At 39.8% G+C, this 121,896-nt stretch overlaps 1 protein-coding gene across 2 annotated transcripts; it reads left to right on the top strand.

The window, feature by feature from the left end:
- The first annotated feature begins 436 nt into the window (after positions 1–436).
- LOC126144929 (zinc finger protein 501-like) lies at positions 437–104,509 on the top strand. Of its 2 annotated transcripts, none has more exons than XM_049915522.1 (6): positions 437–562; positions 23,226–23,352; positions 40,787–40,960; positions 85,752–85,978; positions 90,472–90,699; positions 102,786–104,509. In XM_049915522.1, exons 1-6 carry the CDS (start codon positions 555–557, stop codon positions 103,348–103,350), a joined length of 1,329 nt encoding a protein of 442 aa, XP_049771479.1. In that variant the 5' UTR covers positions 437–554; the 3' UTR covers positions 103,351–104,509. The 2 variants fall into 2 exon arrangements, with proteins under 2 accessions (XP_049771479.1, XP_049771480.1); XM_049915523.1 differs by lacking the exon at positions 437–562 and adding an exon at positions 19,946–20,053.
- Positions 104,510–121,896: the final 17,387 nt, after the last annotated feature.

The raw sequence follows: 121,896 nt of genomic DNA, 5'->3' as shown, positions 1-121,896 counted from the left end.
GATATTGCGCTCAGTCACTCGTAGGCGCGTTAATATAACAGTTCAGTTCAACATAACACAGACGTGGACTTACAATAGCAAGTACTCAAAAATAAGGATTCCAGCCAGGATGTTATTTTCTCCTGTCTGTCTAGGCTGTCATCAAGGTGCCGTAAAGTTTAAGCTTGAGGAGTACGCTGGGATCTTGCCGACCAGGTTACACCCGACGTCCGTAGGTCTTCCAAGTCCCTGAAGAATGGTCTTTCATTTCAGTTATCGACCTTATTCATACACCACACTTCGTGAAAGAAATACTTTTTTATCTATTTATCGGCGGTGCTATGTTAGTTTTTGAAGAAAAGTATGAATTATTTATTTGAATGAAATTGATACCAGAGTTAACAGAGCGATATTAAGTATATTATCTGAGACCGTTTAGAGATCAAAGTACTTGCGAAATGCGAAGAGTTTGTGTTAGGAGGGCGCGTAAAGTGGTAATGTTTGAATGTTGTTTGCGTTTTACTATCTGATGTTGATAGGATTATTAAACATCTCAGGGGATTGAATCGACAGTTATGAAAAGGTAATATCGCGAAAATCCATTTGTAAGTCTGTGTTAGGAATGATAGGCCATATAGATATGTTAAACTATAATTGTACGAGACGAAAATGTTAAAGAGCAACAACCTGGCATTGCACAGCATGCAGTTTAGCCCTCTTGTTGGACTTTATTTGGATATATTTATACGTTTGCAATATTGGCCGTATCTAAACATTGTGCCATGCACAGTGCCTCCAAAGTAAGAGTCTAATTTCTAAACTAACATCCCAAGGATGTTGAAATTGACGTTCTTCGTGGTAGGTTATGTTTTTCGAAATAAAAAAGGTTATTAATTCTGAAGATATCACAGCAAATAGACTTAAGTGCTTGTCAGCTTTTACTTCTTGTACTGGCTGTCTCATACGAACGCCTGAAGAAACATATTAGTTACGTTATTTTGGTTCTGTGGCATCCCATGCAGGTATTGGACACGCCAGTAAAAAACATAAATAAACATTATGTATCTAGATCCGTAATAACATTAATATGAGGAATGACGTAAATACTTAACATTAGCAAATTGACATTAAATATATGTGACAACATTAATGGAATAGTTTAAAGTAGTATAATTTAATTTTACATTATTAAAGTTTCCCTTAATTTGCAGAGTTGTTAAGTTAAAATAAAACCAGAAATAACTTGAGCCTTTTTTTTTTTCTCCAGTAGACTTCATTTCTTTAGAAATGAAACGGCCATTTGCTTGGAATGTGGTTGTATGATTGTGTTCCACTGTGAAGGACACTTTTCTGATTGGCTTAAGTCATGGTATAGGAGATACGAATGTTGTTGCAGTTACCAGCTCAGTGCTGTTTTTCTGAAAACTACTGAATGTTGAAAGAAGGAGGGGCTAATTTCTCAAAGTGCATTTCAGTAATGTCTGCTCCAAGTTTCTTAGATTTATTTTAATTTGCACACCATACTGTTTAGTTTGTTGTTGTTGACAGTTGTAGAGCTCTGGTAAAGCTTTGGGATTCACTACTGTCCTTTTGTCTTATTGTTGTTAGTTGGTAGCCTATTTTCTGTACCATAATGAAGCATCTCCATGAAGGGAGTAAAACATGTAGGCACTAACTCAAGAAAGCACAAAAGTGCAAGAGATAGAAGTAAAAAGATTGTCATTAATTCCATGTAATTTAGTGTCCTCTTTGTCTTTAGAAAGTCTTTTGCATAAACTTCAGTGATGGATTTACTGCTCATTTTTAAAATAGAATTTTTAGTTTGTTTTTGCTTTAACTGATAAGATTTTTTTGAAATAACTATATGCAAAATACAGTAGTATTTTTAGTTGTGTGGTAACAGGAGGGGAATTAGGCTAATTTGAATGTGATCATTTATCAACATGTTGATTCGATGTTAGTTTTTCACTTACATTAGCACCCTGTTTTACACCTAAGTTATACTGTTTTCCATCACTTCTATGTCTTGCAGATCTGAACTGATCTATTTGTTAGATGTTTAGGCTACATTTATGTGCCAGTATGATTGGGGACGGGAAAAGAAACTTACTAGTTAGTAGCTTAGATATTTCAAATAAGCCTGACAGATTCTTATTTCAGGAGGGTTGTGGTGACATACTACATTTCCCTCTAGAGGAAAACTAGTATACATCCATGCTATTTGTGGGCAGAATTGGGCCTAAGGATTAACAAAGCAAATTCAGAAATAGTTAAGGATAGATGAAACACGAGTTGCAACATGTTTAAAATCAAGAAATGGGAGAGAGTTATAGTTCTGCTATCTAGGAAGCAAGACTGCTGAATCAGGACAAATTAATACGGGCAAAGAGATCATCACCTAATGTACTTTTCTTTCCGTAAAGCACTAACTTGCAGTTGAGATATTTACACAGTATTTTATATAATTGAAGTTCGTGCTTTATAAAAACTGGAAATAAATGAACTGAAATCATTTAAAATGCCATGCTATAGGAATGAACTAGAAAGACAGATGAAGTATGAAATTAAGAGATGTTGGATAGAACAGATGGGGGAAATGAGTGTATAGAAAACCAGTACTAGAAATGAGGACAGGTTAGAGGGCTGTGCTAAGTAATTTAGAAGTTGTTAGCGTGTCATAAATCTCATTAATACTACTTGTCCCATATTATCTAGCTTATATCATATTAAATGTCTACGCTATAGGCAATGATGGGTATAAGAGAAAGATTAGCATACAATAGAAGAAACTGACAATTTCTAAGTAGCTGAAAGAATTACAACCATAAATTTCAGTAGAATGAAGAGTGCAGTCATGTACAGAATTAGACAGGTTTTGTAGAGAAGATGGTGACACATGATGGAACAATAAACTGATGGACCATGAAGAAGATAAAAGGGGAAAGGAATTGTCACGAGGACAAAATCCCATAGGTGGTTTTCAATATAGTGTGTGGGCTTATATGATACTCTGAATGGTACAGCAGGTAGCAATGGTTTTTTATCACAAAGATGTATGGTTTGAGCAAACCCTGTGGTTAAGTCATTGAACTTATATTTGCGAGGCACGGATCTTTGTATTTAGTAATTATTTACTGCATGAAGTTCTGTGCATATAGATCAATTCCTCATCCAATTGCAACTTTTAAGGCAATATACTAAAACTGATTTATATTGTAAAATGGAAAGAACACCTACAATAAATGACTGAGGGGGCATTTAAACACCTAAAAGTCTGCAGGTTCATGCTTGTGGTTTGGTCCCTCAGAATCAGACTGGTTTCCTTCTCAAAAGGATTAATGTTTATGACCAATTAAAATCTAAAAAATGTGAGAGCCAGTCAGTTGATTCCTTCCTCCAGTCTTCCCCAACTGGGCTGACCATACGAGGTTTCTTATCTGTTCCAATTCGCTTAGTGCACTACAAGCACTTCACCAGATGTATCCAGTAGACCAGTTCATTCAGCCAATCCATGACTCCTTACAGCGGCTCCAACACCATGGCAAGGAGGTGATCTTTTGCTGGATACATTGCCACATCAGGATATGTGGAAACAACATGGCCAACAAAGCTGCCAAGGAAGCATGTCGGGATGGTGTTGTCCATCAATGTCCCGTCACTTTGCACACTGCCATCTCATTTTGACAGGCACATCATGTGTCAGTGGGAGACTGCAGTCACTCAAATAGGCCACACAGGCATGGGCATGTCAGTCTCACCGCTGGATCGAGGTTGTGCTTACCAGACTTGCACATCGGACATAGCCCTTTAACACACGTCTTCTTCCACCATTCTGTGAAGTTCATGGTGTGTCACTTTCAGTTCAGCATATTTTGGCAATGTCTTTCTTATATACTGATATCAGGGCAGCCCTCAGTCCTGATGGAGAAGAGCCCATCATCCTCACCGATACTGATTCCAGTGTTACAAGAGTGGTGACATTTTGTGAACTATCAAGCATTATCCCAAAATTGCTGCGGAAAGGATGCAGACTTTAATGCGTTATAAATTGCTCTGCCTGAGATTGGCATTCTGACTTTTTGTCATGGAACTGATGACCAAGATGTTAAGCGGCCCTCACATCTAATGGGTAGGATAAACCTGTGATGGGAGCGGGGTATGTGGTGCTGGGTGAGTGGATTGGGCAGGTCTTGCATCTGGGTCTTCCATGCAGGTATGACCTCTGTGGTAGGAGATTGTAGGTGGGAAATGCATAGGGGTGGGTTAAGATGTTGCGGAGTTTGGATGGGCAGCAGAACAGCACTTTGGAAGGGGTTGGATGTCTCTTGTGTGGGATGGCCCTCATTTCATGGCTTGATGATAGATAATCAAAGCCCTGGTTCAGTTGTTCGAGTCCGGTGTGGTATTGGGTGACAAGGGGGGCAATTCTTTGTGGTTTGTTCGAGGGATGAATGTGAGGATCCGGTGTGTGTGGCGATATGGCACAGGAAATCTGTTTGTGAATTAGGTCTGGAGCATACTACCTGTCTGTGAAGGCCTTTGTGAGGTCCTCAGCATACCAGGCAAGTGAGTTATCATCACAGATGCATCTACCACAGGTGGCCAGGATGTACGTGAGAGATTTTTCAGTATGGAAGTGGTGGCAACTGCCGAAGTGTAGGCACTTTTGGCGATTGGTGGCTTTGATGTGGACCAAGGTGTAGATGGAGCCATCTGAGAGGAGGAGAGTGACATCTAGGAAGGTTCGGCCGATGGTTGGAGGAAGACCAAGTGAAGTGGATGAGAGAGAAGGTGTTGAGGTTGTGGAGGAATGAGAATAAAGTGCCCTGGCCTTAGGTCTAGATAGTGTCATCAATAAATGTGAACCAGACCAGGGGTTTGGAGTTTTTGGGAAGCAAAGCCTGTTTCCTCTAGGTAACCACCCCCCCCCCCCCCCCCTCGATCCCCAATCGAAAAAGAAAAGAACTTAAATGTCATTTCTATTATTAAAACACAGTAGCGAGCCAGTGTACTGATTGAACTGCCTTCTGTTTCAAATGACTTCAAGAACAATATGGTTCTATTTTTAGCCTGCCCTAACTGAAATGTGGGGTAGTAGTTTGTAATTGTATTCTCAACGTGGATTTTTTTTTTCTTTTCTTTAGAATTTTGTTTCCTTATAATGTATTTTAGCAGTAATAGCAGGGCTGCATCACAAGCAGAAAGCAGTGGATAGAGTATATGTGGGAATTGAATGGGTAGTTTAGTGTGTAAAATTGGACAAGAAACTAAAAATCATGGAGGTGTGAATGAATGCTATAGTTGAAGAAGGAAAGGCCTGGTAATGAAAGACTCTTTGCATTCTGCAGGAAAAAATTTCTTCTTTTAATAGCAAATTCAAAATTTAGAAGAGGACGTAAGTTCCCAAAAGGCTCATGAGAGTACAGAGCCAAAAGTCATAAATTTAATCGAAACATTTTCGTTGCACAGGTTAATTTTATTTAGGGTATCAAATTAGCATCTTTAATCAACAATTATTGTAGCCACACTGATGTTAACATAAAAGTATGTGTTCAGCAGTGAAGATCCCTGAAACTATCAGTGAAACTTCTTAAGAGCATCTCTGTTTTTAATCCACTGTGGAAAATTCTATTATGTTAACTTCACATCTTTTTCATTAAAGTAATACATTCTGCCTAATGATGTTATTTTAGGTACACCAATAACACAGAGAATGTTTTCCAAAGGCACAAGACAAGAATATTTCTTTTCAGACCAAAAGAATGACCCTGCTGGTCCAGGTGTGTGGATAAAAAGTAGTTCATTGTCTCCTCCTTCATCACAGACATTTCTGACGAAGGCGAAGTACCACCTGTCATCATATACAGCTGCTACAAAAGAATATTGTTGAAGATGAGTACATGTCTACTTGTGGCATTTTCATTGAATGGAAGAATCAAGGAAGGCTTTTCAGAAGAAGTTACTCATCTAATTTCTAAAGAATCACAAGAAAGTGGTTTCTAATTATGAAAATTCGTGGTACCAGGTATTTTATGGGTTGTCGAAAATCTCTTCTCAAGTTTCTTGTGTAGGAAATCTACATTGACTTTCTCTAAGGAGTGAAAAAACATTTGTCAGTATTAGCTTTGTAAAGATTGTAAACACCAGATGCAGTTGTTATTTGTGCATCATTCACTAGTTGACAATTAGCTCTTCTCAGTATACATTTTATAGTTCCCCACAAACCATCAAACACAGATTTACCATGCCAAGTAGCAAAAAAGGAATGCTCAGCATCAATAGAAAAGTTGCTTTTGTGCTCACACAAATTTTTAAAGCCTTTTCTATTCTTATATTGAGCTGCACCCGCCCCAGTAGCTGAATGGTCACCGTGACGGATTGCCGTTCTATGGGCCCAGGTTCAATTCCCGGCTGGGTCGGGGATTTTCTCCGCTCAGGGACTGGGTGTTGTGCTGTCTTCATAATCATTTCATTCCCATCCGGTACGCAGGTCGCCCAATATGGCTTCAAATGTAATAAGACCTGCACCAAGGCAGCCAGTCCTGCCCTGCAAGGGGCCTCCCGCCCAATGACGCCAAACGCTCATTTCCATCGAGGTGCGCATCCATCAGTGGAATAATGCACTTTCTTCACTTGTAAGTAATGCTTTGCCAGCCACTTAACCATTTCTTTCTGGACAGCATTTACAAATCCTACATCATGTTCCATATCATCACTTCTAGCAGTGGTTCACTATTACCAATTTTCTTTCTTCATTTACCACATAAACATGCACGGGATGGATTGTACAGCTGCTTCTTGTCAAGTGGTACTCTGAATTTCATTTTGAATTACAAAACAATAGGGCAATTAATTTTATGTGGTCATTCCATTTCAGATGGCTTGGTACACACATTCCCAGATATTTTACAGAAGTAACTGCTTCCAGTAATTCTTCTATGATTGTGTAATCATACAATAAAGAGTCTTTCTGACTGTGTATTTGCAATATGTTTCATATGTTTATGTTGAGAGCCAGTTGCAGGGCCAGATTTAGAGGTGGTCTCAAGAACGAACAGAGTGAGCTGGGTTTCACACAATCAGTGGTTTCAGAAACCATGGTGGTTCCTGCAGAGGAGATTTTCAGCCCCCAGAAATGTCATAATATGCAAGCATAAAACATGTTCCAAAATTCTACAATTGACTGACATCAGAGATATAGGCTTCTAATTTTGAGAGTCTGTTCGATGATCCACCTTGAAAAGAAGAATGGCCTGTGCTTTTTTTGCAATCATCCAAAATACTTTGCCCCTACAAAGCATGGTTACCAAAGCTGCAGGCAGATACACTCCCATTTGCAATTGCTGCTTCTCCACTATTCCTTCGGTCAGAACTGTGTTCTGCACTTTAATTCTTAAAATCATTTCTGCTCGTGAACATGTTGGGATAATGTCACAAAGGCTCTATATTTTCTGTTTGCTGCTCATCTTTGTTCCATCTTTCCTTTATATGCATCAGCCTTTCACTTCTTATTTCTTGTGATTCCTTGCTCCAGAGACGGCGTGTTGACGGAAGCCCATGGCCGGAAGCTTTAATTGTGTGAGTCTTTTTGTTGTGCCTATCTGTGACTCAACATCTCTGCTATATGGTGAGCAGCAACTTCCATTCTCATAATATTGTATGGTTACTTTTAAAGTCTGTGCCTAAAATTCATTCATACAAAACATCTAACTTGTCTTCCACTATATGAAACTTGTGTTCCACACATACATCCTCACCTATCCTTAGTATTAACATCATGGCAAGATGCATCTCTTTTACTTCTTCAGTGATACCTTTAAGTTATGCCTTTTCATTGACATTAATGCTCACTGTATCCTTCAGCACTGATTCCTTTATTTTGCTCACCTGAGTGACACTGTCTGCTATGAAATTATTGTTCTCGTGCTTCCTTGTGTGCATCATACATTTACAAAATCATTCCTGCACTTTCAGTCTATTAAATGTAACTTTGCAGTGTGGTCAACCACATACTCATGTCCCTCTTTTGTTTGCCTGTTTCTGAGCCTTCAAATTTGCTAACCTAGCCTTGGCATTACACCATCAAGCTAAATGCCTGGTTCTCTACAACTGTAAAATAGCTCTGGTCTCACCTGATCACACAGCCTTGGGTGCCCTTGATGACTGCATTGACAATACCCCATTGGTTGCAGGCTTTCAGTTTCTCTGTGGAGTCCTGTGCATAGGGGTTTTCTGTGTCCATCTCAGTGGTGGCAGCAGGTGGGATGCCCATTTCTCTGCTCTCCTACAACTCATCTACATGGTGTCAGTTTTCCTGATGCATTTCTCCATAGCACAATTCCTCACATGATGACCACCTCTCTTACACCTAAAGCAGTAATCTCTCGGGTGACGTGATTCATTGAACTTCTTGTTGCAAGAGGTGATAGGTGCTTTTTCTGTTAATGCTAGATTTGCTGCTTGTGTTAACATTAAATCCTCTTCTCTTGCTTTCTTGATTGTTTTAACCCTCTCACCTTCGATTCCCTGTATGAACACTGCTCACGCCAGCTTCCGAATTAGAGAATGGCCTCCCGGAATGTCTGATGCTCTCATCACTCCCTGGTACAGCTACTCAAAATTAGTGTTGAAATGTGTCAACATGACTCACTCATTCGGTCATACCTTCAGCGCTTTCCTGTCTACCAGAGAATAATAAACACGCATGGTATTCCAAAGTACAAAGGTGCTGTCAAATTGTGTATTAGTAGTTAATTTTGAGCTGCACCCACAATTCTAGTTCTAACAAATTTAAATGGTACACTATGACTATAGCTTGGCATTAGTTTGAATGCTAGGTAACAGTTGTCCAGAAATTCCCTTAGTTCATCTTTATTTCCATCAAATGCCCTCAGGATGAACTTAAATGTGTCAGACAAGACTTTATGATGACTGAGTACCTCATTACCTTCCAAATTCATATCAAATGTTTTTTTCATCCTTTTTTTGCAGCTGAAGATTGCATTTCCATACTAGGTTGTGATCCACTCATTGTGTTTCCTGGTCAGGCAACATTGCTGCATTGATCTCTCATGCTTGGACATAAGGTTAGAATTCTACAACCCCATGCCACTGACTCAAGTGTCAGTGTCTCTGACCCCAATTGTCATGACTGCTGTAAAGGCGTCCTGTCTTGTTTACTGCTGTGGGCTGCTTGCTGCAATCTCGTAATTCTTCAACACTGGACACTGAATACCTCTCAACTTCATCTTCTTCCCTCACTCCCACTACACATTAAAACAGACTGCCCTGCATGTGCACTGTACCTCATCCTCTGAGAAAGCTCAATCTCGTTTGTCCTAAGACTGGATGTGCTAGTTCTCTCCAGAGAAAATCCTATCTTCTCTACTCTAAGGCACCTTACCTCTTGGTAAAGATACTCAGCCAGGAATTGAAGCCTGGACCCCACATCTAACACAAATTGTTTACATTGTAAACCAACATGGGACGTGGCATACTTACTTAGTACCTCATGCTCAGGTCAGAGGTGATATAGGATTTAAGGTCAGCTGCATCTTGGTATGCGAGTGGCTGCATACAGGAGTGAAGCAGCAGTGAGGTTAGGCTGAGGTCTTTCAGGTTTCTACGGTTGGAGATGGTACAGAAAGACTTGCATGTTAGGCTGAGGAGGTAGATCTGGCAGTGACCAGAAAATGAGGATGAATTGGCTTACTTGTTTGCTTTTTACTGCTTTTTCACATGATAGTGTTGAACATGAAGAAGAGCACACACACTAGTTTACAATAACAGAGACAAGGATTTATTCATTTATGTAGCGTATGGCGCTATTTTTGGAGATGTTGTTTGAAAGACAGTGTTCTATCCAATGTGACCCCTAGGTATTTAGGGTGTCTGTTGTGTCTCAATTGTTGGTTGTCCATGCACACATTTAGCTCCCTATTAGCCATTTTGTTGTTTAGATGAAAGCAACAAACTTCAGTTTTCAAAGTACTGAGCCAGCTTTTTGAGGTCTTCTGTCAGGATCTCTATCATTTGTTCAATGGTTTGTTTTCTGATAGCAATTGCCCAGTCATCTGCATATCCGAATTTCCTTGAAAGTGTCTCTGGGATGTCTGAAATGTACAGACTAAACAACAAGGGAGCAAGAACTGACCCTTGAGGCAGTCCGTTGTTCAGAACAAATGGCCATCCCGACCTATAACTTCAAGATGCAGTAACATATGCTACTACTGGCCACGAACCGTAGAAGCGCCAGATTCTGTTGTCCTAATCGAACACTTAAGCTCAAGTACATATTAGAATGAAAGTGATACAGAGACATAGGTACATGTAGACAAATGTACAGAGAAAACCAGTAACCCAGTCCAGAGGTACATAAAGGCAAAGTTTAATGAGACGACCTAGTTGACCAAGTCTTATGCTCATTTACACAGTATCTGCTGTGTGCTCATTTATCAGAGGCTGCTGCTTTTTGCTGGAACTCTTGAACTCTGCCATGCTTGCCTCTATGGGCCTCTATATATAGCATTTGGCACTCTTTGCTTATAGGCAAGTGACTGTGTCTCTTTTTACCTCCAGTTTTCAGTCAGTGAACCTGAGATTAGCAGTTCCCCAATGCTTGAGACCTCTTAATGACTGACAATAGTGGCTCTCGTAGACAACGTGACATCAGTGCATTGACAGACTTGTGAATCCGTGTTGACGTCTTCACCTTGGGCAAAAAACAAAGCAGCAGCACCTTGAAAACATATGGCGTATGTTGTCTGTTGAAATGTCTGCTAAGATTCTCACAACTACTACTGCTCGTGCAAGTAATGCTGCCAAAGTCCCCTCCTTCATCTGAGGTTGTTGCTCTTATTCCAAAGGATAATGACATCATCCCCATGATGGCACTCAAGCCCTACATTAAAATTGCAATGTGTCTTATGATTCAGTTATTTATTGTGTAAATTTAAATTACGTTGATGATGCCATGTAGTACATGTAGTTCAGTGCAGCCAAATGATATTGAAGACTCCTTACACATTGCCGGTTCTGGTTGCAAACAACTTATATTTATATTGTTCCGATTGAACTGGGTAGAAATTGCTAAAAATTTACAAAAAAAGTCAATCAAAATGTCAGTACAAAAATGTTAATACAAAAATCTAACAATGTTATCACGATGTACGTGGAATGATTCCATTTACTAAGAGGACCACAAAACTGAACTGAACTTTGTCTAGGCAAAGTACACTGCCTGACAAAAAATGTGAAGCATGCACAAAGAGAGGGTCACATGTCAGTATAACTTCAGGCACATACACATCAGCAGGTACATAAATGATTAGAGGGGCAATTCTATCTGACAGAACGGCCACTGGAGTATGTTAGTGTTGCTCGTCTTCAGTGTTGTTACCATGCCTGGTAGGAGATACAAGGGGCACAAACAGTGTCAGATGCAAAGTGATCACTGTGAAGGACACACACGCTGCATACGCATGTGAGACAGCATTATTAGCATCTGACAGTGTTTGAAAGGGACATCATCGTGGTTGTCCTTGTGACCAGCTGGTTGAATTGTGCAATTTCCAATTTTATCAGGCTTTTAGATGTGATGGTGTCAGATGTTGGACTGTGTGGGAATGTGAGGGCAGCATACGTATCATCTACTTCTGATCACCAGAAAGGGGGATCATTGTACAGCGCACAAAGCATATTGTACCCCCTTCCTTCTGCATCTACCATCCACAGACAAGTAATGGACTACATTTAACATTCTGCATCACCACTGGTCGGAGACTAACAGCAACCAGACTAGGGAATTACTGTCCCACAGGCTGTCATAATGTTACAACACATATGTATGACTGTGTTTCCAGTGATAATGGGATTGGAAAGCACAGATTGCTAATAAATGGCATCACATTGTGTTTAGTGACAAATTGTGTTGCTGCACTACCCCCAGTGATAAATTGTCAGCAAGTTTTGCTGTGACCCAGGGACAGGTGGCTGGGTGAATTGAGGGAACTCTGACAAGACAGTGGTACATCAGACATCTTGCGAACTCATATGTTACCTCTTATGCGACACTTTCATTGTGCAATTTTTCAACATGATAGTGCTTATCCACATATGGCATGAGTCTCTATGTACTGTCTGCTTGGTGTTGGACTACTCCCGTGGTCAACAAGATCATCATATTTGTCCCAAATAGAATGTGCGTGGGATCAGCTTGGTCATCAAGTCCATTCCAGTGCAGTATTGAGTATATCAAGGACCAGTTACAGCAGTTGTGGATCAGCTTGCCTCAGGAGAGGACATAACGGCTTTAACACCTTTCCAGACCAGTTCAGTGGTACATTTAGAGCAGAGGGGGTGCAGTGTCATAAAGATAAGTGTGCTCATACTGTCAAATTCTTCACAAATTTGACTCTAGTTTGTGATCACCCTACTAACATCACATACTCTCTCAACCCCTGAAATTCTATTTTCTTTCTTCCTACCCTTCTGGGTATATATTTTTATCGATGTTTTCATTCATGAAGTATAATTAAAGCATTGTCTTTTAAGTATATTTATCAGAAGTGAGGTATTTTGACCTGCTTCAACTGAAACATTGCTTCAAAGATGAGCAGTGATCTCATATCAGGCTTTTCAAGATCAGTTGATGGAAGGATTCCTTCACTAAACCTATTATGTCATTTCAAGTAAGATGTGGTTCTGACTTCCAGTACATGTTACTAAAGTAGGGGATAATTTCTAAAAGATGAATCAAATACCAAAATTTGAAGCACCTAAAGAAAGATGATAAACTAAATGTGAGTAAAGATATTTGTATGTTATGGGGCAGATAATTTCAAGCAGTTTTGCGTAGTGGCTGGAAGTGTCATTTGTGTTATGTCAGAACAAACTTTTTAAGTAGAATTTGGGTTGTGACAAACAAAGCAATTATCATGTGAGGCATTTGATTTAGAATATATAGATAGCTTGAAATAGATATCTAATGTGTAAAAGCATAGCGAGTTGAACAGAACTACATCACAATGATGTACAAGGATTTTTAGAGTAGAGAAGACATAAGATGTGAAGGAGTTCAAAGCAAAAGCAGTAGGAAAGTTTAATTTTAAATGCGAACATTTTAGGTTAGGTCTTACCGTGGCTGTTATTGACATTGACTGACACAACAAGTTTACTGTTACCAGTCACTGTTTATTTATCTCCACTGTATGAGAAACACTATCTAGAAGGAACATGCTGACATAACTCATACTAATGCAAAACAGAATAACTACCATGATATTAGAAGGAACTAGACAGTGCAAAAAATGTAGAAATTACAGATTGTAATTGGTTCATGCAGGACAGTGCACAGTACAAATATGTTCCAAAAGGCTGTGCGCAGAAGTAAGATTTTTCAAGGCACTCGTATCTTGAGTTCTGTTGGTCAGAGCGAAAAGGGTCAAGGGTTCTGGACAGCCTTTGGCCTAGCAAACATTTTTATGCTTCTCAGAAGAACAGGCGTACTGTAGCTATCCTGCAATACAGGGACAAAATTTAAACGTTACACACTTCCTTCAGCCCAGGAAAATTGAGCAAATTGGTTGGTTCTTTTGCATTAGGTGTGATCTAGGGTGGACCTTAGGTGGCTTATAAAACCACCATTTGTTCACAGATAGTTCTAGAAAACCCCAAAAAACCACAGCTTTTTGATGACCAATTCTAAAATTCATGGCAAATTTTCAAAATATTTACTATATGTTCTTAAGATGACAATCTTGGGGAATCTTGAAACCTGTTTTTCTATATCATTGTCCATTACCTAGATCCAGAGGTTCAAAGTTATCGTACTTATGCATGTAAAGTAGCTGTGTGATGTCTGGTCTGAAGCGTAAATGTTTTAATGTTTTAACTGTCGCAGTGAACACACAGTGGGGTTATTGCAAGCATTCTGAGGTTACCAAACTATAAATGATAATTAATTGAAGTCCTCAGCTGCCAACAGGTGTTGTTGATATACCTCGATTTGTACAGCCGAAAATGTGTGCCTTGACCAGGACTTGAACCCGGGATCTCCTGCTTACATGGCAGACACTCTATCCATCTGAGCCACTGAGGACACAGATGAATAGCATAACTGCAGGGACTTATCTCGTGCACGCTTCCCATGAGACCCACATTCCCAACTGTCCACAAACTACATATGTAATGTTCCTAATAGATATTTGCCCATCCACTCATTACTCGCACCAACTAGGTGACGATTCCCGTACGAGTTCAGGCAACCTGTGCGCATTCGCACAGACAAAGGTCAATGGCCGGGTAGCCTTTAACTATATATGAAGATAGTAACTTTTCTCGAAATAAGATACCATTGATGACCATCAGATCCTCTTAGAATAAATAATAATTAATTGAAACGCTCAGCTGCCGACAGGTGTTGCCATGCAAGCAGGAGATCCTGGGTTCGAGTCCGGTAGAGGCACACATTTTTGGCTGTCCCCATTGAGGTATATCAACAACACCTGTTGGCATTACTTCATTCCTCTTCCTTTGGGGAACAGCTCAGATTCACAAGATGTCCGTGGCATCTTCCTCCACGAGGCTGTGACTGAGATGATGTGCTGATACTGGGGCGTGTGGTTTGAAGTGCTTGGGGTGAAGGCAGCAGTGCAGTCCACCATCCTTTGTCAACCCGTATGGTAGGATGGGTGACATCGGTGCGAGCTCCGTATCCATGTCAGGTCCAGGGCCTGATGGTGGTGGTGCCCCCTCATTTGGTGGCCGAAGCAGAGAAGGTGACTCCAGTGTGGACGGTGGCTGCATCAATACTGGTAGCGATATTGGAGAAGCTGCACCAGGTTCATCCACCAGTCAAGGGGCCCTTCATATAATGTGGCAGGGACCCGGCCGCATCCTATAATCCATCAAGTGACGCAGGCTGGTGTGGCAACATCAGTGTCCTGGTTGGGGATGTCCAGTCATCCACACACAGGTGCAATTGGTCATAATGACATGCACAGAGGCCCTCTTCCATATGGCCATAGCAGACGGCAGCTGTGGGTAACAGGAGATAATGGCGGGAATCCATTCTGGGTGACAACCAAACTCACATGCCCAGACAGCCACCCCGGGCTGAAAACAGGATGATGGCTGCATGGGTCAGCATCCCTGGCTGAGCCAAAGGAGCTTGCAGGAGTGTCCGGGGTTGGCACCCATGGAGCAGTTCGGCGGGGCTGTTGTCGCCGAATGGTGTGAAGCGATAGGAACTGATAGGACAGAAATTGATCCAAGGCAATGTCGTACAGGTACCAAGTCACAATTTTTTTCATTTGCATTTTGATTCTTCTAACGAACATTTCGGTCTCACCATTGGACTGCAGGTGGAAGGGCAGGGCAAAAATGTGAATACCACAGGTGTTGCAGAAGTAGGCAAACTCTTGTGACACAAACTGAGGGCTGTTATCAGAGACCAGCATTGCCAGAAATCCTTTGATAGAAATGTTTTTTTACAGGGCTGCCAGGGTGACAGAGAGAATTCATCGTTACTAACGACTCATGTTCAGTGATGAGTTGGAATTCTACCCCATACAGGAAAACATGAAAGTTCTTTAAGGCATAAACAATGGCGAGAGCTTCTTTCTCTATTTGTGAATATCTAATCTGAGTCGAATTAAGCATCTTCGATACGTATGCAGTAGGCCGCTTGGTGCCATCAGAATGTTTATGACCTAACACTGTCCCCAGGCCATTCTGGGACACATCTGTTGCTGATACTAAATGTTGACCCTGTTGATAGGTTATGAGGAAAGTTGCCGATTGTAACATAGACTTGAGTTTGGCAAACACCATTTCACACACCTGCAACCACTTGAAAGATGTCCCCTTATGTAACAAGACCGTTCCTTGACTGATGTAGGACGTGGAAGAGCCACGATGACAGAGACATTCTGATGATGAGGTTTGATACCAGCACTAGAGACCATGAACCCAAGATAAATCATAGAAGACTGAAAGAAGCGGCACTTTTCCAAACTGCTACAATATCATCAATATAGTTGGTACAGCCATGCACAGACCTCATGAGTTCTTTGAGAAACCATTGAAAAGTTGGTGGGGTTCTGGCCATGCCAAATCATAACATCTCTTTCTGTAGATATTCACAGTAGTAGCATGTGAACATTCAACCAGGTTACCATTTTTGAGATACTCATTCATATGCGGTGTGTAATAATAATGTGCCCTTTGTTATAGTTGCTTTTCTCAGTGGATTTTCATATTTGTAGCATGTATCTTTGCTAGGGCGATACCTTGGTTGTGTCTGCTCTGCTTACATACTCTTGTTACCACATCACATGCACACACCACCACTAGGCAGCATCCAATGACATGGTGGGCAGTTGTCATAACGTTTTGGCTTATCAGCATAAACATTTTTATGTAACTTTACTTGAAATAATGTCCATGTTAATAAACATCATCCCTTTCGAACTTTTGCTGCTTGATGGCCCTTGACAGTTGACAGAATGTTCCCTCAGGTACAAAACCTGAAACGCAAAGTAGCACTACCTTATTGAGTCAATTCTTGCACCAAAAAAACACCAGAATGGATTCTTTCAGAGGACACATAAACTTAAAGGAAGCTTGTTTCAAATTATTTTATTGATTACAACTTCAACAGAAAGCACAAACTAGGCCTACCTACCAGCAGTTTGATATTGACACCTTATAGCCTTTCTCAAGACCCACCAACATTGACCGTACTGCTAAAGCTTGAGTGAATGCTATTGCTCACTCACTTCATGATTAGATTAGTGGAACAGTTCTTGAAACTTCAGTAGTGAAATCCAATATACATTTCTATTTTTTGAAGCTTGCTTCTTGATCGGATGTGATATCACTATATAGTAAGCCGTGTTATAAAAATTTATTTAACAGGAGCATATCTGTTACACTACAATTCTTGTTCTCCCAGAGTACTCGCAAATAGTATGGTAGTAAAGGACTGGTCTGAGATCATACAAGGAGATGCCAGTCACAAGGAAGAATCAATAACCCATGTGCAATGAATAAAGCACTGATGCTGAAGTGGGCAGCACTTCACATATTGGCCTTCTCACACCCTAGCATCTGTACCAAATCTGCATGGGCATACTGATTAATGTTATCTGAGGTTTTCCTGAGTTGATTACAGTGGCTACAGTGATTAGTTTGATTTCTTTTCTCTGTCTTTGATAGTAACAAGTATTATCCAGTTTCATCCCCCACGCTTGTGCTCTGCCTATAATGATAACAAAGGCAAGACTAACATACATGTGCTGTAATATTTAGTTAGTTCACACCAACGCAGCCAAAACCTCTCAGACAAACAGAAGCTAAACGATGTCAAAGTTAGCGTAAGGAGGGCTATGCGTGAAGCGTTCAGTGAATTCGAAAGTAAAATACTAGGTACCGACTTGACAGAAAATCCTAGGAAGTTCTGGTCTTACGTTAAATCAGTAAGTGGCTCGAAACATCATGTCCAGACACTCTGGGATGATGATGGCATTGAAACAGAGGATGACAAGCGTAAAGCTGAAATACTAAACACCTTTTTCCAAAGCTGTTTCACAGAGGAAGACCGCACTGCAGTTCCTTCTCTAAATCCTCGCACCAACGAAAAAATGGCTGACATTGAAATAAGTGTCCAAGGAATAGAAAAGCAACTGGAATCACTCAACAGAGGAAAGTCCACTGGACCTGACGGGATACCAATTCGATTCTACACAGAGTACGCGAAAGAACTTGCCCCCCTTCTAACAGCCGTGTACCGCAAGTCTCTAGAGGAACAGAAGGTTCCAAATGATTGGAAAAGAGCACAGGTAGTCCCAGTCTTCAAGAAGGGTCGTCGAGCAGATGCGCAAAACTATAGACCTATCTCTCTGACGTCGATCTGTTGTAGAATTTTAGAACATGTCTTTTGCTCGAGTATCATGTCGTTTTTGGAAACTCAGAATCTACTATGTAGGAATCAACATGGATTCCGGAAACAGCGATCGTGTGAAACCCAACTCGCATTATTTGTTCATGAAACCCAGAAAATATTAGATACAGGCTCCCAGGTAGATGCCATTTTCCTTGACTTCCGGAAGGCGTTCGATACAGTTCCGCACTGTCGTCTGATAAACAAAGTAAGAGCCTACGGAATATCAGACCAGCTGTGTGGCTGGATTGAAGAGTTTTTAGCAAACAGAACACAGCATGTTGTTCTCAATGGAGAGACATCTACAGACGTTAAAGTAACCTCTGGCGTGCCACAGGGGAGTGTTATGGGACCATTGCTTTTCACAATATATATAAATGACCTAGTAGATAGTGTCGGAAGTTCCATGCGGCTTTTCGCGGATGATGCTGTAGTATACAGAGAAGTTGCAGCATTAGAAAATTGTAGCGAAATGCAGGAAGATCTGCAGCGGATAGGCACTTGGTGCAGGGAGTGGCAACTGACCCTTAACATAGACAAATGTAATGTATTGAGAATACATAGAAAGAAGGATCCTTTATTGTATGATTATATGATAGCGGAACAAACACTGGTAGCAGTTACTTCTGTAAAATATCTGGGAGTATGCGTGCGGAAAGATTTGAAGTGGAATGATCACATAAAATTAATTGTTGGTAAGGCGGGTACCAGGTTGAGATTCATTGGGAGAGTCCTTAGAAAATGTAGTCCATCAACAAAGGAGGTGGCTTACAAAACACTCGTTCGACCTATACTTGAGTATTGCTCATCAGTGTGGGATCCGCACCAGATCGGATTGACGGAGGAGATAGAGAAGATCCAAAGAAGAGCGGCGCGTTTCGTCACAGGGTTATTGGGGTAACCGTGATAGCGTTACGGAGATGTTTAACAAACTCAAGTGGCAGACTCTGCAAGAGAGGCGCTCTGCATCGCGGTGTAGCTTGCTCGCCAGGTTTCGAGAGGGTGCGTTTCTGGATGAGGTATCGAATATATTGCTTCCCCCTACTTATACCTCCCGAGGAGATCACGAATGTAAAATTAGAGAGATTAGAGCGCGCACAGAGGCTTTCAGACAGTCGTTCTTCCCGCGAACCATACGTGACTGGAACAGGAAAGGGAGGTAATGACAGTGGCACGTAAAGTGCCCTCCGCCACACACCGTTGGGTGGCTTGCGGAGTATAAATGTAGATGTAGATGTAGATCTTGTCCTGTGGTGCAAAAAATGTAAAATGTGCAAATAATAGAGTATTTTGAGCAGAAATTGTATTTCTTTCACTTTGTGTGCCCACACTACAGTTTTCCCAAGGGAAAGAAAAAGGATTGTCCCTATACTATTTGATATGTATTCACATCTGTTGTTAGGTGAGCAGTTGTTGAACATTCCTCTGGTTATCCGTTAGACCTGCCACGGCGGTAGCAAGGTCAGTGAGATAGTGCAAACTATTGTACACATCAAATAGCTGCTCCAAAAACATTGGAATTAGGCATGTGCTGTGGATAGACTGAAAGGTAGTTGATGTAACTAACCAGCCCACAAAAGGTACTACTAAAAATAAAACTTTTTTGCTATATGGGTTGGATACCAGCCAGTCGCAAACTACATGCATAATACCATAAGATTTCAGTGCCTGTTAATGGATACTGCCCATGGTACTGTCAGATGCTTCATATAAGCTGCCAAAGATATTGGGTAGCCTTATATTGCAATTCCAAAGGTGTATTGCAAGTTGAGAAATGACCTGCCATGTGGCCCCTATGATAAAGGCATCATGAATATGTGTCTGAATACAAAATATACTTTTGATAGAACGTAATTTTCGTTATTTATGTCAGAAGTTACCAACTTTCTTTCTGCATTTAGTCAATACCATAATGTCTTGAAATAAAACTGCCAATCTTTTGAGCACTTCTACCTAGTGATTTTTAGAAATGTCTTAATTTACTACCTGTATGATAATTTATGCAGCCAACTTCATTACACTGAGTGTGCACCTGTTATTTGGAGATCTGCTTCTCATTCGTTAGTCATGTGGATTGAGAGACACCAATGACATCAACCACATTCAGGCTTTGAAGTAAACCAAAGATGACAGGTAAATGTTTATGCTGGACGAGAACTCAAAACCCTATTTCCTGCACAACACAAATGGTCACCTTGACCACCTCGGCTCTCCTGGCATGCTTCCCATCTGCCCCAAATTCACATCCTGTCATACGCATCCCATTCTCCTCGTGCTGCCAGTTCACTTTGATTCCTACAGGAGTTTGGATGTAATGTACTTCCGCACTGACATAATTGTGAAAGCCATCAATCTCTCTCTCTCTCTCTCTCTCTCTCTCTCTCTCTCTTTTGGTATGAAGTCATCATCGCAAGATGATAAGTCTGGTGAATATGGAGGCTGCTCCAGTACTTCCCACCCCCACTGCATGAGTAGATTCTGTGCGCATGCTGCCTTATGGTCTTTCACATTGTCCTGAAGAATTAATGCATCACGTAGACACTCGGGATGTTTCTCCAAAATAGCCCATTGTAGTTGTCATTCCAGGAAAGTGCGACAGTAGTACAATGCATTATTAGGTTGTCCATGTAGGATGAAATGTCACATAATCACTTCTCTAATATCATAGGCCATGATGAACATTAACTTGACAGATGAGAGATTGTAATGAAATTTCTGCCTGCATGGCAAACCTGAATGACGCCATTCCACAGACTGGCATTTCAGTTCTGGCTCGTAGGCCCTGGCCCAAATCAATCTGTGACTATGATTCTTGCAAGCATATTGCCTCCGTCCTTCTCATAATGCACTAGATGCCCGCCACAAGTTTAATATTGTGTCCACTTTTCCACTTCACTTAGTGCATGAGGCACCCATTTTGCAGCAACTTTACACAGGTGTAGCACATTGAGTAAAATCCTGTAGATTGTTGTATTCTCAATACCAGTATTGCACTGTAATTCCTACTGCATCATTCTCCAAGCATTGGATCATCTGAATACAAGCATAATTTATGTGCACACTGACAGGCTGCCTGGATCGGTGCATGTCAGGCATTGCAGCTCTACCACCCGTGAATGCATCTACCCACCGAGCAACTGTTCAGTACAGTAGAGCAGCATTTCCTATCGTTTGCACAAGCTCCTTGTGGCATTGTCACGCATTCCTTCCACGGTGATATGCAATCTTTACATGAGAGTGCTCGTCAAGCTGGGTAACATCCATCCTGAATGACTGCTCAACTCACACCGTGCTTTCTCTTCACGCTTCGTTCTCCTGGAAGGGACTGCCCCCTAGCATCACATCAAGTTACTGTGGATCCTTAGGGAGACTTCTGATGCCATAGAATGCATGTAGTTTGTTATATCCCCCCCCCCCCCCCAAAAAAAAGATAATAATAATAATAAAAATAAAAGAAAATCTGCAACCAGCTTTTGAGGCAGGTTCCGTATACCAAAACAAGAAAAAAAGCCTAGAAAACATGGGCTCCAAAATGCGCACCTTAAGATCTGTGAGCACTTGTTCATCTTCGCTAATGTGAAACACATCTCTTGTACTGAAAAAGTGCTCATAGCTCTTGGAAGGTATGTGTTTTAGAGTCTACATTTTTTCTTGTTTTATTGTGATTGTGAAGGACCGGTCCCTAAGACTCGTTGGTGTTTTTCGAAGACACCCTGTATATGTAATACTAGCTTAGCACCCACTTCTTTGCTCTCGTACACTGTATGGTGTACAAAGATTTTTTTTAAATTCTGTAGTCAAATTTTATGTTGTTCACAAATTACAACACATTCTAATTAAGGCCATATAAGCATGGTCTTCCCTGAATGCACTTCTGACCAAAAAGTGATTCTGGTAGTGGGAGTCCATAGTCTTTGTTAATCGTGCCTTTTGCGCTCTTGTGGTGACATTTCCGTAGAAACTTTCCTCTCCTATTTCGTTATATTAACCAAGAAATGAAACAGCAGTTTCCATAGATTTAACTATTAAAATTTTTTAATATAATGAAATATGTTCTTAAAATTTTCATCACATTAGGGGCTGAATTTCCAAAAACAGTGAAACACATTTTTTTAGATTTCTAATGGAGAAGCCAAATACAAATTTTCACAGATTTAGCTTCAAAAATGCTATCACAATGAAATGTTTTTGTAGAACTTTTCACACCCTATTTCACACCCTTAGGTTTGAATTTCCAAAAAGAGTGAAACACTTTTTTTTTATTTCTAATAGACAGGCTAAATACAAATTTTCATAAACTTAGTGTCCAAATACTTGTGCAATGAAATATTTCCATAATGATTTTTATCCTCTATTTCACCACTTTAGGGGTTGATGTTCCCAAAAACAAAAACAAATATTTTTCTTCAATTTTCAACTCAGAACTCCAATACCAATTTTTATAGATATAGCTTTAAAAATGTTTCAATAGTACTTTAATAATAATTTATTTTTAAAAAAAACTTTCATTCACTATTTTACCCCATTAGTGGTTTAAATTTCAAAAATGCTGAAAAATATATTTGTTTATTTGTGACTGAGAAACCAAATACCAATTTTCATAGTTCTAGCTTCAAAATTACTTTAGTAACGAGACATTTGGAAAAAAAACTTTCATACCCTGTTTCACCATCTTAGGGGTGACATTTCAAAAAAATCCCTACCTAAAGTGTAAGATCAATCAGTGCAAGGTCAATACCCTCTCCAAATTTCTGGTTTCTGTCCTTAGCGGTTTAGACTGTGCGGTGATGAGTCAGTAAATCTTATTCTGCAAATCATTGTCATGTACACAAATTATATGAACTGAGTGGTGCAGTGTTTGTGGTTGTGGCCTGCAGTATGCAGCATCCCAGAACAACTTTAAAATGAAATTTATCAATCAGAAAACATTTCTATCTCAGTGTGAAACTCCAAACCCCATAATACATTATATTAATAGTAAAAAATGTGACGGGAACACCTGTTGTAATTGGTTTCTTTTTAATCACTATATTTTCTGTAATATTGAAATCCTATTTTTTCTGATTTCCTAGTCCTAGTTGTGGATGTAAATGTTTCCCATATTCAGTTAATTTTATGCATGACATGGACCCTTATTTATCTTTCTCATCTTATTATTTGTGTTAGTGTGGTACAATACTTATTGTAAAATAGAATAAATCATACATGTTTTCTTGTCATAACAATTCCCGATTAGTTTTTTGATATTTTAACAAGTCCGTACTTCATTGATTTCTGGGATTATAATAAATTTTCTTTCTTGTAGATCAGGGAAGACGTGCAGAATAAACCAGGGCACAGCAAATGGTATATGTGACCCTGGACCTCAAGTAAATGAACAAGGTGATAGAAATACCCCACAAATTAAAAGAGAAGAGATGTTCATCTCACAGGTAAGTTAAGAGTTTTAATAATTTACATAACTGACATTTAAGCAGAACCTTTCTTCTTTAACTTTTAAAAAGCATTCTACATCTACATGGATACTCTGCAAATCACGTAAGTGCCTAGCAGAGGGTTCATTGAACCACCTTCACAATTCTCTATTATTCAAATCTCGTATAGCATAAGCAAAGAACAAATACCTATATCTTACTGTACGAGCTCTGATTTCCCTTTTTTTTATCGTGGTGATAATTTCTCCCTATGTAGTCAGTTTCAACAAAATATTTTCGCATTCGGAGGAAAAAGTTGGTGATTGGAATTTCGTGAGAAGATTCCATCGCAACGAAAAACGCCTTTCTTTTAATGATGTCCAGCCCAAATCCTGTATCATTTCTGTGACACTCTCTCTCACATTTTGCAATAATACAAAACGTGCTGCCCTTCCTTGAATTTTTTCGATGTACTCCGTCAGTCCTATCTGATAAGGATCCCACAACGTGCAGCAGTATTCTAAAAGAGGACAGACAAGTGTAGTGTAAGCAGTCTCCTTAGTAGATCTGTTACATTTTCTAAGTGCCCTGCCAATAAAATGCAGTTTTTGGTTTGCCTTCCTCACAACATTTTCTGTTTGTTCCTTCCAATTTAAGTGGGTCGTAATTTTAATACCTAGGTATTTAGTTGAATTTATGGCATTTAGATTAGACTGATTCACCGTATAACCGAAGCTTAATGGATTCTTTTTATCACTCATGTGGATGACCTCACACTTCGTTATTTAGGGTCAACTGCCAATTTTTGCACCATTTAGATATCTTTTCTAAATCGTTTTGCAGTTTGTTTTGATCTTCTGATGGCTTTATTAGTCGATAAGCGACTGCGTCATCTGCAAACAACCTAAGACGGCTGCTCAGGTTGTCTCCCAAATCGTTTATATACATAAGGAAAAGCAAAGGGCCCATAACACTACCTTGGGGAACGCCAGAAATCACTTCTGTTTTACTCGATAACTTTCCGTCAATTACTACAAACTGTGACCTCTCTGACAAGAAATCACAAATCCAGTCACATAACTGAGACAATATTCCATAAGCGTGCAATTTCTCTACAAGCCACTTGTGTGGTACAGTGTTAAAAGCCTTCCAGAAATCGAGAATCGATCTGAAATCCGTTATCAGTAGCACTCAACACATCATGTGAATAAAGAGCTAGTTGTGTTTCACAGGAACGATGTTCTCTAAACCCATGTTGACTGTGTGACAATACACAGTTTTCTTTGAGGTAATTGATAATGTTTGAACACAATATATGTTCCAAAATCGTGTTGCATACCGACGTTAATGATATGGGCCTGTAATTTAGTGGATTACTCCTGCTAGCTTTCTTGAATATTAGTGTGATCTGTGCAACTTTCCAGTCTTTGGGTACGGATCTTCTGTCGAGCAAACGGTTGTATATGATTGTTAAGTATGGAGCTAATGCATCAGCATACTCCTAAAGGAACCTAATTGGTATGCAACCTGGACCAGAAGACTTGCTTTTATTAAGTGATTTAAGTTGCTTCACTTCTCCGAGGATATTTACTGCTAGTTACTCATGTTGGCAACTGTTCTCGATTCGAATTCTGGAGTATTTACTTCGTTTTCTTTTGTGAAGGCATTTCAAAAGGCTGTGTTTAATAACTCTGCTATGGCAGCACTGTCTTCGATAGTATCTCCATTGCTATCACGCAGAGAAGGCATTGATTGTTTCTTGCCACTAACATACTTCACATACAACCAGAATCTCTCTGTATTTTCTGCCAGGTTTTGAAACAAAGTTTCATTGTAGAGACTGTTATAAGCATCTCGCATTGAAGTCGTGCTAAATTTTGAGATTCTGTAAAAGATCGCCAATCTTGGGGATTTTGGGTCTGTTTAAATTTGGCATGTTTGTTTCTTTGTTTCTGCAACAGTGTTCTAACCCGTTTTGTGTACCAAGGAGGATCAGCTCCATAGTTTGTTAATCTCTCAATTGCTGCCAATACTATTTCTTTGAATTCAAGCTACATCTGGTCTACACTTGCATTATTAATTTGGAATGAGTGGAGATTGTCTCTCAGGAAGGCCTCAAGTGAATTTTTATCTGCTTTTTTGAATAGGTATATTTTTCGTTTATTTTTGGAAGATTTTGGGATTACAGTATTCATTCTCGCTACGACAACCCAGTGTTCACCAATCCCTGTATCAGTTTTGATGCTCGTTATTAACTCAGGATTATTTGCTGCTAAGAGGTCAAGCGTGTTTTCACAACTGTTTACTATTCGTGTGGGCTCATGAACTAACTGCCCAAAATAATTTTCAGAGAATGCGTTTAGCACAACTTCGGATGATATTTTATGCATACCTCCAGAATTAAACATGTATTTTCACCATCATATCGAGGGTAGATTAAAGTCACCACCAGCTATAATCATATGAGTCGTGTACGTGTTTGAAATCAGACTCAAGCTTTCTTTGAACCTTTCAGTAACTATATCATCTGAATTGGGATGTTGGTAAAAGGATCCAATTATTATATTCTGGTTGCCAGCAATGACCTCTGCCCGTACTAACTGACGGGAACTATCTACTTCAATTTCGTGACAAGCTAAGCTACTTCTAACAGCAACAAACGCGCCACCGCTAACTGTGTCTAGCCTAAACTTTTGGAACACAGTTAGGTTCTTTAAAAATTTCGGCTGAACTTATCTCCAGCTTTAGCCAGCTTTCAGTGCCCATAACGATTTGAGCATCAGTGCTTTCTATTAGCGCTTGGAGCTCTGGTACTTTCCCAACACAGCTACAACAATTTTACAACTGCCATACCAATGGTTCCTGTATCTACGTTCTTCCTGTGTTTGGCCTGCACCCTATGTGACTGAAACCCTTCTTGTGTTTTCCCAAGACCCTATAACCTAAAAAACCACCCAGTCCACGCTACACAGCCCCTGCTACCTGTGTAGCCGCCTCCTGCATATAGTGGACACCTGACATATTCAGTGGAACCCGAAACCCAGCCACCCTTCGGCACAAGTCAAGGAATCTACAGCCTACATGGTTGCAGAACCGTCTGAGCCTCTGATTTGGACCCTCCACTCGGCTCTGTACCAGAGGTCCGCAATCGGTCCTGTCGACTATGCTGCAAATGGTCAGCTCTGCTTTCATCTTGCAAGAAAGACTGGCTGCCTTTACCACTTCTGTTAGCTGCTCAGAACCAGAGAGAATCTATTCTGATCCAAAGTGACACAAATCATTGGTACTGACGTGAGCAACCACGTGCAGTTGGCTGCACCCTGTGCTCTTCATGGCATCCGGGAGGACCCTTTCCACATCTGGAATGAGTCCACCTGGTATGCACACAGAGTGCACATTGGTTTTCTTTCCTTTCTTGGCAGCCATGTCCCCATAACACAACTAACATTGGAGCTCCCAACTACCAGTAACTCCACCCTCTGTGATTGCCCGAATCTTGCAGGGTGAGTGGTTTCCTCTGAAACAGGAGAGACGACAGCATCTGGCTCAGCGACAGTGTCAGCCACAGACAGCACCTGGAATCTGTTTGTCAGGCAAACAGGGGAGGCCTTACATGCAGCTGCCTGGGAAGTCTTTTGCCACCTGCTTCACCCTGGGGCAACCTCCCACTCAACCACAGGTGAGGAGTCAACCTCAGTGCGAGCAGTAACTGGGCTGGCCACTCGTGAGGACCAATCGGAGGACTCTGATGTGCTGGATGACCGTCAGATCCCCATGGCTGGCCCACAACAGTGATGCCCATCCACTGCAGCCTCAAGCTGTGTAACCGAAGCCATCACAGCCTGAAGCTGAGAGCGAAGTGTCACCAACTCGGCTCGCATCCGCACACAACAAATGCAGTCCCTGTCCGTACCAAAGACCGTGGAAAACTAAACTATGCAGATAAAGGGACTATCAGCACGTGCTGCGCAACTCTAATGTAGACCCTAACGAAAATGCAGGAACTGTGTCTAATAATACACAGATATTCAAAAACCTAATTACTGAAGCATTCAGGTGAAACTAGATAATTTGCCCCTGATTAGGAACTTGTGATGTTGCAAAATCGGCTTACTTTCCAATGCAAACAAAAATGTGAGAACTATTAGATATTAAATTTACACGCAGAAACTCAAGATACTAAACTATTAAAGCATACAGATAATATTATAAATTTCTCTTCTGGTTAGGAACTTTTTAATGTCACAAAAGCAGTTACTTCCCTGTTCCTGCTTGTGTCTCGGTCAGTTACTGCTGCCTGACTGACTTGATGACTAACGACAATGAACCTGTGGAAAACACTGACAAGACCAAAGAACAAGGAAATCAGACATTTAAGATATCAGGGAATAACTTCCTTGGAACTAGAGGGAGCTATAGAGGGTAAAAACACTAAAGAAAGGAGGAGATCGGAATAGATACAACAAATAATTGATGACTTAGGTTGCAAGTGTTATGAGATCAAGAGGTTGGCACAGTAGAAGAATCCATGGTAGGCTGCATTGATAATAGGACAGAGCATATTGTACAACATGTTGCAGGACATGGTATTTTTACAACAACCGAGCAAATGTGGGTTTCTATAGGTTTCAATTACAGAATTTCATTATTACCAAACTTGAAATCTTTTTCCTAACACTTACTTGGGTCTGGAAGATAACCTGGGCATGATTAGAGAAGTTTTGGTTGTCATCATCCTTGCTATGTTTTTCTCCCACAATTACCTCTGTTGTATTTGTAGCTTTCATGTGTTTTGTATCTCTTTATTATTTGTCTGTTTGTTTCCACCGTTTGTTTTGGTTTTGGTCTCTATATTCCCTTTCTGTTTTTTTTATTTTGAACTTTTATCTTGGCCGTCATTTCAGTTCCCTATAAACAGGTTTCATGCTGGTCTAGCACGTGGAAGACTCTCATCTCTACAAAATTGTTGCAGCCTGCATCCATTTGAACCAGTTTAGTTCCATTTTACTGTCTTCTGGCTGTAGTCTCCCTCTTCATTTTTGAACCTCCATTACCAAATTTGATTCCTTGAGACATCAGGATGTGTACTATCATCCGATTCCTTCTTTGAGTCAAGCTGTGCTACAAATTTCATTTTTCCTAAACTTTAATCTGTACCTCTCCATTAGTGATCTGATATATCATTGTAACCTTCAGCATTCTTCTATAGCATCACATTTCAAAAGCTTCTATTCTCTTCTTGTCTAAACTGTTTATCAGATATGTTTCACTTGCTTATAAAGCTTCACTACAGACAAGTACTTTCAGGAAACAGTATGTATTTTGTCTGCTTCACTTCTCCCATTGTCAGTTATAGCCCAAATAACCTGACTACTGATTTGATTTGATATGAATAGAGACATAAAAAACAGCGGCCATAGCACACTATTGCCCACATCAAAACCCGGCTTATAGTGTGATTTCATTCCTTATAGTAAAGCCAGTCAGTAGGAGGTTGTTTACTAGTTCTTAATTAGATACAATTTCTTCAGGACTTGATGCAAATATTTTGGAGGATTGTGTGCTTCGCATTGGAGGATTGTGTGGTGTGGTTTTGTCACCTTTCCCATACATCTTATACATAGGGGCTTTTTTTCTATACCCAAGTGTGTGTGTGTGTGTGTGTGTGTGTGTGTGTGTGTGTGTGTGTTTCTTTCTTTCTTTCTTTCTTAAAGTTCCCATGGCCTGTCATTAATGCTACTGTAAGTTTAGTCTGTCTCCTGTGTGACACAAGAATTACAAAACTTTTTTAAAAAAACATGGTCTATATTCAGCATGCTGCCTTGTGATCTAGTTTCATAGTTTTGATTTAATCATTGCCTATGTGATGGTTAGGACAGGTTCCAGTTCAAAAAACAGCTGTGGCACCCACCCTGGACAGTGTATCAGCTTGTTCATTGCCACAGATTCCTGAGTAGTCAGATACTGACAGCAGACTTACCCTGTTGCTTTCTCTTAGTCTCACAAGGACTTTGTGGCGTTCTGCAATGATCTTTGTTCTTGGTGTAAGGGCAGATAAAAATATCAGAGCTGCTTCGCTGTCTGAATAAATGTAAATGCTACAGTCTTTGTAGTGCCTATGCAAATTCTTCTCCGCACATACCCTGATAGTGGATGTTTCCCCCTGGAGTACCATGGCCAGCTTCTCTAGAGAGACTGCACTCTAGTCTAAGCTATATCCCATATAACCTGGAACCAGTACCTTCATCTGTTTTCAAACTGTTAGTAAACCAGGCTATGTCCCCTCCACTGTGTCATGGTTCATTCTTCCACTGCTCCCTACCCTAATTGTTACATTGATATATAAGCAGCTGGAAGTTATTGTATAGTCAACCAGCATTTCCCCAACCATTCCTCTATTTATCCTCCATTGGTTTGGGGTTCAGGAGATCCTAAAGGTATCCAGTCATTTCCAGTTTTTACCGTGCATATTCTTTCTGCTGCCTATATTTTAACCGACAGATGTAATAGGAATAATAGTTTTGCATACTTGATTGCAATGTTGTGTTTGGTAAGGACCCCCTGATATTTTGCCCTTTGGCCTTTCCTTCTTCTAGGTTGAACTGTCTTCTTTGCAATTCCAGGTTATTGTTCCACCAAGGCACATTGTTGTCTGTGCACTTATTGGTGATTTGGCAGTTTTCTAAATGAGAGGTCATAATGGCAGAAGTCACTGCATCCGACATTTCCTGAAACCCTACTGGATTCCGTTTCAAAGTTCTGATTTCAGTTAAGTGTGAGTTAAGGTCTATCTTATGAATCCCATTCTGTTTTGCTAGGATTCCTGTAGACCATTGTCTGTTTAGCAGCCATTTTGACCCCATACATAATATACATGTTGTCAGGTAAGAATGGCTCCAATTCCACATGCCATTTCTTGACTTAGCTGCCCATTACAATGGACACAAAAGTTATGTCAGTTACTTCCTGCCTTCTTTCTTATCATCCTGAATGTAGCTTCCCTGCCTCAGTTCAGAACTTCTAGGTTGCTTTTGTGTAAAAATTCAAATAGGTACTCACCACTGCTGTTGGTGTAGCTGTTGCTCACACAATTCAATTTCCCACGTGCTTTCTGTCTCGCGCATTTCATCCTGATGCTCACAAGTCCCTGGAACAAAACTCAGCCATCAGGAAAAATAAAATTCCATTGTTTTCATAAAAGCATGTTCTGGAGTTCTTCAGTTTTACCCTAGTATAAATCACTACCTCCAGTTCCTCTGATACCTCAAATGTCGCCCTTATATAAATATGGTTCCTGGATCAGGGTCACACTCATCTTCTGTCTTCCCAGATGACATGGGGTGGCAGTTGCTCCTTTACTGTGTTGCAGGATTATGTGCAACACTTGCAGTCTCCATGTTACTGCCATGGTCAATCCCATTGTCTGTGATTACCCTGATGGTTACTTGTGAGAACCCTGTGTACAATCTCCGGTCATGTTCCTGCATTGTCCTCAGGGATTTTTCACAAACTTCCATCACAACGGTTTGGCCATTCGTTACAACCTTTCAAGAGATTACCTCCAGTCCTCTGTTGTGACCTCCTGGTTCTTTGCCCTTATTTTCTCAAACAGAGTCTTTTGAGGTTTTGATACCTAAGGAGGTTTTGGTACTTAAATTGATACCTATGATGCAGTCTTGAAGAGCTCAGATGCTGTCTTCAACAGCAGCTTTGTCTCCTCCCACAGTGGTATCTTGGGCACCCTCTCCTTCAGCCAATCCTCTGTTCACATCCCCTCACAGACAAAGATAAAAAGCATCTTTATCCAGATAGACTATGCTGAATTCGGTTGCTGGACTAGTGTCCTGCCCCCAGTCTTCCCAATTAGAGCCACATGAACAAGCTCGATCTGCTGCAGGCTGTTGTTGACCAATGGATATCCCTGTTGGGTAACTGCCATCCTAAGAACAGGGACTGCAATAATATAGGCCTGTTTCCCTACTCCCTTCCCTGCCTCAGCTTTATCTAGCTGTGATCATCCTGACAAATTGGAGTATTAGACTCCTCCTTTGTTCTCTTGTTTCGTGTGTTGGAAGTGGAAGTGATCTGTTTACCCCCTTCACTCTGAGACAGTCTTTTTTTGGAAGTCTTTTGTTGAAGATCTTTTAGTTTGGGAAGTTTTCTCTTATGAGCCCCAGACAAGGATTTAATCATCACCAGTTTCAGCATATCTGTGGCAGTTTCCACATCTTGCACTAGTCTATTACATGATAAAGTTGCGGAAACAGTTTTCATGAATTCCAACTTCAAGTGTTTGCGGCCTCATGATGTCCCTCAGTTTTTGTTTTTTTCTTGTTCCGTGTTCTCCACTTCAATCTCACAAGAAGTGTGGCTACATTCTGTCGACGTCATAGAACCCCACATAGTGCGAGTCTAATTACTCAGGAAGGTCGTCCAATATTCTTGAGACTCTGTTAATGATATATGTCATACATGCCATGCACCCATTGACATGGATTGCATCACTCCTAGGATTGGGTATCTACATTTACATATATACTTCACAAGCCAGTGTACTGTGCATGGCAGATGGTACCACACATCACTATTAGTCATTTCCTTTCCTGTTTCATTCACAGGTAGAGCGAGGGGAAAAAGCAACTGTCTATAAGGCTCTGTATGAGTGCTAAATTTCTTCATCTTATTTTTGTGGTCCTTATAGGAAATGTTCATTGACAGCAGCAGAATTGATCTGCAATCAGTTTCAAATGCCAGTTCTCTAAATTTGTGCAATAATGCCTCATATAAAGAACATTGTCTTCCCTCCAGGGATTCCCATTTGAGTTCATGAAGCATCTCCATAATACACACTTCAAAAACATTTTGCATCACCTCAGTTCCGAGAGTTCCAGAACCTGTACAGAAAATTGGAATAGAGATCATCATAAACATCTTTTCGGCCTTTTTATATCTCATAAAAACCAGACATTGCACATTGTATCACCGTACAGCGAGACTTTCAGAGGTGATTGTCCAGATTGTTGTACACACCAGACCTCTAATACCCAGTAGCACATCCTCTTCCATCGATGCAGGCCTGTATTTGTCGTGGCATACTATCCACAAGTTCATCAAGGCACTGTTGGTCCAGATTGTCCCACTCCTCAACAGTGAGTCAGTGTAGATCCCTCAGAGTGGTTGGTGGGTATGGTCATTCATAAACAGCTCTTTTCAATCTATCCCAGGCATGTTTGATAGGGTTCAGGTCTGGAGAAGATGCTGGCCACTCGAGTCAAGCGATGTCGATATCCTGAAGGAAGTGCTTCACAAGATGTGCACAAAGACGGAGTGAATTGTCATCCATGAAGATGAATGCCTCGCCAATATGGTTGCACTATCGCTCGGAGGATGGCATTTGGTGTCGTGCAACCTTTATGGCACCTTCCATGACCACCAGCGGCATACGTCGGTCCAACATAATGCCACCCCAAAACTGCAGGGAACCTTCACCTTGCTGCACTTGCTGGACAGTGCGTCTAAGGCGTTCAGCCTGACTGGGTTGCCTCCAAACACATCTCCGACGATTGTCTGGTTGAAGGTAGATGCGACACTGATCGGTGAAGAGAACGTGAGACACTGATCGGTGAAGAGAACGTGATACCAGTCCTGAGCAGTTCATTCAACATGTTGTTGGGCGCATCTGTACCGCACTGCATGGTGTCGTGGTTGCAAAGATGGACCTCACCATGGACGTCGGGAGTGAAGTTGCGCATCATGCAGCCTATTGCGCACAGTTTAAGTCATAACACGATGTCCTTGCTCTGGATTGAATAACACCAGGGGTAGGATACAACCCTGGTTCATTCCCATCTCAAGTGCTCACTCTCATGACCTTAAACTCTCATAACTGCTATCTGGTTTTTGTTCAAGTTGTAAATAACCTTTAGCTCCCTATATTTTATCCCCGCTATCTTCAGAATTTTGAAGAGCGTGTTCTAGTTAACATTGTGAAAAGCTTTCTCTGAATCTACAAATGCCTTTCTTTGACTTGCCTTGTAAGAGAAATCGTATGGTCAGCCATGCCTAATGTGACCCTGCATTGCTCTGGAAACAAAACTGATCTTATCTGAAGTCGGTGGGTACTATAGTCCGACTAATATTATTTGATAGTTGAGACTTCATGTGTTTGACCTGGTTTCCTCCAATCAGAGCACTCACCATCATGCCCAGATTGTTTAGCGTTGTCATACTGCCACAACAACCAGTCAGATCACTTTCACTTCCTTGTCAGGCTTTCTTTCATGATGTGTTTGGGTCCTGAATACTAGGTCTGGATCTTCTATTTTGTATTTTATCACACATGGTAACCACACCAAAAACAACATGTATTCACAACAATGGTAATGAAATACACACATTTTGTACACAACACTAAGCAAATATTACTGGATCCTTTCCCCCAACACTTGATTCAGTGTCACGTATACAGTTATTATAATCACAGAGATCGGCATATATTAGGTAAGCTTCGTACAACATGCATGAAGCTGACTTTTTGAAGGCTCAATTCATTGTTGCGACTGGTTGACCAGAGTTGCAAATACAGTATAATGTCACAACACAGCATACTGAAGTAATGCACTGGTCAGTGCATAAGCTTGATTTGCAGAAGGTTGTAGGTTCGAATCTTGTCGAATGCATCAGATCTTATTTTTTCCCAAATCAAATGACTTATTTTTATTCACTTACCTGTTTTAAATGTAATGTTTTATTTCTAAAACTTTCCTGTGTCATTTTTGTCATCATATTGTGTTTTTTATTTGCACTTTTCTTCCTATCAGTCTTTATTTACTTGGACTCTGTCTGTGTTACCTAATATAATCTGCAACCAAGTGCCAAGATGGACTTCTCATTGGTTAGTAATGCAGTACTTGATGTAGCCAGTGTGAGGATAGTTTCAGGTAACCAGTGATGGTGAGAAATTACAGTTTGCTTTAGCACTGAAACTTAAATTTTTTGTCTTTAGTTTGCTGGTAGAGCTTAGCTTTAATTGCCATGCACAAAACAGTCATGATTTTAGTTCTGCCATAAATTGTTGTCCGCTGTTTTCTTGAATACATTGCGTATCTCAAGCTTGTGGCTAGATTAGGACTTGGAATTTAAATTTGGGGCTACAAAAGGCATTGTTGGCTGCAGCTCAGTCACTTAAAAGCAGCTGCCGACAGTGCATCTCGCATTTCCAACATACCTCATGGGAGGCCACTTCCAACATTGGCCAGAAATACACATTAACAGCATTTGTGATCTGCCATGTTTTCATGTGTCACCAGCACGCAATATGGCAACATTATAGTATTAAGTGACATCTTTCACCTATCAAGTAATTTTAATTGGCCTAGGGTCTTTCCATTTTGTGTGTATGATTCATGTTAGTATTTGCAGCCACAACTTCTTAAGCAGATGTTTCAGTAATATTCATTCTTGTCACCATATACCTTCACAGGAATTGGAATTCTGACAGTCTTCTTGAAGGCTGAAGGTATTTGGTCTGTCTCTTGAGAGTATTTATGTCATGGTATGTTCTCAAAAGGCTCTCAATAATTCAGAGATGTGTACTCAAGTGGCTTAGTTTTGATTTAAATCTCTCAATGTTCTTTCACATTTTTCTTGCAGTGTTATATCTCTCATCATATCTTCATCTACTTCCATTTTTCATAATATTGTCTTCAGATAATTTCCTTTTTATAGCCTGTTATATATTCATTCTATCTTTCAGCCTTCCCTTATTTGTTTAGTTCTAGCTTGGCAAGTTAGATCTTGATACTCATACAGCTGCTTATCTTTTCTCCAAATGTTTCTATAATTTTTCTATATGTGGCTTCAATCTTTTTATGTAAATTCTATGCTTTGCTTTTCTCATATAACCATTCTTCTTTTTTCATGTTGTGCTTTCTGTCAGTCTGACTTTGTAATGTCTTTTTTTTTCCCCCCTCCATTTGCTACATTTTTTTATATGTATTCTCCTTTTGTCTGTTAAATACCATACACAAACATTAAAAAAAATCACCCTGGTTCCCTTAACTCCTGAAGATATACGTTGCCTGTGGACATTGTATCACAGACACAGTCACTTTGACTGTTAAGAGATGTCACTAAACCCACCCAAAGATGTAAACAACCATGCATGAGTAGCACATATTAGACAGAGGGGATCCGACAGCCGATCAGTTCCAGCCATCCCACCAGGAAGGAGGTGAGCGGCTCGTTTTGTCTGTAGGTCAACCATGCCTCGACGGTCAATACCGTGGTTCAATCACATCCACGTTGTTCCTTTGTGCCAGGAAGGGCTCTCAATTAGGGAAATGTCCAAGTGTCTCGGAGTGAACCAAAGCGATGTTGTTTTTGACATGGAGGAGATACAGAGAGACAGGAACTGTCGAAGACATGCCTCGCTTAGGACGCTCAACGGCTACTACTGCAGTGGATGACTGCTACCTACGGATTATGACTTGGAGGAACCCTGACAGCAACACCACCATGTTGAATAATCCTTTTCGTGCAGCCACAGGAGGGTGTGTTACATTTCAAACTGTATGCAATAGGCCGCATAATGTGCGACTTCACTCCCGATGTCCATGGTGAGATCCATCTTTGCAACCACGACACCATGCAGTGCGGTAGATGGGCCCAACAACATGTCAAATGGACTGCTCAGGATTGGCATCACGTTCTCTTCACCGATGAGTGTCGCATATGCCTTCAACCAGACAATCATTGGAGATGTGTTTGGAGGCAACCCAGTTAGGCTGAACGCCTTAGACACTCTGTCCAGGGAGTGCAGCAAGGTAGAGGATCCCTGCTGTTTTGGGGTGACATTAAGTGGGGCTGACATACGCCACTGGTGGTCATGGAAGGTGCTGTAACGGCTGTATGATACGTGAATGCCATCCTCCAGCCGATAGGGCAACCATATTGGCAGCATATTGGCGAGCCATTTGTCTTCAAGGACGACAATTCGCGCCCCCATTGTGCACATCTTGTAAATGACATTGCTAGACTAGAGTAACTAGCATGTTCTCCAGACATGAACCCTATCGAACATGCCTGGGATAGATTGAAAAGGGTTGTTTATGGGCAACGTGACCCACCAACTAATCTGAGGGATCTACGCCAATTTGCCGTTGAGGAGTGGGACAATCTGGACCAACAGTGCCTTGATGAACTTGTGGATAGTATGCCGTGACGAATACAGGCATGCATCAATGCAAGAGGAATTGCTACTGGGTATTAGAGGTACTGGTGTGCACAGCAGTCTGGACAGCCACCTCTAAAGTTCTTGCTGTATCGTGATACAACATCCAATGTATGGTTTTCACTAGCAAAAAAAAGGGCAGAAATGATGTTAATGTTGGTCTCTCTTCCAATTTTCTGTACAGGTTCTGGAACTCTCGGAACCAAGGTGATACAAAACTTTTTTTGATTTGTGTATTGTGTGTCATCCAAGGATTTCTGCTGGGCCTCGTCTCTTTGCCCATGTGATTCTTCACAGCCTTCACTACTTCATCTATCAAAGATCTCCTTCCATCTTCTGCTTTACTCCTTTTCCCTATTTCAGTCTCTAAGTCAAAGGGCGGGTTCCATCTCAATATTCCATCTTTGCGCAGTTTCTTTGGTTGTTATCTGCAGCTCAGTCAATAAATTACTATCAGAATCCATCTCTCCGCTGGAAGTAATTTTTAGTTTAAAATCAGGGTTCGAAATTTTTGTCTCGCCATTATATAATTAATCTGAAAACCTCTGATGTCTCCAGGTCTCTTCCATGAATGTAGCGCCGGCCGGAGTGGCCATGCAGTTCTAGGCGCTACGGTCTGGAACCGAGTGGCCGCTACGGTCACAGGTTCGAATCTTGCCTCAGGCATGGATGTGTGTGATGTCCTTAGGTTAGTTAGGTTTAATTAGTTCTAAGTTCTAGGTGACTGATGACCTCAGAAGTTAAGTCGCATAGTGCTCAGAGCCATTTGAGCCATGAATGTAGCATTCTTTAATAATTCTTAAACCAAGGGTTAGTAATGATCAAATTATGCTCTGAGCAAAATCCTACCAGGCTGCTTTCTGTTTTGTTCCATTCCCCCAGTCCACATTCTCTGGGGAATGGGGACAAGAGAATTGAGGAGGAGTGTCTGCACCCCCACCCTCAGATTTTTTTTTTTAATTGACAATAAAAAAAATCTCAATTTCAAGCCTAATTGTAACATTTGAAAATTTAAGATTATGCCTTCACCCCATAGTAAGGGAGACAAGAAAGAGTGCTGGATATTTAAAAATTGGATCTCAAAGTTACATTTTTCAAAATATAAAATAGACATATCGTTTTAAAGCAAAATGTTAATGCAGTATGAAATAAGATCAGTTTTCAAAGGATAAGACACTTAAAAGCATTGCATAATTTGTAAGCACAGTTAAAGCAGTTTTCAGAGAAGTAAAAGCTTAACTTCAGCCTTGACTCTTGTATTAATAAAAGATATCTTCAGAACTGTTAGTGATGCAAAGAATATCCAGACTATGTTAAAGGGAGAAAGTGTAACAAGCAAACCAAATGAAAGTACAAAGCAACACTTTAAACAGAAACATATTGTAGTTGCTAATGATGATCAAAATACTTTTGACATAATTGTGAAGATACAAAAAAATTGTGTAATAAAAATTATCCTGGCAGAGTATTCATGACGTTTAAAGAAACAATTACACTAAACTTTACATTTGTTTACCTATGCCCAAAAGGGCCTTAAAAACTGCAAGAGTTAGTTTAAATACTACTCAGTTGCTTTACACTCAATAGTGACATCACAGCGTTAATGTCAGTTCGCCAAATCGCAATGTCACAACGAGTTTACACACCCACAGTGTTAGGTGTATGTTATACAGTTTTGCTAAACAGATGATAAAATGGTATTGTATTGCTTCTGAAACAGTACTGGTTCAAAAAAATTATCAAACAAAAAATATTTTGTTTTCAAACTGCTAAAATAAACCAAACAGCAAATTCTATAATTTTAGCAGAGGCTTCCATAATAATAGCCTATAATTCATGATAGTTATGGACAAATCATAATACTAGGTTGGTGCATAATTTTTAGCATTTTTGTTTTGCGTGTTGATGTTTCAGTTGCTACGGGTTTATTTATCAATTCTTATTTTTTATTTGTAATATGCTTTTGCTGTTTGAGTTTACATGTTGTCATTTTGTCGTTAGGAGATAGTGCATGGAGCTGTAGGTGCTGGAAAATGGAGTGCCAAGAGGAGAAATCAAAACATTTACAATGTATTCTTCTGTTTGAGTCCAGTAGAGGGTTACAGCTGCAGAGGCAGCCAGAAACATTGAAACCATGTTTGGGGATAATGTCATTAGACAGAACACAGCAGGGAAATGGCTTTCTCATTTTAAGGGGAGGGACCATTTAAATGTATTACTCCACCCTGATCCACATTGTTGTGCTTGAGAACTGACAAATGTGGTGGACTGTGATCATTCCAGCATTGTGTGACATCTCCATGCAATGGAGAAGGTTCAAAGATCATGCGTACAGGTACTGCATGCCCTAAGCCAAAATCACAGAAACCAGTGGGTGGCCATATGTTCATTCATCTGTACTGTTTCGTCATCAATTGTCTCATGAACAACACTGACCATTCCTATCCTGCATCATTACTGGTGATGAGAAATGGTGTCTTTATCCTAACATACAGAAAAGAAAGGAATGGTTGAGACCAAAGAAAGCAGCAACTCCCTGTAAAAAGACCTATGTGCATCCACAAAAGATAATTAAAAAGAAAGAAATGGTTGAGCCCAAACAAAGCAGCAATTCCCTGTACAAACATCTGCGTGCATCTGCAGAAGGTAATGTTATGATGTATCTGGCGGAACAGCAGCAGTGTGGTGTATTTCGAGCTGCTTCTTCAAGGTGTAACCATAACTGCTGAAATCTTGCAAAAGTAGTCCAAGAACAATTGTCTGGAAGGTTGCGTGAAGTGAAGCTACTCCACAATAACGCATGCCCATGTTCTGGTAGACTGACAGGAGTTGGGGTGGGAAGTCATTCTGCACCCACCTTATTCACCTGATCTTATGCCCCCAGATTTTTCATATTTTTCTCTTTCTATTGAACAACCTTCATGGAACTTCCCTTTCGGATGAAAATGCGCTCCGAGTGTGGCTTGATAAGTTCTTTTCCTCAAAACTGCATTTTTCTGCAGTTACCCCAGCATTAGCATGCTGTTGTAAACAGTGAAGGATAATATATTATTGATGACGAAAGTCACTGTTATGTATATCTGCTGTTTTTATTTAAATTTTGGAAAAACGCTACAAACTTTTACACCAACCTAAACTTCACATATCAACACACAGTATAGTTCCATGTCCTTGGGAAATATGTAGTTTCTTCATACTTTCACCCGTTCACAACAACAACAACATAGCAAGGCCATTTTAAACTTCCATACAGCCATTTGTATTGTTGAGACATGCAAACGAGATGTACCAACAAAGTTTGTCAAATGTAATGTCACTTTTGAGGCAGTTCTGCATATCACGTCGTGAAGAATCTGGACACTACTGGGAATAATTATGCAGACAAAGCATTTGTTTCATTGGCTTTTGCACTGTGTATAAAGAAGAAGAAAAAAGACCCCTCAAGGAATGGTTGAAATGGAGAGATAAATGTACCCTTGAAAATCTGCTAAAGGAAATATTATACTCAGAACGTGATTATTACATGAGCTTTCTCTGAATGTACAGTCAAACTTTTAAGAACTTGTTAGAATTACTTCGCACTCACATTGAAAAATGAGACATAGTTACATGAAAATGTGTTCTTTCTACTTGGTCCTCGAATGAAATTTATTAAAATACAACAACATGGGAACATACATGTATACATTGTCTGCAGAAGAATATGAGAGCTAAATTTTTTTCCTTTTATTGCACTCCTGTTTGTGTATTGCGCATAGAATATTGATTTTATCCTTAATGTCTTCCTACATAATATTTGACTGGGAAAGACTCAACACCTCTGCTGTATCAATCACCTGTGCCCTTTTGGTTTTACCTTTCATTGGCTTGGTTTTTTTATCCCATGTGTGTTCACTTATTTCTCAACCTGAGATTATGATAGTCATAGGTTAGCTTATATCATGTTAGTAAATCTTGATCCTTTCTGCCAGTAGGTTTTAATAGGTAGGTATTTCCACAAACATGTGCTTCTTGTGTATAGAGTCTTTTTTAAAAATATGTATTAGTATGTCTTAACTCGCATGGGTGTTTCATTGTTTTTTAAAGTTGCATTTGTAGCTTGTGTCATACTATGTTGCAGTACTATCAAGAATGACCATTAATTTATTTCTTCATAGATTGGTTGAGTGCTGAGATATATAGTTCAGAATAATCTGGAAATCTCCTTAATTTCCTCTACAGGATTGTGAGAATAACCTCTCTGGTGAAGATAATGCCTCTGGATCAAGTGTGTCAGAAGAAGCTGAGTGTCACACTTTGGTTTGTGGAGACTGTGGGAAAAAATTTTCACAAAGACACCTTCTTAGTCGACACAAGAGAGAAGTACACCATCCCAATCTTAACCTTGTATGTAAGGTAAATAATCCAATTTTCTTTCTCTATCAATCTTCCTTCTTATCAGAACAGCAAAGAATGTCGATCCATATACTGCGTCTGCAGTAGTGAAAGATGCTTAAAATTAAGAAACATAAATGTTTTAGTTGAAAATAGGTTTTAGATCCCCAGTTGCTTGTCAAGAGTTAAGAGAATGACTGTTCAAATGTCTGTGCGCTTGCTGTAATTAATGTTATCTTGTCCTCACTGTCTCTCTGGGAGTGGATGTTACAGGATACTAGTATATTCCATGAGTCATCCTCTAAAGCTCGTTCTTGAACATTTCTCAGTATAGTGTAATCAAACAATGGAAAAACCACGACGGAATGTAATAGTATCATGAAAAGGAAAGTTGCTACTCATCGTATAGTGGAGATGCTGAGTCGCAGATAGGCACAACAAAATGAGTGTCACAAATAAACCTTTCGGCCAGTAAGGCCTTTGTCAAAGATAGACCCCTACACACACACACACACACACACACACACACACACACACGTCTCAGGCAACTGAGGCCACACTGCAAACATCAACACTAGTGCATGATGAGAGTGGTGACTAGGTGGGGGTAAGGAGGCGGCTTGGGTGGGAAGAGGGATGGCAGACAGTAAATTGCTGCAGGTTGGATGGAGAGCAGGCAAGAGGTGGGTAGGGAGGGAGGGTAGTATAGTTTGGTCTGCCATCAACCAGTTCAATTTCTTCAGTGTCTCTGTGACGCAGTTACACAGGTCAAACAAACCAGTGACCGTTCATGCAGCCATTCCTTGTTTACATTCAGTATCCTCTGTTAGTCCTATTTGGTACAGGTCCCACACAGTTGAGCAATATTCTAGGAAGGGTCATAAGAGTTATCTGTAAGCAGTCTTCTTTGTAGACTGATTGCATTTCCCTTGTATTCTACCAATAGAGCAAATTCTGCCACATACTTCACTCACAACTGAGCTATGACAGCATTCCATTTAGTATTTCTATGAAGCATTACATCCAGCTATTCGCATGAATTAACCAATTCCAACTGTGACTAAATGATATTATAGTCACATGTCTACATCTACATAGTTAATCTACATTTCACAATTAAGTGCCTGGCAGAGGGTTCATTTAATCACCTAGAAGCTATGTCTCTACTGTTCCATTCTCGAATAGCACGGGGGAAAATCTTCCTATGCGAGCTCTGATTTCTCTTATTTTATTATGATGATCATGGTTCTCTATGTATGTGGGCATCAAGAAAATACGCACATCAAAATAAGTTTTGCATCACCTCTGTTTCGAGAGTTCCGGAACCTGTACAGAAAATTGGAATCGAGATCAACATAAACATCAATTCCACTCTTTTTATTGCTCATTAAAACCACACATTGCGTGTTGTACTACCATACAGTGAGACCTTCAGAGATGGCGGTCCAGGCTGCTGTACACACCAGTACTTCTAATACCCAGTAGCACGTCCTCTTGCATTGATGCATGCCTGTATTCATCATGGCATACTAACCACAAGTTCATCAAGGCACTGTTGGTCCAGATTGTCCCACTCTTCAATGGCAATTTGGCCTAGATCCCTCAGAGTGGTTGGTGGGTCACCTCATCCATAAACAGCCCTTTTCAATCTATCCCAGGAATGTTCGATAGGGTTCATGTCTAGAGAACATGCTGGCCACTCTAGTCGAGTGATGTCATTATCCTGAAGGAAGTCATTCATAAGATGTGCACTATAGTGAGCACGAATTTTCTTCCATGAAGACGAATGCCTCGCCAATATGCTGCCGATATGGTTCCACTATTGGTCGGAGGATGGCATTCACGTATCGTACAGCCATTACGGTGCCTTCCATGACCACCAGCAGTGTACACCAGCCTCACATAATGCCACCCCAAAACAGCAGGGAACCTCCATCTTGCTGCACTCGCTGGGCAGTATGTCTAAGGTGTTCAGCCTGAGTGGGTTGCCTCCAAACACATCTCCGACGATTGTCTGGTTGAAGAACATGTGATGCCAATCCTGAGCGGTTCATTCAGCATGTTGTTGGGTGCATCTGTACTGTGCTGCATGGTGTCGTCGTTGCAAGGATGGATCTCAACAGGGACGACAGGAGTGAAGTTGCGCATTATGCAGGCTATTATGCACAGTTTGAATTGTAACATGACGTCCTGTGGCTGCACGAAAAGCATTATTCAGCGAGACATGTCATTGACAGTTCCTGTCTCTCTGTATCTCCTCCATGTCCGAACAACATTGCTTTGGTTCACTCCGAGACACCTGTACACTTCCCGTGTCGAGAGCCCTCTTGGTCCAAAGTAACAATGCAGACGTGATCAAACTGAGGTATTGACCATCTAGGCATGGTTGAACTACGGACAACACGAGCCCTGTACCTCCTTCCTGGTTGAGTGACTGGAACTGATTGGCAGTTGGACCCCCTCCATCTAATAGGTACTGCTCATGCATAGTTGTTTACATCTTTAGGCAAGTTTAGTGACCTCTCTGAACAGTCAAAGGGAGTGTCTCTGTGATACAATATCAACAGACAATGTCTATCTTCAGGAGTTGTTGGAACTGGGGTGATGCAAAACTTTGTTTGATATGTGTATTTTCGCACTCTGAGGAGAAAATTGGCGATTGAAATTTCATGAGAAAATCCTGCCACAATGAAAAACACCTTTGTTTTAATGATTGTCACCCCACTCTCTTCCCCTACTTCAGAATAACACAAAACTAGCTGCCCTTCATTGAACTTTCTCACTGTCACCCAGCAGTTCTATCTGATGCAGATCCCATATTGCACATCAATACTCCAGCATAATAGCCTTGTTGCATTTTCTAACAGTTCTGCCAAAAAAATCAGTCTTTAGTTTGCTTTCCCCACAGCATTATCTCTGCGATATTTCCATTTTAAGATATTCATAATTGTCATCCCAAGTATGTATTATATATGATATCGTATTTTTTTTGTTCTGTGAAGTGCACAGTGTTACCGTATTGAACATTTGAAATGACTTGCCAGTCTTTTTGCACCTCTTTTAAATCTTATCAAGATCTGACTGAAAATTTGTGTGTGTGTTTGTGTTTGTTTGTTTTAAGGTAATACTTCATTATAGATAACTGCATCATCTGACAGAAGTCTGAAGTTATTAATGTCTGCAAAGTCATTAATATACTACGCGAACAGCAAGGATCCCAACACAGTCCCCTCTATGTCTGTCAGTGACTCCCCATCCTAGATAACATCCTGTGTCATCCCTACCAAAAAACTCTCAGTCCACTCAAAAAATTTGGTTCATACCCCATGTGTTCGTACTTTCAGTAATAAGTGAAGATATACTGAATTAAATGCTTTTCAGAAATCAAGAAATACTACATCTACCTGACACTGCCTTGGTCACTGTTTTCAGGCTATGTCGTATGAGACAAGTGTGAGATGGGTTCAGCATGCTCAGTGTATCAGAATTCACACTGGCTGACATGGAGGAAGTCATTCTTTTAAAGATACCAGATTACATTTTTAACTCAGAATAAGTTCTAATGTTTTTCAACAAATTGATTTCAAGGATATTGGACAGTAGTTGTGTGGATCACTTCTGCTACTCTTCTTCTACATGTGAGTGATTTGTGCTTTCTTCCAACAACTGGGCACTGTTTTTTGTTAGAATACAGTAGATTATAGTTAAAAGGGAGACTAACCCGTCTGCAAATTCAGTAAAAAATCTGATAGCGATTCCATTAGGTAATGGACACTTGTTCAGGTTTAGTAATTTCATCTGTTTGCCAACACCACTGATACTACCTACATCACTCATCTATACAATGGTGTGGGGATTTAATTGGGGCAATACACCTGGATTTTTGTTTGTAAAGGAACAGTTGAAAAACAAGTTCAGAGTTTTTGCTTTCATTCTGCTACCTCAGTTATTTAAAACAGATTGAGACATTCACTCTTCCCATTGTGGTTCACCTATTCAATAAAAATTAAATAAATGTGTATTTCCATCTGAATTAAAATTCACAATTGTCAAGCTGTATCACAAGACGCATAGGATTGACAAAGTTGAAAACCACTGACCAGTCAGTTAAATTCAAATCTTAAGTGTTATAAAGTTATTGCACTGAGTTTAGAAAGTTATCCCATCAAAGAAAAATAACACCTTAAAAAAAGTGCCATATTTAAACAAGTAATTCAGTATTAATGAAATCAGGCAACAAAGAAAGGGTGACATGTTTGTTCTTAGGTCTGTCATGAGCATTAGATATAATTTTTGACGAGGTTCTGGGTCCAACCCGAGACATATCTTTTAAATTATTTAAATAATTTAACAGTTTACTGAAACATTAAACTTTATTTATTCACTTGTATTTTTCACAAGTCATGACTTTTTTTTTCAGAAATGGTTTGCCTCCTTTAAGTAAATCATAAAACTGACAACAAGGAAGTTCTGAATTAATTTTGAGACTTCAACAAATTGTATTCCTGTTGCAAGTTAACATTAAACACACATTTCGTTTTGTTCATTGCTGACTGATGAGGCTAAAAATCGAATAGTGATAAAATGATCAAAAATGTGTAGATGAAGTACTTCACACCCAGATACAATATAAATACATTGCCACTATTGTGTATCCTAATGAATGAGTTAAATGGGGCGAAACTAATAGCCACGCCTCCCCATTGATGACAGCACTTGCTCAAAGGTTGACTGAGAGGGACATGACCATAAAAGAATGTTTAAAAATACAATGATGAACATATAGGTCTAAAATTTAATGACGTCCCCACCAGTTATTAAATTTTAAAACCCCAGATATTACCACAAACATATGATAGCCCTATGCCATGGGATGTTGTGTCAGAAGATGGTACAGAAGTAAAATTGAGTGACACAACCATCTTCCTTGGTGCAGTGTTAAACATCTGTCTTTGGAACATCACATCAATCTTGTATGCCTAAATTTAAGAAAATCTGTTTATGTAGTGAGAACAGTGTCAGAAGTTGTGATCAATGTGAATGCTATGTTTCATACTTGTGTACCCATACCTCACATATGGAATTTTAAGTAAGGATGTGTGCTATTGCCAAGCACATAAATATTGTATTAATCCTTCAATAAAAAGAAGTTAGGATTTGTTACAATCTCAAATATAATGTCTCGTGCAAAAGCACATTAAAAAGATAGAAATTACTCATACTGTCATCGACATATTTCTAAAACTGTGCAACTAATTTTAAGATAAAAGCAGTCAAATAGTTTAAACAAAAATCAAAAATTTGAAAATCCAGGATGCATTGTAACAATATTATGAAAAGGAAAGTTGCTACTCACCATATAGCGGAAATACTGAGTCGCAGATAGGCACAACAAAAATTGTTACAAATAAAGCTTTCAACCATGAGGGCCTTTGTGAAAAATGAACACCCCCCCCCCCCCCCCCGCGCGCACACACACACACACACACACACACACACACACACACACACACACACAAATGCAACTCGCACACACATGACTGCAGTCTCAGACAACTGAAACTGCAATGCCAGTGCAGTGTGACTTGAGTTGTCAGAGACTGCAGTCGTGTGTGTGTGTGTGTGTGTGTGTGTGTGTGTGTGTGTGTGTGTCAGTCAGTCATCTATTTCTGACGAAGGCCCTACTGGCCAAAAGCTTTATTTGTGACAGTCTTTTTGTTGTGCTTATTTGTGATTCGGCATCTCTGCTATATGGTAAGTAGCAACTTTCCTTTTCATAATATAGTTTATAAGTTTGTAGAAAGGTATAGATATTGCTAACACTAAGGTAAACTGCTACTGTCACCTAGCAAGGTGTAACAAAAAAGTTGCAGACAACAGCCCCTATCACATGGGGATCAAATTGTTCAACAAATTTCCAAAGTATGTAAAAAGTGGAAAGTGAAGCTGCTTTAAAGTGCCTTTGAAGGAGTATTGTACAAACCAGTGTTTTTATAGTATTAAAGAATTCTTCTTAGAGGAACAGATGATCTTCATTTGCACCATATTATTTATAAATAAGATTTTGTGTTTTTGATTGATCCCAGAAAATTATGACATGAATTGGAACATGTTTCAATAATCCAAAACAAATCTTGCAATTTTCTGTGGAGAATAAATAAATATATGTTGGAAAACAAATACATCTATCTACCCAGTGTATGCTTACCACTTTGGTCTCGTTCTGTCAACCCTCCAGACTTCTTCTTAAAGACTGTGATAATGACAGTTGAAAAAAATATGGTGTGTTCTGTAACATGGTGACCAAGTGGGCAGGTTGAGTGCACTTGGTGGTTATTTCATTAACATTCTTCTCAACCACCCAAAAATGAACAAAAATAAGAAATCAGTATCGTGAAATTCATTAGCATTATTTTTAAGGTCCTTCATTGCTTTATATCTCAGTTTAATATTTCCACCTTCAAAATCTTGAAACTCCCAACCACTAATTAATTTTAAGTATATGTTTGGCAAAATAATTTTAAATTTATCAGGGTCCACAAAACTTCTTTCACCATATCTAGTTTGTAGTATTGTGATACAAATTATTTACTTCTAACTCACTAATATTTTTAAACAAATTAGAACTGCTTTATTAGAGCCTCCATTTATATAGAATAAATTTTAACAAGCTTTAAAAAACAAATTCATTCTCAAAAAGTGCAAAACCTTCAGCACCTTTTGAAGGAAACCTGGTGGGATTTTTTTCTGATGGTACTCACTTTATTTCATTTCACTCCACTGGGTTTTTTCTACTGAACATTGATATTGGTTTGCGACTTCCATACCATCATCGTCTACTCTTCTTTTCCGGCCTTGTCTTGGCCAGTGCACATTAGTATGCACTGGAAGAGCTGCTTCTGGTAGTCATTCTCATCTTCTTCTTGATGGGCTGCAGCAGTGGATGATGATAGCAAATTACTATAGTATTTATCGGCCAAACCAATCCTACAGCAATTCAGCTGTGCTCCTACGGGCTAGTAAAAACCATTCACAAATCTTATATGTAGTTGGTATTTGAGTAATGAAGTTGATTTGGGAATAGAAAGTGAGACAGCATCCAGGGAACTGTGGTTTGATAGTGAGGAGCAGTGCACATAACTCTTGACGCCCATGAGCTCAGTCAGCTGTGAGGCTCACTAGAGGCAGGAGGTACACAACAGCTCCCACTTGCCTGCATCCAAAAACAGCCTAATACATCAATTTTTGTTTATTTTTCAGCCAAATATTAATCAGTTTTAAAAATTCAAAAAGCTGGCATAATCTACATGAAAAAGGCTATCCATATAATAATTGTAATAATGAAATTTTATAAATTTTCACTCACAATTTTATGCTGAACATCATATGTCAAATTTTTATTACCATACATGACTATGTAGCAGCAGGTCCAATGGGAATGCAGTGGCTGTATAGAGTACTATCAAGCGTGTGGAGAAATAGTAAAATACCTGGCGACTGAAGAACAGGAGACATTGTTCCCATCTTCAAGAAAGGCAATAAAAGACTGCAAAAACTACAGAGGAATAACCCTCATGAGTCATACAGCCAAGATTTTTGAAAGAATTTTACTAAATCGAATAAGTGAAAAGATAGAAAAGGAGCTGAGTGAAGAACAGCATGGGTTTAGGAAAGGAAGGAGCACAATCGACCTGATATTTTCTATCCGTCAACTGATGGAAAAAAGTTGGGAGTATAACAAAAGGGTGATAATGGTTTTTATAGACATAGAAAAGGCTTATGACTCAGTTGACAGGGAAAGACTCTGGGAAGAACTGAAGAAGATAGATATAGAAGATGGATACATTAATGTTATAAAGACAATGTACAGAGGCCACAATTGTAGAATTAGAACACCATTGGGGAACTCTGAATACTTCGAAATAAGACAAGGACTTAAGCAAGGAAGTATTCTATCTCCTGCGCTTTTTAATGTTGTGATGGAGGGAATGAATAGGGCAGTTAAAGATATAGTAAAAGAAAAAGACAAAAAGATGATTTTTGCAGATGATATGGTAATATGGGGTGATAAAGAGGTAGATGTACAGTTACAGCTTGATGCGTGGAAGGAAATAATGAAAAGGTATGGATTAAGAATAAATAAAGATAAGAGTGAAGTAATGGTGTTTGGAAGAGAGAAAGGAATCAATGGAAATATTACCTTGAATGGAGAACCCCTCAAAGTGGTAGAAAGTTTCACTTATTTGGGGAGTGAAATATCTAGCGATGGAAGAATAACTAACGAAATTAATAGGAGGTTACAGAAAGGAGGCAATTTCTACCAAACAATACAACATCTGATTTGGAATAATGAAGTTTCAGAAAGAGCAAAACTCCTGATGTATAAGAATTATTACTTCCCTATTGTCACCTATGGTGGAGAAACATGGACAATGAAAGAAAGGGACTGGAGCAGACTGCAAGCAGGGGAAATGAAATTTCTCAGAGCAGTTAAGGGAAAAACAAGAATGGACAGAGTAAGGAATGTAGAGATTAGAAAGGACCTCAAACAAGAAAGTATGAGAGAAGAAATTGAAAGAAAGAGATTAAGATGGTATGGGCATGTTAAGAGGATGCATGGGCAGAGACTCCCCAAAATTATGGAAGAACTAAAGATGGATGGGAAATGACCTAGAGGGCGCCCAAGAACACGGTGGAAAATGGGAGTGAGAATATCTGTTGAAAGGAGAGGTGTGACCTGGCAGCAAGTGGAGGAAGAAAAGTGGTGGGAGGACCGAGCCAAATGGAGAGGACTCGTCAGCACCCAGACCCGGCAGTAGCTGGAGCGGGATTCGGATATAGATAGACATGACTATGTAGGCAAGTGTGGCAGTCGGTATTTTATCATTGAATGTGGCACACAGCTTCATCATCATTATCTGAGTACTTAAAACATACATTCTCCTAGAAATATTTATGACATACATAAGATAATTTTCAATTGAATTGAAGAGGCTTTTATTGACATCGCTATTCAATTGTGTGTTTCTCTTAAACTCCAGCAAAGCATAATGTGCTTTCAGATAATTATTTGGTGGATCTAGATTCCACATTTTGCCAGGAAAGATTTCATTTCCTCCATTCATTATGTAGATATTGTGTAATTTGATGTGATTAAACAAGGAAGAGTCAGACAATTGATTATTCTTGCTTTTTGTCCAAAAACATTGATAATGAAATGAGGAATATCAAATCCTGCAGAATTATAGTAATTGGTGATATCTAGTTTAAAATTTCTTTTCCCATTCAATCCACTAATCTCTGTGTTTGTGGTTCAAAGAAAGATATGGCAATCTTCAAATTTTTAGTCTTTCTTGCTCTAGCTCAAGTGAACATTCTGGTTCATATCTAACGACAGGAACATGGATTTCCATTGATTCCACAACAATTTTGCCTTCCTTCAGAAGTGTGGTCACATCTACTAGAATATGTTGATTTTGGTCAGCCCTTTTTCAATCTCCAGCACTTGAAGACCATGTAAAAATTACAGTTAAATCTCCTTCCCAAATAATTTCTTTCTAATCTTTGAAAAAGATAAGCATAAAGTACCCTATTTACTCGAATCTAAGCCGCACTTTTTTTCCGGTTTTTATAATCCAAAAAACCACCTGCGGCTTAGAATCGAGTGCAAAGTAAGCGGAAGTTCTGAAAAATGTTGGTAGGTGCCGCCACAACTGATTTCCATCGTTGAATATATGTAGCGCTGCATAGGCATGCTTTGTCGGCATAAAGATAAATACTAGCGCGTCAGTAAATTAAAACAAAAAAAAGGGGGTGGAAGACAAGCCTTCTTCTCTGCCCCGAGTTTCGATCACTGCATTGTAAACATTATCCACGAAGTAAATACAAATTCCGTATTGTTCATCTTCGAATGTAGCAGCATTTCAATGTTGAATGTACTACGAAAATCCGACTGGCAAGACTGTGATGTTTTGTCAATATGGTCAACCCTACGTTCTAAATTTTTACCTACCTGTGAGAAGAGATGGTTGCTAATAGGAACTTTTATGAATTGTGAATCACATACAGTATTCTCTTCACCATAAGAATAATACGAATATAAATGTTTTGCCGTGTATTCTTTCGTGTTTGCTGCTATCTCATTTAAATCCTGTCTGCCTAATAAACTACGGTGAGACAACAGCTAACGCGGAAGAATATACATATCATGTCATGGTTATATTCGTATTATTCTTATGCCTAATAGTGATACAGTCAGAAATGAAGCACGGCAATTGACTCGATTTTTAAATCTAAGATGACTAATTTCTGTGCAGAATGTAATGTACTAAAGAGGCGTCTGCAAAGATTTTCAAACGGAGAAAAATTTTCGCTAAACTCGCGTTCAGAACGCCTTCTATCAAAAGCAGTCTATTATTTGGTTCTTGTTGATCATTATCAAAGAAAGCAGCAGTGTAAGTAACAACAAATACCAGTCTCTTGCCATTGTTTTGCTATGAATCGATTCCGCTCTTTTTTATTGTAAACGGCGGTAGCGCGCACGAAAACAAGCCATTCTGCGAGCGGGTACAGGCCGTAAACACTCATTATCAGAATGCGACAAACAACTCATGACACAGTACAGTAATGCATTTTCAGCTTAGAGTGACGTAAATGCCTATAACAAATAGAACGGCACTTACCAGATCAAAGCAAAATAAACAATCAATTCAAACCAGACGAAGCACGTGAGAAAGGAAACGTACCCGTATAAATACGGACAGAGTGCGTGACGCATAGCAATGGCTACCTTGTAAAGCTTAACTGCTAAGCTTACGACTCGAACCTATTGTAGCTGTATTCATTCGACCTAAATTGTGTCTCATATTACAATGGACTAACTTTGTTTCGATTTGGAGGTGTGGCCTAAAACTTTTCTCTCCCCTTGAATTTTGAGTCTCAAATTTCAGGTGCGGTTTAGATTCGGGAAATATTTTTTTCTTGATTTCGAGTCTCATTTTTCAGGTGCGGCTTAGATTCGAGTAAATACGGTACTATATTCTTTAACTTGTTATCCTCCCATTATTGAGGATGTTACCCTTCATGGTTAACTCATTGCCTAGAGATGAAGTCAATTGCATAAGGACAAATGAAGAAATGAAAGGATGTTCCATTCTAGAGAAAATATTGTTTCCTTTCTTTGTGGTGATAACCTCCAAACTGCTTTGCCACGTAGTTGTCAAACAATTTTGTATTAGGTATTCCATCATAAAAGAAGCACATTTAACATGGCGACAAGAAAAATGTAGGTTTTACTCAAAATTCGGTACTCATGACACTTCTCTGAAAGTGACAAATTGTTAATAGCTCAGGCGAAAATAAATCACTGCTTTTGTTGCTGCACTTGCAGCAGATTTCTTCTTAGATCTTCCCCCATGAACCATGGACCTTGCCGTTGGTGGGGAGGCTTGCGTGCCTCAGCGATACAGATAGCCGTACCGTAGGTGCAACCACAACGGAGGGGTATCTGTTGAGAGGCCAGACAAACATGTGGTTCCTGAAGAGGGGCAGCAGCCTTTTCAGTAGTTGCAGGGGCAACAGTCTGGATGATTGACTGATCTGGCCTTGTAACATTAACCAAAACGGCCTTGCTGTGCTGGTACTGCGAACGGCTGAAAGCAAGGGGAAACTACAGCCGTAATTTTTCCTGAGGACATGCAGCTTTACTGTATGATTAAATGATGATGGCGTCCTCTTGGGTAAAATATTCCGGAGGTAAAATAGTCCCCCATTCGGATCTCCGGGCGGGGACTACTCAAGAGGACGTCATTATCAGGAGAAAGAAAACTGGCATTCTACGGATCGGAGCGTGGAATGTCAGATCCCTTAATCGGGCAGGTAGGTTAGAAAATTTAAAAAGGGAAATGGATAGGTTAAAGTTAGATATAGTGTGAATTAGTGAAGTTCGGTGGCAGGAGGAACAAGACTTTTGGTCAGGTGATTACAGGGTTATAAATACCAAATCAAATAGGGGTAATGCAGGAGTAGGTTTAATAATGAATAAAAAAATAGGAGTGCGGGTAAGCTACTACAAACAGCATACTGAACGTATTATAGTGGCCAAGATAGACACAAAGCCCATGCCTACTTCAGTATTACAAGTTTATATGCCAACTAGCTCTGCAGATGATGAAGAAATTGATGAAATGTATGACGAGATAAAAGAAATTATTCAGGTAGTGAAGGGAGATGAAAATTTAATAGTCATGGGTGACTGGAATTCATCAGTAGGAAAAGGGAGAGAAGGAAACATAGTAGGTGAATATGGAGTGGGAGGAAGAAATGAAAGAGGAAGCCGCCTTGTAGAATTTTGCACAGAGCATAACTTAATCATAGCTAACACTTGGTTCAAGAATCATAATAGAAGGTTGTATACCTGGAAGAATCCTGGAGATATTTAGGAACCAGGTTTTAAATTGTAAGATATTTCCAGGGGCAGATGTGGATTCTGACCACAATCTATTGGTTATGAACTGCAGATTGAAACTGAAGAAACTGCAAAAAGGTGGGAATTTAATGAGATGGGACCTGGATAAACTGAAAGAACCAGAGGTTGTAGAGAGTTTCAGGGAGAGCATAAGGGAACAATTGGCAGGAATGGGGGAAAGAAATACAGTAGAAGAAGAATGGGTATCTCTGAGGGATGAAGTAGTGAAGGCAGCAGAGGATCAAGTAGGTCAAAACACGAGGGCTAATAGAAATCCTTGGGTAACAGAAGAAATATTGAATTTAATTGAGGAAAGGAGAAAATATAAAAATGGAGTAAATGAAGCAGGCAAAAGGGAATACAAACGTCTCAAAAATGAGATCGACAGGAAGTGCAAAATGGCTAAGCAGGGATGGCTAGAGGACAAATGTAAGGATGTAGAGGCTTGTCTCACTAGTGGTAAGATAGATACTGCCTACAGGAAAATTAAAGAGACCTTTGGAGAGAAGAGAACCACTTGTATGAATATCAAGAGCTCAGATGCCAACCCAGTTCTAAGCAAAGAAGGGAAGGCAGAAAGGTGGAAGGAGTATATAGTGTGTTTATACAAGGGCGATGTACTTGATGACAATATTATGGAAATGGAAGAGGATGTAGATGAAGATGAAATGGGAGATAAGATACTGCGTGAAGAGTTTGACAGAGCACTGAAAGACCTGAGTCGAAACAAGGCCCCGGGAGTAGACAACATTCCATTAGAACTACTGATGGCCTTGGGAGAGCCAGTCATGACAAAACTCTACCATCTGGTGAGCAAAATGTATGAGACAGGCGAAATACCCACAGACTTCAAGAAGAATATAATAATTCCAATCCCAAAGAAAGCAGGTGTTGACAGATGTGAAAATTACCGAACTATCAGTTTAATAAGTCACAGCTGCAAAATACTAACGCGAATTCTTTACAGACGAATGGAAAAACTGGTAGAAGCGGACCTCGGGGAAGATCAGTTTGGATTCCGTAGAAATGTTGGAACACGTGAGGCAATACTAACCTTACGACTTATCTTAGAAGAAAGATTAAGAAAAGGCAAACCTACGTTTCTAGCATTTGTAGACTTAGAGAAAGCTTTTGACAACGTTAACTGGAATACTCTCTTTCAAATTCTGAAGGTGGCAGGGGTAAAATACAAGAAGCGAAAGGCTATTTACAATTTGTACAGAAACCAGATGGCAGTTATAAGAATCGAGGGGCATGAAAGGGAAGCAGTGGTTGGGAAGGGAGTGAGACAGGGTTGTAGCCTCTCCCCGATGTTATTCAATCTGTATATTGAGCAAGCAGTAAAGGAAACAAAAGAAAAATTTGGAGTAGGTATTAAAATTCATGGAGAAGGAGTAAAAACTCTGAGGTTCGCCGATGACATTGTAATTCTGTCAGAGGCAGCAAAGGACTTGGAAAAGCAGTTGAACGGAATGGACATTGTCTTGAAAGGAGGATATAAGATGAACATCAACAAAAGCAAAACGAGGATAATGGAATGTAGTCGAATTAAGTCGGGTGATGCTGAGGGAATTAGATTAGGAAATGAGACACTTAAAGTAGTGAAGGAGTTTTGCTATTTGGGGAGCAAAATAACTGATGATGGTCGAAGTAGAGAGGATATAAAATGTAGACTGGCAATGGCAAGGAAAGCGTTTTTGAAGAAGAGAAATTTGTTAACATCGAGTATAGATTTAAGTGTCAGGAAGTCGTTTCTGAAAGTATTTGTATGGAGTGTAGCCATGTATGGAAGTGAAACATGGACGATAAATAGTTTGGACAAAAAGAGAATAGAAGCTTTCAAAATGTGGTGCTACAGAAGAATGCTGAAGATAAGGTGGGTAGATCACGTAACTAATGAGGAGGTATTCAATAGGATTGGGGAGAAGAGAAGTTTGTGGCACAACTTGACTAGAAGAAGGGATCGGTTGGTGGGACATGTTTTGAGGCATCAAGGGATCACAAATTTAGCATTGGAGGGCAGCGTGGAGGGTAAAAATCATAGAGGGAGACCAAGAGATGAATACGCCAAGCAGATTCAGAAGGATGTAGGTTGCAGTAAATACTGGGAGATGAAGAAGCTTGCACAGGATAGAGTAGCATGGAGAGCTGCATCAAACCAGTCTCAGGACTGAAGACCACAACAACAACAACATTCCATCATATGTTGGATGATCTTTATTGTCAACTCCAGTAACAAAAAAAACTTGTGTGAAGCTTAACGTGATTAGGATGAACCCTACAATCTCCAGTATTTATATTAATCTCTATGGTCTTCTAGGGAAGACTTGGTTATTTTTAGTCTTCCCATTCACAGGGAGAGTAAAACTGACTGCTCTCTGTTTTGTTTTACCCAGACACGTGTCAGCACATTTTGTGCTATCTGCTGTGGGTTATTTGTTATTTTCTCACTGTAAAATTGTTGAACATATTAACATTTAGCGTAACTTTTGGTACATAATATTTACAATTGTGAATGAATAATTGTTGTAAGATGTTATACATCATTTGTTCATAGTTCACAGTTGAGATATGTATTAACGATCTGATGCACTGCATGTCGTTTATAACATTATGTCAAAGTTCTGTTTATAGCTTAATTGGCAAAAGAGTGGATGTATGCATTAATTCACATACCTTACATGATGCTATTGGACATTTGTGTTGGTAGCTATTCTGCTACACAATCTGCAAGTTCTCATCTGTGAACAGCAACATGTAATTTTTATTTTTCTGTTTATTATGCATTTACAAATGTAAATGAGCATATATCACAATTTTTGTGTGTAACTTACTGTTTTGATATTGTAATGCTTTCTCATATGTTGTTGGCGAAGTGACTAGGCTGATTTCATGACCTATGGTCACTTGTCACTGCACTTTCTCCAATTTTTCAAAACATAGGCAGAGTTTTCGCTGCCATTATATGTTGTTGCAGATGTGTAGTATTCATTTGTTTTGTAGCTTGTTTGGCTGGGTGATGTGCACGAGTTTGAAGTGTATTTGGCATTTGTGGTGTTTGGTTTGCATGTGTGTGTGTGTGTGTGGGGGGGGGGGGGGGGTGTATGTTTTTTTCCCCATGAGTAGTTTTGGTGTGGGTGTTATTGTATTGTTCTTCTATTGTGGTGAAGAGGGTTTTATTGCACAGTGATGTGTATTCTTTGAGTACTTTCTTTCCTTGGGCTACTGATTTTTGGATGTGATAGTTTTCTTCTATAGTTAATTTTTGGTATAAGCTGCTGTTAGTTTTTAGGATATGTAAGTCAGTTTCAATGTTTGTTGGGTGGTGGTTGTTTGCTATCAGGTGGTTTGTAAATGTTGGGTGTGAGCTACTGCTTTTCAGTGCTTTGAGGTGTTCTGTGTACGTGGTTCTGAAATTTCTGCATGTTTGGCCCACATGTACAGATTGACAGCAGTTGCAAGTAAGATGGTATAAAACAGACTGACTGTATTTGTCTGTGTTGCAGTATTTCCTCAGGGTCTGCTTTGTATTGTGTTTGTTTTTGAATTTTGTCATTTATTTTGTCTACTCTCATTGCATCATATCAATTCTCCTGTGCAATTTGTTTTATTGTGTTCAGTTCTTGTGTATGACCATGTTTGTTCATGGGTGTTTTGTTCAGTCTGTATAGTAAATATCTGAAGCTGGCTTCTTTGCGAGTTGTGGTGTGATTGGACAGGTTATGAATAATGGTGCTGGTAATTGTGGGTTTTCTGTAGATTGTGACTTCATGTTTTTTGGTTCTCTTGTGTATGGTGAGATCTAAGAAATTAAGTTTTTCATCTGTTTGTGTTTCAATGGTGAACTATATTTGTGGGTGGATGGAGTTTATGTAGTCGTGAAGTTCCTTTATGCGAGGCTGTGATTCATCTATTAAGCAAATTATGTCATCTACATATTTGTACCAATATATTTGTTTGTACTGTTTTGGTGTTACTCTTTTGTCAAAGATTTGTTTCTCTATGTGATTGGGGAAAATGTCAGCTAGGAGGCTACTGATTGGTTATTCCGTGGGTAGTCCATATTGTTGAGAGTAAAATTTGTTGTTGAATGTGAAGTGGTTTTGCTCTGTGTTGAGCCTGAGAATGGCTGATATTTCTTGTATGTTTGTTGTGGGTATGTTTCATTGTAGTTAGAGTTTTCTTTCTATGATGTTGATGGTTTCTTCTGTTGGGATGTGTGTGTACTTGGAAATACTGTCAAATGAAATTAAGGTTGCAGTGTTTCGTATGTTTTCATTTCCTATTTTTTTTTAAGTCACTTGAGTTCTTTAGGCTTCTGTTTTCAGTGTATTTGTATATTGTCTGTAGCAGAGTGTGTTTGAGTTTGGCTAAGTAGTATGTTGGTGCTTTTGTAAAGTTTATCAATGGACATATCGGCATTCTGGGTTTTTGAACTTTAGGTTATGATTTTAGGGTGGGTGACCTTGGGATTTTTCTGTATCATTCTTTTTATTTGTTTTTCTGTAAAAATTGTTTCTATGTTTTTCAGGGTTTCCTGTGACTTACTTTGGTATTGGTTTGCTGGATCACTTCTTAATTCTGTGATGTTGTTGCTTTGGATGGATTTTAATGTTTTGTCAATGTTTTCCTGTTTGTTTATGACTACAATTGAATTACCCTTTTCAGATTTTGTGGTGATGGCATTTTCTTGTCTTAATTTGTTCTGTAGTTTTCTGTAGGTTTTTTCTTCAGCAGTCCTTGTGTTTCTTTTATGGTGATTTTCACGTAGGGTGCTTTCTTGTTCAGATAATTAATTTTATGTCTGTTAGATTAATCACTCTTTTGTGAAAGGTGTGTTTGTTGTATTGATGGTGCTACTGATAGGTGCTTGTGTGGTTTGTTATTTTGGTGAGTTTCTTTTGTTGGATTGTATGTTTTTTGCCTTTTATGGTACTGTGTGTGTTTGAATCCTGTACATTAATTCATCAAAAAATGGTGGATACTTTGTGATTTGTTAGTTGTATATGCAATCTGTATAGTTCAGTATTCAGAGCTAGTTTTTGGAATGAACTGCAACACCATTAGATGATCATTTATTAAACCATTTCTAAAATAACTGTTACAGCAGCATCATTGAGGTCAATCGAATGATAATTTTCATTGGTTACACTTGTTTCTAAATCCCAAATAGCGTCAAAAATTGGAGTATAAACTGGATAATGTGGTTCATTAATTAGTGGTCCACCAGATTCAGCATTAAGCTTGAATAAAGCAATAATATTAGTTTCTTGATTAAAATGATCAGTAGGCTTCACAAACATTCCATCAACGAAATTAAAATGTACCTTAATTAATCTGAATGGAATAAATTTAGGCACATCATTAGCAACAGTTTTCTTATTAGCTTCAACAGTTTCACCATTAAATCTAAGCACACTTCCTTTACTATCTTTTACATCCATAAACAATTTAACATTGCTCTCAATAATAACTCTGTTTAAAATTTCATCTGCTTTAATGTGAATGTGGGGCTTTTTTGTATGAACAAATTGTTCTAAACTTTTTAAACTATGTTGACTTACAGGAATTTCTATTATTTCTCCATCACAGTATAATTTATTATTTTTCAATATAATGTTTGGAGTTAAAAAATTGTATAAAAACCAACTAGTACAGTATTATTAGAACTTCCTCATAAAGGTACAATCAATCTTTCTTTGAGAACAGATGACAACTCAGTTGAAATTGGCAACTCATTTAATATTAATAAAAAGTTATTTGATTAAATGAAAACTGATTTGGAACCAAAAATAAGAATTCCACAGAAGAAATCAAAAAATAAACTTGGTAAGCCTGTTCTAAATTCTATTTGATGTGCAATAATAGGAAAGTGGTTTTGGAAAAACAAAATTAATGATTGACAATTATATTTAAGCTCCAGGATGGCTGAATTGGAATAAAATCAATCACTTGTATGTTTATTCAAAAAGTTCAGATCGACCGAAATATTCAGAATTTACAAAAGGTGCAAAAAATGGAAGATTAAAAATATTTTTAAAAAAGCTACTTTTATTGAAAATAATGATGAAATTATTCCATCATATGAATGTGAAGATAATTCAGTTGTTTATATTTGGCGATTTCATTCCTGAAAATCAGGATGTAGTTAGAGAATATTTTGCTAGAAGTAGACATAGAGGAATAGACAGTTTTTATTTAGCTCACACACATTCAAAAATACCAAAACAATTCTAAAGGAATAATCTAGACTTTTAAAACATTTTTAGACAGGATGATGAAAATTTGTCAGATACATCATGAATTTGTTGGTGGTCATTTAAAATTTAATGTTTTTAAATATAAATGTAGTAAATGTTGAAATTGAGGACCATGACTAGGAAGCCTAAAGAAGGGAAGTACAGGCATAAGATAATAAATTTCTTAATTAATTAAATTAATTACTTTAATAAATGTTTGCAAAATATGATTCAGAGGTAGTTTAATAAGCTAGGCAAAATAGGAAGGTAAAGGAGCAATTACAAGAAGCATTTTTAAAAATGGAAGAAACAATGTACAACAGAGTATGAAAAATACAAAAAAAGGGATCAATCTCTTACTGACAATCGAAGGAATAGGAGATAGTGTTGAAAGCTACTGAAGAAAACAGAGGGGTTGAAAAACAGATTGTTCCTTATCAACGCAACTATTGTTTTGATCAGTTTGACAGCATACCACCAATTAAACAACATGGAAAGTCCACTGTGTGACTATATGCTAAGTGAACAAGGAATACAAGATGTATTGATGAAATATGGAGAGGAGGTTAACGATAGAAAAGCTAAAAGAATAAAGGCAACCAAGAAAGTTATCAGATGCAACAACACTATAGCTAATATTACAAAAGAAAATATAGATAAATTTAGAGAAGAAATTGAGACAAGTGAAGAAGGTGATAGGCGTGAACTCCAGATGCAAATAACTCAAGCAGCAGAGGAAACTTTAGGGATGGCAAAGAATAAAAAGAAGACATGGTGGAATGAGGAGTGTGAAGAAGCACTAATACAAAGTGCTAAAAAATGGAGATGTTCAAAAAAAGGGGAAGACCTTGAACAATTCAGATAACAAAGAAAAGAAACGTCTAAAATAATCCGGAAAATCAAAAGAAACTTTGAAAATTCTCAGCGTATTGAAAAAGAAGAAAACTTCACCAAAAATTATACTAGAAATTTTAATCAAACTTTTAAACACATACTTAAAGGATATCAGGCACCAAGTATTTGTTTCAAAGATGAAAAATGGCAAAATGGGATTAAATAACAAAGAAAATTGAGAAATTTTAGTAAATTTTTTTGAAAAGCTGTAAAACTGACCAGTTCCAACAGATAAATTACAATTCCAGTCACACCTCTAAATCTAGAGGAAGATTTCCCACCAACAGAGTTAGAAATTTATGAAGCCATCAAAACAGTCAAAAACAATAAAGCAATTGGTGAAGACTTCATTACAGCAGAACTATAGAAGTGGCCAGAACCAAAAACCATAGAGGATCTACAGCTGATTTTTGAGAACATTTGGAAAACTGAAAAGATTCCAGTTGAATGGAAAACAGCATTAATCCAACTGCTACATAAAAAGGGAGACAAGCAAAATGTCAATAATTAGAGGAGTGTCACTTCTGCCAGTGGGATGCAAAATATTATCAAACATTCTCCTGAACAGAGTGGTAGATTCTGTAGACAAACAACTGGGAGAATATCAGGGTGGTTTTCGATTCGGTGCAGAACAAATTTTTAACTTAAAGTCAATAATTTGCCATATAATGTTAACCAGCAAACCAATAATACTATCATTTATTGATTTCAAGAAAGCATTTGATTGTATAGACATAGAAACAATAGACAAGGTCATTAGATAATTTGGTGTGAAATCAAAATTAGCTATTATAATTTGTGAAACACTTACAGGTACAATATGTAAATTCAAATTTATGGGAAAAATATCTCAGCCATTTGAAATAAAAACTGGTTTTAGACAAGGTGACGGTTTATCACCTTCACTGTTTAAGTGTGTTCTAGAAAAAATTGTAAGGTTCTGGAATTCAGAGCTAAAAAATCACAAAATTGAACCAATAACTCTGGGAAGCAAAATAAATGGAATTAAGGTAAGCTGCTTGGCTTTTGTGGATGATTTTGCAATACTTTCAGAAAACCTGACAGAAGCAGTTATTCATATAAACCTTCTGCAAAAAATAGCAAACAGAACTGGTCTAAAAATTTCAGCTGAAAAAACAAAATTCATGACAAATATAAAAAAAATGCATCAAAATTCATAGAAACAGAAATAGGTAAAATAGAGGAAGTAAATAAATTTAAATATCTTGGAGAAACTATACAACAGAATGGACTAGAAAAATCTGCAACAGATGTAAGAATTAACAAAATGGAAAGAGCATATGGTTTGACCAAAAATATTTACAACAATAAACATATATCTAGAAAAACAAAACTAAAACACTACACCACATTGGTACGACCAGAATGTTTATATGGATCTGAATGCCTAACGATGAACTATAAGAGACGGCCACTGTGGCTTAGTGTTTCTAGGTGCTTCAGTCTGGAACTGCGCTGCTGGTACAGTCGCAGGTTCAAATCCTGCCTCGGGCATGGATGTGTGTGATGTCCTTAGGTTAGTTAGATTTAAGTAGTTCTAAGTCTAGAGGACTGATGACCTCAGATGTTAAGTCCCATAGTGCTAGGAGCCATTTTTTTTAACTATAAGATGGACAAACTAGAGGTACTGGAAAGAAGGATTATTAAAAAAATAATGGGTGCAATAAAAACTGCAAATGGCTGGAAAATAATAAGTAATGAGGAGATCTACAAAAATATAGAGAAAACATCTGAAGTAATGGCTAAATAAAGATTAACCTTTTTTGGACACCTCTACCAAATGGATGGAAATAGACTATCAAAACAAATAAACCTATATTTCTGGAAGAAGAAATCGATAATAGCATGGTTTACAGAAGTAAGGAAAGATGTAGAAAGAAACAACATCAAAGAATCAGAAATAACAGAAAGAAGAAGAACAGAACAACTTTTGAAAATATGAAACATGGCGGGCTTTCAAAGCAGACGAAATAAAAAATTGGGAACAACATGGACACAAGAAAGGAAGAGACTTCATGGGGTGAAAATGAGGGAATACTGAAAAAATAGGAAACAACAACAAAGGAAGAGGAACTGAAGTTGTTAACATGATAAATTAACAGTTGGTGATAGGATATGTAGCTGTTGTGGTCTTCAGTCCTAAGACTGGTTTGATGCAGCTCTCCATGCTACTCTATCCTGTGCAAGCTTCATCATCTCCCAGTACCTACTGCAACCTACATCCTTCTGAATCTGTTTAGTGTATTCATGTCTTGGCCTCCCTCTACGATTTTTACCCTCCACCCTGCCCTCCAATACTAAATTGGTGATCCCTTGATGCTTCAGAATATGCCGCACCAACAGATCCCTTCTCCTAGTCAAGTTGTGCCACAAACTCCTCTTCTCCCCAATTCTATTCAATACCTCCTCATTAGTTATGTGATCTACCCATCTAATCTTCAGCATTCTTCTGTAGCACCACATTTCGAAAGCTACTATTCTCCTCTTGTCTAAACTATTTATCATCCACGTTTCACTTTCATACATGGCTACACTCTGTACAAATACTTTAAAAAACGACTTCCTGACACTTGAATCTATACTCGATGTTAATAAATTTCTCTTCTTCAGAAACGCTTTCCTTGCCATTGCCAGTCTACATTTTATATCCTCTCTACTTCGACCATCATCAGTTATTTTGCTCCACAAATAGCAAACCTCCTTTACTAATTTAAGTGTCTCATTTCCTAATCTAATTCCCTCAGCATCACCTGACTTAATTCAACTACATTCCATTATCCTCGTTTTGCTTTTGTTGATGTTCATCTTATATCCTCCTTTAAAGACACTGTCCATTCCGTTCAACTGCTCTTCCAAGTCCTTCGCTGTCTCTGACAGAATTACAATGTCATCGGCGAACCTCATAGTTTTTATTTCTTCTCCATGGATTTTAATACCTACTCCAAATTTTTCTTTTGTTTCCTTTACTGCTTCCTCAATATACAGATTGAATAACATCGAGGATAGGCTACTACCCTGTATCACTCCCTTCCCAACCACTGCTTCCCTTTCATGACCCTCGACTGGTATAACTGCCATCTGGTTTCTGTACTAATTGTAAATAGCCTTTCCCTCCCTATATTTTACCCCTGCCACCTTCAGAATTTGAAAGAGAGTATTCCAGTCAACATTGTCAAAAGCTTTCTCTAAGTCTACAAATGCTAGAAACGTAGGTTTGCCTTTCCTTAATCTAGCTTCTAAGATAAGTTGTAGGGTCAGTATTGCCTCACGTGTTCCAACATTTCTACGGAATCCAAACTGATCTTCCCCAAGGTCGGATTCTATCAGTTTTTCTATTTGTCTGTAAAGAATTCGCGTTAGTATTTTGCATTTGTGACTTATTAATCTGATTGTTCGGTAATTTTCACATCTGTCAGCACCTGCTTTCTTTGGGATTGGAATTATTATATTCTTCTTGAAGTCTGAGGGTATTTCGCCTGTCTCATACATCTTGCTCACCAGATGGTAGAGTTTTGTCAGGACTGGCTCTCCCAAGACCGTCAGTAGTTTTAATGGAATGTTGTCTACTCCCGGGGCCTTGTTTCAACTTAGGTCTTTCAGTGCTCTGTCAAACTCTTCACGCAGTATCATATCACCTATTTCATCTTCATCTACATTCTCTTCCATTTCTATAATATTGTCCTCAAGAACATCGCCCTTGTATAGACCCTCTATATACTCCTTCCACCTTTCTGCTTTCCCTTCTTTGCTTAGAACTGGGTTTCCGTATGAGCTCTTGATATTCATGCAAGTGGTTCTCTTTTCTCCAATGGTCTCTTTAATTTTCCTGTAGGCAGTATATATCTTACCCCCTAGTGATATGCACCTGTACGTCCTTACATTTGTCCTCCTAGCCATCCCTGCTTAGCAATTTTGCACTTCCTGTCTATTTCGCTTTTGAGATGTTTGTATTCCTTTTTGTCTGCTTCATTTACTGCATTTTTATATTTTCTCCTTTCATCAATTAAATTCAATATCTCTTCTGTTACCCAAGGATTTCTACAAGCCCTTGTCTTTTTACCTACTTGATCCTCTGCTGCCTTCACTATTTCATCTCTCAAAGCTACCCATTCTTCTTCTACTGTATTTCTTTCCCCCATTTTTGTCAATCGTTCCGTAATGCTCTCCCTGCAGCTCTCTACAACGTCTGGTTCTTTCAGTTTATCCAGGTCTCCCTTCACTATCTGAATAATTTCTTTTATCTCATCATACATTTCATCAATCTCTTCTTTATCTGCGGAGCTAGTTGGCATATAAACTTGTACTACTGTGGAAGGCGTGGGCTTCGTTTCTATCTTGGCCACAATAAATGCGTTCACTATGCTGTTCGTAGTAACTTACCTGCATTCCTGTTCTCCTATTCATTATTAAACCTACTCCTGCATTAAGCCTATTAGATTTTGTTTTTATAACCCTGTAGTCACCTGACCAGAAGTCTTGTTCCTCCTGCCACCGAACTCCACTAATTCCCACTATATCTAACTTTAACCTAACCATTTCCGTTTTTAAATTTTCTAACCTACCTGCCAGATTAAGGGATCTGACATTCCACACTCCGATACGTAGAATGCCAGTTTTCTTTCTCCTGATGACGTCATCATCCTGAGTAGTCCCCGCACGGAGATCCGAAGTGGGGCTATTTTACCTCCGGAATAGTTTACCCAAGAGGACGCCATCATCATTTTGCCATACAGTACAGCTGCATGCCCTTGGGAAAAATTACGGCTGTAGTTTCCCCTTGCTTTCAGCTGTTTGCAGTACCAGCAAAGCAAGGCCGTTTTGATTGGTGTTAAAAGGCCAGATCAGTCAATCACCCAGACTGTTGCCCCTGCAACTACCGTTGTGGTTGAACCTGCGGTATGACTGTTTGTATCGCTGAGGCATGCAAGCCTCTCCACTAACGGCAAGGTCCATGGTTCATTGGGGGGGGGGGGGGGGGGGTGATAGGATATATGAAGGTAGAAATGCACTGATGAATCTTTCAACTAAAAAACAGATTACTGTGGAAAATATGAATAGAAATTTTAATGCTGTTGATTTACCAAATTATGCATATATGTCATACCATTCAGGAGCATTATACTCTGAAAAGAATCCAAATAAAATAAAATCAAGTAGAGGTATTAAATATAATAAATTAATAAAAGGAATCCTTATTGTCCATTTCCCAAAATTAAAGACAAATTAAAAATGAAGATTTGGTGAAGACCTCATAAAGAAATATAGAGAGAAAAACAATTGCATATGTTTGGATGAATGATGCTAGAGATTTAATCAACAGGCTTCAGTAATTCATGGTGAAGAATTAGCTGGAAGTAAAAGTTATTATAATGAAAAGTCGGAATAATGCAAATGTTAACAAATACATTTAATGATTTCATTATCAGTAATCCAAAAGGAATTGATCAGAATTTAGAGCAAATTACCACATACAGTTTGTAAATGTGAAAAACTTGGAAAAGGATTAGTAAACTGGGCTTTATATAATTTACCAATGCCGAAGATGCATGTGCCGAGCTATGTGGGACCTTCTACCAAATTAGACGAAAGAGTAGCACATGGCAAGAAAGGCATAAATCCATTAGATAAAACTTGCAAAAAAAAAATATGATGCTGCATATAGAGATAATAAAGATTTAGCAAAGAGACATGAAGCAAATAAAGAACTTCAACTACCTGGAAAGGAAATAATGTATGCTTCTGATGGCATCAGTTGGAGAAGAGCTGCTACTGCATTTAGAGGAATACTGTATGGAAAGAGAAAATCAGGAATGGATATTGATGGTAATGGTTGGGGTTTATAAAATATGACTTGTTTTGTCGTGTGGAGACTTTCACACAAAATTTAACGAGAAGTACTAGTTTGCACTTGCTCAAGTGAGATTAAGGTCAGATCCATGGGACCCGGGTGGAGTCACGTGTCCCCCAGGGACGTTAACGTTCTGAGTTAACAGGTGGAGTTACAGCCGCCGGATCCCGAGTTGTTTTCGGTGTTTCTTGAAAATTAGTTTTCCTGCACCAAATTCGCTTCAAATCTTAAACTATTCTGTTATCTATTACTGAATTCTTAAACTATCCTCTAATTTTAGCTTATAGAAAACCAGGTATGACAGAAAAATAATACACTTAAGAGAATCACAGATAAACAGTGATCCCTAAACATGAAATGAAATGAGTAGAATATAGTATTAGTGGAAAAATAATATCACAGTACTATTCAAACAGTGATATCGAAACAACATAAACTGAACAGAGTATCTTATGTGTTTATAAAAATACAGTACAAACTGAAAAACTAAACAACTATTTGATAGTAGTGTATAATTTTCTATTTTGTATAGAATATTTTGTACCTTTTATGAAATGTGATGTAAAGGGGAGGGTTTGTATTAGTTTTTGAAAGGATGGGTACTGTAGATTAAAGCATGATTTATACCAATACACAAATCAGTGATAACACAGAGCACACACCACACCTTCCGAACGACCTTCGCAAACAAGTGATTCTTCACCATTTGCCGTTCCATAGGTGTTGCTAAGATTTTCTTATACCGGCGAGGTAGGGATGCTGGGGAAGGGGGTCTTCGGGGCTATCTTCTTTCACTTCTTCAATCTTAGCAACCATTTCTACTTTTTTCTATCTTACTTGTCATTTGAGTACCTGTCTATCTTTCCCTCTTTCCATATTCAGCTTCTTCTATTGCAGATGTCGTCCTTATTTTCCATTTTCCTTGGCTTCCGATAACCTACAACTTATTTCAGATAAGTAGGCCGAGGAATCAGGCTGCACACACACACACACACACACACACACACACACACACACACACACACAAAGATACCCTTAAACGCAAACACAAAAATTACAAATTAGAAAACTGAAGCGATGTCAGAACCGCAAAGGGATGTAGGGGAATAAGGATATATGTACGTCTGGGTAGATGCACACATTACATTGTTTTTATAAGTGTTGGTTCTACATCATTGCATAATTCCCCCCCCCCCCCTCCCCCCCGTCGCTTCTTATATACACATACAGGTATACAAAGAAAGGAGGATAGAAATCAACCCATGCACCTAGAGAGACAAGAGGAGGGGAGCTGGGGTAATATTATAAAACAGAGAAGCCAAATTGGATTTAATGGTGATAACCATTTGAGAAAAGTCAGGGTAGCAAATACTCTGATGAGTTACAGAGTAGTGGGACTTGATCATTATGTATAGACATAGTATCTACAAAGAGTTGGTTAATACACGTAGACATAGCATCTACTAAGAGTTGAACAATTTGTGTAGGCATAGTATTTGCTTATATGATAGAAGTGAGCAGTGGAAGAGGACTCTAGAGTATTAGAAAGTGAAGATGAGGTGTAAAATAGATTTCAACATTACCAGAAAACATTTAATTATAGTGTACATAAAGATGAACCATGATGCCTACCTAGGAAGGATAAAGGGGGTGCGCCCAGCATTTATTGAATATAAAACGCAGATAGGCAGACCTAAGAAAGGCTGATCTATACTGTGGAGACAAAGGCACCAAGAAGGGGATTGACCTGTATCATAGGAGAATAGGAATTAAGAGGGGTGTACCTACTGAAACGGAAGGAGGGAATGCACTCATAGGGTCAACCCATATGTGAGGTATAGGTACTGTTTCTAGAGGGGAAAAGGACAGTATCATAACAGAAGTCACACAGTTTATAGGACTTAGTCTGGTAAGTTTTAATTTTATGCATCACCAGCCTTATTACGTTTTATGTCTACAAATGCCCACAAAAAAGGAACACTTTTATTTTACCAAGAGTTCCTCCAAACTACAATAAGTAATGAATAAGTACATACTTAGGAAAGGTAGTAACGGAAAGTAGGAACAAGCAGTAGATTACTCGTGGGTGAAGTACACCTGGAATTTATGATTAGAAAAAGAGTAGAAAACAGAAAAAGTTGGCCCTCTTGATTTTTAGATATAGAAATAGCTAACTCCAACATGGATTGAAAGGTTCACGTTTTGTAATTGTAGTAAAATGGAAAAAAGGAATGACCAGGCAATAAGAACAAGTGTATTTACAATTATTAATAGAAAAAGATGCATTGTTGAGAAATGAAGTGTTATCCTATGTGATATTAATGTACTGGTGATTACGTATAAAATATCATGTGTTCGAGCTGAAGGGTGGGATATTTAGTGCTTTGAGAATTTCCGCGTAAATTTGAGAACCATTTGTCCTTACACCATCTCGAACACACAATATTTTAAATATAAGTGGGAGAGTGGAAGCGTATCTACTTCGCTACCTGTTTCTGTGTGCAGGTTGGAAGTTTGGTTGGAAGTTTGTTATGAGAAGACTGTAAGAGTGGCGGTCCACTGACGACGACAAGTCTTTGCCGCTAGTAACTTACTCATGTCTTAGCCCTGTACGAGGCAAGACGTATGTGATGTCCATAAATCATTTGATTGTTCGATCAATGTTATTATAAATACGTTTAACAGAGTCTAATGTTTGATGACTAAGTTGACTTGCAGAAGTTGTTGTCTGTGAAAGTTGAAAATATGTTATGATTGAACTGAAAGTATTCATCGAGTACCCAATTATTTCAAGAATAGAGAAAGAGTCTAATTAATTCCAATAACCAGTGAAAATCTTCGGAGAAGAAGCTCTTGGAAGATCAATGTAGCTGAATACCCAGAGAAGAGGATCGGCTAGTCACATCACATAAATCATCTGATGAGAGTGAGGCGTGAAATGTGAATGCAATCCAGTTTTGCACCGTTTCTCGTGTCGTCAAAACGTTAGAACACCTATGAACTGTATCATTTGACAAACGAATCTTGCTTATTTTCATAGCTGCTTCATTTCCTAGCATCATCACCACCATTTCTTTGCAAACAGGCAGAAGAAAGTGACTCACCTATAATATGAACTTTTATACTCTGTGCTAATAGTTCAGAGACTTGGTAGGAAGCGATCAGAGCTTTATCAGTAACAGACATTACACTTTTAAAAGATACTGCTGTCCTTATTTGCTGTTCAGACAATCTCTAAAAATACCTTACAGGTTTATCTTGCAAATGTGAATGCATTGTTTTAAAATGTCTGCTTGGTTTACTAGGAAGCAGAGATTCATTTGCCATTTTATATACACACACACACACACACACACACACACACACACACACACACACACACACACTAAGAGTAGTGGGATAATCTTCACTTCCAGTCAAAGTGAAACTATAGCTTAAGTATCTTCCATTGTACTTACGAGTAAGCCACTGTTTTGCCTTTTTTAATTGCACTTAGCTATTGTTCACTTCCAGAATCAGATTCTTCGATGACATGCTTGTTTTTCAGAAATCTGTGTGTTTTATTCACTTCTAGCACTTTGAAAATTAGCAGTACATTGTACACAAAGCACAAGCCCCACGTATGCTATCAACACCTCACCGACATATCACCTGAAAGCTCTGGGATAACATCAAGTGCACAACAATGGAAACGTGTTTTCTTTCTGGGTCTGGATTTTTGTTCCTCCATGGGTTAACAGTGCTGCCAACAATAATTTTCAACTTCCATTAACCTTGCTTCTGTCATGAAACAGCTCAATCACTAAACTGCAGTGGAAATGACACTTGGAAGTAGCAAGGCTTCATGAACAATGACGGTCCATGTTCACATGTGCTACTCATCTGAAGCAAACAAAATGAAATGAAATTTTTTTAGTCACGGACAGCTCAAGCGAATGTTGTTTATAATTTTTTGATACACTGTCACAGTACCTAAATTGGTCATAATGGGCAATAATAATAATAATATTATGCAATTCACTTCCTATGTGCTATTGCAGCACTATTCGGAGTAAAGTGGAATCGATTCCCAATCACTGGGAACGACATGAAACCTTCAGATTCTATGGGCAAGTTGTGATCACGTGTACAGTGCACAAGGCTTAATTTCAGCATGGCTACCATCATAAAAAAACATCGTCCATAGGCAAATCAACTGCAAAACAAAAGCACAACATGATCATGCAAAACAAAAGCACAACATGATCAGATAATATCCGTTAAGAGTTTCCGTCGGAAAAATCCGTCAGTCATCAAATGTATTTTCACCATTTTCTCCTGATTCTGAACGTAGAGATCTGACCAGAAATCCATTAATTCTTGACAACACTGTGAATTAACTCCACGATTATTTACAAACTTTAAGAGCAATACCAGTGTCGCACCGTTTGGTTATGGAAAGAATGCATAGAACGAGGTGTGCAAAAATAATTTGCACGGCACCTACAGTGCTAGTCATCCACGGATGCCTGTGCAACTGGTACTGACCATTGACTAATATAGGTACACACAAAATAGAAAGGGATAGCTCAAAGCGCATTATTTCTATCAAAAATTGTGAAATTAAGGTACAGCTGTTGTAATGTAGTTCTAGTGCAAGGAATTACAGAAAATGGCATTTGAGGCATTTATTAATTACGAATGGCCATGAAGCATTGTTTTTTAAGAAACTTACAGTCCATGGTTGCATTCTTGGACTGCAAGTTTTTTACAACACATCAAATCAGTTACTGTGTTGGCCACACCAAACTTTGCCATAGATAAAGTGCTACGTTATATATACAGTTGCATTCATTATTAAATAAATTAATCACTCCCACAACTGCATATTGTTGTGATTGTAGCAATGTGATATGATTTTCTCCAGACCAAGGCATTCTGCCATCGGAATAATTATTTTTCTCACCCCACTGCGAATTACATTTTCCCTGGAATTCCTTACACTTCTCAGTGGTGTAAGGGATGACCTCCATGGGCCAGCAATGGCTTTATCATCTCTCATTATTTTGAAATACCTTTGCCCAGTTTCCACACAGGTGCTACTGTTGGATAGCTAAGATTAACAGTAGTGCAAAAGAGAAGACAGTCAGCATGAAACGTTCTGAATGCTGTAAACATTACAAGGAGAATAAGCCATCTCATTTCCTTAACCAAACTAAACTATTCGACAAAACTTAAGGACTCGTTCCGCATTAACCTGCCTTGAAATGGATAAAATTGAGTAGCTATATTTTCTTTTATATTTGGACAAATGTTTTCCCAAAATATTACAGGGTGCACCAGTGCTCCCTGGCCCACACTTTGAGAACCACTAACTTAGAAGCTTAAATTTTTTGCTGCCAAGAGACCGTAGACCTTGGTAAGTGATATAAATTTCAACTTGATAGGTCTATCCATTCCTGAGAAAAAGGTGTCTTAATAGATGGACAGAGAGAGACGTACAGACAGACAGACAACAGAGTGATCCTATAAGGATTCCGTTTTTAGCGACAGAGGCACGGATCCCTACAAAATGGGAAGAACTGTTTTCAGAGTTAAGTTTGTATGGAACCTCAGTGTGTGTGAATCCTGACTGCACTTAATCGGATTTTCTTGTCATGTGCTTTAAGCTTTGAAATTATGAATTGGCAAACTATTTAGTTTTATTCTGTGGAAATGAAACAATATTTGGTAAAGTCATATAATATTGTATCACTTTACAGTAAAACTACTACAGTGAGGCATGCATAAAATTGGACAAACATCTTCCCATTTCTGCTCAAATCTTACAATCTTGCACTAGTATTCTTGCTTTTTATTTGTTTTAGAAGCTTCTGTAGTAGTAGCTTCTACCTCTACCAGTCTCTCTTCCCCCCAGAGACTAGTTTGGAATATGTAGAACAGAATGATTCTGACTACTTATTTTGAGATACGGTCTTTTTACAACATTCACAAATTTTAATCAAAGACACTTCAGCTCTAGTTGGTCCACTCATAACAATAGCTGCTTTGGCATCCTTGCCTGTTTTGGGTCCTCGGAAAGCACAGAAATGGCAGCTGTTAAGCATGGGGGCCAAGAAGACAATCAATTTATTGTATGTAGAATTGCAGGGACTGATTTTGTCATACCAGGTAGACTTACTGAAGAGGAAATAGTGGAAATCGATGAGAGAGGAAAACAAGGAAAAATAAATTCCAATTTCTGATGTAATGGTAGAACACTGTTTTTTTTAATTAAAAACATTTTCTTAATTAAATATTTGTTTACATTCATTTACACAGCTCCATAGATTCTTAAAGAAGTGATTCAATACAAATTTCTTTTCAGTGAAAAAATAAGAGTAACATGTTTCAGTTTGAAATTTCACAGGCTAAAAAATTTGTGCACTTATTTGCCATAATATCTGACATATCTGAGTTCCAGAAAAAATCGGAATAATATGGAATTACACAAATTAGGTCTATTCTTAAAAAATTTGGGAACAAATCCCCTACACACTACAGGTTATGTATGGTAGTAACCATTTCTCATATTTTGTTTGTACCACAGATACATACATTTTATTTTGTTTTGCAGAACTGTGAGTCACTTTTCATCTGCCAAAACACCAGTTGGTTATGAGACTTTCCTTGGAGTGAGATGAGGCCCACTTCTCAAGTGTTTGTGGATTCTGAGATGGTGTCATTAACTGTGGTGCAATGTCATACCTTTCATCTACTAAAACTAAAGTATTGTGTTGTTTCTGTCTTAGAATCTGGCATACATAGTAGTTTCACCACATCCTAGCATCATGTACAGACACAGGCCATGAATCATCAACACTAGCAATCACATGTCGCCTGCACATTGATACTAGCAAAGCCCATTTGATGACAGAAGATTTCATGATAGCTATGTGCATACAATTCAGGAACCCCCAATCTCCCCGGTGGCTCACAACTCCTACAAGCACTTGCTTGGCCAATGTGAGGCACTGGCCTTCACAGCGCTCTTTCCTGTTCTGTGCTGCAAGTCTATCCTTCTACTATTCTTTCTCCTCTACATTTCCACTGTATGGTCTCTTTGGTGCCAACAACACTTGGATTTGGTTTAAGATTTTGGATACTCTTTTTCTTTCCTTCTAGCACTTTCTAAAACTTTTCATTCTTAAGTGAATGGTCACCATTGTTGGATATGACCTGCTGTTTATCTTCAAAATTTCACATTAGTGTGTATCATTTAGAGGGGGGGGGGGGGGGGTTGTCCAACGCGGCATATCTTCTACCTTCTGTTTCTTTCTATCTTCGTACATTTCATTTCTGGTAAAAGTAGCAAGGTAGCCATTCCACTATGAGGAGTCAAGTACCTTCACAGTAATAGCCCTCTGACCACCCAGGGTTCACACTGTTGGTGCCTGAACTGGAAACTCCCCACAAATGTCTAAGAGTATGTGCCTGTCATGGCTGGGGCACAGAGACTCTGGGCAGCAGTTTGTGATGTAACTGGCGGGCCATGGTGCTTGGAAAATATTCTAAGTTCGGAGATGGCGTGGCCAAGCTTGGGGCCTCTTGGTGGGCCACAGCCCGGCAGCCACCACGTGGTGCTGAATGTTAGCTTAGAAACCGCGTGATGCCGCACAATGGCCAGTCCAGCCGCATGGCTGGGAATTCCAGGGTGACGCTGTGTTGATGGAGACATGCCGGGAGTGCCAAAGATGGCGGACTTTGTGAAACCTTAATGGCAGACTTTTCACACTTCATATAGGAATTAACAGTAGCCAGGTGAATCATGATACCTCAAAAAAAAAACACGTACGTTACTATTATTTGCACTCCAATTCTGATGGTGTAATCAGATTTTCAATATCTTCATTAGTTTAAAGTTTAGTATCTGACTGTAAATTATACAAGTAACACCCAGCAACGAATTTCCAAAATCTAACCAGTTCATCTAACGTGTCTTTAGAAAGCTATTAGTGTAAACCTAAATTGGTATAAATTACAGGTGTGTAACTTGAATAGTACATGAGTTGTTGGAGGTCAGTGGCAGATTATTATCGATCGCGTCAGGCCATAAGCACTCCACAGTTACATGAAACAACGGTATCCAGTGGACCAGTGGAACTGTAGCAATTTTTTATATATATATATATATATATATATATATATTTCACCTGTCTGAATTACGACGTCTCTTAGGTTTTCAGGGTGTATACGTAGACAAGGAAAAAATCCCGGATTTCCCGGTTAAAAATACACTTTCTCCCAGGTGAAAAACCGCTTTTTCCATGTTAAGTGACAGTATATTTTCCCTTCTCAATCCTTTGAATGGTTATGGTTTTTACACACGGGCGTAGAATTTTCCAGCACTTTAGAAAACGAAACTCAGGGAAAAAGGCACATTTTGGAAATATCTTCTATTTGTAGCAACATGTGTTTTCGTATTACGAAAGTATACATTGAAATTCCACGAAATACCACATGTTACTTTCCGAATAATTGAAATCGAGATTGCGATGAGCTTTTGTACGCCAAGTCATAGCTCATGTCACGTGATCTTGCCAGCCGATGACAGCGGATGTTCAGAGCATAGGACACATGATGTAGTCAACCAACAGCAACATCACTGTTAAGTAGTATGAACACACACAAACAGGGAAAGTTAACAGTTTAAGTTAATATACATAGTGTAGCTACAAGAAAAGAAAAGCTCCCACATTTAATATTGGTCTCTAAGGTTAATAAGCTGCAAGAGAAGCTAAGCTTTCGCACATAATGTTGGTATTTTTTGCGCGTGTTACACTTTAAGATGTATCACACAAATGTGCCAGTAAAATTTTTAATAATGACATAAATGTCTGATCTTCAGGGTTCGAAATTCTTCTAAATGGCTTGTTATCAAAAATTTTATTTTTAAACGACAGTCTAATGCTCTGTGATTTAATAAAGTCATGGTACATTCTCGCACATAGTTCAACTTACGTTAAAGGATATTTTCTTTGAAAGTAACGCTTTTCAAACCACCATTCGCAATATTTTTCCGCGACCTGTTAGAAATAGGTACGTTTCAGCAGTTGCCAGAGAGCGCATATAACAGGCGACATCGCGCATGCGCAGCTATCATGACGTAAAAGCCCATTTTGAAGTACGTACGTGTAAAACATTTAAAGATCATATATTATGTCATAAAAGAAACAAGACATCAGAGGATACTCCAAGAACATCGGAATTTCTTGAACCATACTAAAATGTGCACATTTAATGTGCATACTTAAAGTGCACATTCGTATGTCCAGATTCCCAATGAAGTAGACCTCAACCTTATATTAAACATTTCAGTGTGGTTTTCGAGATGTACATTTTCTTGGAGCACCAGTACTGTATTATATCATGTTTGGTTCTTTATTATGGCATAATGCCATACGTGCTAGACTATGAAAACGTGCACTTGAAATGCAGCGAACAGTTGAAACTAGTCGGTACTGTGGAATTAAACATTTAGTTTCAAATACAGTGACTGCCTCTGCGGAAAAGGTTAAGAAAAGTCAAATTTCTTATTACTTCCTTGTTCCGCAAGGCGATTAATGCTTGACTGTCAGAAAGGTGGAAATAAAATAAAATCTGAAACTGATATATTTTAGCCTTCCGTAATTATGTGAATGTATTTTAATTCACTTGATAGCTCCCGGCAGCCACAGATATCCGTTTTGTGTTCATTTGACATGAGAGTAAACGAAGGAGAATCAGCAAAACCACTAAACGTAAACACGGGTCACGTGAAGACTACCCACTATAACTCAGGCTGCTCTGCACATCAGCCCCGGATCTACGATATTTGCGAACCGGGTCAATACTAAAAAAAATATAATTTTCAAAAAATATGTTCATCTTGTAGCGCACATATTTCTGAAAAGTCTGAAATATAAAACAAATGTGTTCGCGGAAATGTAAGACATATTATTTGGTCTTAAGTGTGCCAAAGTGCAGTGCCACGCCTCTTCATAAAGCATTCTTCTACAGCACGTCACTGTATTTCGCTCTGTGGAATTGAAACGTGTATATTTTGTAATGGATGCCATCATACTATATGCAGGACAGTGGAAACTGAAATGTTCTGTGGTGCCTCTCCTACTACCAGTGGACAGGTTTGACAGCCTGCCCCTCTTTTTTTTTTAAATCTCGCAATTAATAGCGGATGGGATAATTTCTAATCGGGAGAACAAGAACTCTTCAGAAAATTTGCACTCCTTGTTGCCTATTAGCTAATAACTTACTGTTTTGTGTGACATAAAATTAGGATACATAAAACCAATAAAGACAAGAGATAAGCAAGGAATTACACATTTCTGCAACCCTTAGCTCCTAGTATTTTTTTTTTTTTTTCCTCTCTAATCTTGCTACAGTGTTACATGGCGTGCTTTTCTTTCTGCGAAAGGATCTATTACCTCATCAAAGTTCGTCAAACGTTTTGCTACATGAAAAATTGAAATGTCGTTATCTAATACTGAAAAAGCTGTTAACACAAATAATACCAAAGACTGTTGTGGTTTCTCGATCTGATTACGTCTTATTTTGTCACTGTGTGCTAGATAAAACAAAATAGGCCTTTCTAATATTGCAGCAATTTTGTAACACACACCAAGTAAACGAGACTGTTTTGGCACAAATGGCCATTTTTATAGCACGACAGAATATAATTCACGAAGTACCAATATCAAATGCCTATTAGGCCTACTACAAGCAAAAAGCTTTATGTTAGGAAATAGTTTCACATTTCATTCATACGAACCAGTTTCTCTCAAGCACGAGATTGAAAAGTAATATTACGAAATTTTTGTACAAATTTGGAATCTTCTTATTCTTCCATAATTTGTGTGATGTCCCCGTTTCTTCTCCTTCCTCGTTCTAACAAACAATCTGGTCATCACCAATTCTGTAGCTATTCCTGCCATTGTCAAAATTTGTTCGCCGATAAACTTCACTAACCCTGCCAGAATCACAGGTTTAGTTAGCCCACGCTTATTTTCCGGTTTGGCGCTATTACGTGTTCGTACAACACATTTTCCGTGTTACTTCCGGAATAGAATTTATGCGGCTACTAGCCGGGGACTGCAAAACTGGTCCTTACTAGTGTAGCGATCTGGCCAAAAGTTTTCTGTCAAAATTTCATTTTCTTGGATACACTGAGAAGATAATCCGTAATAGTTCTCACCTGTTATTCCCGCCAGTCGTTTATTTACATTTTGGTAGCCTGAATCTATGGATTTAGCTAGTAATTATAACAATGCTGATCATTTGCAAACCCAGTCAACCACATAATCAGACAGCGATTGGCATTCATCCGTTCGGCTTTACTCTGCTCAGCTCGTATAGACCCGTTCCCTTTTTTCTGCGGAAAGTTTATTTTTAGATGCGACGAGGATTATCCTGCCAGAGGCATCACGTACACAATGCACGCATTCAAAAATCAACTTATGATTTATTCAGAAATCAACTTAAAATATGTTCAAAAACCAACAGGGATTCGTTTCAAAATCATATGAATCGACGTCTTAAACACACTCTTTTTTTCCACTGCTTTTTGCATTGCCCTCCAGAAAACGTGGTTCCTAGCAATGCGGACCCTACTCTCCATGGCTGTCAAGGCTATTTTAAGAATAAATAAAAAATGTAAATGTCGTGTGACTGTCCCGTCGGGTAGACCATTTGCCGGGTTTAAATCTTTCGATTTAACGCCACTTCTGTGACTTGCGTGTCGATGGGGATGAAATGGTGATGATTAGGACAACACAACACCCAGTCTCTGAGCAGAGAAAATCTCCGACCCAGCTGGGAATATAACCCGGGCCCCCAGGATTGACATTCTGTCACACTGACCGCTCAGCTACCAGGGGCGGACATTTTAAGAATAGTGATGACTATGAGTGTTGGGCGGTGTTTGTACGTATGTTCTGGACCCTGTCTGCAGCAAACACATGCCACTCAATAATACTTTGGAGGCTGTGTCTATCTGACTGAGGACATCCCTAGAATTTACTGTCTGTAATGTGTATCTTGCTCCCAACAGTTAATTGTCCAAGAGTGTGTTGCCTGTACTTTTTTCTCACCTCCCCCCCCCCACCCCCACCCTTTCTAATTGTGGGTGACTGCAATGCCCACAGCACTGTGTGGTATGGGATTATGACTGCTGGCCGCAGTAAAGCTGTCAAACACTTGCTCCAGAACTTAGTATTTGACTTTCAGTTGTTTTGACTCTTCCTCAGCATCACTCCCGGCTGTTGACACAAATGGGCTCTCAACAGAGACGACTGGGATGCCTTCACCTGTGCCGTTGCCCTTAGCACCCTGTCACATGAAGATATTGATGTGGCCATCCAGAGCACAATTTCATCCATTCTTTCTGTGGCTGACATAGTAATCCTATATTCCTCAGGATCTCCCCTTCAGAAGAGAGTAGTTTGGTGGACCCCCTAAATCTCACTGGCTCCCAGAGTTCGCAGTGGGCCCCCCAGTGCCATATGCACATCATGCCTGTAAATGACGCTGTTTCCGGGGACTGCCACCTCATAAAACAACAGAAACAAGAATGCTGAGAACAGTATGTTGCTATTGTTGCTACCTTTGGACGATGTACCCTTCCTTCACAGGTTTGTGTGAGGATTCCATGTCTCTGTGGACACCAGTCCCCCATAGGCGTACCTTGTATCTCTCTGAATGGTTCTGTCTACACTGACCCAGATGCTGTCACCAAACATTTTGCTTTGCATTAGGCTAGAGCCTCTATGACTGAGGATTATCAGCAGGAGAGTGAATTCACTTACCTTTCACTGTATGTCAGCTGGAGCCTGTAATGCTCCATTCAGTGAGAGAAAATTCCTCAGTACTCTAGCCCTTTGCTGTGACATAGCTTCAGGGCCAGACCATATCCACAACCAAAGGTTGAAAAAGTTATTGTTGGATTGCTAACATCACATTCTTGCCTTTTCAACTGTATCTGGAGTGAGGGTGAGTTCCCATCTCAGTGGCAAGAAAGTGTGTCATGGTGGCACTGAAACCAGGTAAACCACCCCCCTCTTGAGATAGACTGCTATCAACCACTTAGTCTCACTACTTTTCTCTGCAAGTTGTTCAAATGTATTGTAAGCAACAAGCTGTGTTGGTACCTTGAGCCTCAGGGTCTTTTGGCTCTGCCCCATCTGCTATCCACTCAGATTTGCCTGCCATCAACACCGCATCACTGTCTTCAACATGAAAAAGGCTTATGACACCATGTGGCATCACCACATCCTTTTTGGCCTTTATGAGTGGGGTCTCTGGGGCCCACTCCCAATTTTTGTCTAGAACTGTGTGACCCACCATACTTCCTGGGTTCAAGGTGGTACTTACAGTAACACCCCCCCCCCCCCCCCCCCCCCCCAATCTACAAAAGAATGGGTTTCCGCAGCAGTCAGTACTGCTTTTGCCCCTTTTTCTAGTGTCTATTAATGGTATAACTGCAGCTGTGTGGTCTACAGTGTTACCCTTCCTGATAATTTGTGCATTTACTGTTGGTCCTCAACTGTGGGTGTTGCCGAGCGCCGACTGGGGTGCTATATGAATGGCACAGTCCGTGCCCTGACCCATGGCTTCCGGTTATCAGCTGCCAATACATGCCTAATGCCTTCCTATTGCCGTCTTACTGTTCATACACAACTAGACCACTATCTCGATGACCAGCTGTGAACGTAATGAAGTCTTATAGCTATGGACCAGATTAATACATAAATACATATTTTTGTTTCAAGTAGTTTTCATTCTCTTTGTAGTTTCCTACATAAATCATGGCATTTGGAGTCTGAAAATTTAACTTTCATTTTCCATATTACAGAGTTTAGTCCATATTTTTATATCAGAATTGCATAAATCCATATTTTCAGTGCTACATTATACAGAACTGATCTTATAAAAGTGTAACAGCATTAAAAAATTCATCAAATGACACTTTAAAGCATGATTAAAATTACAACCTTTTGTGAAAGCACATTTATAAACATGCTGTTATGAAATGTGGTACTTGTTTGTAGTAATGAACATGATACTAATTTAAGGCAGCTAAAATGCAATTTTTTTCTATGGCAAAGGTCGTTGGTACCCTCCACGTCCATGAAATCTACCTGTCGAAACTAGGATGCAAGGGCTAACTAAGTTTATAGATGGTACCTTATATGCCATGCCATCTTCATCATAGATATGTTACATGATTTCCATACCTCCACATTTTCTGTTTTGTCACTCAGTTGTCTTTTGCATGGAACACAAAACAATTACACCTTACAGTTAAGTGGGTGATTTTATGCTAGCGATGTGAACAAGAAGGCTTCAGCATTTATAAGCGAGTGTTCCATTCAACACACAATGTCTGATACGCACCTCCACAATTAGTACATTAGCCATATGTATAACTTCATGTCCGTGTCATTCACTGTTGATAATGATGAGGTTTGCTGCTATGTGTTGTCATTGTGTGTTTTACACACCTGTGGTCTTGCAAGTGTGTTATTTACGCATCTAAATTCTTTCAAATATAAAAGTAAGTCGCATATATCAGTCTGTGTGCTCTTTTTTTTTTTTTTTTTTTTTTTTAAATGCACTCCTGGAAATTGAAATAAGAACACCGTGAATTCATTGTCCCAGGAAGGGGAAACTTTATTGACACATTCCTGGGGTCAGGTACATCACATGATCACACTGACAGAACCACAGGCACATAGACACAGGCAACAGAGCATGCACAATGTCGGCACTAGTACAGTGTATATCCACCTTTCGCAGCAATGCAGGCTGCTATTCTCCCATGGAGACGATCGTAGAGATGCTGGATGTAGTCCTGTGGAACGGCTTGCCATGCCATTTCCACCTGGCGCCTCAGTTGGACCAGCGTTCGTGCTGGACGTGCAGACCGCGTGAGACGACGCTTCATCCAGTCCCAAACATGCTCAATGGGGGACAGATCCAGAGATCTTGCTGGCCAGGTTAGTTGACTTACACCTTCTAGAGCACGTTGGGTGGCACGGGATACATGCGGACGTGCATTGTCCTGTTGGAACAGCAAGTTCCCTTGCCGGTCTAGGAATGGTAGAACGATGGGTTCGATGACGGTTTGGATGTACCGTGCACTATTCAGTGTCCCCTCGACGATCACCAGTGGTGTACGGCCAGTGTAGGAGATCGCTCCCCACACCATGATGCCGGGTGTTAGCCCTGTGTGCCTCTGTCGTATGCAGTCCTGATTGTGGCGCTCACCTGCACGGCGCCAAACACGCATACGACCATCATTGGCACCAAGGCAGAAGCGACTCTCATCGCTGAAGACGACACGTCTCCATTCGTCCCTCCATTCACGCCTGTCGCGACACCACTGGAGGCGGGCTGCACAATGTTGGGGCGTGAGCGGAAGACAGCCTAACGGTGTGCGGGGCCGTAGCCCAGCTTCATGGAGACGGTTGCGAATGGTCCTCGCCGGTACCCCAGGAGCAACAGTGTCCCTAATTTGCTGGGAAGTGGCGGTGCGGTCCCCTACGGCACTGCGTAGGATCCTACGGTCTTGGCGTGCATCCGTGCGTCGCTGCGGTCCGGTCCCAGGTCGACGGGCACGTGCACCTTCCGCCGACCACTGGCGACAACATCGATGTACTGTGGAGACCTCACGCCCCACGTGTTGAGCAATTCGGCGGTACGTCCACCCGGCCTCCCGCATGCCCACTATACGCCCTCGCTCAAAGTCCATCAACTGCACATACGGTTCACGTCCACGCTGTCGCGGCATGCTACCAGTGTTAAAGACTGCGATGGAGCTCCGTATGCCACGGCAAACTGGCTGACACTGACGGCGGCGGTGCACAAATGCTGCGCAGCTAGCGCCATTCGACGGCCAACACCGCAGTTCCTGGTGTGTCCGCTGTGCCGTGCGTGTGATCATTGCTTGTACAGCCCTCTCGCAGTGTCCGGAGCAAGTATGGTGGGTCTGACACACCGGTGTCAATGTGTTCTTTTTTCCATTTCCAGGAGTGTATATGCATAAAATGCCGAAAAATAAGTAACTGTTGTGTTTCAAATTGCAAAAATATATTGAAGATTTCCCAAACCAGTCTTCAAGTACAGATTGTGAAGTACTGTTTTGTAATGCTTGTGAAGAATCCGTGTTGACTGAGGAACAGTTTCTAATATCACAGCACATGTCTACCACATAACACTAGGTACATATTACATGGAAGAATAAATTGAAACAACATTTTTTTCTGATTAACAGCCAGTGGCTCCCAAAGTTCTACCTTCTCGAAAGATATGTATTATGGCATGATTTGTATCGATATACCTTTATGGAAATTAAATAACCCATTGGTTGAAAGCTTCCTAGAGAAGTATTCAGGCAAACGCATTCCTGATGAATCTACGCTTAGAAAAAACTGTGTCAGCAGCATTTACAAGGACTGCTTGGAGTTGATTCAAGACATAATTTAGGGTGGTCTTATAAGGGTCGCATTAGACGAGACTATGGACACCTAAGGGCAGTACATTGGCAATGTAGTAATTGGACGACTATTTGAAGGTAAATCGGGCAAATTCTTTCTGTTGGCATGTGAAGAACTTCCTAAATATAACCTCCAAACATTAACAAAGCTCTTCAATTATGCTATTAGTATTTTATGGCCTAATGGCATAAAACACGACTAAGTTCTCTTGTTTGTTACCAATGCTGCTCCTTATATGGTTAAAGCTGCAGATGTCCTGAATGTGTTATATCCTAAAATGATCTGTGTAGCCTGCTTGGTACACAAAATAAATAGATTAGCTGACTGCATAAGGTTAAATTACAAAAAATGTTGATAGTCATCAGATGTAAAAAAAAAAGTTCTTGAAAGCTCCCAGTAGGATCTCAAAATTTAAAGAGATACATCCCAATATTATTTGCCACCAGAGCTAGTGACATGTTGGCGTACATGGCTAGAAACAGTTGAATACTACATTGAGCATTTCAATGACATTAAAACAATTATTTTTCAGTTTCAAGATGAGTCTGCTTGTATTTTGAATGCAAAAGAACTTTCTGAAAATGAAACTCTACAGAGTGCTTTTGTGTACATGGAAAGCAATTACTGTTTTTTGTTGTCAGATTAAGACACCGGAAAACCCTTCAGCATCTTTGAAAGGCAGTGTAAAGATTATTGAAGGCATAAATATGAAAATTAGTGAAGCAGATGGACCCATTGCTGAGTTATTAAAGCAACATTTGAGCTATGTACTTGAGAAAAACAGAGCTTTTTATCTGCCCACAAAAATTAACATTGCGCTGTGCGGAAGAATAGATGACCAACTTGATGTCCCATACTCACTTCCAGAATTGTGCAAATTTAAATTTGCTCCAGTCACATCCTGTGACATTTAAAGATATTTCAGTCAGTACAAAGTACTGTATCATTCAAACAGAAATAGTATTAATTTTGAAAATTAAAAAAAATGTGATTATATATTGTAATAATACAAATAATGTCAGTGAACTGTTTGTTTTTTGTATAATAGTGTTTTTGTATAATAGTGTTGTTTATTTGAAAATAGTACTTTTTTGTCTGTCTATTTTTTCCGTGTTTTATATTTCTGAGTCATATGTACATATTGTGTCATTTTTAATTCATATTTATCTGAACCTTAGTTATTATCGTTTGGGACTGGTCTTCAATGTCTTGTGGATGTGACTTTCTCATCTTTGCCAACATAAGCAAAAACGTTGTTCACCCCTAAATACTGTTCAGTGCGTCAGTAACACCAGCTGGAGCACAGACTGCTCTACATTTTTGCGATCCTACGAACCACTGATCCCGTCCCATCTTATCTATGGGAATGGGGCATATCACTCCGCACGCCTTCAGCCCTGTGGATGCTGGATTCTATATATGGTTGTGGGATATAATTTTCAGTAGGTGCCTTTTGGACTAGCCCTGTGAACAGCCTACTTTGATCCCTTCCAAACAGATCAGATGCCAAAAACTCCTGCTCAACTATGTTCTGTTCGTGTGAGCATCCAGACTGTCATGGCCTTTTTCCTTGTAGAGAGATCCACCTCCCGCAACTGAGGCCCAGGACTGGAATTGAAATTGCAGTTCGCATACAGGATTTCCACTCTGAACTCCTACTTCCACCATTGTTGCCTCTTGTCAGCAAGCAACTGCTCCTGGTATGTACGCCTTCCTTGGATCTGTCTCTACCTCTCCTCGTGACCAAAAGACCCTGTAGATCCAATGGTTTTTCACTGCCTGTTCCTGGCCATTCTTGATGCATTTCAGAGTTCAGAATGGTACTCAAATGGAACTGTGCGGGGCTTTACCTTGGGAAAGATATGTTCTATATTTTTAAACAGTGTTGTTCAGTATTTTTTTTATTTTATTTACTTATTTTTAATATTTTCAGGCGTGATATAAAAATTTTCTGTTTTGTCAGTTGCCTCTATCCTGTGCTCGTCTTAATCTGTCTTGTTGTTTTATGCCCATAACTGCTTTGGATATGATACAAGATAGGCTTATACCAGAATGATACGAAATATATTACCACTTTAAAACTGTGTGCCAAATCAAGACTCAGTGGTTTTTCCTTGCCTTTTTTGTGGGCTAGTGCTATTCTTGACCCACCTATCCAGGCACAACAGAGGAACCATTTTCACAGATTTGGAATTGTGAAGGCAATGAATCATAACTACAGTTAGTAAGAGCACTATCTGTGAAATGCCTGTTAGGTTAAAACTGTTGGCTGGAACAAAATTTCATCAGTCATACTCATTCCAGTACAGAGTGAAAGATAAGTTCTGTGGTATGAAATGTACAGGTACCAGATAATTTTTTTGAGTCCTGAACCTACGGCCTAAATACTGCTGAGGTTTGATTTTTTGCCATATACCGTAGGCATGTGATATCATAGTTGGAGGCTTACTTGTGTCCAGTGTTGTTTAATCACTCCTTGTTTTTGAAGTCCATGTTGTAGCAAATCCATACGTTAGCTGTGTGGAAATTCAGAAAAACCTGGATACTTCAGTCAGTAGTGCACTTGCCTGTGAAAGGCAAAGGTTCTGGTTCAAGTTCCAGTCTGGCACACACTTTTAACCTGCCCAGAAGTTTCAAATTAGTGCACAGTCTGCAGCAGAGTGAAATTTTTCTAGATCCATCTTAATTTCCCATCCCTTTTCCCCCCGTTATCTGGTTACAATTTGTGTTTTGTATATTGTCTTCCACAAGAAAAATAATGGCATCACTTTCATGTTTTGTCGCACAGGACTTTATAACTTTGTGATTAATATTGATTAATATGTTTGTGATATAGGAATGTGGCAAAAAAAGCAGCAGTAGTGGGGGACTGTATCATCACATGAAATCTCATCTACCACCAGCTTATGAATGTGCAGAATGTAGTAGAAAATTTGATAGGAAAAAGACACTTGAATCACATTGGCACAGAATACATGGTGACAGTACCCAAAATCAAAAAGAAGTTCATGTGAGACCTAAATCGCCTAAGTGCAATTCCGGTACTCATCAGGTACTTTTGAAGTAAGTACCATCATGGAAATTGTGTTCAGTAAGAAGTGTTATAAATTTATATTTACTTCATACTTTTTAATGTTTTTATTTTACCTAACTTTTCGGTATGCATCTGGCACAGATGCTGATGGGGTCTCTTGAGATTTGTTGGATGTAAACATTGTTGAAGGGGTTTTATTAGGTCCTAAGCTATTTTTCAATGTCTGTTTATCCAACAACAATGTCTGTACCTTACTGTTTATTGTATATTCTGTTTGATTATGTCCTGGCATGAATGTGCCACACAGTGTATGTTTAGGAAGAACAATAAATACATAATTCTTTCCGAAAAAGGTTGTGGTGCTGTATGTAGTAGTCCTGTTCGAGATGGAAATTGTCCATGAAAAATAAGGAACAGAGAACAATTAAATTAGATATTAAAATAATGGATAGTAAATAAGAATGATGTGAGTTTCTGAATGCAGTTGTGTTAATACAGTCAAAATATGTTATGTCTTTGGAACCAAGACTACTCCGAATGCAAGATGACCTTCCATTGTTATCAAGGGATTACAAAAAATGGATATAGATATACCACATTTATTTTGGAAACTTACAAATGATTTCCTTACTCCATGTAACTAAAGGAGACAGTAAAAGTAATGATACACAGAAAATAAAATCAGTTACAGTACTCACTCACTCACTCAGATATAAATGCCACATAGTGGTCCTCACTGGAATGCTCCACAGAATATGCAGTTTCACCGTCATTGTCATGGTTACTGTGCACCATTTCCCACAGTAGATTGCCTTCATTCTCTTATAATGCATTTGTTACATGGCACTTCTTAAAGCTGTTCACAGTTCAAGCACCGTTCAAGCATGTCCAACCAGTCTGGATCCATTCTGTAATCACAGATAGTGGAGATTTCATCAACTTCCTGACAGGGATCAGGGCCTGACCACCTTGAAGTAACTAATTGCTGTGCAGCTGCTTCAGATGATCTTTGAATGGCTTATTTGTCACCACATCTAACACTACTAATTGCGAAGTCGTACCTCCAGGAATGACGACAAGATCTGTGTTTATGAATTCAGGATCTCTGCTTTCACTTTTGGTGTCAGATGCCCGTTGCAAAAAGCATCAGGGGTCAGCATCCCACAGTTCTTTAGAAGAGCACCACCTGCTGCAGACAGTATGGAGGCAATTTATAACCAACTCATTGGTCATCTATCCTTTTCCATCGCAACAAAATATGACACGGTGCAGCAACTTTTCCTTTTGGAATAGTTTTACGATTGAGGATGACGTAGAACCTCATCTACGAATGCACACATCATCATGGTGATTTGCGATTTCTCATTGCCGGTAGTGTGAACCAATACACTTCTGGCACCTTTCTCCTCAACTGTGTTACTGTATGGCACGTTGAAGTAAACAGGAGTCTCATCAGTGTTTCCAATTTAAGAGGTAAGCAATTCTTTCTCAGTCTTATAATGTCTCGCTGATACTCGAACTGCCCCAGATACAATGTTGGAAGACATTGAGCAAGGGATGTTCAATGTCACAGCACAAGTCCATTGCATTGAATCATCCTTGTACACCACCCAGAGCTGGCTTTAAATCGGACACCGTGCTCGTGGCAACTCGTGTGCCTTATTTCGTATATTGTGGGAGACTGCCATTCCTTCTTTAGGTTTCTTGGGCACAGATATCATTAATTCCATTTCAGTATTTTCAAAATATTTACTGTGTAGGCTACTAAAAGCTTCTGTAGTTGACTTTGCATTTTTCAGAAAACATTTGTCCTTTTGCCACATCGGATTGGCTTCTGTGACACTATACCTCCTCATGGCTACACAATTGTTTATTGCTTCTGGATGCCAAACAACCATGATTTTGAAGTATATGTCCCATTGAAAAATTTGGTGTTGAATCACATTGTTCCACACTACAATCCATTCCACATTTTACTATACAGTTTAGAAGTGGGATCTCCAAAGTCAAAAAACAACTGACAAAAAAAATTGTCGCAGCAGACTGTCCATGACTCCAAAAAATTTTGGAGATGGCCGAGTATCTAGAAATGAACAGAAGTAGGCCTGTAAAGGTTGCTGTATCAAGGAATGTTCAGGAGAATTTTGTGGCTACCTTGCTTAAAGCAGATCTTGCACAAGACATATGTAATATTATGTCAATAATAAGCAGAATTAAGTTGACATTCCTAATATTACTGTAAAAATAAAACGTGGATGAATAAATAAGTAATCAAATGATAGCTTTTGTAAATAGATTTTGATGAAAACATACTGTTGAAAACTGTATCCACTATTTTTGCTGTAGAAATAACAATATACTTTAAAGTATATGAAAATTAACTCATTTTGCACAATTTAATGCTGTAAGAAAGGATGTCTTCATTTTTAAAAAATCGGCTTCACACACTTGGATCATGCAGGAATCTGATTAAGCGGTTAATTTTATAATTATTATCTCTCTTTATTTTTCAACTGTTTATTCTTGAAGGAAAAATTATCAACACTGCCCTGTAGGAAATCTCCTTATGACAACAATTGTTACTTCTCTCATCTGTTGTCAGTGTCAGGTACACCATTTGCTCTCTCAGTCCTTGCCCAAGTTCACAGAATTCTACATATATATGCTCTTGCACATTATAGAACTCTTGCAGCGGTGAAACTTGTTGCACAATTTTATCACAGCTGAATTCTTCAATATGCCTTTGAAAGTAGAAAGAAATCTCTAGAAGTGTGTTTTTATCAATTCACCGCTCCTACAACAGTGTCCAAAGCCCTTTGTTTCCACACCCTGACAAGTGAAGTTCATATCTGTTTCCAAATGAAAAGCACTTCTCACAAAAGACATGTTGTGTTAGTGCTAGCTTGTAACATTTTATTGTGGTTATCTCAAGGCAGAATGATTGTTTGACCTTAATTGTCGGTTTGGTTGATTGTACTACCCAGTAATCCCACCTATACCACTAGGTTTATTTTTAATATAGTTAGCAGGAAAATGGTCAGAAGACCACATACCTGAGCACACCTAAGAACTGGAAATTGTCAGCAGCGCTGACCTCAAGAGTGTGTGGGTTTCCTTGCATGTACGCAACCAGTACAGGAAGGGAAAGGGCAGTTTATTAAATGGGAAGTGCTTAGTAACAAATTGACCATATATACATGAGTGTATATGAACTTGACATCTATTTATTTATTTATTTATTTATTCATTATATGTAGAGGGTGTTTCACAATTCCTATTAGAGGCTTCACAAGCTGTAGAGTTGACTTAGTACGTAAATCACCCACACACAGTATGCACGCAGCAGGGATAATGAGCTGTGTACTCTACAGGGGCTGATCCACATGGAGACCATGCAGTTCATCCCAAAGGTGTATTAGCAACACCTACTTTCATTCGCACAATCCACAGACCCTGGTGTAAGTCCATGAGTCAACCCTCTTTGTTGTGAACATATCAGTTTCTTGCCGTTGTTATTGCAGTCAGCTGAAAATTGCATGTGATGGATTAAGATGATCCAGGGAACATTCTAACTACGTGTGCTATGCATCAATACCATTACACACCATACCTGAAGCGGGAGATTTGAAAGTAATCCTATCTTTAGACTTATTTTATATGGTACATTTCTGGACTTAGGTTCCTTATCAAAACTTTAAATACTGACACCCATGTACAACTCTTAAGAAGCCTCTAATACAGAGCAAGGTGGCACAGTAGTTAACACACTAGACTCGCATTTGGGAGGACAACGGTTCAAACCCACATCCAGCCACCCTGATTTAGGTTTTCCATGAATTCCCTAAATCGCTTCAGGCAAATGCCAAGACGGTTTCTTTGAAAGGGCATAGCGAACTTCCTTCCCTAATCCAATGGGATCGATGACCTCACTGTTTGGTCCCTAGCCCCAAATCAATAAGCCAAGCCTCTAATAGGATATCTGAAATGTTAATCTTCCCCAACGTATCCCTCTCTCTTCCCTGATAAGAAACTATTCATTCCAAATGGTATAGTCTCTCTCTCCTTCACTTTAATATATGTCTGTTAGCAATACTATACATTTTGTCTCCTAAAGGTAAAAACTGGTCAGCAGTTGTCTCTCGTAATTTATTAGTTCATGCTTAACACCCACTAACAAAATATTTTAATAGATCTACACCCAGTTGCCACCAATACTCACATTCATGTATACAAAGTTCACTATTAATAAAAAATATCTATAAGAAGGAGAACTGAATAGAAATGATAAAAATAATTTTTGTTGTTTGGTTTTAATTTGAACAGTAGATGATGATTATTTGCAATACATTTGTAAAAATATATTATTACTTTGCTTCTTTCTTGTAATTATATATTCACATTTAAAAGTCAGTAAAATCCAGCCATAAAATCCTTCATAATTAAAACAGACTGATAACTGTTTTCTCTGTATTATTTTGATTCATGACCTGTATGTGTTCATGATAACCTGTTCTTCTTTCAGATGCTGTGATTGCGATAAGACTTATATGTCAGCAGCAGGCCTAAGTAGACATCGTGCTACTGTTCACTTACAAAAATTTCCACATACTTGTATCACATGTGGGCAAGCCTTTACACAGAAATCATCCTTGTTGCGTCACCAAAAAGTACACACTAAAGTACGTCCATTTCAGTGTGGATATTGTGTTGCAGCCTTCAAAGATAAATGGCATCTTACACAGCATGAGAGGTATGTACTTCTTTGCACAACCGTACCTACCATCCAAGCAAAGTGACACTGTGGTAAGACTATGGATTTGCATTCCTGAGAATAGCAACATATATTCCCGTTCAGCCGTCCAGATCGTTTTCCGCAGTCTTCATAAATTGCTTAAAGCAAATATGTTGGAACGGTTCATTTGTAAAGCACACGATACTTGTTCCCCACCTAATAACCTTATCTTCGACTAGACACTAAACCCTAATCTTCCTTTATGTAGACCTGCCACTTTCTCTCAAATGGCTGTTCTTCAATGTAGTTACATTAACTGACATTAAACTGAAAATGATTAATATTGTGAATAGTTTTGCCTCAGCTGGGGCGTATTTTTCATAAAGTCTTAAGATTAAGACTGATTTCATAGTTTTTGGGACGTGAGCAATGACAGCTTTAACTTGTCTCCTTGATACATTTTATCTTCAACAAGAGTAATATGGTTATTGTTCCTGAAAATACATTTCAGTAAACCATCATTGCCTGCATTCTGTTTAGAGACTGTCAACTCTAACATCCAGTATTCTGTTGTGTAGTGTGTAATGGTTCCATCATAAAAATAATTTGCACCCACCAGTGCTTATAAATGCTGAGTTGAGAATGATTTACTACATTGACTTCCATACTCAGCAAACCACTGTGAAGTGCATGGCAGAGCCTACTTCCCATTGTACCAAGTTATTACGGCGTTTTCCTGTTCAATTCATGCATGGATTATGGGAAGAATGATAACTTAAATGCCTATGTGTAAGCTGTAATTAGACTAATCTTGTCTCCATGATTCCTTGGGGTGTGTTATGTATGAGAGTTTGTAGTATATTTCTGGAGTCATCATTTAAAGCTGGCTTTCATGGGATAGTTTTCATCTATCATAAAGTGCTTTTCAATTCAGGTCTTTCAGCATATCTGTGATGCCCTCCCATGGGTCGAAGAAACCTGTGACCATTAATACTGTCTTTCTGCATATACATTCAGTGTCCTCTTCTGACACCACTATACAATTATAGGGGGCAAATAGTAATAGTTCATAAATTGCATGTGTTTTTATTAAAACGGTATGTCTTTGTGCATCTGTGACAGATTGTAACATCAAATGCTACCATAGAATGAAATACATTTTGTATAAATACTTGACAGTGAGGCTTGAATAAACATTGCATGGGTTCCCCATATGAGTTAATAACCTCACAACTTTGCTCACTTCATCTTCCTTCTGTTACTTACGTTAGCACCAGATTAGAACAAAAGTTTTTACAGTCTTCGTTTAACCTTAAAAATCGTAACATAACTTTTTACAACTTCACTGGAAATCACTTTTACAAACTCACAACTAATTGTTCATGCCACTACCGACTATATTACAAAAAGGTTAGACTGCTGCTCACCATATAGCAGAGATGTCGAGTCACAGACAGGCACAACAAAAAGCCTACTAACCCATAAGCTTCCGGCCAGAAGGCATTCTTCTGAAACACACACACACACACACACACACACACACACACACACACACACACACACACACACACACAAAACCACTGTCTCCGGCTGCTGAGGTCAGTGGCCATGGCAGCAAGAGACAATGGTCCTGTGCGCACGTTTAGTACTCTTTTTGTTGTGCCCATCTGTGACTCAACATCTGCCCCATATGGTGAGTAGCAATCTACCCTTTCCGTAACATTGTTCATGCTACTTCTGTCTTATAAATAAACTTTTACCTATTTTATAAAATATTGTTTACATGTTTACAAAATTGAAGTTATAATTAAAAGTTGTTTCTGATAAAAGATTGGGTAGAGTATTGAGTTTTACCATAAGTAGAAATAAGTTTACCATTTACAGACTTGTGATAAAAATACATTCTCAGTTAGAAAATTAGTAACTCACATTTTGTAAACAGTTGCACCAGAATAATCCTGAATTACATGTTAATTACATAATTATTTTTATTACTAAGGTTCACAGCACTATTTCATGTTAATAACATTACTTACACTCATAATTATGAATTTAAATGTGGTCAGACAAGCACTGAAGACGAAGCATGCTCCGGTTATTGAGTTGAGGTCACCACAAAGTAAACTATTGACAGAATCCTTAATATGGTAATGCGAGACCGCCAAATAAAACTGCTGAGACTGTAGGCATCTCAACTGAATGAGTGCATAACATTTTGCCTGGAAAATTAGCTTTGAAGAAACTGTGGATTAGGTGGGAACCACTATTGCTCACAGTCGACCAAAAGCATGCCTGGCACAATATTTCAACACAATGTGTAGCGATGTTTAATCAAATTCCGCAAGACTTTTCATGCTGATTTGTGACTTTTGATGAAACTTGGATCCATCATTACATGCTAGAGTTAAAAAGGCAGTCAAAGCAACAGACAGTGCACAGAAGAAAGCAAAGGCCATTTTTTCAGTTGGTAAGGTGTTAGCCTTTTTTTTTTGGGGGGGGGGGGGGGGATTCCTAAGGAGTAATTCTCATAGATTACTTGGAAAAGGACAGGAACATAAATGAACCCTATTATGCTTCATTATTGGATTGTTTGAAACTTTCATGGCAAAAGTGCATGAATTCGGCTTTAAATTGGTTCCTCATCCACCCTATTCTCTGACTTAGCCCCAAGCGACTGCATTTCCCACACTTGAAACTTTGGCTTGCTGGTAAGAAATGTTCATCAAATGAGGAAATGGTAGTTGCAATCAATGGTTATTTTGCAGAATTTGACAGAACCTATTTCCCTTATGGAATGAAAAAGCTGGAGGATTGCTGGATCTTTTGTACATCCTTTAAAGAAAACTATTGAGAAGTAAGGTAAGTTGTTTATGAAAAAACAAAACAAACATGGTGCATGGTGGAGGGTATGTTATACCTCTGCTAAGTACATAAAATGTACATTGTGGCAATAGAATGATTCTGCAGTGAACCACAAATGCTAGTTCTCCAAATTTTCTAATACCGTTTCATGAAAAGAATGGCGTCTTCACTCCAGGGAGCATTGACCTATCAATATGTGGAGGTTTCAGTCACTCTTGTTACTAATTTCTGACCCAAGTTCATCTGCCAGTAAACCACCAGAGGAACTGAAGAGCAAGTCAATTAGTAGTTAAACCTACAGTTATGTGCTTGTCTTCAAACTCAAATGGCATTGAAGAGTTGTTAACATAATCCACTAAGCAACTGATTCAGGTACAGCCAAGTGTTAAGACATCTTGAGGAACTCTTTGTGGCATTGTGGAATAAAAAATGGTAATCTCATATTGGCAGATTGCTGATGCTATGGGAGTCTTTATGAACAGACCCTCTTCAGAAAATCTGTGAGAATAATGAGTCATTCCAAGAACTGAAGAGTTTTTGCATCACTGAAGCACATAAATCATCTCAGTTTGTTCTGCAAATGCCATTTAATTAAATGATGTTGAAACAGCTACTGAAGAAGACACCCCAGACAATGGCGCACCATTTCTAAACTCTTATCTCTAATGATTAGCGACAAGATTGTGTGTTTTAACTTTGAGGAAGAACCATTGTATTTAAGTCCAGGAACACTAAAGAATTTAAAACTCTCCCCTCCACAAGGACTTTGAAATGATTTGATTTAATGATACTTTCGCAGGATTGTACAGTAGTATGTTGAAAAATCTGTGTACAATGTCTGCAAAACCTCCACATTTCTTTCAGTAAGGTTTGTTCCCGTCAAGGGTAGCCAGACTGATAGTGGGAAGTCTTTTTATCCCACATACTAAAGCCTGCTAAGAATGTTACTGTCCCCAGAAGTTACCATAGCATTGCCATAATGAGTTAAATGGAAATAATTTTCACCTGATGATAAACTACTGCTCAAGATGGACTATTACTGGGAGCTAACATGCTCCCATTGTAGCTTCATGACATCTAAATCTATGTTTGATAATGTAATCATATGAAAAGTTGTCAATTAGTATACTTTCTCATACAAGCATCATCTGATACGAATTTTCTTATGATCTAAGGAAAGTATTCATCATCACTTGCTAATGTACCATTTTACAGCCAACTCCATGAGTGACAGTTTTAAGGACGCTTATTGTTTTACTACGGTCTTTCCAAATTCAGCAGTACATCTAATTTGTGTATCATTCTCCGACCATTTGTCTCTAGTGTGTGTGTGTGTGTGTGTGTGTGTGTGTGTGTGTGTGTTTTTGTTTGTTTGTTTGTTTTGACATTCCTGAAATAATCTGTCAGTAATTTTGTAGATGAGTTTAGATGAGTTTTTCAAAGTTGCTCTTGGTTCCTTTACATCATCTTATGGTTCCCAGTTTCTGATACACCCAATGGAGACTCTGACTGTAGCACTGGTTTCTGGACTCATTGGTTTCTGGACTTGCTGGAAAAGCATATTTTTTCACTTCAGGCTTTCCCGGCGAGATCTTGACATGTGGAAAAATCGAGTCTACTGCCGGATGTTTGTATCGCTTTGGCACAATATTCCGGCCATGTAACTCGTTGCCTTCTTCAGGTGCTACCTGAGATTGCCGTGTTGGAGGATCTTGTCAAGTATTTACGTCCAGAGGGGGCTGGGTGCTCTCTTTGCTGTCCGCGCCCGCCTGGCGCTGCTTGTAACGTGTTGTCTCTTCCTCGGTGTTCCCTCGGACGTCCGCACCCGACTTGGCCTCCATCTGTGGCAGCTCTCTGAGACCTGTCCTTTGTTGGGCGCTCCATTCACGGTCTGCGCCCACCTGGTGCTGGTCCTGCGGTGTTGGCACTTCCCTGGTGCTCCGACGGTCGTCCATGCTCGGCTCGTCAATCATCTGCGGTCGTGGGGGCTGTCAGAGGCCCGTCCTGCGTCGGGAGTTGCGTTCGCGGTCCGCACCTGTCTGGCGCTACTCCTGCAGTGTTACTACTTCTTGAGGAGTTTGTTGGTTCATTTCGTTGAGCCCTAATAAGCTCCAGAGCCGGACTCCACGCCGAGCTGATCTGGTAACCGCTGTCTCGGTTTATTAGGTTGTCAGTGACCTTGATCTCGATGGCCTCCTTTATGACACTGTCCCAAAATCTTGGCGTCTGTGTCACAATTTTGGTGTTGTTGTAGTCCATTGAGTGGCCGAGCTCCAGACAGTGCTCCGCTATGGCAGATTTTGTTGCCTGTCGGAGTCTGGTGTGCCTCTGGTGTTCTTTGCACCTGACGTCCACCGTCCTGGTTGTCTGGCCAATGTATGACTTTCCACACTGGCACGGGATGTTGTAAATGCCTGGTTTACGTAGCCCCAGGTCGTCCTTCACACTCCCTAGCATGGGCCCAATTTTGAAGGGTGGACAGAAGATACTCTTTATATCATATTTTGAAAGAATTCTGCTGATCTTTGCAGAAATAGGTCCAGTATATGGCAGGTATGCCACCTTCTTCGCCTCCTCTGGCTCCTCTTGTGCACCCTGTGGTTGACTGGTAGTACGAAGTGCCCTTTGGATGTCTGTGGAGGAGTATCCATTTCTGCTGAATACTAGCTGTATATGTTCTATCTCTGTGGCCAGACGTTCCTTATCTTGAAAAACCTCAGGAGCGGCACCTGGTGGGTGCGGACCGCGAACGGAATGCCTGACACAGGACAGGCCTCAGAGAGCTGCCACAGATAGCGCCCAAGTCGGGCGCGGACGTCCAAGGGAACACCGGGGAAGAGACAACACATTGCAAGCGGCGCCAGGCAGGCGCGGACGGCAAAGAGAGCACCCAGCGCCCTCTGGGCATAAATACTGGGCAAGATCCTCCAACACGGCAGTCTCAGGTAGCACCTGAAGAAGGCAACGAGTTATGTGGCCGAAATATTGTGCCAGAGTGACACAAACATCTGGCAGTAGACCCGATTTTTTTCACGTCATATTTTTTCATTTTTATGGTTCTTGGTAATTATACATTTGTTATGCATACTGTTGCATCAACATGCTAAGCTCTGCTCTGCTTGATAATGAAATTGCTCAAGAGAAAAGTGGTGTTGGTGTTGCTTTTGAAAAGTCTGCTGTAGATGATTCTAGGAATTACATAGTGTTCAAGAAGAAATTTCGAAGAGTTGAGGTAATGAATGTTGAAGGGCGAGGAATGTAAAGGGGTTTTGCAATAAATTCATGCCAAAGGGATTTGCAGCTGCCAAGAAAGTTGAAAAAACATCACTATGTTTCCTGTACTGAATTGTTTTACGATTGTTTGGTCAGTGCAACATAGTAAGTTCAATAATAAGTTCAACAAGGAAACCTTACAGCATGGTGCATTCCAATTTTCTCCATACTTAAAGAACACAAAGGTTTGTGCTTGCACATAAATTCTCCAAATCACTACAATGCAATACTCAAACAAATGCAAAAGAGGAAATAAAGAAAAAATGGCAGTTGAAGATTACAAGAGTTGTGAAAGCTGTTTAGTGTAAAGATTTTGATCACATTCAAGAAAGTGCTGTTGGCTGAAGGTGTAGCATGTAAGCATCCATGTATAAGGCCCTTGGCTCACAACCCACTTGTAGCAAGTTGTTTCCTTGTTTAACTTTTATTTAAAATCTTTATCTATTGTCAAATGAGAATTTTAATTAGCAAATGAAAAATCATAATTTTTAATGGAAAAGAAATCTTTTTATTTTTAAATACGAATTGCATAACAGTAGACTAAAATTTGATACAGACATGCAAAATTCCTTATTATTACATGAAATAATCATATACATCAAATGTGCTGTTCAGCCTCAAGGTGATAAGAAAAGGTATTTTACTTTCTGTTCAGTGTTTTGCATTCGTGTACCATATTTTAATTTGTGTTTAATATTTACATGTGATTAGTACAGCAGAGTTGGTATGTGATGTGGCTGCTTTCATAAGTGGCCTTGCCTCTGGTGGTATAGGATAAATCTGTAGGACTGGAGCAGGAAGTGCTGGGGAGTCAGGGTTGGCCAGGTCTTGCACCTGATTCATCCAACCCTGTGGTAAAGGGTTGGGAGTGAGGGTGGTGTAGGGAGGGACCACAGTGTTGTGCAGGTAGGGTTGGCAATAGAATGGCACTTTAGGAGGAGTGAGGAAGAACTTGGGTAGGATGTCCTTCATTCCCGGGCATGATAATCAGAGCCTTGGTGAATGATATGGTTCAGTTGTTCCAGTCTCGGTGATACTGGGTGGTGAGGAAGGTGCCCCTTTGTGGCTTGTGTTTGAAGTTGGTTGAAATTCAGAGGTGTGTGAGGAGATGGCATGGGGAAATCTGTTTGTGGTTTAAGTTTGGAGAGTACTGCTTGTTGTGAAGTCCTTCGTGTGTATAGTACATTGGTCAAGGGAATTCTCGTCATTGCAGATACACTGTCTGTGTGTGTCTAGGCTGTATGGAAGTGATTTTTTGGTTTTCACGCGATAACTGCTGTCAATATGTGACTACTGTTGTTGGTTAGTGGGTTTAAAATGGACTTAGTTATGGATGGAGCCATCAGAGAGATGGAGGTCAATGTCCAGGAAGGGGGCACATTGGATTGAAGAGGACCAACATCTTCAACCAATTGCCTGAAACCTAGCCTCTTATATTGAAGATACAACCACTTCCTCTGCCCAGTCTCCACCATCTCCACCCCTTTACCTCCAGAATTCCTAGTTGTCACTGTTGATGCCACCTCCTTATACACAGACCCCATGTCCATTCCAAGTGGAGTGGCACAGTGGTTAGCTCACTGGACTCCTGTTCAGGATGATGTTTCAAATCCCCATCCAGCTACCCAGACTTAGGTTTTCCATGATTTCCATAAATTGCTGTAGGTAATGGCCAGGATGCCTCCTTCGAATGCGCACTGGCAATTTCCTTCCACATCATTTCCTAATTTGAGCTCGTGCTCCATCTGATGATCTCATTGTCAATGGGACATTGAATTTTAATCTTCTCTCTTCACATCCCTATGACGATGCCACTGTTGAACACTACTTTTCCCAATGTCCTATAGACTCCAAACCCATTACCTCATTCCTCATACATCTTATGAACTATGTCCTCACACAAAAATTACTACTTCTTTGAGGGAAATGTACATAAACAAAGCAGTGGCTCAACCACGGGTGCCTGCATGGCACCTACCTATGCCAGTCTTTTTATAGGCTGTCTAGAACAAACCTTCCTAGTCTCACAAAATCCCAAATCGCTTATCTGGTTTAGGTTCATTGATGATATCTTCACGATGTGGACTCAAGATCAAGAAATCCTACCCACATTCTTCAACAACCTTAAAACTTACTCTCCCGTTCACTTCACCTGGTCCTCCTCAACCCAAAATTGCCATTGTGCTGGATGTTCACCACCTCTCCGATGCTTCCAGCCACACCTCTGTCCTGTCCATATTAAATCCACTATCCACCAAAGTACCGTCATTTCAACAATTGTCACCCCTTCCATACCAAATAATTGCTCCCATACAGCCTGTCCACCTGTGGACAGAGTACCTGCAATGATGAGAATTTCCTTGACCAAAATGCTGAAGGTCTCACAAATGCCTTCACAGACAAGCACTAACCCCCAAACCTAATCTGCAAACAAACTTCCTGTGGCCATGTCCTCATCCCTAATCCTCCCTCCAGCACCAAGAATTGATTACAAAGGAGTGCCCCCCCACCCCCATATCACCCAGTATCACCCTGGACTACTAGAACAACTGAACACTGTCTTTAGCCAGGGCTCTGATTATCTATCATGCCTCCTGGAATGGAGGGACATCAAATCAAAGATCCTCTCCACCCTTCTGAAAGTGGTATTCTGTCATCTACCCAACATAAACATAATTCCAAATGATTTTTACTAGCTTCAAACAGAAGTGACTTACTTTGATCTACCTGTGTGCTTAGTAGTTTAATTGGTAAATTTCTTTGTGTGTGTGTGGGGGGGGGGGGGCGCACGTGCATGTGCGCCTGCATTCGTGTGTGTGTGCGCACGCATGTGCTCGCACGCACTTAGGAGGCACAGTTTTGCATTATAATAATTGCCTAGAGTAGATTTCTGCTGTCTTTGATATGCATTGGGGGGTGTGAGTGCTTTTTTGGTTGCAGATTGAGTTGGTGACACTTCGCTCACAACTCCAAGCATTACTGGCTTCAGTCACATGGCTTGAGGCTGTTGAAAATGGGCACGCCTGGGGGAGGGGGGATATTGGGATCCAAGTGAGACCCAGCACCTCTCACATGTCCTCCATTCGGTGCATGACTGTGTCTGCCCCGGTTACAGTCTACACTGAGGCTCAGCCATCACCGGTGGTTGAGTAGGACAACGTCCCCATGTGTAGCAGGCAGCAAAAGACTTTCCCGTGGGCTGATCAAAAGGCCAACCAATTACATCTGACAAACATGTTCCAGGTGCTATCTGTGACTATAAAGATCTTGGGCCAGATGCAGTCACCTATTCTATTTCAGAGGTAGCCTCTCAGCCTGCAACATCCAGGCACTCGTAGAAGTGCTATTCCTGTTAGTTGGGATCTTCAATGGTAGGCTCACTAGAGGCCCTTTAGGAATACAGCTGCCAAGGAGGGAAGCAAGTTCAGTGTGCATATGAGAGGGAGTCATCTCAGATGAGGAACGGGCCCTTTTGGATGCCATAAATAGCGGAGTTAGCAGCCAACTCCAGGTGTTGGCTCATGTTCATACTAATGATATTTGTCACTTTGAATCAGAAGAGTTTCTCTCTGATTTCAGGTGTCTACCTGAAATAGTAAAGACAGCCAGTCTTGCTTGCGATATGAAGGCAGAACACACCATCAGTAGCATCATCGACCTATTGTGCACCTATGGTACATAGCTAAGTGGAGGGTCTGAATCACAGGCTTTGATTGTTCTTCAACTATGTAAAGGATTGGTTTTCCAATTTTTTCTTAACTTATCATGGTAGAAACTAGTTTTCAGTCTCACAGTTTAGCTCCACACCATTCATGTTAACTTATATAGTCTACAATATGTGTTAAACTTCTCTCTGCAGCCCATCCTTTCAACATTTAGTAATTTCACACTGAATAATCCATTTGGCTTGTATGCTACAGTCCTTGTTCTACTCAGTAAAGGAAAAAAATTATGTCTTTGTACAGAAGCTGTTAATAAGTTATGCCCTCTTCCTCTCCTTCAGTGCAAATTCTTCCCAGCTGTTATAATGCTCCAGACCACCTTCGCACTAATAAATTTTCTGCCCTCTTTTCTTTTCTCTTTTTTTCATGCTTTGAGGTCTACTTTCATCACAGTGTTGACTTATTAGTTTTCATCTTTCTGTTTTCATGTCATTTAAGAACTTAAAAGGGTTTGTTTTGTTAAGAGAGATGGCAGACAGGGTATAGGAAAAGGGTAATAAGTTGGGAATACTTATCCAGGTGTGTTTGGAAATCAGACGCAAAATGTGTGCTGTAATACTGACAACAGCTGGTAATTTTGGTACTAGCATAAGGTGAAATCTTCTGAGCTCTTAAATCATCATCTTCTTCTTCTTCTTCTTCTTCTTCTTCTTCTTCTTCTTCAGTCGTCCTTTGGAATTTTTATTGGCAGATCTAGATTTCGGCTAGCAACTAGCCATTCTCAATGCACTATCCTTTTTTGGTCAATGCATGTAATGCCTGTTGGTCTGGCTTTGTACACAGTTCATGGAATACTAATTCCCCCCTCTGTGAACTGTGTACAAAGCCAGACCAACAGGCATTACATACATTGACCAAAAAAGGATAGTGCATTGAGAATGGCTAGTTGCTAGCCAAAATCTAGATCTGCCAATAAAAATTCCAAAGGACTACTTATAGCTGACATCTATTATTTACAAATCAAAAATAAATATGTAAAACTGTTGTCTGTGTGTTTGTCCTTCATCAGGTAAATCTCCAAAACTACTAGATGAATTTTCATGGGGTTTTCGTTGGTAACTTGAGCATAGTTTGACGCAGTGAATAGGCTTTAGCTCATCAGAATTGGATTGTATGTACTTATGTTCATTCCACATCTCCTCCAAAACCATTGGACCAACTTCAACCAAACATCGTACACACATCACCTACTATCTGCAAAGAATCGCTGTGGGGCTAAGAACAACCTACCTATGAGAGGGGTAAGGGTGAAGGTGAAAAACAAGTGAAGGCCGCAACATGCGAAGACCCAGACTTGCAATAAATTTTACACATAATTTCAAATCTTTATGAAACTTTCTCACACTGACTTCTACTATGTAATGATGAAAGGGTAAAAAAAGTTGGTCACTTTCAACATTTTTGCTGTTCACACAGTAAAACTGCTGCATCTGGCATGACTTTTTAATTACCTGTATACAACTAACTGTATTATGTAGATAGAGGGTCACAGTGCATTTTGCAGACAGTGTTCACATGTAGTACTGAATATATGTGCAAAGTTATGTTATTGTACAACTCATATTTCAGGAGATTGACATCATAAACACTGAGATGTGTGAAAAACTGTTGCATTGTGGATGACATTTCAATTTATTACTTCTTTGATACTAATTCTATTCACAACACACTTAGCTCATGGTATCCACATAAGCCACTGAATGTACCTACAAAATTATATCGCTTTACAGCACAGAGAGAGGGGGAGCAGGAGATGGACAGAGAAAGGGAAGAGGAGGAGATGGGCAGGATGAGGGCAGAAGAGGAGATCGACATAGAAAGGAAAGAGGAGGAGATGGACAGAGAGAGGGTGATGTAGGAAGAGGTGGGCACAGAGAGGGACAGTGAAAGAGGAGGTGGCCAGAGATAGGAGAAAGATGAAGCAGAGATCGACTAATACAAGTGAAATAAATGTATACCGAGACAACACTGGGTACTCAGCTAGTTATAAATTTTATGAAATGTTATACTTCAAAAGTGTAATCAGTGTTACAGGAGAGAGAAATTGAATACTGAGAAAACATTGAACCACAATGAAATACCATCCACTAATTGTATGTACAGATATTTGGCATTTAATCTTAACAGCACAGTTGACATTGCATCTTTTGCTCAGTGTTTTTTAAATGCCTGTGTACCATTATGATCAACCATTTTTAAGTAGCAATTTTTTGTGATTTGTCACATTAGGAAATCTTTCTGTTTCAGGATACACACTGGTGCTGAGCCATATGTATGTACCATTTGTGATAAATCATTCAAACTTAAGACTGTACTAAGGGAACATATTCATGAAAAACATGGTCCTTCCAAAAGAAAGTGTCCCGAATGCAGTCATACTTGCAAGACATTTGATGCACTTGCTTCTCACTGGAAACTAAAACATGCCTCTGGGTGGGTCCATAAAAATTCTAGTGAAGGTCATAGTTCAGTGCATAGTAATAAAGAAATTCCCTGTTTATCCGTAGAATGGAGAAATAAACATGCCATTAAGTGGGCAAATCCAAAAATTCGCAGAAAACGAGGAAGAATCAATATTGCTCTATTAGAAGCGTTGGCAGATTTATCATCACTTACAGAATATGAGGATAGAGTGAACAGTGACAGTGAAGAATTAGCTGTGTGTAATAACAAATGTATTTCACAAATGGAATCACTTTCTCAAGATATCCCTGGAAATTACTCTCCTCTGGATTTATCATCTTTGGCCAGCAGATCAGATGAGGAACTGCATGTGGCTTCAACAGATACGGTGAAAGTGGAAATAAATTAAAAGGAGACTGTGCATGTTTCTGGTGGGCGCTGTAAAACGTAAAACATGGATGCTCGTGCATGTTTCTGGTGGGCAGTGTAAAATGAAAAACATATGGATGCTCCAAAGGCAAAGAAAAATATGGTACTTAAACAGAATGAATTAGATAACATGTCAAGTATTTCTGAAGTATCCAGCGTGAAATACAACAACGCAAGTGGAAAGAAAAATTAACTGGGAAAAGAGCCATGAACATGGGAAATAAAACTGTTTCAGAAGAATATACAAATCATCAGCAAAAAAAGAAAAGGGAACATAGCACAGGCTTGGAGAAGTTGAAGTCTGCCATTCTCACAAAAGTACTGCATGAGACACTCATTAACAGCTTGCCTGCAGAATAAAATAATGTTGCACAACTGCACAGAAACTAGTGAAAAAGCACCATTAAGAGAGGTATAAACACAGTAACAGCTGATAGGTACTGGAAAAGTAGCAGTATGGATGCAAAGTATCAAGAAATAAAAGAATTACCAACTGGTTCAAATAAACTTGGACTTAACTGAAACACATTACTGAATAAACTACTTTATCTTCTTATGAGTAAAAGAGGAGAGGGTAGTGAAACAGGTCCCTTTTGAAAGTCAAACTGTGATAAAGAATATGTACCTGACTCAAAATAACAAAGTTTTTGGCAGTTAGTTGGTTATGGGACACCTACCATAGCAACAACCACTCAGAAAATGAGCTTGGTCATGCCTTCCATTCTGTTGACTGCTGTTGTATTGCTCTGCTAAGCAGAAGTGAAGAGAGAAGTGATAAGACTATTGCCATCATCCTGAAAAAACAATGTACTGCACATTAACCGGCAGTGTGTGATTGTGTCTGGAATGAAAGGCATAGCTATTAATGCCGCAGACATATTGTGTGCTCAGACAAATGTTAACCCTTTTGCAGGTGCATTTTTTTTCTTGTGCTCCTATTATAATTGTGATCAGCTGACTATATTTATTTTTTGATAATTTTATTTTTGTGATTTAGGACCAAAAACTATGGTGGTACATATATCATTACAGCACCTTTATAAGGTGTTAAAACAGTGGTTGCAAATGGATTTTCATTTTGTGAGCTGTTATGTGTTGCCATTACATGTAAAAAATAATAAACAGTTTTTCTGTTTTTATTTTATGTTTTCTTTTACTTTATTTAAAAAGTTTACTTACTGCAGTATGAATAGAAACTTTATCACAACAATAATGGTATGATCTGATACAAGTCACAATAATGTATATTGCAGAAGTGAAGATTGTTGTAGTAGTTTTCATACATTTGGTGCATTGTACTACCACAAGGCATCAGGCATAAACAGAGGTGGTAAGACATATTCCCAAAAGCTTTGGGAAATCCATAAGGTGGTGGTAAGTATGCTTCCGAAGGACCGCAAACGACAGACTAATTTTGTGGTAAGTATACAGAAACTGCTTTAGTGGTAACCATACTTCCCAAGAACCACTAGAACACTGTTGTTTGGTGGGATATATACTTTCCACAATCCTGAAGGCTATATTTCACAACAAACAGAAACTACAGCTGGTGCAGCAAAGTGCCACTAGATGCCAGGAGTGTACAGAAGTGGAAACACATATTCCCTTAAACACTGTGAAGAAATACATTTAGTGGGAAATATATCCCCGACGTCCCGCGAAAGGGTTAATTGACACAGACCCCTCCCGTGCTTGACTGCCAATCACAGTGCTATTTTGATTGAGGTATAACTAATGATGTTATGACTATGTGCTGTCCCTTTATCTACGAAAGTTTGAAATAACAACAATACTACAAAAAGGTTAGCCTGCTACTTGCCATAGAGAGGAGACACAACAGGCACAACAAAAGGACTGCTATACATTTAAGCCTTTTTGGCCAAAAGGCCTTCTTCTGAAGTAGAAAAACATGGTGTACAGCAATCTATAAATTTTCAGAATAATGTTATTCCATCCTGGGCTTTCCATTACTTGATACAGTTTGACAGTGTATTGGTAATTTTGTGAGTATCCTTAGGTTCACATCATTTGCAAAAGAGTATGGTAAAGAAAGGAAAATTCTTTCCTTTGGTCACAATCCGATATTGTCTTAAAATTCAGTTAGTGATTTTCTCCATCGTCCAGACAACCAGCAATGCTATTGAAGTAGGCAATCAACAAAATTAGTGAATTGCTGTGTTCTGCATTAGCACTTATACTTAAAATTAATAGTTTCCAGTATTAATAAGCCATATGATTATTTCCCAGGTAATCTGATTGTAAACTTATCATCAATAAAGAGCTTGTATTTCTTTCCTGCCCTTGAAACACAAAGTTATTCTTTTATAAATACTCAAAATCTGAGTTTTTATAAAGTGAAAGATATACTTCTGACTCCTGTCCCTTATCAAAATTAAACACCCTTTTCATATGCATCTAACAAGTTGGTTAAAATTTCATAAGAGAGACAAGTGAAATAATCTTCTTCTTGGATATACATGTCTTATGTTTCATAAGACACTTTTGCTTGGTTTATTATGATCAATGTTTAGCCACAATAACAGAAATATTATGAAAAGGATAGATACCTACTCATTGTACAGATAACACACTGAGTTGCAGACGAGCACAAGAAAAAGACTGTTGCACACTGAGCTTTTGGTCAAAACTTCTTTCAGAAAAGAACACACACACACACACACACACACACACACACACACACACACACACACACATTCATACAAGCAAGCACACCTCAAGCAGATATGACTGCTCTCTCTGGCTGCTATAGCCGAATGCAATGACTACCAACCAGCTATCCACCAGGATCAAGAGCCATCACCAAACTGTGCCCAAGAGTGAAGTACACCAACCTGTGGCAGCCATGTGGACCCTCCCCCTCCACCACTTGCTTTTCTTAACTGCACAGATAGGAGGTATACTTACAACACATTCTCTACTACCTGCCTGAACAGTTTGGTTTCCACACCGAGCATTCCACTACCCAACAATTCCTGCAATTTGTAGAACAAGGAACAGTGTTCTTGGACATAGAGAAAGCATTTGACCACATCTAGCATGATGGCCTAATCTATAAACTACATCAGATAAGGTGCCCAGTTCATGTAATTTGGATCATTGACTCCTTCTTTACAGGATGTCAGTTCTTCGTAAGGAATGGATACTAGTCCATCCGGAGACAGCAGATTGAGGCAGGAGTCCTGCAATGCTTGGTTACAGGTCCTGTCCTTTATGCTATATACGTAAATGACATTCCAAGGCAGATCGGTAGAGAGACTGCTGTCTATGTCAGTGATACTGCCATATACAAAAGCAGTCACATCCTCCTCCATATACACCACCACCTACAGCAACACCTCAACAAAGAAAATCCCTCATCTTCATGAAATTCCCTAGCACATTCTGAAGTCACACGGGCAGAGCCCAGTGGCACTTCAAACACAACAAAAACAACCAGAGCCTCGTCATCACCACTTCCAAAATTATCCTGGTGTAGCCGCCCTCCGTTGACCTACTGTCGTCGGCTTCCCTGATGTAAGATATTGATGTCGTTATCTACTGTATATATCTACACATCATATGGAGCAGCCACAAACATATTCATTGTAATGGCAACTAAATTTTGAGTTGTCATAATAATTAATTTTAATTTTTTGCACAATCAATCACCCTTCATTAGGAGCTGCGTTTCCATAAACAAAATAGTTAATAGCGTCTTTGGGTGTTATTTATTATTTCTACTTCATATTTCTGATGTTACAACTTATCTGCACTGTTTCTGATTTTGTATATTTCTGTCTGATTGGAAATGAAATGTTAAGTAGCTATTAAGTCACAATTTACGCTTCATAATATTACATAATCGAACCTTCCGTCATCCAGAGATACAGATTGCAGCTTGCTTATGATTATTGTTGACTAATCCACATGCTATTGTAGAAATCACTTTAGTTTCTTACTAACAACATTTAATAATAATTAAATGATCATGAATGATTGTGTTTTGTATACAGAGAAGAGGAGGGTTAATCCTAAATTACTCACAGCAATTACGGCAACTAAAATGTCCATGATTTTTATAGTTCATTACTCAAAGATATTATAGCAAGGACTGTGGTCCATTACTATACTTCGATACAGTCATTCAAACTTCGTACACTTTTACTTTCCCCCCCAGGGGGTCCACAACTCTTTTGTGGATACGTGCGTAACGAGCACGGGACCCCGAGCTAATGTGGCCTTCCTTCCTTTCCGGGCTGCATACCTTCCCATTCCGCATCCTTCCCCATCCCTATCTTCGCCCCTCCTCCCCTCACCTCTGGCTCTTTCCTTCCCTTTCTCCCCATCTGGGAGTATGGTTTGTGCCTACGTCCGGAGACGGACGCTCGTAAATGTACTGCATTCTTCGCCTTCCTTGCTTTGATGTCTTCTTCCTTCCTTTGTCCTTCTCTGTCTTCTTCCTTCCTTTGTCCTTCTCTGTCTTCTTCCTTCCTTTGTCCTTCTCTTTTCCTTACCTCTTCTCTTTCCCTTTTCTCCGCTGCGGCGTTTGAGACCTCTCTTCCTTCCTTTCCCCTTCTCTTTCTTCCTCCCTGTGCGTGTCTGAAGGCCGACCCACGCCATTTGTGCGTAGCCGGTGACGGGGTAACGCGTAATTCCCCGCCCCGGGTAGACAGGTAGGACACGTACGTACCCCCTGGTAACGGCCAGGCCCAGGGAGGGGTGATTACCCGAGCTGTTACCTTCCGAAAATGCCGATTGGTCCCTCCGTCCGTTTGTCAGGAGGTGTGACCTGAGGTGTGAACAATCACCTAAGGCGGGAGTGCCCTCAGAGAGGGCCCCCACAAGGGAGGAGCGCGCCATCGGAGACGCCGGTAATCATGGGGGATTCTTCCGCAATGGTTTCCTCACCTTCCACTATGTCTGCTCACAAATGTAAGTATACTGAGTCTCAGCCACAGACGATTCTTCCATCGTTGCCACAGTTCCTTGTTGTTTCTCGGACTGATGAAGGTCACGACTTCTCCACGGTCAACCCTTTCATTATTCAGAAAGGTGTCGACGCAATTGCCGGTCCTGTAAAGTCTTGTTCCAGATTACGGAATGGCACCCTGTTGTTAGAAACACACAGTGCCCTCCAGGCAAAAAAATTGCTGCGTACTTCTCTGCTCCACACCTTCCCTGTCCGGGTGGAACCGCACCGTACCTTAAATTCCTCGCGTGGAGCCGTTTATACACGCTCCCTCGATGGATTGTCTGACGAAGAAATTCAGCACTATCTGTCTGACCAGGGCGTAACGGCAGTTCATAGAGTAATGAAGCGGGTTGACACGAACATCATTCCAACCCGCACTGTCTTCTTGACATTTGACACAGTTCAACTCCCATCGAAAATCAAAGCAGGCTATGAGATAATTTCCGTTCACCCTTACGTCCCAAACCCTACGCGTTGCTATCGATGTCAGCGGTTCAATCACACCAGCCAGTCCTGTTCCAATCCAGCCAAATGTGTTACGTGTGGCAAGGATGCCCATGAGGGTGCTTGTCCACCTCCGTCCCCTCGCTGCATCAACTGTATGGGTGACCACGCTGCTTCCTCTCGAGATTGCCCCATTTTTAAGGACGAAAAGCTCATCCAGGAAATAAGAGTGAAGGAAAAGGTGTCGACCTTTGCTGCTCGAAAATTATTCGCCAGTCGCAAGCCCACCGTGCCTCAGACAGGAAAATACAGCACTGTCCTTGCTTCTCCTCGGCCAACAAAGGAGGCGGCCACGCAGACTTGCGACCTCACCTTTAGTACCACGGTCGTCAGATCGGCCAGCGCAAAGATCGCTCGTTCAACCTCACCACTTTCGCCTGCCCACTCTATGGCTCACCCTTCGTCGGGTTCTGCTAAATCTCGAGCCCAAAAGTCGGACGCCAAGTCTTCGAAAAAAGAGCATACTCGTGAAGAGTTTTTACGTACCGCAACTTCACAACCATCGGTTCCTCCTTCATCTAAGCACCATTCTTCCAAGAAGGCTACAAAGAAACCCAGTTCCTCTCCTTCTCCGCCAAGGCGTGTCCCCTCTACAGCACCACCTGGCGGAAATCGCCCTCGGCCGTCTTCTGTGTCGCCGAGGCGCACTGCTGGTGGCCGGTCAACCGGCCGATCGCTGGTGGCAGGGACTGCTCCTGACCAACCTATGGATCAGGATCTTCTGCCTTTGGCTGAATGCCATTCCATGCTGTCGGTTGCTAGCTCCGAGCAGTCTTTGAGTTGACAGCAACTTTGGTCACATTCCTCCATTTTCTTTTCACCCCATGTCCATTATCCACTGGAATATCCGCGGCATTCGAGCCAACCGGGATGAATTGTCGGTCCTCTTACGCTCCTACTCGCCGGTCATCTTCTGTCTTCAGGAAACAAAGCTGCGTCCCCATGACCGCTTTGTTCTCCCTCACTTTCAGTCCGTCCGATATGACCTCCCCTCTGTTGAAGGCACTCCAGCCCATGGCGGACTCATGATTCTTCTCCATGATACTCTCCATTATCACCCAATCCCCTTAAACAGTTCCTTCCAAGCTGTCGCCGTCCGTCTTTCCCTTTCTGGATACACCTTCTCACTTTGTACTGTATACATTCCATCATCCACACCAATGGCACGAGCTGATCTCCTTCATCTTCTTGGTCAGCTTCCACCCCCCTATTTGCTGGTTGGGGACTTCAATGCCCACCACCCGCTTTGGGGATCTCCACATCCTTGTCCACGTGGCTCTCTATTGCTAGACGTCTTCCACCAAGCGGATCTAGTTTGCCTCAACACTGGGGTCCCCACATTTTTGTCTGCCTCGACGACAAATTTATCTCATTTGGACCTTGCGGTCGGTACTGTTCCGCTAGCTCGGCGCTTCGAATGGTTCGCCCTTGATGATACACACTCGAGTGACCACTTTCCATGTGTCCTTAGACTGCAGTCTCCACTGCCATATATGCGCTCGCGACGCTGGAAATTTGCCCAAGCCGATTGGACACTTTTTTCGTCTCTCGCAACATTCGATGACTGTCGCTTTCCCAGCGTCGACGATGAGGTCACACATATTACCGACGTTATTCTTACAGCTGCGGAACGTTCAATACCACGCACCTCCGAATTGCCCCGGCGCCCCCCAGTTCCTTGGTGGAACGAGGCATGCCGTGACGCACTACGTGAGCGGCGACATGCTCTTCGCAATTTCCGTCACCATCCTACTTTGGCCAACTGTATCCGCTATAAGCAGCTCCGTGCGCGATGCCGTCGCGTCATCCGCGATAGCAAGAAGGCAAGCTGAAAATTCTTTATTAGCTCATTTAACGCCTTCACTCCCTCCTCGGAAGTTTGGAGTCGGCTTCGACGGTTCTCAGGCGCGCCTAGTTTCTCCCCGGTCTCTGGGCTCACTGTCGCGCATGATACCTTAGTGGACCCCGTCGCAATTTCTAACTCGTTGGGTCAGCACTTTGCTGAGATTTCGAGCTCTTCAAATTACCCGCCAGCGTTTCTCCCGAAGAAACGTGCAGCAGAAGTGCGACATCTTGCTTTCTCCTCTCCAAATCACGAAAGCTACAATACTGTTTTCTCCATGCGGGAACTCCAACATGCCCTCTCTTCTTCTCGCTCCTCCGCCCCAGGACCGGATGGAATCCATGTCCAGATGTTGCTGCATTTATCAACCCATAGTCTGCGTTACCTCCTTCGCCTTTATAATCGAATTTGGACCGACAGTACCTTTCCCAGACGGTGGCGGGAAGCTATTGTCGTTCCCGTTCCGAAACCTGGAAAGGACAAACATCTCCCCTCTAGCTATCGCCCCATTTCTCTCACGAGTAGTGTCTGTAAGGTTTTGGAGCGTATGGTGAATTACCGTTTAGCTTGGTGGCTGGAATCCCGCAGTCTTTTAACACCTGCCCAATGCGGATTCCGAAAGCATCGTTCTGCAGTTGACCATCTTGTTGCTCTCTCCACTTACATCATGAACAATTTTCTCCGGAAACGCCAAGCGGTAGCAATATTTTTTGATCTGGAGAGAGCATACGATACCTGTTGGAGGACAGGCATCCTCCGCACACTGTTCTCTTGGGGCTTTCGAGGCCGGCTGCCCCTTTTTCTTCGCGAATTTATGGCAGAGCGCACATTTAGGGTGCGGGTGAACACTACTCTCTCCCGTACTTTCTCCCAAGAAAACGGGGTACCCCAGGGTTCCGTGCTGAGTGTTGTACTGTTTGCCATCGCCATAAATCCAATTATGGATTGTCTCCCTCCTGATGTCTCGGGCTCCCTCTTTGTGGACGATTTTGCGATCTACTACGGCGCTCAACGGACCAGCCTTCTTGAACGACGTCTTCAAGGATGTCTCGATCGCCTCCACTCGTGGAGCATCGAAACTGGCTTCCGTTTCTCACCCAGTAAGACCGTTTGTGTCAATTTTTGGCGACGTAAGGAGTTTCTTCCGCCCTCCTTACATCTAGGTCCTGTCAACCTTCCGTTTTCAGACGTCGCTAAATTCTTGGGTCTTATGTTTGACAGAAAACTATGCTGGTCCTCCCACGTTTCCTATCTTTCGGCTCGCTGTCTGCGATCGCTTAACACCCTCCGTGTCCTGAATGGTACCTCCTGGGGAGCGGACAGAGTGGTCCTTCTCCGCCTCTATCGCGCCTTAGTGCGCTCGAAATTGGATTATGGAAGCATAGTCTACTCCTCTGCTCGGCCGTCTATTCTTCGGCGTCTCAATTCTATCCACCACCGTGGATTACGTTTAGTGTCTGGAGCTTTTTACACTAGCCCTGTGGAAAGCCTTTATGCTGAGACTGCTGAACCTCCGCTGTCCAATCGGCGAGCAGTCCTCCTGAGTCGTTATGCTAGCCATCTGTCTTCCATGCCTGCTAATCCAGCCCACGACCTTTTTTTCGACGCCTCCTTTGATGTAGGGTATGCAGGCCGCTCCTCCTCCCTACTACCCCCGGGAGTCCGCTTCCGTCAACTGCTCCATTCTCTTTCCTTCCGCTTTCCTAAAACCTTCTTGACAACTTGGGGTACAGCACCGCCTTGGCTCCGTCCCCGGATCTGCCTGCTCCGTGACCTTTGTCAATTTCCCAAGGATGGTACCCCTACACTTGTTTATCGTCGGGCATTTGCTGCTCTATGTGCAGAAATGACGGACGCCACATTTATTTACACCGACGGCTCGAAAACATCGTTAGGTGTAGGGAGTGCCTATATTGTTGGCGACACCCCAAATCGCTTTCGGCTTCCCGACCAATGTTCGGTTTATACTGCGGAGCTTTACGCTGTTCTCCAGGCTATCCACTTCATCCGCCGCAATCAGCGGATACAGTACGTTATCTGCTCAGATTCTCTCAGCTCTCTCCTCAGTCTCCAAGCTCTTTACCCTGTGCACCCTCTGGTCCACCGGATTCAGGACTGTCTGCGCTTGCTCCACCTGGGGGGGCGTCTCGGTGGCGTTCCTCTGGCTCCCGGGACACGCTGGTATATGTGGGAATGAGGCGGCCGATATAGCGGCCAAGGCTGCAGTCTCTCTTCCTCGGCCAGCTATTCAGTCGCTTCCCTTCACCGATATACGGAGCGGTTTATGTCGCCAAGTTGCTCATTTATGGCATGCGCATTGGTCGGCACTTCCCCGTAATAAATTGCGGGAAGTGAAAGCCCTTCCTTGCGCTTGGACCTCTTCCTCCTGAACGCGTCGTCGGGAGGAGGTAATTTTAGCTAGACTCCGGATAGGGCACTGTCGTTTTAGCCATCGACATCTTTTAAGCGGCGATCCTCCCCCACTCTGTCCCCACTGCTCTCAGCTGTGGACGGTAAGACACCTTTTAATTGAATGCCCCTATTTTAATCCGTTACGCTCCCGTCTACAGCTATCGCCTGATTTATCGTTGATTTTAGCAGATGACACGCGCTCAGCCGACCGCGTTCTCCAGTTTATTAGTGACAGTGAAATGACGTCAGTCATTTGAAGCTTTTTTTGGGGACAACCACCCCCTTTCTGTAGCAGATTTTTAAGCATTCTTCTATTTTTAGTTTCTCCAATTTTCTGACTTTGTTCCCATTGCTGCTGGTTTTCAATTTCGGTTTTTTACTGTCTTAAGTCACAGGCTGGGCGCTAATGACCATAGAAGTTTTGCGCCCTAAAACCACAAACAAACAAAAAAAAAAACAACTTTTACTTTCACAAAACTAAGTGTCCAATTGCATTCTCATATTTTAACATCCCTTCATACAGTCCATAAATCCTATTAGCGGTTATTCAGAATGTAATGGAGTTGAATACTGAGCACTACTTTCTCTCACGCACACAATTCCTCAAATATTCTTAGTTCATGACCTTGCGATGAAAGTCTGTCCCATATAAATTGACTATAGTCAGCTTTCTTGCAGCTTAATAAAAATGCCCTGATTCCTTCCGTAGCATATCACACAGAAATGCCAGCTATATCGCACACCGCATCTACGTAGACTTATTCAGAGCGGCTGAAAACAAAAACAAGAAAACTAACAATACCCTTGCATGTTTTATGTAGTATAATTTAGAAATAAAAGTAGCTGTTTTGAACCCTCTTTGATTTCCCTGAGGTGCTACTTCGCTGCAGGCGTTATTCTGATGAGAGATTATATATTGATAATTTTAATTAAAACTCTTTCAGTGGTATTAATTATTTCTGATATTATCGATCATCTCTCCCCTATATGAGAATAAGCCTGACAATATTGTTCTCAGTTAAAAGAGTGGTTATATTGGCCTCAGCTTACAGTAACGTACTGTTCCCACACCCTCTACCCAACAGTTTCCCCCTGTCCTGTCACCTCCTCCTAATTCTTGTTCTCTCACCTTCATTGTACACAGCTCTCGGCCAAGGCACCCACTGATCTTTTTCTCTTTCTTTGCTCCTCTTCTTTTCCACTCCCCATTCCCCCTCTTCGCCCTCTTCCTCCACAACCTCCCAACACTGCACTGGGCAGCCTTGTCCTGCCACCATCTAGTCCTTGTACACTCCACGAGACAGCACTCTTCCCTGCCCCCTCCCATACCCTGCTGACCCTCTCTCCCCCCCCCCTCCCCCTCCCCCTTCCCCACCTCACTCGAGATAGCTGCTTTCATTCAACATACCAGTTGCATTCTGGCCGTAGTGGCTGGAGACAGTAGTGATGTGTGCATGAGGTGTGCTTGCTTTTGTAAATGAGTGTTTTTCCTTTTCTGAAGAAGGCTTTGGCTGAAAGCTCAAGTTGTAACAGTCGTTTTGTTGTTCCTGTCTGTAACTCAACATTTTTTATGGTTAGGCGCTAATCTATCCTTTTTATAGTATTGTGATACTCAGATACATTGCATTGAATATTATTTATTTCGTTATAAGATCATAATCACCACAGGAGGTGTGGTGTAGCTTTAGACTTCTTGTTGCAATGGATGGATGTTAATAACCTGGGTATTGCATTTGGCAGTTTGTTAACTCGTGTCATGCAAAGTATAGTCTTCAGCACTCACCAGATCATGATGATGTACATATAAAAAGTAAAAAACAAACAGAACACTCTCTTTCTCATTAAACAAAAAATTATGATAATAAACTCATTAGATTAATTATATACACTACTATAACATCATGTAAGTTGCAAAGTTCTCTGTGATTCTGCACAACTTCTGCATCTGCTTCTTTTCAACGAATGTGGTAATAATTTATTGTGCCACACGTAGTGATATTGTAGAAAGACTTTCAGTGACAGATACCGTAATTCATGTAATATATCCTTTTTCTTCAGTTTACTTTTAAGTTTGATGATGATTATATCCATACCATTCACTTGTCTTGTCTTCCTCCATTATCAGTGATCACTCAGTAAATGGTTCTTCGTAAGTATTTTGTTCTCTTCCACGCTGTTTTTCCCATTGCACTTATGCTACTACAATCAACAACATTTCATTCCCTCACTTACTGGCTGTAAGATTTACATTAGTCACATCTCTATCTCCAGTTTTGTGTGACACAATTCTGTCTTGTTTTGAAGTACCTATTGAACTGTTACTTGATGTATCATGATAAGCATAACCCAAATCTTGACAATGTTACCTGCTCATTTAAGATAAATATCCAGAAGGCTCATTTAAGATAAACATTCAAAAGCTGTGGAGCCATGTCATTGCATTTGTAACCTTCTTATTTATTGCCATACAGTTCTGAATTAATTATTTCAATGAAACTTTATTTTCTCCACATTCCAAACTTTTCTTTGATAGACTGCTGTGAGAGTGCTTCTTAGGAATAGTTCCCTTCACTTCCTGTATTTTGTTCTGTTGTCTTCAACAAAATTTCAGATTTCTCCATTGGATTGCCACTTTACTGTTTCACACACATTTTTTCCACTAAGGCAGTTAGAAAATGTCTAACAGTTATTACATAAATTGTAAAAGAAATTCCTGAAGGGTAAAATGGTGATGTTATTGAGAAAAGTCGAACTGCCAGTAAGTGAGGCAAGGAAATGTTAAATACCTGTAACAACATAAAAATAATAGAACAAATAGTACAAAATATTAACTACTTACAGTGAAACATTTGCTGGCGTAGAAAGAGATGTGAATGGTGCCCATCAAACTTCAAGGAATTACTGTATTACATGAACTACAGGTAACTGTCAATGGAAGTCTTAAACGATATTACCATGTGTGACACAGTAAATTTTGGCCACATACTTCATGAAGAATCTGTACAATAACAGACAAAATGCATCTAACAAAAATATTTAAAAAGGAAACCTTCAGATTTTTTACTAAGGCACAATTTCAAAGTATAAAATGTGAGAAGAAAATATTTTATTATCAGTATTTGAAGTGTTGAATCATGATTTACTAAATGTGTGAAATAAATATTGGAACCAAATTTTAGTGAAATTTATGTGAGAAATGCAGCTTTACTGTATGGTTAAATGATGATGGCGGCTTCTTGGGTAAAATATTCCGGAGGTAAAATAGTCCCCCATTCGGATCTCTGGGCGGGGACTACTCAAGAGGACGTCGTTATCAGGGAAATAAAACTGGCGTTCTACGGATCGGAGCATGGAATGTCAGATCCCTTAATCGAGCAGGTAGGTTAGAAAATTTAAAAAGGGATAGGTTAAAGTTAGATATAGTGGGAATTAGTGAAGTTCGGTGGCAGGAGGAACAAGACTTTTGGTCAGGTGAATACAGGGTTATAAATACAAAATGAAATAGAGGTAATGCATGAGTAGATTTAATAATGAATAAAAAAAAAAATAGGCGTGCAGGTAAGCTACTACAAACAGCATAGTGAACGCGTTATTGTGGCCAAGATAGACACGAAGCCCACGCCTACTACAGTAGTACAAGTTTATATGCCAACTAGCTCTGCAGATGATGAAGAAATTGATGAAATGTATGATGAGATAAAAGAAATTATTCAGATAGTGAAGGGAGACGAAATTTTAATAGTCGTGGGTGACTGGAATTCGAGTGTAGGAAAAGGGAGAGAAGGAAACACAGTAGGTGAATATGGATTGGGGCTAAGAAATGAAAGTGGAAGCCGTCTGGTAGAATTTTGCACAGAGCATAACTTAATCATAACTAACACTTGGTTTAAGAATCATAAAAGAAGGTTGTATACATGGAAGAATCCCGGAGATACTAAAAGGTACCAGATAGATTATATAATGGTAAGACAGAGATTTAGGAACCAGGTTTTAAACTGTAAGACATTTCCAGGGGCAGATGTGGACTCTGACCACAATCTGTTGGTTATGAACTGCAGATTAAAACTGAAGAAACTGCAAGAAGGTGGGAATTTAAGGAGATGGGACCTGGATAAACTGAAGGAACCAGAGGTTGTAAAGAGTTTCACGGAGAGCATAAGGGAACAATTGACAGCAGTGGGGGAAAGAAGTACAGAAGAAGAAGAATGGGTAGCTCTGAGGGATGAAGTAGTGAAGGCAACAGAGGATATAGTAGGTAGAAAGACGAGGGCTAGTAGAAATCCTTGGGTAACAGAAGAAATATTGAATTTAATTGATGAAAGGAGAAAATATAAAAATGCAGTAAATGAAGCAGGCAAAAAGGAATAAAACGTCTCAAAAATGAGATCGACAGGAAGTGCAAAATGGCTAAGCAGGGATGGCTAGAGGACAAATGTAACGATGTAGAGGCTTATCTCACTAGGGGTAAGACAGATACTGCCTACAGGAAAATTAAAGAGACCTTGGGAGAAAAGAGAGCCACTTGTATTAATACCAAGAGCTCAGATGGAAACCCAGTCTAACCAAAGAAGGGAAAGCAAAAAGATGGAAGGAGTATATACAGGGTCTATACAAGGGCGATGTACTTGAGGACAATATTATAGAAATGGAAGAGAATGTAGATGAAGATGAAATGGGAGATAATACTGCGTGAAGAGTTTGACAGAGCACTGAAAGACCTCAGCCGAAACATGGCCTCGGGGGTAGACAACATTCCATTAGAACTACTGACGGCCTTGGAAGAGCCAGTCCTGACAAAACTCTACCGTCTGGTGAGGAAGATGTATGAGACAGGCGAAGTACCCTCAGACTTCAAGAAGAATATAATAATTCCAATCCCAAAGAAAGCAGGTGTTGACAGATGTGAAAATTACCGAACTATCAGTTTAATAACTCACAGCTGCAAAATACTAACACGAATTCTTTACAGACGAATGGAAAAACTGGTAGAAGCCGACATTGGGGAAGATCAGTTTGGATTCAGTAGAAATATTGGAACACGTGAGGCAATACTGACCTTACGACTTATCTTAGAAGAAAGATTAAGGAAAGGCAAACCTACGTTTCTAGCATTTGTAGACTTAGAGAAAGCTTTTGACAATGTTGACTGGAATACTCTCTTTCACGTTCTAAAGGTGGCAGGGGTAAAATACAGGGAGCGAAAGGCTATTTACAATTAGTACAGAAAGCAGATGGCAGTTATAAGAATCGAGGGGCATGAAAGGGAAGCAGTGGTTGGGAAGGGAGTGAGACAGGGTTGTAGCCTCTCCCCAATGTTATTCAATCTTTATATTGAGCAAGCAGTAAAGGAAACAAAAGAAAAATTTGGAGTAGGTATTAAAATCCATGGAAAAGAAATAAAAACTTTGAGGTTCGCCGATGACATTGTAATTCTGTCAGAGACAGCAAAGGACTTGGAAGAGCAGTTGAACGGAATGGACATTGTCTTGAAAGGAGGATATAAGATGAACATCAACAAAAGCAAAACGAGGATAATGGAATGCAGTCGAATTAAGTCAGGTGATGCTGAGGGAATTAGATTAGGAAATGAGACACTTAAATTAGTAAAGGAGGTTTGCTATTTGGGGAGCAAAATAACTGATGATGGTCGAAGTAGAGAGGATATAAAATGTAGACTGGCAATGGCAAGGAAAGCGTTTCTGAAGAAGAGAAATTTGTTAACATCAAGTATAGATTTAAGTGTGAGGAAGTCGTTTCTGAAAGTATTTGTATGGAGTGTAGCCATGTATGGAAGTAAAATGTGGACGGTAAATAGCTTAGACAAGAAGAGAATAGAAGCTTTCGAAATGTGGTGCTACAGAAGAATGCTGACGATTAGATGGGTAGATCACATAACTAATGAGGAGGTATTGAATAGAATTGGGGAGAAGAGGAGTTTGTGACACAACTTGACGAGAAGAAGGGACCGGTTGGTAGGACATGTTCTGAGGCATCAAGGGATCACAAATTTAGCATTGGAGGGCAGCGTGGAGGGTAAAAATCGTAGAGGGAGACCAAGAGATGAATACACTAAGCAGATTCAGAAGGATGTAGGTTGCAGTAGCTACTGGGAGATGAAGAAACTTGCACAGGATAGGGTAGCATGGAGAGCTACATCAAACCAAGCTCAGGACTGAAGACCACAACAACAACAACATGTGAGAAAACATCTGTAAACAAACAAAGAAGCTGAAGGTAACATCAATTATGAACATGTGACATTACAATAATCATTAAACTACTTGTTCTGCTTTGTACTCTAGGAAAAAATTACTGAGCTAGCTGGGTAAGTTCAAATGACTTTTGAGCAACAAAAACAAGTAAGGACACAAAAAGTGCAATTCAGACAATCATAAAATGTGATGAAAGTTGCAGAAAGTAAAGTTATAAAGGCTCAAAAGTGTAGCATGTTTTTATGTTTCCAACATTTATTGTTACTGTTTAGTTACATACATTGCTTTCTGGTGCTTGATTAAGAAAGAAAGAATCTTTTCAGTTATCACTTTCCAATAGTCACTTTCCAATATTGTTGTAAAATTCAGTTCATGATTTTCTCCATCATCCAGACAACTAGTAATGCTGTTGAAATGGGACCTACTTTCTGTTTGAGAAGAAATTTGAGTATACCGGTAATCAAGAACTACAAACACGGTTAGTTGACTTCAAAAGAGCCTGCAACAGTATCAATAGAAACTATTTGTTGCAGAGTATGAAATAATTCAGAATTCCACAAAAACCAACAAATATGCAGAAAATGTCAGTTTTCAGGCTGGAAATAAAAAATTTCATTACAGGTAGCTTTAGTGCCCATTGTAACATCAAATAGGGAGAATTATCACCAGTTCTCCACACCATACTCACAGAAAAAATAATCTTAAAGCTAAACTAAGGCACAAAATTAAAAGGTAAAATACAAATATTGCCTTACACTGATTTGTGGCAGACAATCAAAAATAAATTAAAACTCACACAGGCATCTATTGAAGCACTCACAAAAATGAGTTTTGGGGAAAGAAAGCGGTTATTCATATTTCCAAAAATAATGTTATTTTGATAGTCCAAACTGGGATATTTGAACAAGTAAATAAATGTAAATATCGGAGAGATTTGTTCAACTTAGCAAGATAACTGATAGTCTCTTTCAATTTCCATTTGAAGCAATTTATATTTTTCTCTTCTTGCTCTGTCTCTGTGTTTTTCATTTCCTGTCTCACAATATTCCTTCTTTTTCTCTTTGTTAATTTTCCCTTTTCTTATTGGCTCTTCATTTTACAATTGATTTTAAGTCATTCTCTTATCATTTCTTCCTGCCATCTGTTGTCATTTTGTGGTATCATTTCCTGCTGTCAAAAATCTATAGTTTGCAATAGCCATCTCTGTATCATCAAGCATAGCTTCTGAAACCTGTGATTCCACGAGCATTGTGCTCTTCCTTGCCTTTCTCTGTTGATCTGAAGCTTACATGCAATGATGGTGGAATACTAAAGACAGTCTGTACACACAGCACTATTAACATTCCATTAAGTGCAGTAGTTGAGCACTGACAAAATACACTTTCTACACTACAGTCCAGGTAACAATGTGAAAGTGGCCATCATATACTGACCTTTATTGTCATCTTTCTGTCTGTGCTGCTGCTGCGGCTTGTGAATACGCTTTTTCTGCTTAATTTACTGCACCGCTGTGCTTATCTGGATGCTATCTTTTGCATTTGCAGATTACGTCAAAGTAGCACATCCCCATTTGCAAGCTTCCTCTATATCTGGCCCCTATCTTAGGATTTAACTGTACACTTATTATGATGACAGTATTTTTGGTCTAACTAATGCCAATGATGCTGATTCTACTTTACAACATAATAAGCTTCAGGCTCTTAGAAAATTTATAGCTCATGCAAATGTACTGCCATCTGGTTGTTATAGAATTACAACCTTTAATCTGGATTTACAATTATAAAAATGCAAACCTAGATTCCATTACAGTTTTTGTGTTATAAGCCCACTGGTCATCTCTATCTCTCACGTACATGTTTTGCCATTCAACAACAGTGTCTAATGTTGTGGCATTCACTCAAAAGAATTTTAGAATTTCTCTGTCACTACTATACAATACCCCACTTAACTATCAATTCACTTAAGTATATTCTGAACCAGGTCAAAATTTGCAAACCTAGACAAAAATTGTGATGAAACAGTTGCTATAAAACCTATAAAGAATATATCAAAGAATTTACTTTCATATCTGTTTTACCAGCACAGACTTGTCAAATTATGTTAAAACGAAGCAAATTAAAGGAATACAGTTATTTCAGTACATCAAGAAACATTCTTTATATACTAAATGAAGCCAGTGTTGAAACTTAGTGAATGTTACTTATCCTTAAATATGAATTATGATCCTAAAATTTAAGACAATAGAGCAGTACATTTTTTGTGAAGTGTCCATTGCCTTGACTGTTGAAAGATGGCCTTGTGGAAAGAAAGGGATGAAATGGCTGCCTTACACTCTTGAGGGTAGTTGACTGCATTAGAGACAAGTATCACAAATATTTCCATGCCCTATAAGGAACCGAAGCCTGAAGGGGAAAAATGGTGGTGAACTTTATAAACGTAGTGTCCAAAAATAATGTGAACAATGGCCTGGTTGTTTCAAAGAAGAAAGTCAGGTGACTGAGCACTGTATGCCAAGAACTGCAAAGATCATAAAAGTCAGTAGACTAGCTGCAACATATTAAATGTATTAATTACAGCTGGTGA

The sequence above is a fragment of the Schistocerca cancellata genome, chromosome 2, assembly GCF_023864275.1.
Source record: "Schistocerca cancellata isolate TAMUIC-IGC-003103 chromosome 2, iqSchCanc2.1, whole genome shotgun sequence".
NCBI classification, from domain to species: Eukaryota; Metazoa; Arthropoda; class Insecta; order Orthoptera; family Acrididae; genus Schistocerca; species Schistocerca cancellata.
Note: the sequence above shows the minus strand (reverse complement) of the source record. Positions and strands in the feature narration are given on the sequence as shown.

Bases quoted from the DNA above. Each gene is read 5' to 3' on its own strand.
- LOC126144929 (XM_049915522.1), top strand. The intron at 23,353-40,786 runs GTAAGTTAAGAG...TTTCCTCTACAG, and splicing joins AAGAGATGTTCATCTCACAG to GATTGTGAGAATAACCTCTC. The intron at 40,961-85,751 runs GTAAATAATCCA...TTTGTGATATAG, and splicing joins ATCTTAACCTTGTATGTAAG to GAATGTGGCAAAAAAAGCAG.